Source organism: Phoenix dactylifera, chromosome 1 (assembly GCF_051530095.1).
Source record: "Phoenix dactylifera cultivar Ajwa chromosome 1, Ajwa_hap1_PhDact_Kaust_v1.1, whole genome shotgun sequence".
NCBI classification, from domain to species: Eukaryota; Viridiplantae; Streptophyta; class Magnoliopsida; order Arecales; family Arecaceae; genus Phoenix; species Phoenix dactylifera.
In genome coordinates this window covers 12,462,114-12,606,292 of record NC_143190.1, presented here as the reverse complement: position 1 = coordinate 12,606,292, position 144,179 = coordinate 12,462,114, and the positions used below count along the sequence as shown (strand labels likewise).

The following is a 144,179-nucleotide window of genomic DNA, read 5'->3' as shown; positions in this document are numbered from 1 at the left end:
AACTAGTTATATTCATTTCAAATAAGCTACTGCAGTCATTAATGGCTGACATAAAACTCGAGATGGAATGCAGAATTTATTCATAAGCACCTGATGTAAAATTTGAAATATTTTCTTTGGTGTTGCAGGGACCTCTTCTCCAATGACATCTCCATCCTGACCTTGTAAACGTCGTACCAACTGCAGATCAGAATATAAAATTATAAGTGCACATAATTTAAGTAAAAGCAGTAATGGAAAGCAAACACAGAAGCTGCTGAACTTGTGGATTGCTACAAGCTAAAGTCTCGGCTCATAGTATAATCATGGAATATTGTAAATCCGCTATCATGAAATATCAATCGTTCCTATGAAAAAAAAATGATGAAGCCTTCCATGTTCGGGTTTGGCATATAGTTTTCCTACATATCAATTTTTGATTGGCGCTATCTAGGTACCAACTGAATTCACTAAAGCACATACCAGCAACCTGGTTTACTCAACAGGGTTTCTTATTAACAAATCTAACAAATATACAGAATGGATTAAATCTGTTAATCTCAAACTTGGTTATGCAAAATTGCAAAACAATCTTGGAGCAAACTCAATAGCTGATATTGGCGATAACTTTGAGAAAATCAAAAGAGGTATAACCATCTGCCAAATCTGATGCGTGACTAATCCGGAAGGGCTGCAAATTGCTAAAGAAGCAAACCTGCCTCATCCAAAGTTGTAACTAATTGCCAGAGCGTCACTGATATCCTAAGAACATCAGCAAAGCCTCTGTGGTACTTGAAAACAATACAATATTAAATGAACTATATATGAAGTAATTTTGAACATCTATTAATTGCCTTTATGACCTGGAATTTTAGTTGGTCAACTGGTTTCTTCCTATAAATAAATGCTTGATCAACTTTTGCCTTTTTTTCTCCTTTGTATGATCAACCTATGCAGTTGCAAAATTGAGGTAAGCTTTTCTTAATGATTAATTATAGATCGTCACTAGATGATCTTTATGCATGCCTGACATGCTCGTTATTGATATAAAAAGGTAATAAGACATTAAAGGAGTAAGTGTTGCTTAATCACTAGCCACTCATGAAGCTTCACATGAACACATGATAATTCCAATTCATCTTGTTTCATTAGCTCCCGAGGTATTATAAATACTAGTGGATGACACTATGATATAGTAGGCTATCTGAAATAGATCAAATTAATAGATTGTGTCTTCTTTCAAAACCGATTCTGGCTCCCTGCCTGACTTTTGAAAGCCGGTCAGCGTGGGCTTTCCCGAAGGAAAGTCCGTTGGTTCCCTCAGACCCAGTTCCAAGTCCCTCAAATCCGTCATCAATAAGGCCCTTCGATTTTTTATAAAGAAGCGGGACCACCAAACCCCTAAAAAAAGCGCTTGAATCCGCTTACCTAGAAGATCTATTTCAGAGGCACAAGCAGGTGTGGACGAAGCGGAAGCGAGAATGTCGGCCTGGAGTGGGTAAAACAGTACTCATCATGGAATTGATCAATAACATTGCCAAAGCTCATGGAGGCGTATCCGTATTTGGCGGAGTAGGCGAACGTACTCGTGAAGGAAATGGGTAAAAAATATATGTATGGTTATGGTAAAGAACTAAAGTGGGATTATGTTCCCTTTTTATCTCCGGATCTATGCTTATTTTCAACTCCCCGAAGCATTTCGTCGCTTGCTACGCCCTTCCTCGTCTCTGGGTGCCTAGGTATCCACCGTAAGCCTTTCCTCGTTTGAACCTCGCCATTAACGTTAAGGCTATGCCATCCTAAGGTGCTGCTAAATGGAAGGATCTTATCAACGTCCATGAATGATAAATCATATATCGAACTGCCGAATTGAAAAAATTGGGTGCTATCATAGTATACTACATATTACCCGAATACTAGATAGTGGATATCGAGATAGGTTACACATCAAAAATTTCATATCGAACAACTCTGATACACACACACACTTAGTAAAATAGATTTACCCATAAATAGCATGGTAATGCTTAATCATATCTATCTATGCATATGTAAGCAGAGAGTAAAGGTTTAGATGCAAATTTAGAATTTGACATAGACAAACCTTTAGAGAAGAAAAGACAAGGGGAGGTACAGTAAAAGGCAGGCGCTTGGGACCTCCAAGAAGAATATGCTTCCTCACAGTACATATGATCTGAAAAACCAATACATGATGGTCATAATCAACATTGTACTATAATGTGGTCCGATCTTCCCCCTCAAAAGCACAATACAATTAAGTGTTAAGTTACTTGGGCAACATAAATTGGTGACAGTTAGCAAGAAAATAAACATATTTCATTCTACCTGAAATTTCAACATAGTGATATTTAATTAATTTCGAATCTTAATGCACAAAAATTAGTAAGATAATTAGAAAAGTAATCAGAAAAAAGGCATATGAACAGAATGGATGGAGCACAGATAGCTTTATGCATCATTTATCCAATTCTTTTTCAATGCAAATAAACTTCTAGATCTTGACATTTGGAGAACGCTTCCTACATCAATTTGAAAGTTTACCAGGTAGTATATCTGTTACTCATAAATTTAGGACATGGATAATGGGGGAAAAAGCACCATCTTGATAAAGATTCAAGACTTTTCATGCTTACTATTCAGAACTGAGCATAGCATGATTAGCATACTTGCAATGTAGTTCAAATGGACCCTTCATTTAAATGTTTTATGTAGCATATCTAATGTCTGAAAAATTGGGATGCATCCAAAGAATTATAAGAATAAGGAAGAGCTGCTAGATATTGAATTGAGCATATTCTCCCAGCAAGGTATGGGCACACGACCATAAAAAGTTGAGAAAAATCTTCCAGTACACAAAGGAACTTCTATCCATACACAGCATAAAATCGAGGATTTTGATCTACATTTCAGCATAGCAACACTTGCACTCCAAGCCAAGATTGGTTCTGACTTGGTATGATTTTAATTTAACAGGGATTCATGTTTTAGTGCATCCCGCTAATACCATTACTGTTTTGACAAGAGAATGGTACCAGGATGCTCCCGGACACCAGTTAACTCATGAACCAGGGCATCCCAACTAATCGCAATTGATACTAGCTGAGCGGACCAGGACAGTTGCATCCTGACAGTTGAACAGCCTAGAATCCTGGGACATGATTTTTTTTTATTTTTTCCCCTTCATTCTGGTTGTTTCCAGTCCATCCTGGTACTTTACTGACTAAGCTATCAGATGGGGGTGAGAACTATTACTGGTACTTTAAACCTTGAACTGAACTGTTCTAAATATTCTATTAAATGTTTTAATGATATGTTAAGCTAGACCCATACTCGTAGGATTGAAAGCTCAGAATCCATAGATATCAAAAATCAATTTTTTTCTCAGCATTACTTACTAATGCATCAAAGTCATAAAATGCATACCTTTAAAAGCACAATAAATTGCTTAAATATGATCAACAGCTTGAATTCTCGATTTATTTGGCCTAAATATAATTTATCATTGTAACATTGTCTACAGTAGTTGGATCCACTTGATGCATGGATACAAGAATTCTTAAATATATAACTACTTGTTTTTAGAATATAATAGTAGATCATGATGAATGATGCAAAACCCAATTTGTAAGGCATGTCATTGATTTTGCACTAATAGAGATTGAGTTCCCAATCACATCAATAGGATTCTAACTTAAGATTCATGTTGACCAGAAATGTAGTAGCTATAGCATCTAAATCTTTTGATTGTCAATTATCTTCATGCTATTGTCATAATTTATCAGCAAACTGAAATGAAAATCAAAGTTTCAAGTCAACTAGATAAGTATGAGTAAGGCTGGAACATTATACAATCTGGTCACTCTTTATTGTAAACAAAATAAATACAATTGTAAACAAAATAAATACAAATAGTAAAATATTTTACTATCTCTAAGAACCTATATAAATCTTACCAGATTTTGCAGTTCAATTTGATCTGACCATCTCATGTTTTTATAAATATTTTATTTTAAGTTTGATTCTTGTTTGGGCCAACTGCACTACCAAGACCTCATCCAGATTTAAGAAAAGGTACACAATATGTAGACCTAGTCATCTTTAATTCAAAAATCCCTGGATTTTAATTTTGGCAGAAATGGCCCACAAGGAGTAATCATAAACAAAGCATCTGTTATTTAGTCTAGAACCTCATTTCTCCTAGCTCACTCTACAAAACAGTAAGAACCAAAAAAGGCACAAAACATGTAAACAGCTATAAACTTAAAGGTGGAAATTCATTGGAAGTTCTCATTATCAATTCAAGCATTGACAATATGCATATATGCAAATGAGAATAAAGATGTGCACATGAGCAATAATGTCAGCTACCTTCAACATCTCCTCAGGATCATCGTTATACAGCATGTGAATGAGTCGAGCAACAGAGTTCTGCTCCTCTTTAAAATCCTCTTCATCAAGCTATAGAAAAAGAAAAAATAATTGTAAAGCATGCCATCAACCAGATAACATGACACCAACAACTAAATCCTTGTGAAGGAAGGATAAAAGAGGAAGGTATCAGGTGGAAAGGTGTTTGAGCTTCTTGGCAGTGCAAGAATTTTTTTCTTGAAAACAGAAAGTGTAAACCAGATCATCTAATCAATATGGATATTTCAATGCTCACCTCATCATCTGGGGTTCCATCCATATCCTTTATAAGCCCTTTTATTAATTCAAATAGAGCTTCCACCTTTAAAAAAAAAAAGACATGAGAAGAAAAGGCCAATCTTATGTTATAACCAAAAATTCCCCCTATATGAACATTACAAACATGAGAAACAAAGACGTACTTTATCAGCAGTTGATATGCAGGTACTGTTTTTCATGATGCTTTGGATAATCACCACAGCCATGACTTTGTTTGTCCCATTATCTAAGTGATCCATGACACGGGGATAGTTAGAAAGCTTCAATGCAGTAACAATATCATTATACTTCTCCAGTGGAGCACTCAGAAGTGCGACAATTTGCTTAGTTGCTTTGCTATCCTCAAGCTTTGCTTTGCCTGAAAGTTTCTTAACACATGCTCCCTGTTGGAATATAGAATGGCACATATTAGTCAGCATCTTTATTCACATAGAGCCAATGTATGAGATTATGCACCAAAATAAAACACAACTAAACCAGTGAATATAACATCATCTTTGTGTGTGTTATAGGCATGACCTTAAGAGCGGTCATATAGATGTTTATCATATTATTTCACAAATATAAATGGGACGTTTTGTAAGGTAAGCTTGCACATTATATATTTTAGGTAAGAAACAATTCAAACATATCATCAGCATAAATCATCCTCTTACAATATAACATTCTTTTACCTTGGTCGGACCTGCATATCATAGTTCAACATACAGCTTAAAATGAAGAGCACATACCAGTACTTGATCCACATAATCAAGCCGATCAGGATGTACACGAAGAGTAAACGTCAGAAGGGACACATATAGAGTTATTGCTCCAACTATAGGCATGTCAACCTGTGCTTCAATCACCTGTCAAATAACACCACAAAAAAAAAACTAATTTTAAAATATCAAAATTTAAAGGAAAAATGGATCAGACCTTGACAACTTATCAAGATAACATTTAATACACCATGAAATAAATAACTACGAATATTATAGGGGATCTAAGAAAGATAATTATGGTGTGGAAATGCATACTTATATGAGAAAAATGCATACTCTCACTCACGAAAGTGAAGCAAGAAAAACTGTATAGAAAATATTTATCCAAAGCATGAAATCAGAAAGAAACCATCTAAACAATGCAGACTTTTATAAAAACATGCATCCCCAACCTTCCATTACTGAGAGCCATATGATGATTACAAAATTTTATATAAGTTTACTTCCTTTACCCATCACAAATATTAAGATTTCAAAGCTTGGTTATGATTGACAGGTTGACACTTGATCAGCAACATAAAACTGCTACACATGAGATTATAAATTACACAATAACATATCTACAAACACAAAAGAGGTCCTGCAGTGATGATATCTTTTCAGGGTAAATAAGCAAATAGAATGGAAAGTATTACGCAAACCAAGAAATCAAGTACTATCCTAAGGGACTATCTGAAGGGTGAGCAGAAGATGATAAACTATAGAAGTGCAGCAGCAGAAGTGGGCAACTTGAACAGGCAGAAGAACAACATAATATACAATTTTTACACACTGGGACACCTTACTTATGCAGCAATACTTGAATTAAAAGATACAAAAAGACAGCATATATTCATTACAAGTTATACATTGTGTAAACACTGACACAGGCAGAAAGATTTAGTATAATAACTTCTATAAAATGCATATACAAAATACCTTTCCAATGGCACTGCTCAATTTGGCAAAAGCTTCAACTTGCAAGAACTCTGGTAATACCTGCAGCTTTCATATATGAGAAAGGATTTTGCAAATCTTAGGTCAGGGTACAAGCATGTTGAAAACTCACTTCTGCACTTGAGGCAGCATAATTTGACAACCTATCCATAAGCTGAGATAGTACTGTTTTGATGTCAACTGTTGGCTGCACAAACAATGAAAATTGAAACCTAAGAAACTTCGATATATCGCATTGACAAGTTTCTGTGTAGATAATTAACAAGAGAAATGAAGAGCAAATTAATAATAGAATTGAAGAGTAAATCACTATCACCACTTAGCAATCTACCCAGCAAATAATAACAGAAGGGCAGAAAAGGAGTCCATATTCTCCACTTAATATGTAAATGTTCCATTTAAAAGGAAATGAAAAGACCAAAAAAATGGGCAATTTTTAGATAATATTATGCTATTTTAGGCAAAAGCAACATCAGACCGAGGTGACTAGGTGCCACTTGTCAATAGACTAAGATTTATGCCCCCTCCCAGGCATGTTTAATCACCCACCCATTTATCTCTCCTTTGCTATAGAGTCTCAAGGTAAACGTGGACGATGGATAAATAGTGCATGAATAGGGATGGGGTGATGATAAGGCGGAGGTTTCAAGGTATGAGATGGTTCTAAAGATGAGGAAGCATCATATACGGGGAACTGAATCTTGCCAAGAAAGAATGGTGTTCATGGAAGTAAAGGTGAAGAAGTCCAAGTACTATAAGGATATAGAATACAATGGTTAAGCACTTCACTCAAGCAATGCATGTTGTCTGGTGGTGAGAAGATCCCATTAAGTTATAAATTTTTGTTGTCCTAGGTAGTTATCAACACCAACAAAGATCTTTATACGGCTTGACAGAGGTAATCTGTGAATTGGTGCAATAGAAAAGATAGAAATAACTTTAAGAAAGCAAAACTGATTTGTCTCCATGTCATGTTCAAGAGTTAAGAGAATGCCTGGAAGATAGAATGAATGTTCAAGTCAGAGCCGTAGAAGCTGTTAGTGCTCATGGTGGCTGTTATGGAATGTGAGAAGCAATTGAGAATGATCACCGAAGAGGGTATCAGCTTTTTGGTCGCTTGGGAGGTTCAAAGTTAAAGACACAAGCTTAGCTGATTTCAGGTGGGGCATTTGCAGGTATCATTGCTCTATCAACCTTTAGGCAAACGAAATTCTCCATGATGAAGCATATACGGTAATTTTGCGTTATAACTCAATCTGCATCACCAACTTATTTGAGGGTTATAAAAGGATTTTTACCCCATATATACCTTTAAATCCTCTTCAAGCTTTATTTGGATGGACATGGAAGGGAAGCAAAAATGGTGTTCTATGCTTCAATGACTTGGTTGACTGTGATGCCATTCTTTCTTATTCCTTTTTAGTTTCTTTGTTTAGAAAGCAAGTATCAATCAGTCAACTAAAGCACTCTCACATTTTCTTCATCAACTGCAATCTTTTTGTTTCCCATGTAAACTGACATTGTACAAAACCAATCAAAGATGAGGACTGATTGCCTTCCTATTTCAAAGAAAAGGAATGACTGGTCATAAATTCATAATAAACAACCTTTGACCCACCCAATTTGGGCATTTGAAAGAATGTTTTGCCTTTAATTACTGAAAAAGATTAGACCATCGAATCATTGAAACAAGTCATTATTTTCAAAACCATAAAGACTGTTTCCTACCATTCACCCCTTCCACACCTCCATCTGCACGATTTCAATATTCTCCGTTCACTTTATTCTCCATTAATCCATGTCCTTATGCTCATCTATGTAAAAATCCTTTTTATTGCCTAATCAACAGTATTAATATTGTAATTATAATATTATAAATTAAAATTTAAAATTACATTGAGAGAACTCTAGCAGTTACATGATGCTTCTAAGAACATCCACATTATCCATTACATGAAACTCTGTTAGAGATGTCTTCAACTATCTCCCCCAATCTCCTAATTAATTTTAAACCGAGATTTATCTTTTGGACTTTATTTTACTGAGTTTTGTTCCATGGTTTCTATCTAGCATTTGCACTTTTTCTTGCCGCATCAATTATTACTAGATCTACCATAAGACAGAAGAGGAGAAATCAATTAGGATAAGCATCAGCTGCTGATCTAGAAGAGCAAATAATCCATTCGTGCAATTGCAATTTGGGAGATCAGCAATTTCATGCATCTAGTTCATAATGTAGTCGTTACCTTTCCAACAAAGATCCTTCTTTTTTTAGTTGCCAAAATAGTATTACTAAGTCTCTATCGCCCCCCAAATTACTGTTGCAAAACTTTATTATATACTCTCTGGAGGTGATATTTGTATGTATGCATAAATGTCTATGCATGTAATGGATGCTTCCTCTCAACAATCCATGAGTCATCAAAATGTTTCAGGCATCGCCTGCTCAGGAAATTCAAAACCCCCCCTTCACACTGCTAGCATGCAAACCACAAAGGTTACTTGAAGCAGTAGTTTCCTCTACAGTAAAAACTCAATTTCCATATTACCATCTTGCATTAGTGTCTTCGAGTACCTTACAGCTATGCTCATAAACTACTAGACAAATAGATAGCCAGTAAAAACCAAGATTTCAGGAGTAATTGTCGAAGTTTGAATTCAACATCAACTCAATATAGATTAGCACTGATCGAACTTCCATCCCTTTAAAAATTATTTCATCTAGGGTGGATATGCCAAAAAAAAAAGGAATGGAGGAAATAATTATTTCTCCTAAACATCATAGAACCATGAAGAAATAGTGTGGTATATCTGATCATCATGGTGAACTAGCATGCTCCAATCTCAGTGCTCTCAGACGTCTATCATTCCCCAAAACTCATGCCACAGATAGGTAGTTCATTAAGGGTCAAGGCGTCAAGCTGAAGTATCCCAGGCTCACCTTATACACGTTTAAAAAAATGAAACCCAAAATTTTATAATGATTGGGGAGTCCAATTTTGAACCACCATATCATAATCAATTGTTTAAATAACAGATCTATAAAGTTCCTTAGAATCATCATCCTAAGAAAAAAAATAGATCATAATAGAGGCCCCTTATTGTTTCCACATACATCTACCCAACTGCATGAAAGCAGAACTGAACAATGCCATCTAATAGATATAACTAATTATTCCAGCTTTTTTGTTAATATTTAATGGTTATTAGGTTTTTACCAGTATTATCTGAAATTCAAAATGTCTCCATCATGAGATATCTAGCCAACATCCTGCCAGAACTTCAAATCTTTCTTACTAATATGACATCTGATGTTTGGAAAAACCTTAGACTGAATAAAGTTATTTCAGATGTAAAAGTATAAATAATCACCATATATGGATGCTCAAAAATACAATTGACCAGATAACAGATGGAATATATGTGCGCGTGCATGACCAACTCAAGTAGAGGATGTTTGCCAGGTTTTGTTAAGTACCTGAAGCTGGGGGAATGCACTTAATAATGTTTCAAGAGTCTGCAAGTGGTACTCATCTGGAAAAACTTGGATTATACAATCCATCAAGTAATGCTGGGCAATATCATCTTTACAATTGACAACCTGTCGAACCAACACTCTCACCAGAAAAAGTATCAGAAAATGCGCTAAGCCATGATATTAGTCTAAAAATTCTTCACAGTTAAGAGTACTCTGACCTGTTCCAATATTCTGGGAAGAACGGTTTCTTTGTACATATCAAGATCAACACCCTCTAACTGGCTGAGAACATGAAGGTTTTTGCCGACCTAGAAACAAAAATAAGCAGAGGTAAAAACATTAGAAAAGGTGAAGAATTTAGCTTGATTGATGGGAGTTAATCAGTTCCAAGATTATGATATTACAAGATCACGAAGTTCACTCCTTTCTTTTTCCCGCTTCTCTTTTTCCCGAATAGGCCCCTGCAGACCAGAAAGCCCAATTCCTAGTCTCAACTCAGGATCACCTAACAGTATAAATAATTCAAAATCACTAAAATACCTGCATAACCACAACTATGGTTATGGTACAGAAGCATGCCGAGTCTATAATATGCATGTACTTGGGCACCAACTATACATGCACAAACAGAACAGTGTGTGATATCTAACTACCATTGCAACCAACCTGATGTTGCATCCGGACCCAGAGTTTATTCATCTCCGTGAAGTTTTGAAGTACGAACTCAACAGCATCCACAACGGTGTCAGCATCCCTGAGAGATGGCAATGCAAATGAAAGAGATAAAACCAAAAAAGTAAATAAATAAAATAAACATGTGCAGTAGAAGATCCCTATTGCATTGTGATCTGGTTAGCTGTTCCTCATACGAATGAAAGAATTGCCTTAATAACATTTCAATGACACAAAATGACTCCTGTGGATCAGTAGGAAGCAATTAAACAGTACCCAATGCAGGTAGGCTTGTAGAATGTTTTGCTAATTTAACATAAAAGGTTCACTCAGCAATCAATTTAGACAGCAAAAAATTTCTAGGCTTCACAAATCAAAACAGACTCGTCTCAACAACAGCTCCCATTTTTGCTCCAAGTAGTGCAAAAATAGATGATATGATAACAAACACGGCCTGTCATTTATATCACATGAAATGCTCCTTCTTTTCTGGTAAAACATGAGATGCTCCTTGAATAGACAACTCGCATGAATGAAAGACTCCGAAGCTAGAAAAGAAACACATCAGTGTATTTTTGCTAAAAAATATATTATTTATCACAAATCCTTCTTACCCTTCATACTCAGAACCAATATCAGGCAACTTGTCCCTGCTGATTTGAGAGAGGTAACTTCTTAAGAAAAGTCCACGAACAGGATGCTGAATGCCACGGCACATTTCTACAAGGTCTTTAAGAACATCCTTGGCAGGTGCCTCCTTTGATTTGATGTATACAGATCCTACTGTGCAGAGGAGATACCTGATAAATCAACAATCTGAACTTCATATACATGAATAAGACGATTCTGTGAAAGTTTATTACATCCTTTGATTTGATGGATGCAAGGAAAGGTTAAATTACTCGGATACAAAGTAAAGAAAACAAAATAAATCAAAGTGCACTACATTAAAATGGCCTCGAATGAAAAAGAGGACAGAAGACAAGATCCATAAAATAAAATAACACAGAACAACTACTACCAACTAATCGAATCAAATGCTTTACAACCAAGAAAAACTCATAAACGAAAATTCCCTCATGACTTTGAGTACCCTAATTTTGAACAAGAAAAGTTCAATTAACAATCAAGGATCTAATGCTTGAATAATATTAAACATCCATACTAAAATTTGAAGAAATGGAAAAAATATGACATCATCATATATGTAACTCAGAAATATATCAGATGTAATACTTGAAAAGGAAAAAAAAAGTTTAACTGAAGCATTATAAACAAGCTCATAAATCAACAGTGAGACAAAAAATGGCATAACAATTGAGCTTCTATAATTATTAAGGTATACTGATTCTTCATTAGTGTTAGAAGAAGTAACATTCTGTCAATACAGCATAGAAATTATATGTCCCATGCACTGCCTATATCTCATTCCATCCCTTTAACAACAAAGAATTTGTAACATTTTATTTAGATGCAATCTTTATGCCTGATCTTGCTCATTACATGCAAGTCTGCACATTTAACTTTATTTGGCTCAATGATGTGACATGATTATTGAGATTATTTCAGTACTTGCCTCACATTGCATAGAATTAGCGAAACCGATCACCATTTTAGGACCAAATTCTTCAAAGATTTACTAGGATCCACTAATCGCACATTCCCATCCATGTCAAAAACTTCACTACAGCATTGGCAGTATTTAATGGCCCATCAACTGCCATCCATGGGTCAATGATCTATTAGAATTCGACATAATCATTCAAAGTTTTATCCATCAGACTCGATGCAACATTCTTGAAACCAGATTTCTTGAACTTTATTCAGGTCAGTAAGTAGCATAGAGATGGAGGTTTCAATCATTCTCCATGACCTAGTTATGGGGGGAAAATGCTGAGGTGGAAACTTCTAAATTTGGTTTAAATCCCAAATCATTGTTCAAAAAAATGATTGAAATTTCTAAGATAATTAACTTTGACGGGCAGTCTTTTTCCATTTAAGCTAATGTAGCTGACATACTTGCACTCCAATTAAAGTCCAAATAAACAAGAATCATTACCTTCTCTAGAGCATCTTTTGCACCCATTTACAGTTCAACTTTTGATTCTTAGAAAATGCCAATTTTGATGCCTTTTGCCCTTAAATCATTCAATTTGATTCTGGTTGACCAAAATTAAACTTCTTTCTTACATATTCAATTCACCTCTTATTTTTTTATATTTTAAAGAGTTTGTTCACCTATGAAAGTTTATTTCTAACTATTTTCGCCCAACCTTCATGCTAAACATCAGCAATTCGATCAACAGTTTGTTCCAGGACCATCCTGGATTAAAATGCTTACTTCCAAGATCAACTATACTAAAAAGTCTTTTTACAGATGGGCACTCCTCAAGAAAACACCAATGCAACTACGGATTCGTTACAAGTCTTCCTAAGCAACACATGCAACTGCATATCTAAAGGGCAAGTCCATCAAACTGGCATCTAAGTCGATCATCAATTCAGAACTTAGCACAAAGAGATAGGGTAAGTCACATGTCTTACAGCCTGGGCAAGATGTTCCCCGCATGCTGCACGAGCTCGTACAGATCGATCACGGAGAAGCTGCCACGCTTGGTCTCCTCCCTGAAGAACATCTCCAGCTTCCGCAACTCATCAAAAGCCCGCATGTCTTCCCAATCCCATCGCATTTCAAAAGATGAAGAAAAATTATAAACAGCTGCGCATCATCATCATCATGAAAAGGGAAAAAGAATGGATCGCATACAAAGCTCGTAGTATTTGTGCGGGGAGAGCCGGGAAGTCCGCAGCTCCGAGAGCATCTGGGCGGAGAACTTGAGAGCATCCCTCAGGTTATTGGAGTCCTAAGAAGGAGGGGATCAACACTATATACATATATATATATATATATATATATATATAAAAAGAGCATTCTCGGAATTAGGGTTTGGGGGGTTTGGGGGCCGACCAGAGAGCGGTGCATGTAGAAGGCGTTGTGCTGGAGGCCGGCGATGCCCTCGGCCAGCCACTTCTCCTCGTCCTCCGCGCCGGCGTCCGGCACCATCTCTCCACCTCTACCGCGGTCCTCCGGTGGCCGCTCGCTCAGATCTCTCTACTCCGACCCCTTGATGGGAGTTAATTGATTGATCCAAGGAAGGAATTCGCCTGATTTCTTTACTTCTGATAACTCGATTTTGCTGCGGCGGCGACGCCGGTAACGGAATAATAGATGGGGGATTTCTTCGGTTGATCGATGAGATGGGGGATCGGGGTGGAGGGAATTGGTGATTGGGCTCGTCCAATGGGCGATGGGAGTTGGAGCTTGCCGGCCGTCCGGTATCTTGACCACGTGGCCCGGGTGTTTCCATTCTATTTGCATTTATAATGATCAGATGCGACCGTCCGCATAAACTAAGTGCACCTCCTCCCCCTCCTCTCTCAGCTCTAAATTTTGTACAGTTCGTAGAAGAATATACGCTAGGACCCAAATCTGAAACTAGGAAAAGCTTCGGAGCCAGGCGTCGTAAGGGAATTGGTTCCTTGCACCAGCCCGTCATGCATGGTGCTGACATCTAGAAGGCACAAATTTCCTATTGTCATATGGCACCCTAGTTATGAGTCTTTTTTTTGTGTGTGTTTTTTTTACCGTACTCGGCCCCCCATCGTTACTCTATATCACCTATGCATGCAAAGGAGGACCATGCAACATGACGCTGGGGGCTGGAGGGTAGAGCTAACATACACCATGCTTGTGATACCTTCATTACTTGGCATGAACGTATTTTTTAGTACCAAGCTTGGCCCTGTAGTATTATTCCACATTTGTCGAGCATGAATAAGAGGACAATATGCAATAGGAGATTTGGGGGTTGGAGAGTGGATTTAATGTATGCAAGGCTCCTAGAATCTTTACAAAGAGAGAAAATTAGCAAAATCTATAAACAGTAATTTGTTTCTTAGGATCATAATTGTTACTATGTTGGATCCGGACCGACATCGAAGCGCAGCTTGGACAACCCTGAGGTCGACTGAAATCGAGCTGAGCAGGTTGGCCGAGGCTTCCGTAGTCGAGCTCCTCCGAAGGTAGCATGCAAGAAGACCGTTTGCCGGACAATTTCTAGCGGGAACCCTCCGATGTCTAAGTCGGAATAGAGAGTCAACAATATGGGAGGAAGAAAACTTCAGTAGATGGTGGTTCTCTGTAAATAATATTGCATGTGTGTTCTTGCATTTTTGTTACGTACCTGAGGTCCTCTGGGCTGCCGCTTTATATAGAGGAGCATATTTTGTCATTACCCGGGCTGACATGGCATGCACCAATGGCTAGGTAACGACTAGTAGTACGGCTACGGTGCAAACGCCAGTCCGCATGGATGGCATGCAGCGCTGGTCGGGCGCAGACTGTAATGTCGCCATGACTGTAGGCTGATAGAGTTGTCAGTTATTAGAATTATCAGTCCTTGTCGATACATGCTAATTGTTCTTCTCGGTTGATTGGCTCCTTGGTTGGTCGGCTCCTCGGCAAGGGGCGAAGTCGTTGACCTCGGGTAGACCTTTATGCCAAGGTCATGGAGAGGTCGGTCTTGTCTGAGGTCAAGTATTTAATATTTTCTCCATCACTTGCCCTCTACTTTGGAGGCCAAACTGTATTCTAGTTCGGGCGACAGAAGTTAAATTGTCAACTCGATCGAAGGTGAGATGTCCTAAGGCATTATCATTGCGGGGTTATCCCATAGCTTGGCTGATCTCCTCTTGGTCAAGGGCGTTAAATGCGTCGGTCGGTCTTCTTAAAGTGTCGCCGTATCCGGGGTGTCCTGAGGCATCATTATTGGGGGGCTATCCCACGGCTTCATCATTGTAGGGTGACTCTGGGGCTCTATTAATACAGCAATCCGGCAAATCACCCGTCTTGTACCTTTGACTGACACATAGCTCGATTTGACCGAGTACTCGAACCGGCACTTCGATCAGGGCTGCCCGCGCGTGCTCTATATAAGGGTGCCTACTTCCTTCAGCTTATACTTCTTGCTTTATTTGCTCTGCTCGAGTGCCCAAGTGTTCAGGCTCCCGGATGGTGCTCCGGCGAATCTCTGTTCCTCCAGCACTAGCATCCTCGGCCGCTTTTCTTCGTCTTCTTCCTCGCTTCCTCGTCTATTCATCCTTCTTCATCTTTCCCACCATGAGTGACAGTGAGATTAACGCCTAGGAGGGGAGGTGGTCGTCGGACCCATCTCTCCAGGCTCGACAGTCGTTGCCTTCGGCCGAGTCCGAGGTCCAATCGAGTCCAGACCACGAGGTATCCATCCTCACACAAGAGGAGATGGACCTCGTCCGAGCCCAGCATTTTATTCTTTCCGAGTTTGTCCTCAAGCTCGCCATCCCCAGTGACCGGGTTATCCGACCTCCTCCTCGACTTAGCATGTACGAGGAGACTCTGAGGGCCAGGCTGAGACTACCTCTCTACCCTTCTTTATCAAGCTGATGAGGGCCTATAGCCTCATCCCGAACCAACTAGTCCCAAACTCCTAGCGGGTCCTCGTCGGCTTCCTTTCTCTTTGTTTTCTCTAGGGCATCTAGACCTCGATTCTCCTCTTTCAGGAATGCTTCACTCTAAAGAAGCATCTTCGAGACAATAGCTTGTGGTATTTTCTCTTCGAAAAGACCGCCAGTCATGATATGATGTATTGTACCGTACCAATATCGGTACCGATGGTGTACTACACTCGGTATGCTGACGTACTGCATACCATACCGTACCGACACTATGATAGTATGGCACCGATACAGGATTCGATACCGGTACGGCGAACCTTGTCGCCAGTTGCTCCGAAGTACTCCCTCCTCCATCCACAGATGTAAAGGGAGGTTTTTCTTCATTTTTCCCGAGCAGCTATGGTGGTTTGAGACCGTATGAAGGAAACCTCGAAGAAATTTGAATCGGCCCCAAAAGCTATCTAATGGCGATCAAAAGGCATTGGACAAGCGTCTCTAGTCTTGATCCGAGATTCCTACATTGTAGGAGTTGTTGTCCAAGGAGATGCTGATCAACATCGGTCTGAGCTCAGCCGACCCCTAGGGTAAGTTACTCCTGAATTTTTCTTCTACTTTCTCACCTTGTCACATTCCTTTCCGACCTTGTCCTCGGTTCTGCAGTTCTCACTGCCATGAAGACTAACCTCGTGTCGATCCGTCAGAGGAGGAAGATAAAAAAGAGGTTAGTCGCGACCACTGAGGGTGATGCCCCTCAAGGGAAAAGGTCTGGGGGGAGATCTCCTTGGCTTGTGCTATCGGAGCTACCATCGAGGCCTCGGTTCCTGAAGTCTACCCTGAGGTGCCTGTACCTTGGGGGGAGACAATGGTGCTTGACGTTGGGGCCGAGGTTGTGTCGCTAATCAGGTCAGCCCCTTCGGAGGAGGTTGTCCTCGCTCAACCCCGCATTGCCGCCATGCCTCCACACTGATTGTCCTTGGGGGCCCTCACCTCGGCTCGGTCAGATCCAAGTCCATCTATTCTTGAGGAGGGCCCTCCAGCTCCGGCCCATGTCTCCAAGATCTACTCCCCAGGGTGGTCCGTCCAAGAATCAGATTTAGCTCTAGCGACCCCCAGGATGGTGAAGGAGTTAGTCCAAGCCATACGGCTCCCAGTCGACAAGGAGGTAATGCATTGTGATAGCGCCAGTAATTTCTTCAATGAGGCCTTCACTATAGTCATCCAGGTATGCTTCTAACTTACAAACCTCCACTAAATTCTTCACTTCAGCTACTGACCCTTATTCTTCTTTTCAGCATGCCCATGAGATCAGCTATGCGCATGAGATGCTCATGATGCTCGCGAAGCGCAGCTCGGTGCTCAGGGCGAAGGGGGAGGCTACCGAAGGGCGCGCCCATCTAGCCGAGGAGGTGGCAGAGGATGAAGACAAGATTGAGTTGGTAGAATCTCTGTCTTGGCCATACAAACCCAAGTAAAAATGAAGGAGGCCCAACTGTCCACGAGCATAGAAGCCATCAAAGCTGCAAAGTAGAGGGTCGTGGAGCTTTCTGCGAAGCTAGTGTGAGCCGAGCAGAAGGCTGCTAAGGCCAAACAGCAGGCTGCCGAGTCTAGGGAGCAAGCCACTTGCGCTGAGGCAAAGGTCGCGAATGCGGTCGAGGAGTAATGTGTCTCGGAGGAATTCCAAGAGAAGATCATGGAAAATGCGACCGACACCTTCGAGAAGGGCTTCGAGGAGTGACGAGCTCGAGCTCAATGACTCTTCCCATAGATGGACATCTCTGGCCTTGACGATGATGACGACGACGTTGGTGAAGGCGGGGGCGATAAAGTCAGCGACGATGATGGCGGTCTCGAGAGTGGTGGAGGTAGAGAAAGTGAGGAATGAAGTCATGCCTTTCCATTTGTTGTTCTTTCTTCCTTTTGCTCGGATTAGCCGAGCTCGATGTACTTTTTTTTTGTTCAGCCTCTACTAAGGTCAGTATAAAAGTTCAAAATATAATGAAAGTTAAGAATTTTCAAAGTACTTTCTTGGCTTCAATTTTTGTCCTCATTGTTTGTCTTTTCTCCGAGTTCAAATCGTTGCCCCAAGCTTCGACCTTCTTTTGTAACTCTTTTTGCTCGACTTCTGTCGAGATCAATGTATATACTAAAAGATAATGAAAGTAAACAATTTTTCAAAATACCTAACTTCAGTCTTTACTTGTGTTGTTCATTTCTTGGTTTGAGTTTGGGTTGTTACACTAAACGCTTCTCCTTAGGGGCTTTAGCTTGTCTTTGGCTCCTCGGTCAATCTTTTCAAAGTTTGGCTCCCTAGAAATTTTGAGTGAGCTCGGCTGAAAGAGGTCCCAGGTCAACCTGGGGTGTCTCCTTTATTGGGCATCTCCAGACTATGATCCTAGAGGCATCCTTGGACTATGGTCCTAGAGGAATTTCGAGTGGGCTCGGTCTTTAGGAGGTTCCAGATCAACCCGGGGTGTCTCCTTTCATCTCTAGACTACGATCCCTGAGGCATCTCTAGACTATGGTCCTAGAGGAATTTCGAGTGGGCTCGATCTTGAGGTGGTCCCAGGTTGGCCCGAGGTGTTTCCTTTCATCTCTGGACTACAGTCCCAAAGGCATCTCTGGACTAAGGCTCCAGAGGAATTTTGAGTGGGCTTGGTCTTGAGGAGGTCCTAAGTCGGCCCGAGGTATCTCCTTTCATCTCTGGACTATGGTCTCAGAGGCATTTCTCGACCATAGTCCTAGAGAAATTTCAAGTGGGCTCGGCCTTAAGAAGGTCTTAGGTCGACCCAGGGTGTCTTCTTTCATCTTTGGACTACAGTCCCAAAGGAATTTTGGATGGGCTCGGTCTTAAGGAAGTCCTAGGTTGACCCAAGTTGTCTCCTTTCAGTTCTATACTATGGTCCCAAAAGCATCTCTATACTATGGTCCTAGAGGAATTATAAGTGGGCTCGGTCTTGAGAAAGTTCTAGGTTGGTCTCCGGGTTGTCTCTCTTGTTAGCCATCTCTGGAGTTTTTACCCTCAAAAGAATCCCAAGCAAATTCGGTTTAAGGAGGCCCTAGGTATCCTCAAAGGGTCTCCTTTATTGGGGCCCAAGCATCCCTGGGGTATCCCAAGTCGAATCCGGTTGCCATAGTCATCCTATCTAAAAGACAAATACAACAGGAGAATTTTTATTAAAAATAAGTCTAGACTATAATGAGCCTTACTGATAATAGGTGCAAAGGTTGTCGGAGTTCCAAGTCCGTGGAATCATGATGCCATCAAGCTACTCCAACCTATATGCTCCTAGCCATATAACTTCGGCTATTCGATATGGGTCTTCTCAATTTGGGCTTGGATTTTCGAGTTCTTCTGGTCGGGATGCTTCAATCTTTCTCAAGACGAGGTCATCGGATCGAAAGAGCTTGCTTTTAACCCTGGAGTTATAGCACCGAGCTGCTTTCCGCTGGTATGCTGCCATGCAGATTTGAGCTCATTTTCTAGTTTCTTCCAGCAAGTTGAGGTTGGCTCGGGGCTGATCTGAGTTCGTTTGGTCATCGAAGCCTTCTACCTGGAGTGATGGAAGCTCGATCTCCAGTGGGATCACTGTCTTCATTCCAAAGACAATATTGAAGGGCATCTCTCTCGTGGGGATGCAATGTGCCATGTGGTATACCCACATGACACTATATAGCTCTTCAGCCCACAACCTTTTTGCTCGATCAAGCCTTGCCTTTAGCCCCTCCAAGATAGTCTGGTTGGTCATCTCAGCCTCTCCATTGGTCTGCGGGTGTGCCACCTGTTGGAAATTTTATCCTAAATGTCAATCGTCAGCATGTTGATTATTGAATTTTGTAAATGAATTGACATATTAATAAAGTGTTATTTGGCATTATTCATCATTTCATCTTCAAATGAACTCTTATATGATGAAGTTCTTAGGAATTATGTTATAATAAAGAAGGATTTATCTTTGAGTCCTTAAACTTGTTCGCGACCAAATGATATTTTATTACTAGGACGACAGCATTATCGAGATTAGGTCGTTGTGTGACATATACGTTGGTTGTCCTCTTAACTAAGAAGTGTGGAGACACTGATATGCCACACAGGTGAAGTGTAAGAGTATATTTCACTGAACGTGACCAATTCCGAAATGCTCTACTGTCAAGAGATGTTCCGAGTGGATATGAGTATAAGTTTGGCCCTCTGACCTGAGACCGCAACTTGTGACTAGCAAGCAACTCACTATACTTTGGTACTGGACTACCTGAATTTCTAATTCAGTGACGGAAGGTCACTGGGTGCAGTCAAGTACTTGCGTAGTCAATTGTGAGTCGAGATGGAATTGACCCCTTCTGAAAATAGGAGATAACGTCTTGTGATTAATTTAGCAAAATCTTAGCTAGGGTAATCCCAGTGAGGAGTCACGGGATATCTAAAGTTAATCACATAATGGATGTACTAATTATAGGGTTGACAGTGAGCTCTAAGTCATCCTGGCATTAGGAGTTAAAGGGATTGAATTATACAATAACCATAATCCAGGATTCCAGAATATTTGCTTCGCATATATTCGGCCTATCTAGACGTCGGGTACCATTACTAGATGGTCACATCGATTAGTGTAGGAAGACATTCCTATACTACCGGCTTAGGTTCGAACCTATGAGGTCACACGCATAGAAGTTTCCTGATTAATCAAGATGACTGATAGATGATTGAGAATCATTCAGGAATAATTTGGTCAATTCGATTGAAAAATTATCCTATAAAATAATTAAAATAATTATTGGAGGATTAATTAGTAACTAGATTACTAATAAACTCTATTTGATTCAGTAATTGGACTAAGGATGAGCCAAATTGAATTGGATTCAATTCTGGGCTCAATCAGTATTTTTGACCTGATTGGATTAGGTCTGAATCAAGAGGACTTAGGTTGATCAAATTAAATTAGATTAAATTTGTGCTTAATTAGGGATTGACCTAATTGGATTAGGTTCAACCCAAGGTAATTGGACCATCCTAATTGTTAGGATTTAATTTAATTAAATGGGTTTGATCTAAAACTGTTCGGATCTTAAAATCCACATGTCAATGCATGGCGCCATAAATTAATTTTTTAATATGATTAAAAATTAATTTAATTTATTTAATGGTGCCATGGGACATGTGGCACATATCAGGGACCTCCTTCATCATCAGATGGGGTGACATGGAGAGATAAATTCATGAAAAGAATTGGATAAGATCAAATTATCTTTCTTCATGGCATATGTCATCTTTATCTTTATCTTTATCTCACTTCTAATTAAGTTTGAATTTCAAATTTAAACGCCACAAAATCACCACATGACTCTCTAATCTGGTTGTGGGCATGAAAATTCGAAATTGAAAGAAAGAAGTGACGACATGATGAATGGTTTAGATTAGATCAAGCTTCATCATGTGATGGCACATGAACTTGAATTTTGAATTTAAAATTCAAAACCCCACAAAATCCTCTCCAAATATGGGATGGTTGGCGTGAAGTTAGAGAGGAGAGAAATATTAAAAGGACGTCCATCAGCTGGTGGTCGAATTCAAGGAAAAAAGAAAGAAAAAAAGAAGAAAAAAAGGGAAGAAACCTAATGCATGAAAAGAAAAATCAGCCTTCCACTCGCCATTAGTTAATCTACTAAGTTCATGTTGCCATAGCTGCTAGGGATCCCTAATAAGAGTCTTTAGATCAGATCTAAGTCCTCTTCAATCTCTCTAAACCTTTTCTCCAAGTTCTTCCAAGAAGGCGGATCAAAAGTTGATAGCGTTAGGAAGATCAAATTTCAGCCTTAAGAAATTCTGCGTAAGCTAGTACTTCCGCAGGATTGGATCTCTCCAGAAACTTCATGTGTACTTCTCGTAGAGGCCATTCGTGTGCGTGGCTGCGAAGTCAATGATCAGATCTATAAGTTTCATCCATCATAAAAGGTATTAATCCCATATCAATCTTTTATTTTGGTGTCAGGGTCTAGGTCCGATTCTCCGAAGTTTTACCCTCCTTTGGGGCTCCTCACAGAGTTATCTTCAGAATCCATTCGATGGATATTCGGAGATTAATCGGAATAGAGTGTTTAACTTTCAGATCTGATAGTTAATGATGTATAAAGTTTTAGCATAATTGTTTAAACGATTCCGGCATAATCCTATGTGTTCTTACAGTGCTAATTTCTAGATTTGATCTTATAAGGATGCACGAATTAAATTGTTTGATTCGATTTTTTCGCTGCGTTTTTTGAAACTTAAAAAGAACTAAGTACGTAGGCAACCCAATCAGGTTCAGCCATGGTTTTTAAAAAAAAAAAATTCAGCATGCTTAACACCGAAGAACCTAGGTTCACTTTCACCGCCGAGGTGAACTGGTGGTTAATCCCGAGTTCAAAGCAAAACTTCTTGAATCGGGCATTGTCAAATTGATGCCTGTTGTCTATGATGATCACCTAGAGAAGTCCGAATCTGCAAATAATGGCTTGCCGGACGAAGTCTCGAACTTTCGCCTCGGTAATCTGAGCTACTGGTTCGACTTTTGCCTATTTAGTGAAGTAGTCTACCACCTTGAAGAGAAATTTGCACTGCTCTGTTGCCAATGGAAAGGGTCCGAGGATGTCAATTCCCCATTGTGCAAAAGGCCAAGGGGTGCTAATCAGCATCAATAGCATAGCTGGTCACCGTTGGATGCTTGCATAGCGCTGATATCGGTCACACTTTTTGACAAAGTCGGCCACATCCCTGTGCAAGGTCGACTAATAGTATCCTTACCACAGAATTTTGTAGGCCAAAGACCTGCCCCTCAGGTGATTGCCACAAATTTCCTCATGCACTTCTGAAGTACATAATCTGCCTTGGTCGGACGCAGATATTTGAGGAGCGACAGCAAGAACGATCTCCGATATAACTTGTCATGAAGGAGGACATAGTGCGAGGCTTGGTGCTTTATCCAGCAAGCTCTAGCTCAATCTTCAGACACTTTTCTGTCCTTCAAGAAGTTGATGAGAGGATCTATCCAGCTTGGCTCATCGATGCTCGGTGCCTCCAGGACTTCGAGGGAAGTGGACTTCGTCAGCTCGGTAGTCTTCGAGGTGGCCAATCTTGACAACAGGTCGGCCCTTGTATTCTCTGTCCGAGGGATCTGTTATATGTAAAAACTATAAAAAGCTAAGGTGACGTCCTTTACCTTTTGTATATATTTGATCATCGACGGTCTCCAGGCCTCGAATTCTCCTCACACTTGGCCGACAACCAGTTGCAAGTCGCTAAAGACCTTCAGTTGCTAGCTTCGAGCTCCTTAGAAAGCTTGAGTCTGGTGATGAGCGCCTCATACTCATCCTCATTATTTGAGGCCAAAAACTCGAATCGTAGGGCATACTATATGATTACTCCATCCAGACTAGTGAGGATAAGTCCTACCCTGCCACCCCCAGGCCCGACGACCCATATACGTGCAGAATCCACGACCGCTCTGTGGTCTTCTTTCTGGGGAGCTCTGTAGGGTCTTCATCTAGGATGGTGCATTCCACCAGAAAATCTGCCAGTGCCTGTGCCTTAATAGATGGTTGAGGTCAATATTCGAGGTCGAACTCTCCAAGATCCACTGCCCACTTTGCCAACCGACCTATATTTCAGGCTTTTGCAGAATCTATCTTGTTGGTTGGTCGGTTAGGGCTGTCATTGAAAGGGCTTGGAAATATAGTCGGAGTTTTCGAGCTGAAGCAATAAGTGCATAGATCGTCTTCTCTAGTTTGGAGTATCTCATCTCGGCATCGCGCAGAATCCAACTTATATAGTAGATCAACTTCTGGCATTTCTTTTTCTTCTCGTACCAAAATCGAGCTCATAGTAGGAGAAATGGCTAAGTATAGGTAGAGCATCTCTCTGACCTATGCTTTAGTGAGGAAGGGCGACAAGCTAAGGTACTCCTTAAATTGCTCTAAGGCCTCTTGACACTCGTTGGTCCATTGAAAGTCCTTCGGGTGCTTCAAAGCTTTGAAGAATGGGAGGCAGCGCTCTGCCAATTTGGAGATGAACCTCATGAGTGTGGCCATTCGTCTAGTTAGTCATTGGACTTCTTTGATATTCTTAGGGAGCTACATTTGTTGCATAGCTCGGATTTTCTCGGGATTCGCATTGATGCCTTGCTGCATCACTATGAATTCTAGAAAATTTCTCGAAGTAACCCCATAAGCATACTTCGTCGAGTTGAGCTTCATATTATACCTTCTCAAAGTCACAAAGATCTCCTCTAGGTTGGCTGTGTGATGCTCTACTACTCAACTCTTCATAAGCATGTCTTCCTTGTACACTTTTATATTTCGGTCAATCTACTCTTTGAAGATCTTATTGATGAGGCGCTGGTCAATCGCCCATGTATTTTTTAATCGAAAGGGCATTACCTTATAGCAGTAGATGCCTTTGTTGGTGAGGAAGGCAGTTTTCTCCTCGTCCCTAGGTGCCATTTGAATCTGGCTGTAACCGGAGAAGGCATCTATGATTATCAATTGCTGGTATCCAAAGGTTGCATCCATGAGGTGATCAATCCTTAGGAGTGGAAAGGTATCTTTTGGGCAAGCTTTAATCAGATCGGTGTAGTCGATGCAAACTGGCCACTTTTCATTAGATTTCTAACAAGTACAACATTGGCTAGCCAATCAAAATAGCTTCCTCACGGACAAAGCTAGCTCTAGGAGCTTGTCGACCTTCTAGTTATGATCTGCTGCCTTTTCAGGGTGAAGTTTCTTTACTTATGCTGCACAAATCAGTGAGTCAAGTCCACGTTCTGCTTATGAACCATCACCTCAGGACTTATGCCTCGCATGTCGGTGACCGACCAAGCGAAGACATCGGCATTGGCCCGGAGGAAGCCGATCATCCTGACCTGGTCCTTTTCATTTAGGCTCGAGCCAATCTACACGGTTCGGCCAAGCTCGTCATTCTTCAGGGGGACCATCATCAGCTCTTCGGCCAATTCTCATCGCTGCTCCTTGAGCTTGTCCCTTGCGGCCATATAGCATTGACAAGCTATCATCTAGTCACCTTAGATTTCTCTCATTCTACTCCTCGTGGGGAATCACATGAGCAAGTGGTACATGGCTCGAAAAGCATTTAGGCCTGCTCGGCTCAGGATTACGTTGTAGGCCGAGAGAACTCGAACCACAAGGAAGTCTAGCCTCAAAGTGTTACTTTGAGGTTCTTGTCTCGCGGTGACCGGCAGATTGATTACTCCTTCTACGAGAATTGACTCTCCCAAAAAGCCGACTAAAGGAGTGTTGACCTTTCGGAGCTGTTCGACTGGTAGCCTCATTCTTTGAAAAGCATCGTAAAATAACACATCGGTCAAGCTTCTCTTATCAAGAAGTATTCTTTTTACATCATATTTTGTGATAGTAAAAAAAATGACTACAACGTTATCATGAGGAATCCGTACTCCTCCCAGGTTGGCATCAAAGAAGGTGATGACGTCCCCTGCATGTCGTCTCTTCAGGGTAGTTTCAGCCTCTTGGGGAGCTCGACTACTTGAGGTGTCTGGGACCGCAAGAGGTCCACTTAGGGTAGTTTCAGCCTCTTGGAGAGCTCGACTACTTGATGACGCCTGAGGTCGAACGATTGTCAATCGGCTTTAAAGATGGCGGATTAGAGACTGAAGCAAGCACTCTTATGACAAGGTGAGGAAGCCCTCGGCTCCTTTCTCTCTTTGTGTCCCCTTTGGCTCCTTAGGGAAGTCTTCCGCTAGCAAACTTGTGATAGGAGGTCATGGCTTCCTCCACATTCGCATATTTGTCTACACATGCTAGCATTGCAGCGAAGTCCATCGGAAAGAGCTTTTCTAGAGAGAAGAGAAAGCGCGATGGTTGCAGACCACTCTTTATTGCCAACATCGCGATCGACTGATCTAAGACACGGACCTCCAGTGTTGCCGCATTGAAGCGGCCAACATAGTTCCTAAGGAACTTTTTCTCTTACTGCTTGATGTCGAGTAGCACGTCCGAAGAGGCGAGCAAGCTGGTCGAAGAAATGAAAAGTTTTGGACCGAAGCCCAGAGAACTAAAACCGAGTGCGAATGGTCGTCGGAAACATCTTGCACAACATGACGTCGGTAGCTCCGCATAGCAACATGAGAGCATTGAAGCTCTCCAGGTGGTCTAGGGGATCAATGGTGCCATCAGACGACTCCACTTGGGACATCTTGAACCAAGGTGGAATTGAATCCTTCATGATCTATTGGGAGAAGGATTTCAAGAAGAAGTTGAGGTCGTTATTTGCCCTTGGAACCTATACTTTGAAAAATTAGATATGTCGGCCCATTTTTCTCAATTTTTCTATCGAGGTCGGCATCCCATTGAGGCAGGAGCTCCACGTAGTGAGGAGGTGAGAGGCTCAGAGCGGAGTCTCCACTAGAATGGGGGCTTGAAATACACTGTTTCTCATCCCAACCAGAACTACTCTACTGAGTGTGTCGACTCTAATGCAACTGCTCGAGATCTCGATCCTGAGAACGGTGGCTAGCCAGGCGCATGCAGTGCGCTGATGAATGAGAGTGGTGACTGGGCTGGCCGGATTCCGATTGGATTGGCTCCAATCGTGCTGTTGCCTACTGTCGGCCTTAGACTATCACGGTCGGCGACTGCACCTGCTGACCGAGTAAGTTGAACTACTCATTGCCCACCAACGTGGTAGGTTGTTTTGGCAGAGCAGGTTTCGGGCTCTGTAATGACCCTCGAGAGGTCAGAGCATAGCATTATGAAGCATATGATGTTGCAGGCTCGTCGTGACCTCATACTGGTTATCTTTTTCTTTGATTGATGTTGATGTAGCTGGGGACATGCCCTTCCTCTAAAGTCAATTTATTGTCGTTGGATCCAGACCAAGGTTGAAGCGCAGCTCAGGCGATCCTGAGATTGGCTAGAACCGAGCTGAGCAGGCTGGCCGAGGCATCAATGGTTAAGCTCCTCCGGAGATGGCCTGCAAGAAATCCATTTGCCAGAAAGTTGCCAACCGAGGCGTCATTGGTTGAGCTCCTCCGGCCAGGTAAAGGTCGGTAGAATAGCTACAACATGAATGTCAATCTGCGTGGGCGACATGTAGCGCTGGTTGGGCAAGACTGCAGTGCTGCCATGATTGCAGACTGGCAAAGCTGTCGGTTGTTAGGATTGTTAGTTCTTGTCGACATATGTTGATTGTTCTTCTCGGTTGATTGGCTCCTCGGCTAGTTGGCTCCTCGACAGGGGTAAAAGTCGTTCACCTCGGGTAGTCCCAGGGACGACAAGGTCATGGAGAGGTTGGTCTTGTCTGAGGTCAAGTGTCCAAAATTTTTTCTATCACTACCAAAATCCAATTTGCTGGATGAAAAACCATTGGCGGATCTGTGCTCCGAGAAGAGGAAGATCCTAGCTATGCCTACTGCCTTTCACACGAGAAGAGAGACAGAACTTAGAGATCGCTAGAGCAAATCTAACTTGGGGCCCTCCAATGCTTAAGTCAGACTAGGCTATGAGAAACAACAGGAGGAGGAAACCAGAAAAGTGTAGAGAGAGTTGAGAGTATGTATTTTCTCTGTGCATGTTTCGCATTTGGCATCTTGGGTCTCCTTTTATAGATGAAGAGTCTATATCCTACTAGAGTTTGGCTCTAAGGTCCGAAGTCGAGTGGAGAACTATCTTGAGACTTTTTTTATTCGGATTAGCCTAGAAATATGAGTCTAAGCAAGTTTGATGTTGGCCACATCACATGCCCCTACTTCCGTGCCTAAGCCTTTCATTTAGTTCGGGCTAAAGAAGTAGATGGATGAGTCGATATTAGGTCAAGTATGATCCGCCTCATCTCGCTAATTGTTTAGGTCATAGAGCTTACCTATTTAGCTCATAATGACTTTAAGCGGTATGTGTGAGTTTTTGGTAGGCCGATTTGGATGCATTAATTTGGAATCCAAAGAGGCTGACGGTTTGTATGACAGGATAGGTGGTATCTTGTCAAGTCAGAAATGTGATTAGGCACATAAAACTATGATTATATTGGGCCATTGAGATTTTCTTGTTCTAAGAGCCATTGGGGCCGACTTCTTATATCAACAGCCGTTGAAGTCGGTTCTTTAACTTGAAAGCCATTAAGGTCGGCTCTTTACCCTTTGCCCCTCGATCCGACCTTTAGAGGCCTCAAACTTGGAGGTCAGCTTTTGTAAGCTATTATTGCTTGAGATTGGTTCATAAAGGCCATGGTCCCCTTGACGTCGGCTTAAAAGCCGTTATGGTCAAGGTCAACTGCCAGACCCTTGCCCCCCATTCCTAACCTTAACTCTAGTAGTTGTTGTTAAGTAAGGCAGGCTTATCTTTGCCTTACCCTCTAGATTGGTCGGAGCCATTATCGAGCCTAGACGAATCTAGGGCTTTTCCGCATGCCGAAGCTACCTTCGTGTTTAAACAAATCTAAAGCCACCTTCGTGTTTGAACGGATCTATCTTTTCTACATCTGAGAATTTAATTGATGAGAATTAAATTATTTTTTTTTAACACTTACAGTTGAATAAAAAAAAATCTGTCATAATGCTTGAAGTCGTGTTGCTAAGCCTTGTGAATAGCTAGGTAATGTTGTAGTCCTCTTTAGGCCAGCTTAGAAGCCGATATGGCCTGAAGCCGGCCACTAGACCCTTACCCGCCATTTCCAGCAATAGGAGACCGAGCTATTAGAGTTTTGCATATTGGATCTTCTCTAGGTCATCCTTACTTGGGTTGGCATTAGGCAGTTGTAGCTATGTGAGATCACTCTCCCTTTACCTTCGCCTTTGGGCTAGGTTCAAACAAGATGCTGGCTGATATCCGTGCCTAGACTGATCAAGAACTTCCTTCTTCCGCCGACTTTAACTCATGACCGATCAAGCCAGGCTACCACTTTCATCTGACCTAGCTATAACTATAAATTTCCTCCTCCTGTTGGACTGTCACTTTCATCCAACCTGGCCAAAGCTAGAATTTTCTTTCCTCAGTTAATTTTCTACCCAATTGGCCAAGCCAAGCAGGATCACTGATGATCCGAGCCTAGCCGAAGCTAGGTTTTTCTGCAATAGCTGGTTTTGCTCACAACTGTGAGATCAAACGTACTAGTTTCATCAAACCAAGCCGTAGTTAGAATTTTACCTCGGCTAATGTTAAAGCACCACCTATGATCCAAAGGCGGTAGTTCTCACCTTAGGTTGAGGACGCCATAGTTCCCACACCCTGAAAGACAATTTTTATAGTTCGACCTTGAAGACTTGAATCCCCAAAGATATTTGCACATCATCTAGGAATAATCTAAGCTGAAACAAAACTTTATTGATAGCAAGTAACAATAAAACAAAATTTCAGTATTATATATCTTAGTGATGGCTCAGGTATTTCAGTATTATATATATCTTACTGATGGCTCAGGCTTTTAGGTCTGCCTTCCGAGCAAAGATCTTCCAGGCGCATACATACATCCTCAATCTGTTATCAGAACTCTCGAACAAGATGTTTTTTAATAGCTCGAGCTTGCTTGAAATTAAATTTGCTAGCTTGAGCTAGTTTTGAAATTATAAGTGGCGCTAAAGGCTTGGCTCATGTTCACCTCATTCCCACCCTACAAACAATGGAAATCTCTAAATAAAGAATTAGTGAGGATATGAATTTATGAGCTCCTTTGGAGAAGGCATCTTGGAAAGCCAATCACAAGCCATCATCCGATATAAGTACCACAAGAAGCGAAAGAGCAAATGATAACATGACAAGAAATCTGTTTCTTTTTTACGTACCTTTGATATCTTTACCGACAACTGCCCTGCCTGAGGAAAGAAACACACTTGAACATATGTACAGTTCTGATTTAAATTTCAAGCATTCGACAATTTTGATAATAGCTGTTTGGACATCTCATTTTCTCTTCCTTTAGGAAGTGATCAGTAACAGTGGCCCATTAGAGTCAAAATTGAAAAACAATAAGATAATGCTCTCTACCTGCTTCCCAACATATACAAAAAGAATAATCCGCCGGCATCAATCCTACATTTCTGACAGCAAATCAAAAAATGAGAAAGAATGGAGGGGGGAAGGGAGAAAAAAGAGACTGGAAAATTATTTCGCATTGTTGACAGCGTTCTTATGGAAAGGCCAGAGATTAACCAAACGTTCTAGCACAGAACTCTTCGAGAAGTAGCCTGAGAAAGCCTGAGGAGTTGCTGGAGGTGGGAAATCCTCAGCTGGCATAGCAAATGGGCGAATCATCCTCTCAAACTTTTCTAATGTGAGACAGGAACCTGCTTCTTGCAGCCTCTCTGGCCCCATTATGGGCAGCGTATGTTCTTGATGCAACAAAGCCCCTTCCCCATCATCATTCTGTATCAAAAAGATTCAAAAGGAAACAGAACTGGCATGATTCCACGGCTAATCCTTTCCAGACTCAAATTTTTCTCTTTGAATTGTTAATCCTTTTTATAGTTTGAAGGAGAATATATTACCTCTAAAGGACTTAAATCTGCACCACGACTGAAGGTCATCTCTATTCGAAACCTCTTTGGGTCATCCAGAGCTACCACCTGCAATTTAACAAGCACACAACATTAGCAACAAAAACTTTCATAAAATTCCAGGTAATCATCCAAAAATAAGATAGTTGAGGCCTCCGACAATCTCATCCTTTCATTTACTGGTCATACTGGAACTAAGCAACAAATATTATCACTCTTTTTTCTGGATCGGAAGTTTGAAATACACGCATACATCCAAGACTGCTCATGCCTGTATGCATCAGTATGCAAGCATATGCATTAATGCAGGCATGCCCAATGTGCATTTAACATGCATATGTATGCATGCAAGGATTTGGACACCATCTATACCTCAAAACAATATCCTAGCTTAATAAATATCCATTTTAGTAATGTGGAGTCAAGATACAAAAGTCAGATGACCAATTCTTGATCTTGATCGTGCACTAAACAAAGATAATGCACTAAACCAAGACCACAAGTCACTCGAACACACCTTTCACTTTTTCACTCTAGCAACCTTTGCTTCCCTAGATTTATTTTATGGCCCTAGTTGCTTCCTACTATCTTCAACTTACCAGGGATCATTGATGGCACCAGGTGTTAAAATTTTGATTATGACAAGATAAAAATCAGGACCTTCACTTGGATTTAAGTATAATGGAGCCCATCCAACTAACCTTGACAACTTAATATGCAAAGCAGAAGGTATAAATATTTATTAGTGCCTTCCAATACATTATTACCATCCATAAAACCTTCAACCAGTTTGCATGGTTCTTAATAAATGATCAACAAGCAACCACCTTTGAAGGAAATTCCAAGCTGCACAACATATGTGTGGAATTGATTTCCACAAGCCAGCTCCATGATGAGTTCCACCATAATCAAGCATTCTAGGAAGACAAATGAGCTTGGGACTTCATATAGCACCTAATATCTAAGATCCTCCATGTTCTTCCTTGTTAATGGTAACATTTAACATTGCAAAACAATACACAATTGTGAAATGGGATTTCATCCATAAAACCAAAAAAAAAAGAGAAAATCGAAAGAACAACCCCAATAAGACCTAAGCCCCTGATGCAATGTCAACTATGATGGCCCCTATATTTGCCCCATCAAGACCCTGAGTGGATCTCTAGTCCACAAAATGGTTGTGCCTAAAGCATCAAAAGCATTGTTTTGGTTGATAAGGATATTAAAGCAATAATTTATGAAAACATGAGTTATTCTTTCCATATATTGCTCTCTAATACAACTTTTATGTGTAACAGCAGATACCAGAATCTAGCCATAAATAAAGGATCAATACTTGTAGGTTTTCTCCAAAAAGGACACTATAATAGTTTTAGAATGAAGACAAACATTTTTGCATGTTAATCTTAAATTGATGCCAAAATTGCATACCTCTGTATTTTCGAACATCCTTAGAACAATATAACTCATGTAGTCAAGTTCCCTGGTTTTAAATAATCGTTCCAGACCACAATTGCAGACAAGGCTTTCCTCTCCTTGCAAAGATTCATCCAGGTTACAGTAGCGTAGAACATTCATCAGAGAATGTATGTGAGATTCCTGTCATTTACAAGATTAATAAATAGTTAAGAAAAGAAAATATTATACATGCATACTACAAAATTGTAGTTTAACTTTGCGTTGTACACATGTTTTAACAAGGTCAAGATAAATGGACATTTTTTAGCATGTAAGCTAAATGTAACTGCAAACCTAACGATAACCAAGTAACTACAACTATTTATGGCCAAAAAGAAAAAGAATAAGCTTAAGCAAAAAAGAAAAAAAGAAAAAGTATTGTCAAGCCTTGTCCCAACTATCCCAACCATTTGGTGTTGGCTTCAACAAAACTATAAATATGAAACGACAAAACATTGCTAGATTATAAAAAAAGGAAGAAGAAAAAAAAGAGAAAAGAGAGACTCTGCGTATGCTTAAAATAATGATTCCTTAGTAAAGTCACTTTTCTGTATCTTTACCATTTGAATAGAATTGCTTTAGTCCTAAAACCTTGAGTTAGAAATAATAGCACAATCAAAGAGCTTGACAGCTTTTATATCTCTACAAAGATAATCAAAAGCTATAAAAAGAAAATATTTAAACAAATGAAAAACAACTTTTGATTTTAAGGATACTGTACTCCTGAATTAACACAGGAGCCTTCGCTTCCATTTTAAATTGCTGGAGAAGCAAACATGAATGCAAACTATACCAATGCACTCTGACTGCTAAAATTGTGCTGATGGAAGAGGCACACGTTTCCAAGCAAACATAATTCTTTTTGAAAGTAGAAAGGCATAAAAGATAATATCATTAAAAAATAATATTGTAATTGACAGTATATAGTCACAAAAAGGACAATTCATGCTGGGTAAAAAACAATTATCGTGTGTATATCATATCAGCAACTAGTGGGTTCATAGGCATACAATAATAATTAAAGATCAGGAATCTTCAAGACATTCCTTCCAAATGCTGGCATCAATAAATATCAAAAGCCAAGATGAATGGGATCATGAGGAGAAGCAAACATTTATGTGGTGGCGCAAGGTCTAGTACTATGAATTGTATAAATAGTGATGAAGGATTAAAGCAATATCACGCACATATACACCAACACATATAGTGGAAGAATAAAACACAAGACACAGAGAAGAAATGGCGCAACCATGGATGTCATACTAAAGGAGAATGGAAGAGATGAACTGAAAGAAGAGGAAAGAAGGAAAAATGACTATATAGAAGAAAGAGTTTTCAACCTTTATATCTAGTCAAAACCAAAGTAGCTTTTGGTGAGCACTAAATATTGTGTTACACATCATGTCATGGTCCCTAAACTCAAAATCCAAGATCCAACTAATAACATCCACCAAAAAAAGGTCCAACAATCACTAAACATATATAAAACTTGATCTAGAAATACAAATTTGATAAGTTCTCAACAGTTTAATTGATGAATATACAGAATAAAATCCATAAGAAAGAGGAACAAGAATGGAATGAAGGCTATAGCCTCAGAACAGATATATGATTCTTAGCAGGGGAAGAAAAGATTAAGTGCAAACATAATGGAAACCTTCTTTAACTAATGGGCCAGACAATAAAAGTAGTCCACTTCAGTAACTTAAGTATATCCAATTGCTCCAAACTAGTAGACAACTGAATTTCTGAATTTTAGCATTACTATCAGTTATGTCCATATAGAGGCATGGGATGTATTAACCAGTCAAGAGGCGGGATGACATTTGCATAATTCATAAACAAGGTCCAATGCAGGGAAACGAAAGGGACTATTTTGTTTTAGACATAGGGCAACTTTGAGGCCAAGAGAACCAAAAATTCCAGAAAAAGAAAAAAAAAATCAGACACAAGCACGTACTGATGTGAAATAAAGTCTCGTACGAACATGTCGCTCAGGTGATCTTACATTGGCATACCTGAAAAAAAAACAATTGACATACTAAGCATATTAAATTAATTCAGTAAATAATTAAGTATTGTATAATAATAATGGCAATATAGCAACTTTGGATCTAAACGATATTTGGTTTCTTTATCATCATCATCATCCTGGTCCAGCGACTTTTCACTTGTAGAACTAGTTCTTCTTGGATCCTCATTCTTAGGCCTTGACTGGCAATCTGTCTCCTCCTTCCTAGCCTTAGAAAAATATGAAGTTTGGTCCTGACTGAATTTTAGTTCAGCAACATCAATTGCTTCTTCTCGAGTATTGTGCAGGTCGATTAGAAGCTTTCCTAACAAACGACGGGCAATCTGAAACAGAGCATAAAATCAAAAATAAAAAATCCCAGACAGTGCATGCTAATTTTGTTGCGGAGTAGGTTAATGGAAAAGATGGACCCAAACTAAAAACTAAGACAAACTTGTAACAACTATAATAGTTTCTTCAGGAAGAAGAAAAAATGCATTTCATTAACGAAGGTAGTTGATGCAGGCCCATGAAACAATGCTTCTGGACTTCTTTAAGGATTTGGAGCGAACAGTTTGAAAGATTTTATACGTTATGCACCCAACTCTTATTTTGTTATTAACTATCTTGATTCAGTGAAGAGAGACTTAAATCAAGTGCACACTTTGTATCCTGTAGAATTCTAGTGCACACCTTACGGAGGGGGAGGGGGAAGGGGGGGGGGGGGGGGGGGGGGGGGGGGGGGGCTTGTTGGTAGAATTTTAGTCTAGTTTTGTGTTATCTTACCCCCATGACAAGATCAATTTATCTAAAAGAATCAGTTCTGACATTATCAGTGTTGCTCTTCAATTTGTCTATATTCCTAGGTTATTTGATTATCATATTTTTATTATCATTCTTTTCTCCATAATTTCAATGTTTAATCAGATTAAGCATCCTATTTATTAGCACAAAAAGGTAGTCTTCCAGCTATATTCTATACTAGTTGGCAATGCTGAATGAAACATGGGGAATCCTACTGTTACAAACTTTAACTAAGGGCCTGTTTGGATGATTGGACTGAAAATCCTATAGGATTCATAGATTGGGCCAATAAAACCAGCAAAATCATAGGATTACAGGCTGGGCTAAGCCTATATTCATAAATACCCATGAATGCTTTGGAGTGGGCTAGGCACATCAAAAATCATTGGACATAATTCAATTTGTACATATGACATATGGTTATATGTGAAATCACTTTCTACATGATGATCATTGACAACTTGAACAGTTATACATGCAGCATCTTCCAATCTGATCTCCTCTGAATCACCTATTAAGCCTTAGACATCAAGATTTCTACCTTCATTTTTTATAGCAATGTCAATATTGCAAACACTACAAAAAAAAATTTCAACCTGATGACATGTTTATTAGATTAGCATTTGTTTATCAAACATTTCACGACCAGTTGATCTCCTCAATAACATCAGATAGACAAAATTGTATAGCACCTATGAAATCAATGTTTAAATTGCTTTTGTACATTGTTTCAGAAGGAAAGTGACATGAAAAATACCTTGGAGCCAATCTTTAGTTTCTGCTTCGGATTTATCCCATACTCATTAGGAATGACACCATCGGCAAGCAACTGAAAAATGGAAAAACTCATGGCAATGAAACAACAATTCCTTTTTCCTTTTTATGGTTAGCAGAACAACTACTCAAGATAAGGTAATAGAGTAGTCAGCTATAATATGCAAGAACAGAAGGGTAATTATCTAAGCAATTAATCAGTTTTGCATCTATAGTTTCCAAGAAATCCAATACATGCCGAAACTTGAGGACAACGGATGAGTATGCAAGTGAATACAAGTTCCACAAGGCATGCAGCAGCCAATACATATGTCATTCAGGAATGCATTTGTACGCAGACACTATCACATTATGCACACATCCACTCTACATAAACTTTACACAAGTATACAAAAGCATGTTTTGATGATATGCTAATATAGGTTCTAGTTGACTCCAGCACATCAAAAAACCTAAAAATCCATTTTAAGGAGAGATCATGGACTCATGTTCTCTCTTCCCACTCCCCTGCTGTGGGCATGTCATATAAAATGTAGATACAGATTTTCCCTTAATCCATATTAGGATGCAATCATTAAGAAAAAAGAACATCATACGCCCCCCCCCCCCCCCCCCCCCTCTCTCTCTCTCTCTCTCTCTCTCTCTCGCATTTCTCTTCAGCAAAAGATGGTAATAGACTGGGTTTTCCATTCTCCCTCTTCATTTGATTGACAATAACAAGCTTTTCAAAAAAACAACCCTCTCTCTCTCTCTCTCTCTCTCTCTCTCTCTGCTTGTGATACTGGAATCTCTAATGACAGCACTCATACAACTCCCAGTAACAAGACATCATCCATTCTTCTCATAAAAAGCTAGACTTTATATCATATAATGGCTCTCTTTCCTTCTGCCGTACTCATAACATAAAGATGGCGTCTAGAAATTGTAACAGCACTATCAATTGGAGACCCTGTTGTGAGAGATGAGGACAAATCAAAAAATCAGGGTTTTTTTTATTCTAGAGATATCTAATCCGACATAAGCCATATTCCCTGTATATTCTTGAACAGTTGTCCTTTTGATCTTTGCCCCCTGTTTTCTATGTCCCAATTTTTCTTATATCCCACAATAAAAGGTAGTGTGTGTGTGTGTGTGTGATAAATTAAAAATACATATTTATTATTTTATTCATGACTGAACTCTTCCTGGATGGTCCCTTGCACATGCATTGCATGTGCTGGAGTCTAATTCTTGTATAGCTGAAGAACCTGATTTTACATGAACAGCACTACAGTAAATTATCTAAAACATGTCCTCGATGTACCTCTTCCAGAGACCCACTTTTATAAACACTAGGTTTTATAAAGTAACTTTCATAGGGAAACAATACAGGTTGTAAGGCATGTATGCAGGAATAAGCTATACCTACCCCCCGCACCCCCCCCCCCCCCCCCCCCCCCCCACACCCACCCCACAAGGTAAATTATATATTAGAGTTCTTCATGTTCTACCATGCAAAGACTAACAGATCGACTGATTGAAAGGAGAAACACCAGGAAGAAAGTATAGTGGCCAAGAACTCAAGTTATTATCATCACTAAATCAATGGAGCCTTTAGGGCCTGTTTGGATGGAAGCTACATTATCCATTCGATAAGGCCTAATTAGTTTTGAAAGTACAATGGATAGAAACGGATGGAGAGGAGAAGGCACTTGATGAAGATCCAGAATCATGTGATAATGCATTGAAAGGAAGCAAGACATATGGTTTCTTTCCATTTAATTTTAGCAGTCAATTTTCTGTATTTTTCCCGTTCTTTTTTTTTTCAGTTATTTGTTGGTTATTTTGAACCAAAGGCTAAGATTATCTTAGATGTCATGTAGGGATTTGATAGGCCTAACTTTTGGTCATGGGCTCATGGCACTGTTTATGGTCTTTGTTCATGTGGTAGTTTTTATGATACAGTAAACTTGAACAATAACCACACGTCATTAGAGTATTTAGGGAGTCAATAAGTCCTGCTAGGGTTTCTTTTGTTATAAATAGGAGTCTTAGTGCCTATGTAACATAGCTGGATGATTGATTAATGAAGAAAGGAACAAGTCTTTGATTTCTTTCCCCTCTCTCTTGTGGTGATTTCGCCATGAAGGTGCGAGACATTCAAACCCCAGGTGCAATTCCTAGGTTCCAAGTGAGTACATTACTATCTTTCTTCATATCTTCCTCCCTGCTCCTTGTCTCTTTACTTTTATTCTTTGCATTTTTCCACCTTTTCTTTTGCCGATTTTCCACTATAGCCAACAGCACCTGATCAAATCTGATCAGATCTAGTCAACTACTACTAGATCTGAACCTATCAGACCTTGACAAACATTTTCCCCAGAAATCATGTATGCTGTAGGCGTTAATCTAAGTACACTGCTAACTGATTTTTAATGGACAGAAAGGCCTTAAATCTATTCCTAAGCACTTGCACACTACATTATTCCCTGACTAAACCATAGTTTTATATTCTCAGATTAATCACCAATCCACTATCTGTTTTGCACTGAAATTTCGAATTTCACAGTTCAGATTTTTCAAAACTCAGGTCTGAACCTGAAATTCCAGCAATCTGGAGATTTCAATCATTTTCCTGAACCCTAATAAGGTCTCTTCCCTCAACTGTCATACACTAGGACTAAGATTGGAGCCATTCGGAGCCACAATTCCTAAAAAATTGGGATTATTAGTTCCATTTGAGAGGTGATTTTCCTCATGCAGGCTGTTAAGGATCTAAATTTCCCATTATGGTTAAATATTCCCTTCCCATTGCATAACTTCCCCTCAAACCTCAATTTCTTTGGCTTTATTTAGATTAAAACAGATCTTGTCACCATGTAAGAATTAAGAAGCTCCAGCACCAAACAGGGCTTTCATGCTGGCTCCATAAAGCCTGACCCATGTTAGGAAGTAGTCAAAAGAACAATGATACAGCATTGTTCCTATGAAGCTTAAGTTAGTGAAGGTAAACTGTTGATGATTATAAGTTTGCAGCCTTGAGCTGACAATGTAATAAGCAATGTGGCAGCTCATTAGTAACCATGGAATTAGTACATAAGAATGCAGGCAATGTAATAGAATAGGAGTTGCAGTCAGCAGGAGTTAACCAGGAGTGCTAGAAAGATCAGCTGAAATAGTAACCTTGGTCATAGAGCATGCAAATTTAAGCATATGAGTAGAGGGCTGGCTGATAAAGTAAATTTTGATTAAAAACCATTATACAAATGCACTGGGGCAAACCACATCAAAGCAGAAAATATAAAGGCAGTGACAAACTATAGATCTTAATATACTACTGCCTGCCCTTTAAGGGAGTAAACAGTATGATGAAAAGAAAATAAAGAATTGATTTAAGGAATTAGAGAAAAACAAATAATAGGCTACCATGCTAAATATCCTAATAGATGCAAATATCATGTAAAACAATAGCTATAATTTTCAGACATGTACGAATGAACATAACTGCACAAATTAATTGAAATGACTCCAGTATCCACAGTTACTCCACTATTTTTAACCTATATCCAATGTTTAATTTACAGGATGCAGGGGCTAAAATGAATATTTCTATTCAGCAAATATAGACAAAGAAAAAGGCATAACGTTATTTTCACCTGAGCAACTTTGAAGAGCTCAGCCAACCCTTCAAGATTAAGATGGGCATTATGCAGAAGGTCATACCTATCAAGCAATTAAAAAGTTATAGAAGAGGGAAAGGAAGCAGGGAAGGGGATGACTATTTGCACTTTATATATATTCCTATTCATAATGGTCCTCTAGAAAATAGCCTGGCACTTCATATTTAATGAAGTTTGAGTAACTTACTTGCAAGAATCATAGACATCTGGAATTTGTGTAATATCAAATCGTCTGCAAAGTAAACAATGATCATTTAATTACAAAAAGTTAGAGGCATAAGTTGTAACAATAGTTAGATTTAAAGGGGTAGAAGAACTATTTAGCGCCTATTTGAGTAATCCAGCAGAATTAGGCTAAATTTCCTGCTGAGTTAGTGGACTGGGCAGCCCTTTTGAGAATGGACATATCAACTTAGCACCTCCCAACCCAAATCCTGTAGGAAGAAAAAAAAAGACCTCCATGGGTCTTTTTTTCTCTTCCAGCAGACCAACAAGCCCACAGGCTGAGATTTCAGCAGGCCCTTGGAACATGCAGGCTGGGCGTGCCAACAGGTCCTCAAGAATCACACAGCATGTAGCAAAAAAATGCAATTAGTAAATTATCTTTAACATCACAACAAATACTATTGGAAGGTACAATGATTTAAGACGTAACATACTCCTTTCTTTCATTATATAGGTCCCTCTCAAGCTTCTTCCAGCGAGCAAACATTAAGAGGAAGCCTTCACTACCACAAGGTAATCCAGCAGCAATACGTGCCACATCAATGGTGGTATTTCCAAGTGCCTTTGCTTGGTCATACGGAGGCAGAACATCGTAGGAACTTGTCCTTGCAAGTTTTTCATCTTCAGCTTCAGCAAGTAGCTTCACTTGTCCGGTAACTTTTTTGGTCAATGCAACCTATTCAAGAAATCCATATTTGTCAACAGAAAGGATATAAAACAAACAAAATCAGTTTCACCTTTCCAGTACAGTATATAAAGTACAGTAATATAAAAGGAACTTGATACAAAACACTCTGGAAATTTCTGAGCTTAAGAGTTTGCAGATCCCACAATGAGGAGTAAAAGGCCTGAGAAGACCAAGGAGAAAACAATTCCACCAGTTATACCTATATCTTGTTAAAATCATTGGATTTAGATTATACCAAAAAAATCAAAGGATTCAGATTACTTTTCCTTGTACAAAAAAAATATCATCTTCTATGTCCATGAAATGAATTATTACAAGGCATCTACCATTACACATTCAACTTAAATTTTCAAGGGTCTCTAGTTCTCTATTGTTCCTCAGACCATTAAAACCAGACACCAGAAATTTTAATGGATTATCAGAATATGGCACTTTTCACCTAGACAGCTTTCACTTGGTTGTGATGTGTGTCATCAAAGGCAAATATTCTTGCTCATATATCAGAATACAGATTACAAAGTTATTCCAGGCAAAGATGAATTTGTTTGTGTTTTACACAACACACTCAAAATCATTGTTCGCGTACTTCCCCAAACCACCCGGCTTGGGGCATACCAAACCGTACCGAAGGCAAACCAGCACGGTTTCGCCCCTCAGCTCAATAAATGGCACAAACCGATGTGAACCGGACAGTTCAGAGCAGTTCAGGTTCTCGATTTTGACAAGATCTCATAATATGTTGTAGATCTATGAATGATGCACACAATACCACCAAAATCATAATTTTTCATCAATTCTATAATTTTTCAAATTAAAAAAATATATCTTCAAATTAAAATTTTAAAAATGCCAAAAAAATTATGTTAAATTAGTAGCATGATTAGGGGTATACATGTTATTCTCTATCAAAATTTGGAGCCAATTTATTCAAGTTTAGACATGATCATGCGCATTATGACATATACCCAAATTTGAATAAATTTGAAAAATAAATGGTGCTTTGTGCATCCGCACAGGCTAAGAAAAATATACATAGCAACCTTGGTAGGATGCTACATAGATCCGAAGCCAAATCAATTTTTTGAATATTTTATATCTAAAAAATATTTTTAAATAAAAAATATATAATTAAATAATAGAAAAAAGTTTTTTGCATTAAAGTAAAAATTTACTATTTTCTAAAATTTGAATTAAATAGCAATACTCTGAGAAAAAAATATATCTAGCATCCCTATTAGGGTTATTCTAAATTAAAATACATTTTCTAAAATTTTTCATTTTATTATTAATGTATTAATTAAATTTTGATTTAAATTATTTAATGGAGTGCATAAGTTATAAGAAATTCGAATTACACGTAGATAATGTATAAAATTTTTTTTTAGGTTAATTTAGAATGTGCTTGATAAATTTGCAAGAATTGATCCACATAAGAACCCAAAGCATACATTGGATGGGAGCACTCTCAGGTCAGCACCACTAAAAGTACAACTGGTGCAGCTGATGCAAATAGTATAGGTATGGGCAAGGTCCCCTGTACCGGTACCGGTCGGCGTACCGGTGGCGGCCCGGACCGGTACGAAACCGGTCCCGTACCGGTCCGTACCGATCCCGTACCGGTTCTTCAACAATAAACTATCGGTACCGGATTCCATGCTGATCCGATACCGATCGGTACGGACCGGTATGTACCGGCCGGTACGGACCGGTACGGTAGACCATGGGTATAGGAATATAAAAATATATTAAAAAAAAATCTTGGGTTAGTGTCACTGTTACATGTCTAAATCAATTCTACAGTAGAAGTCTAGAGTCAAATTAATGCTCTTGGAAGTTGAAAAATCAGTTATTAATTCAGTCTTGTTCTCTGTAAAAGTTATGAAAAATATAGTGTCCAGTCTTCTAAGTTGAATATATTTAATGTTGGTGTCTTCTAGGCTGACTAAAGTAAATACTTTTTATTTCCAATGTAAGCCCATTATTAAGGTGATTACTTAGGAGTCTATATAAATAAGTTGTAAGGGACTAAGGAATGCAATTGAATTAATCTACAACTACTTTTCTAGACAGAACTCAGTTCTTTTCTTTACAAGGTTTTCCCCTTGATTGTCCTTCAAGGAATCCGGGCTCCAACGGTGTTTGGAGCATCTATAAAGTAATCTATTCACTTTTCTTACTCTGATTTACTTTAAGTAGCATCAGTGCCTTGCAATTTATGATCTGTGATTACCGCAGATCCATGGCCGGGCGTGGAAACAATCTGGAGCAGAACCAAGAGGATTTGGAAGCACCTCCAGCAGCACATAACAGAACAATGGCTACCAGAAAAGATGTGGAGAACCTACAAAAACAGCTTGCTAACCTATGTGGTAGGCTTGAACAAGTTGGGATCTTCGGTCCTCCTAATGCAGCTATTAGGGAACAAAGAGGACAGCAAGTTCATGTTTATCAACGAAGGAATGGAAGAGGTCAACCTGCTGTAGAAAGATTTCAGCAGCAGCAACAACCTTTGGATGATTCATCGGAAGAAGAAATGGAGATCCTACCCCAAGTAAGGCAGCCTCGTGCTCATTGGAGGGCTGACAATAATAGAGATCCACGTGTAAAGGTGGATATACCAGGATTTTCTGGAGAGGAACAACCAGATGAAGTTTTGGACTGGTTGAACGAGGTGGAAAAAGTATTTGCATACCTAGAGCTACCCGACAACAAGAAGGTCAAACTAGTGGCCATTAAGTTGAAGGGTTATGCTTCATCATGGTGGCAGCAAGTCCAAATGACAAGGATTCAATCTGGAAAAGAAAGAAATCAGACCTGGTCCAAGATGCAGAGAATGATTCGAAGCCAATTTCTTCCTCTTAATTATGGAGTTCTGTATCAGCAGTACCAGTCCCTCAAGCAAGGTATGTGTTCTGTTCAGGAGTATACAAATGATTTTTATAACATGAGAACTCGTGTGCAGATGGCTGAGACTGAAACCCAGGTTATTCATCGGTATCTAATGGGTTTGCATCCTAGCATTCGTAATTTGGTGGAGTTACAATCTTGTTGGACATTAGCCAGTGTTGTACAACTGTCTACCAAGGTTGAAGCCCAGCAAAATCAGCCAAATAAGCAACTAAACCAGGCTGGTAGGGTATATCCTAAATCCCATAAAAAGGAAGCCGCAGTTGATGGAGGACAGGGAAGGTTTGTGCAACATACTGATGCATTGACCAAAGGCAAAGGACGTGGGCAAAACAAACCTAGCACCAATGCTGGAAGTAGTAGCACATCATCCCAATTTGTTGGGTCTAAAATGATTTGCTACAAATGTGGGAAAGAGGGGCATAGATCTTCTGATTGTTGAAGAGCAACCAACAATTTAATTGTTGAGGACAATGAATCCATGGCGGATGATGATGGTGGGCAAGTTGATGACACAACCTATGATGAAGGGTTGCTGGATTTTCAGGAAGATGGAGTAACACATGAAGATCAAGATCTTCCAAGCCCTGTGGTACAAAGAGTATGTTGACTCCCAAAGCTACGAAGGCTGATTGGTTGCCCAATAACATTTCAGGACAAGGTGTTCATTAGGAGGAAGATTATGCAATGTTAACATTGATGGAGGAAGCTGTAAGAATTTAGTATCCAAAGAAATGGTGATCAAGCTAAAGCTCAAGGTTCAGCCCCATCCCAAACCATATCGGATAACCTGGTTCAAGAAAGGAGGCGAAGTCCAGGTAACTCAACAATGTATTGTTCCTTTTTCAATTGGTAAAATGTACTCTGACAAAGTACTGTGATGTGGTGGAAATGCAGACTTGCCATTTGCTATTAGGCAGAACATGGCAATTTGATAAACAAACTGTTTACCTTGGCGACAAGGATACTTATGCCTTTTACAAGGATGGTATGAAAGTTGTTCTTGCCCCCATGAAAGATGAGGAGTTTCCCAAGTCCCAAAAGGAGGGACACACGTGTGACTACCCAACAGTTCTTAGAGGAGTCCAAAGACATTGGAGTGGCTTATGTTTTAATGGTGAGAGAGGTAGAAAATAAAGAACAGCCAGCCATACCTACTGAAATTAAACCTTTGTTGGAAGAGTCTAACCTTTGAAGAGGTAGTTCCAAAAGAATTGCCTAATGAATTGCCCCCTATGAGAAGTATAAGGCACCATATTGATTTGGTGTCAGGTGCTAGCTTACCTAACTTGCCACATTATCGAATGAGTCCAAAAGAGCATAATGAGCTCCAAAGGCAAGTAGAAGCACTATTGCATAAGGGGTTTATTAGAGAGTCCATGAGTCCTTGTGCATCCCTTTTGACTCCAAAGAAGGATGGCACATGGAAAATGTGTGTGGACAGCAGGGCCATAAACAATATAACCATCAAGTATCATTTGATAATACTAGGGTTAGATAATATGCTTGATATGTTATAGGGTGAATAAGTATTTTCCAAGATAGATCTTAAAAGTGGTTATCATTATGGTGCACGACCTAATAGAGCCTGTGAGGACACCATTGCATACAGAAGATAGGCTCCTTATGGTGTCTATGAGGTGATGATGTTGCAATAACTTGATATTACATGTGGAGTAAGGTCCTTGGACGTATTTGGATTGGAGTCGCACATCGAACCCTATTCCACACCAATAACCTACGACCCGCATGCATATAGATATGGACTGTCTGAGGTGTAATCCTCAAGTGGATACTATCCTTCATAGCCTCAACCATTCTTCGAGTTGGATTTTGCTATCAGCATCTTTGGATGGCCAGCCCTAGGGTGGTCTTGAGTCAGACCAATGAGTCCTAAAGCAGCTATCCAATGGACCACAAAAGGATCGTGAAGGCATATCACGATATGGACCGCTTGGAGAGCTAGCATGATGCTCCTCCAAAGTACTATGATAATCCTGACGTCTATGAGTCACATTGACACTACCAGATTTTAGACATTGGTATATATTTTATACTTTAAATATGTTAAAATCAATTCAATTTGCTACATTATGTGTTTTTACTTATAAATACATTCATCGGACAAGTCGCAATTCCATTTCATGAAAAAAAAATAAAACAAGGTTAAAATGACAAATTGGACAACAAAACCAATAAAATTTTGAAGTACAAACCCGAAAAAAATCAGAACAAAAAAATTGGAAAAACAAAAAAATAATCAAAATGGTGTATCATGTGTCGATTCATTACTGGTACCATACCATACCGCACCATCGAGCAACCAATGCATGTCCCAATATTGATACAGCCAATTTGCTACACTATGTGTTTTTACTTATAAATACATTCGTCGGACAAGTCCCAATTCCATTTCATGAAAAGAAAAATAAAACAAGGTTAAAATGACAAATTGGACAACAAAACCAATAAAATTTTGAAGTACAAACCCGAAAAAAATCAAAAAACAAAAAAATTGGAAAAACAAAAAAATAATCAAAATAGTGTATCGTGTGTCGATTCATTACCGATACCGTACCATACCGCACCATCGAGCAACCAATGCAGGTCCCAATACTGATACAGGCAACCTTGCTACAAATAGATGGGATATATATTTCCTCCAATTTTGCATAACATCAACTCTAGGTGCAATAAAAAGAAAATAATTGTTGGCTGAATTTCTAAACCACATAAACTATAGTCATAAACTCCAAACAAGTGATATAGCTTACATTCGTTCTCCATTTTTTTTCAGAGATTATATAATTTATTTTTATAACTCAATTAAAACCAATAGTTTTTTAACTTTTAGCAAAACATGCAATGACTCAGAAAGTTATTGCATATAGTTCATTAATTCTGAATTGCTAATTCTTTTTATTTTCAGCCTCTTTAGCAGCATGTTCTAGATGATAACTGATCTATTCGACACCTTCAAAGATTTTAAACATGACACTTTCAAATTCCTCCCAACTACTTGCCAAATTATGAATGCTTGATCCCCAACTTTGCAATTATAAACAAGAATAGAGAGGCAAAAATACCATAAATCAGCACAATTGCATGGTGAAATTAATATGCTAAGTCCATGGGCTTATTTCAAGTCCTTACTATAAAATTCTAGCCAACTTAAATAGGGTGGATCAATCCATAACATCTGTAAGCCAACCAGACACATATGCCTAAAACAACTCCCACAACTAAGGATGAAAACGTGTTGTTCTCAGGTCGGGCTTACCCCCGCCGGACTCGGCCTGCTTTATTTAAGTTGCACGTCTTTAGAGTCCAGGCCAGGGCAAGGCTCAGACCCGGCCCAAGACATGAATGCACCCAAGCAGCAGGGAGGAGAACAATCATTCCTCTGATGCCCCTCCACTTCACAGTGATTCCCAAAACTCAAATGCAAAGGGAGAGGGAGATAGATGGTAACATAGCCATGCTGAAAAGAAGAAGAAGAAGAGGAAGAAGTGGATTAAAACAAAGAAGAAAATGAAGTGGTTAACTAATAAGCATAGGCACTTGACCGAGGAGAGGCTTAATTGCAAAATAAAGTGGGAACAGGATGCAGATGAACAAAGATGGATGTTGGGCAGTGACTAGAGGAGATTCATATCAGAAGATGGAGAAAGATCAGAAGGGTTGCTGTCGAGCAGCTGCAAGGCTCAAATGAAAGGGAATAGGGACACAGCTAGTGGACTCAGCAAGGTTCTTAAAGACTAGGAGAGAGTGATGGGAAGGAAGAGGACCAAAGATGGATGTTGAGCAGTGTCTAGAGGAGATTCGTACCATAAGATGGTGTAAAGTCAGAAGGGTTACGGGTTAGCAGCTGCAAGGCTCGAATGAGAGGGAACAGGGACAGCTAGTGGACTCAGCAAGGCTCTCAAAAGACTAGGAGAGAGTGAAGGACAGAAAGAGGACCAAAGATGGATGTTGGGGAGTGTCTAGAAGAGATTCATGCCAGAAGATGGAGTAAGATCAGAAGGGTTGCTGGTGAGCAGCTGCAAGGCTTGAATGAGAGGGAACAGGGACAGCTAGCGGACTCAGAAAGGCACTTAAAAAACTAGGAGAGAGTGAAGGACAGAAAGAGGTGTAGCAGGAATTGCCAGCATGCAGCAACCAGAGGAGGTCTCAAATCAAAGCAAGGATGATGGGAAAGGGTGTTGTGTGAGACTGATGTTGTTGAAGGTAGATAGAACAGTGACGTGGGGTGGGCTTAGAAACCAGTGTTTGTGTCATAGTCGAGGTACAGGTCTGCACCTTGACTAAATCCTTGATGCACAGGGAAACTGAAATTGCACTCATACAACAAATATCTACCAGAAGAGCTGTTGTTCAAGGCTAAAGAAGGGAACAGAGCAAGACAGAGATGAGAGAAGTTCAGGAATGCCTTACACCTGCCTACTTGAAAAGCTAAAGTAAATTGTAATGACTTTTGTATCAGATAGTACTCACAACATCATCATTGATGTCACAAAATAGATGCCAGTAACAAAGGTAGTTGACAAGCCAATGCTAGTCAAAGGAATACACCCTACAATTAAACATGGCAGCTTGTTTCTATATTGCTTAAGTCCAATCTCTCCAGATGGCCATGCAACTGAGAACCATGGCAACACTTGATTTTCATTAACTTCTTGGTAGTTAACTTTCCTCACCCTTTTTTTATTTTTTCATCCTTCCCAACTGTAATTCCCCCCCTTTTCAAGTATATATGTTTTTTTTATCTTAGCGATTACATAACTAATACCTCCTTCCGTAGTCCGTACTCTTCCCCAATTAATTATTGAAAACTAATCACCTATTTGTTTGAAGAAAAACTTTTTAATAGCTAATAGAAAGGATTAAAGTACAATATTGCAAACATGCTATGTTGTGCAATGCTAGTCACATGCCAGAACTTCTAACTTCTAACAATGAATGAGTTTGTTAGACAATCCATTTCAATCCTTCTCCTTTGTGCCAGTTGACACACAATAGTGCAGACTGGCCCACATTTTACAAAGGTCCATGCCCCTGTTCCATGCCTGCATCTTGCCAGCATGGTATGCCATGCCACACTTGCAGCACAACATGATAACCTTACGGATGCCAGAGACCAATGGTTCGTTGGTGCTCCCTATCTCCATAGTATTTCAAATTTTTTACACCATGAAAGATAAAAGAAATGTTTGTCAATAGTTTATACTCATAACTGACTACCTTATTTTCAGTTATCTTCCCGCAAAATTAAACTATGCCAACCAAGGTTCATCATCTCAATACAGGACCCCGTACAAGTACCATCCTATTATAGTGTTGGTACACAGTACGGTATGATACGGTTTGGCATACCAAATGTTGGTATAGTATGGTACAACATACCAGTTTGGTACCAGTAGGTACGGTATGGTGCTGATCAGTTCAGCAAACTTTACTAGCTATACTACAACCTTCAACTACTGGTACCAATCAGTTGCTATAAGTGCATGGGGAGAGCATGTGTAGAATAATAATATAGTTTCATAAGCAACTTGCATGCACACAATCGCAAAAAAAAGATAAAAAGCCTGAAAAAAATTAAGACAAAAGGCTTTACTGCCAAATTGAAATATGCATAATAGAACCAAGCATCAAAATGAGCCCTTGAGCAAGGGCTGGACAATGCCACACCTTTAAAAGGCATACTAGTCATGCTACTGCATAGTAGTGTTTAGTGTTTCACCACAAGTTTGTCTGAAATATATTAGTAAAGTCTGGATCTGGTACTACTACAGTGCTTAGAGCAAACTGGAGATTCTGGACCATTTAACTCCAAAAGCAAGCCTAACCATCTAAACTGAAATTAACTAGAACAGATTAACATGTCCTCAACCTTGAAAGCACTAACATGTCCTAAACCTTCATGCATTCTTCGGGGCCTAAAGGAGAATCAAAAGAAGCTCTTTTAATAATAAAAACTCCTCTAGAAAAAGTTTCAAACTAGCTTAAACACATGATTAGATTAAAACAGGCATACCAACTATCATTAGCTACACCAAAAAAGTATAGGCAAGAACTGGACCCCAAATATACTGAATCTAAAGCTCTTCAAAGGGCACACATTAAGTTCATAAGTAGACCCACAAGGTGCCGAAATATTCACTATGCATTAAAGGGTTCCTTGAAACTCCATGTATATATTAACTAAAGAAACAAACATCACCATGCCAGCAATAAGACAACTCTTCAGAAAGAAGAGATCTAAACTGGTAAATGATTATAAAAGAGAAAGTAACCTGAAGAAAAAAAATACCATTTTGGGAAGAAGTTGAGAAGCATTATTAGGAAGGCCTGCACCATCAACCATCCAGGGAAATTCTGCACTTCCATTGCTGTTTACCGTCTTTGCTTCAGAGGTTATGATGTCATGTAATCTAAACTGCAAGTTTAGTAAATTTCAGAGTTCAGAAAACAAAGGCAAGCTTACAAAGTTACAATATTAAGTTGATTCAACTCAACCAGAAATTCCTATAACTTTGAGCTAAGATATGAGGAAAGTATATCATATAACTATAGAATGACTAAATCTTAGTACCTGTCTCAGACAGCAGAATACACACACACACATACACATATGAATATATATACATATAGATGTAAATATACATACATACACATATTTGTATATATAATGTATACAGTCGTCTCTTTAGAGACCCCAACCCGCCCCCGCCCCCAATCAAAGAAAAAAAAAACAGAAATCCCTGACACTGATGGAGGGGCTTTGAGGGCTTATGAAGATAGAGATGCTCGCTAGAAACTAATTGTTATTGTTCAAAAACGGCTAGGGTTCAGCTAGGAAGCAACTGTGCTCTTACCAGAGAAAATACTTACCTGAAGCATCTAAATGTATGAAGGAAGCTTCATGTCAAAAATTATATGGCCTAATCCTTCAAAACTGGCTTTAAATACCATAACAATTTCTAACTAGCAAGTAGATTTTCTCTAGAAATAGAAGTTTGATCCGAGCAAGTTTGATGGTGCAACACCAAAAATAAAAGAGATAATAGGAAATGAGATACTACATCAATTTTCAGATTCCAGCACAATTCGGAGTTTGGATGATTTGCAGTTGCACGTGCCAGCAATTCAATGGCTAATGTCATTAGATGGCAGTGAACACAATGCCCTTGATATATCTAAAAATCCAACTTCCAGATCAAGTTTCAAGGCTCTACTAGTAATAATTGATGACAACAATCTTAAAGGCAGTATCTCGAAAACCCCAAATTCCATTATATTTGTGCACAGCTTTGGAGAGGAGACCATAAAAACATGCAATACTCTCAGGGCAACAGCGGAATAAAACCATGCAAGATAATATCAATAGGTGATAAGAATACCACCAACTAGAAAACTCTACTATATACAATTGCAAAGCATAAAATAATCCTAAAAAACCTCCAAGAAATCCAAGCATAAATTCATCTCTTCATTTCTCTGCTCATTGCATTTCATTTTGCATAAAAATGGCCTATTTAAATTTTTTTAATGAGTTATACTAAGTTCTCCTTGCAAAGAGCCTTACCACTGTATTAACATGTAAATCTACAATGCATATTATATATTTTAAAAGATCACAATAAATGCTTAAGTTATTGATACGATGTGAAATACGTTAAATCAGATTCTTCTTGGGCAAAGGATGATGAACTCAAAATTATATTGCAGTAAGGATCTCAACTTTTACTAAAATATCAAAATATCAGTAACTTTTCATCTTTGATAAACATGATGGTCCAAATATCAGTGATTTTTCATCTTTGATAAACATGTTGGTCCAACTAATCAGCATTTCTATATTAGAAAACAAACCTTTGCTTCATCCATCTCAGTGCTAGCATCTTCTAGTCCATCCAACATAGAAGAGTCTTTACTAACCAGTGAAACCTAAAGGACATGAAAAGGTAGATAAAAGTAAAATTAATAAACTATTATCAATAATTTACAATGAAAAATACAAAAAAAAAAAAACTGAAAACGAACCAGAATTGGAGTTAACTGACCCTCCAAATCAAGAAGCCCTTTGGCAAATGCTGCTGCAGACATCTGCCAGAAAATTGGTTTTGATAAGCACTATATATTTCTTCTCAAAAAAAGTCTTATGCATTGCATGGCATGACAGCAGGACTCACCTTTTCCAAAGACCTTGAAAATCATTAACAAAAAATGATATTGACAAACACAAGAAAAACTAAAACACAGATAACAATGACAAGCAAAGTGTTAAAAAAATCAGCAGAAAATTTGATACTTTCAAACTATCCTGTAGTTGTACCTGAACCCGGCCTTCATCTGAACTGTATATCTTTAAATCATGTCGATAGGTACTATGAAGACGAAGCAAGCCAGTTCCTTCACCTAAAATTCAAAGAAATTTTATGAACAAATTAGTCAAGTTAACAACCATACAGTATGCAATTTATTCAAATTTGTATACTATAAATAATCATTGTGAACATAATTTGCTTAGAAAAAATGATCTAGCTACATGAATCTTTCCTTTTTGCTATTTATTTTTGCATAAAATGGCATCAAATATCACAACAAGCATTTCCAGATCCTATTCCCTAGATCCTAACTACAATTTGTAGTCCTATCCACTGTAACTTAAACTGGATCGGAGTGTTCCCTCTCACTGAAGCCACACATGCCTTTCTGAGATATGAGTAAACCATCTCAATTCAATCACTTTATCCTTCAAAGAATGCTTCTAATCGAGGTTGAAAACTCATGACCAAATCACGGCACACCAACTCCAAATTATTTGACTTGGGTTAGTTAACTAGGCAAGTTATCAAGTTATACAAACAAATAAAATAACTTACATGTATATCAGAAACAAAGGGATAAAAAACATAATAAAAAACAGCTAAAAGCACTAAATATTATATCTAAGAAAAACTAAGCTCTTAAGAAAAACAGAGAGAGAGAGAGAGAGAGACCTGCCAATAGCTGATGATGTATGATAATTTCCATAGAGCCATTTCACTTGGTTTAAGGTTTATTGTACAATAACAATGATGCACATCATACCAACAAGTTATCAGCACAAAACTAGCTAGACAATGTTGTATTGCCATGTGCCCACCCATACTATGGGATCTCAGAGCCAATAATAAGGGGTACTCCAATAGCATGATATACATGCTGATATGCAGGGACACAAACATCAGCACTGCCCCACAAAATCCTTCTCCCTTTTTTTTCTAGAAGGTCTAGGCGCTCATCTATTTTTTAGGATTTTTCATTTACGAGTTGAAACCTGGTGGATAATGGCACACTAGTATCATTCCACATCAACTCAAAGCAAGATCTGCAATCTTAGTAACAGATACCATGCCAATACCCATGGCTTGCTGTACTGGCCCAAATCGGGCAGTATGGAGCGTACCTTACCGTACTGATTCGGTACTGGTATCTGGTACAGGTGGTGTACTAATACTCGTATGTCGAAAAAATTACATATTATACTGTACAGACAGTGCTAATGTAGCACCGGTACAGGACCCAATGCCGAAATGGTAAACATTGTCAGTACCTATATGTTACTAGTTCATACAGTATGGTACGCTGCACACCCTATACGGAGAACTCCGGAGCTCTTTTTTTCACTTTTTATTATGTACCATCTGAAACCAGCTGGTACGATTGGTACATGATGGTATGGTACAGTATGCATGCCGGTTTTGAGTGGCACCAGGCGGTACGGTACAGTTCAGCTCAATATGGGTCGGTAATGGCCGATTTGTGACCTATACCACCTTAAATGGTGTTTTTCTACCAGTGCCAACTCCGTACGGGTCAATAAGCCCCGAACCGAGCTATTCGAGAAAAAAAAGAAAATTTTGCCTCAAAGGAATTATTTCTTTCATCTTTCATATTTATATTAAAAAAATCAATTTTTCTTTCTTTAAATTTAAATAGAAAATTGAAATCAAAGAAATTATGTTGTAAGAGGCATTGTAGGTTCATATCCTCTAGGAACAAATCTTCGGAGCTTCGAGGTGATTAAATACAAGTCAATTGGTGTTCTACGTCCATGCCATCATACTAGCACACTTAAGGATGTTTTACATTTATTCTTCAGATATTTTGTCATCCCATATATCTGACAATCAGAAATAAGTCCAATCTCGTACATGCATATCCTAAATAATAATTTCTCTATCTATATCCAAGAATATTGTTTGCAAATTTTTTAATAGAATTGTTTATTTTATTATGCAGGTGCAAGCTAAGTGTCGACACCATATGAAACAATGTGTCTACCATGCCAGCCACAACAGCATGATATTTGGACCATAACGAGGTAAGGAGTTTCTAAATGGACTCACCAAAAGTCAAATTGTGGAACAAAGCTTCCATATTGGAAGCTCATGAGCAGTTATGTGAATATAGAAAAGAATTTGCAAAATACTAGAACCAAGGATTCATGTCCCAACAATGCCAACATGCATTCCACAGGTAGCATATTTCCAGGAATTAAGCTTCATATTTGTTCTATCTAAAATCTTCAGTGGTCTTGGGTTGATCTGGAATTAAGTGCATGGAAACCTCCACTATTAGACACTAGGTTGATCATTCCAAAAGATAGGTTTCTTCTGATTATCCCTTCGTCTAGTTTTCTTGATGGATGCCTAGAGGGTACTCAGCATTCCTCTCTTTTGTCTTGCTGGATACCTTGAAGAGAAGAGAGTAATTTTTACTATCACATTCATTAACTCTTTTCTCCAAGTAGGCATAGATCTTGTTCACATCATCCCACAATTTTCTTTTTTCATAGCGTCAATTGATTGGACCTGTTCGGAATGAGGTCTACTTGAGCTCAGTCCAAGCCTAGAATATAGCAACAATTATCAGTCCAAGTTTATGTACGCCATGATATATGGTTGTGCCAACTCCAGACGCTCGAAACAAGAATTCTTTAGACATGAAATTAGAGTAAATCAAGCCAATCCAGTAAATTGCCACCCAAAATTAGTCCTAACTATGAGGGTAAAGCACTTTCTTAAAACTGCTTACAGGGTTTGCAGTACCAACCTGTACTGGCTGTATGGAGAATACCATCCCTATCCAGTATGCTGCTAGCATGGTATAGGTGCTTGGTACACCCTCATACCGACACATGGTGCCACAGCAGTCTCAACTCCAAAAATGTAGCATATGTTGGTACGACGGCTTATTACAAACAACTTGACTCATATCGGTAAGTTACAGGTACGACATCCACTACCAAGACTGAAAAAACATTGCTTCCGTATGTGTAAAATCTAGATGTTCAAATTGGTAAGATAGCATAAGGGCCACCAAATCATACAACTTATGATTTTATATCACCATGCAAGGCATTTCTTATTGTCAGTAAGGTTATATTACCAGCATAGATATATAAGAAAATTACTTCAATGAAAAAAATTATGGCGACGAATACAGAGTTTTAAACTCCTCTTGGCTTATCGAAATTAAAAAGAAAAATGAACCTAGATAAGTGAATACATTAAACTCTAACAGAATGATTCGTGCAAGTTCTTTTGAGTTGCCAAGTCATTTTAGTCATACTAGACTAAATCAAACCCAACCAATCTTGTTACAATCTAAAGCTATTTGAGCCACCTGAAATTTTGACTTGAAATCTAAATATAATTTTCAAGACCAGGTCAACAAAGACAACTGTTGCCTAGCAACAAGCAACATGTGTCAATAAAAATAAACAAAATTTAAACAAAAGAAGAAGGGCTGTGTGCTTGTTTTTATATATTGCATGTATATATACATATGATAAAAGGTATTTAATTTGTTTTGAAGATTGTAGAAGAGGAGGAAAACCTAAGGTGACATGGGATGGATGTTTCGAGGAAAGACATGGGCAAGCTTGAAATATTACCAACGTGGCATTAAATAGGAATACTTTGAAAAGGAGGATACGTAGGGCTGACAACAAGTAGCTGGGATAAGGCTGGATGGCCCCGGTGATGATGTAAATAAACATAGTAAGATACAAGTATGAAAAACAAAAAATTGAGCTAAAGTTGAAACCAACTTATTAAATGCTTAACAGGAAAAAAATTCGCTTGTGATTCTAGGAATCAAAATATGTCAAGAGAATAAGTAAATCCATTATAAGCCAAATCTTTCAACAAAATAAATGTCGATCCATCAAGCTATGTTACAAATGATAGGAGTCAGCTCTATGACTGCTATTTATCAAAAATATCAAATCAGGTTTATTTGAGCTTTTCTTTTGATGAGTGGATCTCAACCTAGTCAAATTCACGGCTCGGAATAGTCGGTCATGTTGTCTAATAATCAGAACGAAACAAAGAAGGTAGAAGAGCCGAAAACAAAAATACAAGGAAGAAGGATATGTACAACAAGGCTTGAAAAGGCAAGTGTACCAGACCCATACTGCCTAGTATGTACAAACCCGGTTGGCCAGTTCAACCAGTACATCCTAGAATATGCCAAACCATGCAGTAATACTCCATGGGAGTGGAGATGGAGATTTAACTAACATTTTGGCTTGATTATATCCCAAAATTTATACAATTACTATAATGATTAGATGGCTAGTTAAATTTTAAATATTTAATTACATTTAAGACTAATTTACATCTTTATTTAAAAGGATTTTAAATCTCATGGGGTGGGGCTGTCCTGATTTGTCCATGGAATGAGACGCACCACCATCTCGCCCCATCTCAACACTTGGGCAGAATTCACAAGACATGCCAATAGGGACATTAGGACAATGGCAGGACAGTCTTGCCCCAATACTCGGGATGGTACCCTCCCGGTGTCCCATGAGACGTCCCACCAAGATCTAAGACTAGGCTTCATTGGTTAAGAAATTTTAGACAATTGAAAGCTTAACTACCAAAATTAATATAAATATCAATTTCTTAACTAAACATATATGACAATCTAAAAAAGGATCTAGGACTGAAAAAATTAGGAATTTATTGACAAAAATTAGATTATAACAATATATTTAGAAAAACTGATTTTGATAATTATTAAGAAACTCCATGGTCTAGAAAATTGAATGATATTTCTTTAGGAGCTAACACGTTTTTGCAAGACTAAAGGATTGTAATAATATAAACAAATTTTGATTTACTAAATCTATAGATTCTTGTAATTTACTATTATTAAGAAATTTACATAAATCAAATATAGTATAAAATTGAAGATATAACGCTTTTACAAGATGTCATCCTTTTTCATATACAATTTGCTTTTTTGATCATATATACTGAAAATTTAGAAAAAAAATATAATAGTTTTTATTTGATATGAACTGATCAAATTGTTTTGTAATGATTGTAGCACAGTCTGCTGTCATTACCGAACACCGTACCGATTGCTCGACAGCACGAGTCGGTACGGGTTCGCGTCGTGTCGTGCCGGGCCTGTATCGACACAGCAGAGGAGGCAGGGAAGAGCGAACGGGAGAGAGGAAATGAAAGAGAGAGAAGGGGGAGAGAAGGAGGCCGACGGAGAGCCAGCGGAGGCCGACACCCGAGCAGAAGGCAGAGAGGCCAGCACCCGAGCAAGAGGTGAAGGCTGCAGCTAGCTCCCTGTTTCGTTTGAAACAGGGGTCCGACCGCTAAAAAATTTTGTAATTTTTAAGTGAAGTTCACAAATCATTTGCAGACTTTCCTTAAATATTGTGAAATTAAAAAAAATATTTAAAAAAAAATAAGTAAAGTCAGCAATGGGTTTGTCGACTTCAACTTAAATCTGCAAAAATAAAAGGGGCCCGGAGGGAGTACCGCCTCCGCGTCCCCCGGCCTCCGCCTCCTCTGCGCGAAGGCTCCCTAGCCTCCGCCAGCCGGCCCTGAGCCGGCCTCTCTTCCTCTCCCTCCCTCCTCCGCGTTCTCTTTTTCCTTCTCCTCCTCTGGCAACGGCGTCTCGGTTTGCTTGGCGGAATCCTTCCCGGTCCGCCGCCCGTATGGCTCAAGAAACTCCGAAACGGGCGATTCGGGACGGTTCCACCGATCATGGATTGTAGATTATGACCAATTAGCAAAATTCAGGATAAATATGATTATTGTTAACTTTATGTACCACTTCAAAAACTTCAACATACATTGATGTCTAGGGTAGTTGAGTCAATACTCTTAACAAATATGTTGCAAAAATAGCATGAATACGATAAAACATAAGAAACTAGAAAAGAAATAATTTTGAAGGCCAGAATAGGTTGTAGCAGCTTGTATAGCTATTCAAAAGCATATTAATCCATAGACTTTGTCAATATGGCATGTGATATGGCAGTATGGGTTTGTTACTCGACCCCCCCCCCCCAAGTCGGTATGGGTTTGTTACTTGATATTTCAAATGTTGATGGAGAGCGAGGAAAAAAAGGAGAGGCCACATCAGTAAAAATCAATTCATGCAGTCCACTTTTCAATATATTTTAACTTATGGTGGCTGCTTACAGGCCGAAAAGACCATAATCTTCTTACTGAATAGAGCTCCCTTATGTTTTGGACCCTGCATGAGAAGTTCGACCATGCGCCTGCATAACTTGATCACGTACATTCCCCGCATAGGTAAATGACTTGGAAAATAATTCTAAAAATTAATAACTCTAATTTGCAGCTACAGGCTGCAACGGGCCCCTCACACCGACCTTATGTAATAGATGTATGCATTGTGTTTTAATTCTAATCACTGTTACTGTTATTGAATTTGAATTACTAAACTAGGATAAGTACATGTCATCATCACCATCAGAGCCACTAGAGAATGACATTATCGTCAGCTTCACACAAGCAAAGGATCAGCTCTAGTTTATAGCATCAAGACTGTACATATGTGCTCTACTTATTTGCTAGAAAATCAGAGTTCCATGAAATTGATGTTTGGACAAGGAGAATTATTAGTGAAATGGGTATGGACGTTGCAAACATTGTGAAACAGATATTTCAAGTCATCCAAGTCATATGTTTGCACTAAACTCTATTTCTTTATTTTAAAATGCACCCCTGTAAATATGCACCCTCAAATTTAGTGGGAAAGACTTAAGGTTCCATTGCATGGCACAAAATATAATCTAATCAAGGGACTCCAGCATAAACTATTTTCGCTAGCCTTAAAGGCTCAACTGATCTGAGACCAAACTTCTATGCTCTGAAAAATTGAGATGCATGCAGCTAATAACACAAAGAACAAAGGATAGCAAGGGGCAGCTCATTAGGAGAGTGACTTACGATTAAATAGATCAGATTATTTCATAATAACGAGATAAGTACAAAAAGTACATTTTTTATCAAAAGGAAATAGGATATAGCTTCAAGATATATAACCTGGATACATGTTATTTCTGAAATATCTTCCCAGCTCTTCTGCCTGATTCAAAAATCAAGAGTGAAATGGCTTACATAAAATCATGAATATTCATGAAAACAGACTCACGTAATGTTTACTTTGTACAAGGGTTTGGAATTAAAAAAGAAATCCTCAGAGTTTTGACATCCTATCACCTCTCACTGAAGTGCAACTTACTGGCACAGCTAGAAAAGAACCATATACTGCAGTCAAGACAGTTTTGTATATAGGTCATTTTTAGCTGCTCCATTGAGCAATTGAGTTAGGATTCAAGGCCAGAACTCATGAGGGAAATGCGAAAAGACAGAAACCTAAAAGAAATTACCTGCTTTCTACCAGCATGAGTAAGAACACCACCATATTTAAGGACCATTAAAGCTTCAATAGGGCGTTCTTCTTCACCATCACCGTTACTCTTTGGAACCTTAACCCATTTTAGTGGCTTCAATTGCACTTTTCGATAAATACCTGAGAAATATCCACCCTGGGCACCAACACCGTGGTATCACATATAAATACATTTATTTATAATTGTTAGCCTAGAAAATTTCTCCAACACTTTTTCTGCTAAAAGATAAAAAGAAAATTTAGGATCAATGCCCAGAAGTACAAAATCAAGCAGAGAAAGAGCCAATAGCTAAGCAAAATAACATTATGTAGAACTATTTTTCCAATAGACTTTTATACGAGAACATTTGGTAGTTTCTCCAGTGTAGCTGACAAGAGTGCAATGTCAGTTGATCGACCAAGATCAGTTACATTCTAGCCTTAATTTGATGTCATTTCATTTGTACAATGCATAAAGAGACTCGTCAATCAGTCCTTTAGAGCAAGTAACTTGCACAGATACAGGTCTGACATGAACCCCACCAAATTAAGGCCTGACATGGACATGAAATCTGGAAGCATGGGTTGGCAGCTGGCTATATTCAAAAACTACACCTAAATATTATTGGGCTTCATTGACTACAGACATAGCATTACGGCATCAACATGAGCAAAGCCAATAAGACCAAATGAATGCAAGAGCAGGAATCTGAAAACTGGGTCTAATCCATAAAACTTGGATCTGATTCAGACCACACCGAAAATTTTAAAAAAAACTCATAAAATGGACGGGCTGGACCCATACATAGAACATAGTTCCAAAGCTAGCTCCGATTGATTCTAGGTCAGGCTGGACGAGGCTGTCAAAAAGCCAAAAGCGCCCTTAAGCCGACAACAACCACCACCACCACCCCCACCCCCCACAAAAAAAAAAAAAAAAATGCCAAAAGTGCTAGGCACCAAAAAGGCATAGCCTGAAAAAGCATGGCATTAATTTATGAAAAGTTCTACAGATACATTAGAAATAGGTTTTATTTATATCTAAAAACAATATAAGCACCATTGATCATACAATCATCCATTCAAGTTTCAACATTCTAAATCACAATCATCTTGAACATTAGATATCATATTCACATCTTTCAAAACATCACATCAAAATACCACTTCTGTGAACATGTTTCTAGGCAAGAGTCAGAAAAAAATAAACTAGTAGACATCCTAAAGCAGCTTCAAAGTTCAAATATGATCGAATTATCACTTCATAAAACATGTTTGATGTTTCTAAACAAAACTTAAACAAAAAAATAAATTGTTTCACATCCTATAAATCCCTTATTTAAAAAGAGCCCAACAGACCAAAATGCCCCTCAAAGTAAAACCAGCAGTCTCTAAAAGAATTGGCAAAAAGGGGACCAGAAGAATAGTGCCAAACATTGGAAAGGCGCTTGCCTGAATGCCTCTCACTTCATCGTAGCCTCCTAGGCGCTCACCTCAGTAAGTCTACCAAACATAAAGACTGTTGAAGCACTATGAGGTTTCCTCGCCTTGCCTGGATTCATAGGCAAGTGCCCATAGTGCCTTTGACAACACTAGGCTGTCTGGAATCTTACCATGTGTACATATTACATACATCATATGTGGGCCTCCACATATATTACCACAAAAATGGCATCAACACTAATTTCTTCAATTGAGGACTCAAATAAAAAGAACTCCAAGGGTGCTGCAAAAATGGAGTAAAATATTTGGTTCTCTTCTTGAGGAGGGAAAAAACCACCAAATAGGTACTATGTAAAAATAAAATTGGGTGTATGCAGATGTTCATCTTGTCATCTAAAAAGCTAAATTTAGATATATGATGTAGCCTTTTTTTGAAAGGCTGCACCGATACTCCTCTCTCATTGAATGAACACCTTTGTGCAAGATTCGCCATATCAGTACCGGACCCCATACTGGTACCACACTGGCACTGTGTTGGTATGGTACAGTATAGAATCTTTTTGACATATCGAGTGTTGGTACATCGCCCATACAGGATACCGATACAGTATGATAATGCTCCATACTGCCTGGTTCAGGCCAGTACGGCGAACCATGCCTTTGTGCCTCTATCCCGACACAAAAATAAAAATAAGAAGGTGGACCATTTGTTAGCCTCGCAAGTAGGATAAGTTATATGAACATCCACCAGCACAACGTGAGCATCTGCATTATACCAATAGTCTGATGCACGTCATATAGATTAGATCTAAACAAAAATGGCTGCCTAGTAGCTATCACACAAAATTAAGGCTAAATTGGCTTGCCCATATAAAATCAAATTATCTTGATGCTTCTCAGCACAAAATGCAACCGAGCTATCAAGTCTATGGGAATATTCAGAAAAAGAAAATGTAAAAGCAACATTTTCGAGTCATGATCATGCCCTTGAAATCACGAAGAAACTAGTAGATCGTGCTCCTTCGTAAACCTAAGCATTTGCCAAGACAGGGCCACAGTCTAATACCAGGCTAAATTGTCAGACTTCGAGCCTAAAAATGGCCAATCTCGGGCCTAAATATGGAGAAGAGCCCAACCCAATGGATAATACTAGTGCCCTGGCCCGCCCCGAATGGACTAGACTAGAAACATAAAGAGAGAAGAGATTGTAAACTTTAATTGATAATTATCCTTTAAGGTAGCCCCACACTACATTCATGCACAGCTTTCTTGATAAACTGAAGAGTTGAATAAACATCATTATGAGGTAGTTATGGAGTTAACCGAAATCAACGTATCCGTACAGTGTCTGTTAGTATTCTGTGATGGACTGAATGCTAATGTTTATTACAATAGAGAATCAAGGGTCCTTGGTCTTGCCTATAAAAAGGGCTTGTGTACATCCATCAGTACGTCCCATAAGGTTAGAAAAAGACTAGAAGTCCCTTTTCTCACTAAAGTGTTTCTTGCCGAGTTATCTTGATCGGGACTTCAACGCTGGAGCTTAAAAAACAAAAGACATTCACTATGGCAGGAGGTATACGTTCCTACTTCCGCTACTTTATATATGATATCGGATTATTTATATATGTTTAAGGCTTTTATTTGGTATCAGAGCAAGCCTCCTTGTCTGGTGTTTGTTACTTTTGAGATTTGCTCTATGCATTTTTAATATCCTAGGATCATATCTTGTTGACACGCATAAAATGAATATTGTCTTTTATTTTATCTCGAGATTAATTTTACTACTCGAGAAAATCATTTAAACCCAAAAGCCAAGTTACCGGTGAAAGACAACGCCCCTTTTTTTTTTGAAACTTTCCTCTCAAAACACGTTCTGGGTTGTCTTTCACCATTTTCGTTCTTTTCCTTGTTTAAAGCTGTAACTCTCTCACAGCAAGAATGCTATTGGGTTTCTCACGGTTTTGGCTTGATTTCTCTTGGCTGGAAGCATGAAAGGTAAATGGTTTTCTGGGTTTTGCTCGGACATACTTTGGATTTTCTTGTTCCTAAAATCCAAGTGTATGCATGTATCTGAATGGGTTATTTTTGCATTTCTATTGAATCCCAAAGTGGACTTTCAATTGGTGAAGATGGGATAATTTGCAACTGTATTTTCTGTTCTTGCCGCACGAATTCTTCTTTGTGTTTAAACTTCCATTATGGATCCTGGGCTTGTTTCTAAAGCCGACTGGAATTTCGGTTGCTGGAATTCAATGGGTTATTTGCTCAAAATTAACCGTGTTTGCGGCAAACAATGTTTTTGCTTAACTTTGTGAATCTGTTGTTCTTATTGGTTGGTGACTTTATTGTCATTCTCGGACCTGTGCTATGAAGTCAGGATTAATTTTTTGGTTGGCCGGGCTTTTCGTTTTATGGAAGTCGGAATGAAAGTGCTCTACTGCCCAGACCCCAGAGGGTCTTCTCGATTATTGCAAAGGTTTTTAAGCAATTATTTTGTAAATACCATGAAGTAGTGTTTTACTATTATTATTAGGGGTCCAGCCACAGCGCCCTAATAGTTTTGGAAAATCACATCTAGATTGAACATCATAAGGATCCGGTATTGAATTGTGATTGGGTCACGGTTATTAATATTTTGTCCCCATAGGGAATTTATTAGTTTCCTGTGATTTAATTAGAATGGAAAAATGGATTTAAGAGCATTGACGGTAATTTATCCTTTTGCCCACAGATGTGGATATCTTTATTCGTTGATGTTTTAAATTATTTGTCCCATTAATAAAGTAAAGTAAATCCATGCTGTTGCAACCTTTGCCCACAAGTAGGTGAGAATTTGCTTTAAGAAAATGTCTCATATACTAAAGATATTTTCCTTGGTTACTGCAATTGTACCAAAATCTTTTATCGAAAATGGTGGATACATTCCAATGCTTGATAATCACAACTTTTTTGACTGGAAGGATGCTGTTGAGTTTACCTTGGGGTATAGAGATCTTGATCTGGCACTTCGTGAGGACCCTCCACCCGTCCCCACAAATACGGATGCGTCTAGTGTCACTGAAAAGTACCAATTGTGGGAGAAAAGGAATTGCTTGGGACTACTACTCGTTAAATCTCGAGTTAGTAGAAGCATAAGGGGTGCTATCAGTGACTGTACCACTCTCAAAGCTTTTATGAAGGCCGTTGAAGAGCAATTTTCTCGATCGGATAAAACCTTGGCGAGTACTTTGATCAAGAAGCTCGCAGCCAAAACTTATGACAATTCGAAGGGCGTGCGCGAGCACATTATGGAGATGAGGGACTTAGCTGCTCAGCTTAAGTCTCTAAAGATAGATATGTCTGAGTCATTCTTGGTTCACTTCATCCTGAACTCTCTCCCGTCCGAGTATGGACCTTTCAAGATTTCCTATAACACAGATAAGGAAGAATGGTCAATCAATGAATTACTAGCCATGTGTGTTCAGGAAGAGGAAAGGATGAAGCACGATCAACCTGAAAAGGCTCACATGGTTGTTCGTGATAAAGGAAAGACAAAGAAAGGCAGGAATGGCCAAAAGAAAGAACACAAGGCGCCACTAAAATTTGATGACAATAAGGTTGACTATTTTTACTGCAAAAGAAAGGGTCATGTCAAGAAAAACTGCCTAAAGTACCAAAAGTGGCTCGAAAGGAAAGGTATATCTATCTCTCTTGGGTGTCATGAATCATATTTCACTAATGCTCCTGAAAATTCATGGTGGGTTGACTTCGGCTCTTCAATCCATATTGTAAATACTTTGCAGGGATTTCTCAATCAAAGGAAGCCAACAACAAGTGAACAATGGGTTTCTCTGGAATCAAAGGTCGTTCACGAGTTGTGGCGGTTGGGTCTTTTCGGATAGTTTTGAAATCGGGATTTGTTTTAGATTTAAACAATGTCTTTTACATACCAGATTTTAGTAGAAACTTGGTTTCTATTTCCCAATTGGTTGTAAAAGGATATGGGTTTTTATTTGAAAATGAAATGACTATTTTTCTTGATAAAATTCCTATTGGTTCTAGTTCAATGATTGATAATTTATTTAAAATAAATTTAGATTCCGACTTTGAGCAAAACTATAAGTCCCAACATACAGTTGGTGTTAAAAGAAACCTTTTGAACGAAAGTTCTTCTCTACTATGGCATAAGAGATTGGGATACATCTCTGTAGAAAGAATGAAGAGGTTACTGAGAGGAGTCTTACCGACTGTTGATTTCACTGATCTCAAAAGTTGTGTGGACTGCATAAAGGGTAAGCAGACCACTAAGTCCTCTAAAGATTCAAGAAAGAGCAAAGAAAATCTAGAAATCATACACAGATATCTATGGACCTTTTTCTACTCGTTGCTTGAATGGTCAGAGGTATTTTATCTCATTCATAGATGATCATTCAAGGTACATGTATCTCTATCTTCTGAATGAGAAGGCTAAGGCACTTGATGCTTTTTAAGTCTTATAAGGCAGAAGTAGAGAATCAAAGTGAAAGGAAAATCAAGATCGTAAGATCTGATAAAGGAGGGAAATATTATGGAAGGTACATAGAAAAGGGACAAATGAAGGGACCATTTGCGAAATTCCTTGAAGGTGAGGGTATAGTTACTCAATACACTATGCCTGGCACACCACAACAAAATAATGTTGCTGAAAGAAGAAATTGTACGCTCATGGATATGGTAAGAAGCATGATTAGTAACTCTAGTCCACCCTGTCCTTGTGGAGTGAAGCTCTTAAAATTGTAGTGTACATTTTAAATAGGGTTCCATCTAAGGTTGTTCCCAAAATGCCTTTTGAATTATGGAAAGAATGAAAGCCTAGTCTAAATCATGTACACGTATGGGGTTGTCCAGCTGAAGTAAGAATTTATAATCCTCACATAAAGAAGTTGGATTCAAGAACAACCAGCAGTTTTTTCATTGGCTATCCAGTTAAGCCCAAAGAATACAAATTTTACTGTCCATCTCATAGCCCTAAAATTGTTGAGTCAATAAATGTCAGATTTCTTGAGGATATTGAGCCTAGTGGGAGTGTTGATCCTCGTCGGATTGAATTTGAGGAAACACTCGAACAGGATCTACTTTCTCCAGTTGGAGGACCTTCGGTTGTGGTAAGGAATATTGAGGTACAACCGAACAACATGTTCATCAGGAAGAGGTTCAAACTGTGGTTATTGAGCCAGTGCAGTCTGAGCCGACCGAGTTACCTCGGGAAGGCGGAAGCATGGCTTTAAGGAGATCCTCAAGAATAAGGAGACATGCCATTCCCGATGACTATATTGTATACCTCACTGAGTCTGATTCTGATGTCGGACCTAAGGATGATCCTACTACATTTTCATAAGCTGTGAATGGAGAGCATTCCACTCTCTAGTTAGATGCCATGAAGGATGAGTTAGAATCAATGGCCAAAAATCAAGTCTGGGATCTCGTTGACTTACCTGAGGATGCAATTGCTATTAGTTGCAAATGGATTTTTAAAACCAAAAGGAATTCCTCAGGAAATATCGAATAAGGCCCGACTTGTGGCTAGGGGTTTTACTCGAAAAGAAGGCATCAACTATCATGAAACCTTCTCTCCAGTTTCTAAGAAGGATTCATTAAGAATTATCATGGCTTTGGTAGCTCATTTTGATCTCGAGCTACATCAAATGGACGTGAAACAGCTTTTCTTAATGGGGATCTTGAGGAAGAAGTGTACGTGACTACGTGTCAACCTAAAGGTTTTAACAGTAACAATCCGAAAGTATGCAAGTTAAAAAAATCTATCTATGGATTCAAACAAGCTTTCCGACAATGGTATTTAAAGTTTTACAAGGTAATCTCTTAATTTGGTTTCGTCGAGAACCTTGTCGATCAATGTATATACCTTAAGGCAAGTGGAAGAAAATTCATTTTCTTAATCCTATATGTAGATAATATTCTTCTTACTAGCAGTGATTTGGGTTTGCTACATGAGACCAAACAGTTTCTCTCCCAAGTCCCAACACTTTGAAATGAAAGATATGGGTGAAGCCTCTTATGTCATCGGCATAGAGATTCACAAAGACAAGAAACAAAGAACTTTAGGACTGTCTCAAAAGGCCTACATTGAAAAAGTTTTGGAGAGATTTGGTATGCAGAATTGTAGGCCCTCTATAGCTCCCATAATCAAAAGGGATAAATTTTCTAAGGATCAGTCACCCCAAAATTCATTGGAACAAGAGCATATGAAAGATATCCCATATGCATTTGCGGTCGGAAGCTTGATGTATGCTTAGATCTATACTAGACCCGACATATGCTTGGCTATTGGTATACTCGGGCGCTTCCAAAGTAATCCCAGTTTCCTACATTGGGTAGCTACAAAGATGGTTATAAGGTATTTGCAAAGCACCAAGAACTACAGACTGACTTTCAGGCATACCGACATGTTGGATGTAGTTGATTATTCATATTCGGATTTTGCCGGTTGTGCAGACTCCAGAAAGTCAACTTTGGGATATATCTTCCTTCTTGCTGGAGGAGCTATATCTTGGAGTACTAAGCAGACCATTGTTGCTACGTCTACTATGGAGGCAAAATTCATTGCCTGTTATGAGGCAACTACCCAGGCCTTATGGTTGAAGAATTTCACAAGCGGTCCCAAGGTTGTCGATTTTATAGAGAGACCGATCAGAATATACTGTGATAACAGTGCTGCGGTGTTCTTTTCGAAAAACAATAAAAGTGGCAGCCGGAGTAAACACATCAACATAAAGCATCTCAGTATGAGAGAGAACATCAAGAGTAGTATGGTATCTATTCACCACACCACTACAGACTTGATGATTGCAGATCCAATGACAAAAGGTTTACCGGTTAAACAGTTTAAGGGTCATGTGGATTCTATGGGCATATGCATTTAGTTCTCTCATTGGACTTTCTTGTTTCATAAATATTATCAATGAATTCAGTTTGAGTATTGCGTAATAAAGTTTGTGAATTCATTTATCCATCGAGATGATAAAGTTGGACCCGAGTGACTTGCTAGTCTTTCATAAAGTTTTCTCATAAAGCACTACTTAAGAGGTAGAGTACATCGTAGCACATGGAAGGGACGGTTTCAATAAATAGAGCCTTACTGCCATGGTTCGTGTATGATGTTTCTTGAGTTAGTGGGAGTATCCACAATAAATGATGTATAAAATTTGGCCATACTAAAGTTGCCAATTCTATACGGTTTGAATGTGTCACATGGGCCAAGTGGGAGAAAATGTAAACTTTAATTGATATTTTTTCCTTAAGGTGGCCCCACACCACATTCATGTACACCTTTCTTGATAAACTGAAGAGTTGGATAAACATCATTATGAGGTAGTTGTGGAGTTAACCAAAATCAATGTATCTGTACCGTGTCTGTTAGTATTCTGTAATGGATTGAATGCTAATATTTATTACAATAGAGAATCAAGGGTCCCTGGTCTTGCCTATAAAAGGGGCATGTGTACATCCATCAGTACGTCCCATAAGGTTAGGAAAAGACTAGAAGTCCCTTTTCTCACTAAAGTGTTTCTTGCCGAGTTATCTTGATCAGGACTTCAACGCTGGAGCTTAAAAGACAAAAGACTATGGCAGGAGGTATACGTTCCTATTTCTGTTGCTTTATATATGATATTTGGATTATTCATATATGTTTAAGGCTTTCATAGATAAGGAGCAGGGCGAGGATGGAAGGCAAGAGAGAGGAGGCTGTCAAGGAAGGAGGGAGGGAGAGAGAGGATGGCAAGGCCAACTAGGGCCGAGGGGAAGCAAGAGAGGGTGGCGAGAGAGTGAGAGAGAGAGAGAGAAGCCAATCCCATAGAGAGTAAAAGGAGGGGGAGCAGTGTTGCATCGGCTATGATTGGAGGGACTTTGAGCCCTCCCACCCCTTATAAAAAATATATAACATTATTTTATAGATAAAATTATATCTATATAATATGCAATGTTTTGGGGCTAGGCTAAGCCAAGCTAAGTCAGTCTAGAAAATGGCTATCATGTTTGAAAATTGAGACCTGGCCATAGCCTGAGCACAGCAAAAATCAGGTTGGATAGGTATAGGGCGGGTATGGGCCAACCTTCCACGGGTCAGCTCTTCACACTATAGTCAAAAGAATGTAGTAAACAAATCCAAATTGAATTTGTAATTTAAGAAACTAAAAGATTCATTTGACACTAAAAACTGGACAAAGAAATAAAGCCTGGACTTGTCTACATGGTGGAAGGTAAGCATTTATTCTTAGATGTAAACAATATATTATCTGAGCATCAATCCTCGCATATTCCACACATCAACACCATGACCACAAGTAAGAATGATTCCTAGGGACCCAAAGCTGCTAGCAAGTCCTCTACTGGATGCTCAAATATGCAGACATAAAAATTACAATCAACACAAGTTTTTATACATTTTCAAGACATGAAATAATTTTGCTTGCTTTAAAATGCTACAGTTACAGTTGGAACACTTCAATTAAATACATGCAAACAAGTCTATTGAAATTTGCTTGCTTGAATGGTCATGCTAAAGCAAAATGTTCCATGCACAAAAACAAATTGAAGATGCCAAAATCCTGTTATTGAGATAATGCAGCAACAAAATTAGCATTCATGACCGCATGTAAAATTAAAATCAAATGAGACCAATTTCTGATACCAATAAACTTACCTCCTCAAGAACCGCTTTGACTTGACGAAGTTTTTCAGCATGTTCGATGTCCTCAGCATCACTATCGCTTTCACGACCAGATCTAATGCATAGATAATTACATATATAGAAGGAAATCATTAACTGGATAGGGTCACAAAAAGCAAAGCGATTTTCTTTATTGATAGATTTGGGAGAGAACATTTGTTCAATTGAGTTGTTGTATGAGAGATACAACCCCTATGGTGATGTTATAGGAGTGGCATCTACAAGAGACTCAAATGCAAATCTGACTACATTGAAAATTAGAAAGTGCGTGCCATGACCATATAGGATATTGCTACAATACAGTAAACAGCACCATTCCTCTTCACAAAATCTCTTTCATCTGAAAACTTATGAGATAGGTTCACTGATATATTAATCAAATGAAAAGCCCATGTGTTTATGTGGCATTTACTCCATTCCTTATCCATTCCAAACTGTAATGTGGTGTATATGCAAATACTAGGGATTTAGGTACTAGGTGACAACTATTGCATATGGTTGCAAACATCATTATAATCCTCATCCAGGCCTTCTACCATCAAAATCTGGTGACCAAAAAATAATCATAGCTCTAAAAGGCGCCATGAAAGAAATGAGCAAATAATAATAGCAGCTAACATAATTTTTTTAAAAACTGCCAGCAAATGGCAAATGCTTGTCCATTATCAAGCTGATTGAACATTCACCAAAATACCGTAAGGATATGACCTCAATAAACAAACATGAAATATATTCTTTGGGGCTTTAAGCACTAGGTGGTCACAGCTGGTTACAATCAACTCATTAACTTTACAACTATTAAAGAACAAACTAGAGTGTGCATATCTAAGTAGGAATTTCTAAATTTGAAAACGTACTTAGAACGTGGAACCAGCATTCGTGTAGCATCTAGCAGATCTTGTAACTGAACGGCACTTTTCAGCTTTGTCTGCAGCAAAGTTAATGCACAACAAGATCATTTAAAAGTCTTCATAAGCACCAGCCCATTTATTCTCCAAAACTGATTTCAAATTTGGAGGCAAGAAACACCTCAGCTCTTGGCCTTCCTCCATTGTACTTCAACATTAAATTTAGTAGTTTCTCTTCCGTAACTTTCAACTTCACCTTCTGCTTTGGTGTCCGATCACCACTAAGATAATTATGACAAAAAATTAGAAAGGATATGAGAGATGAAAATAACCATCCCATAAAGCAAGAGAAATCTGCCCTTACTGACGAATAACAGCAATAACACAACGGAGCTCCTCTGACTGCCCAAATGTGCCAATAATTCCACTTCCCTGGCGTGTTAGCCCCTCAGAAGATTGGATTGGTTCATTAACTTTCCAAGGAAGATTAGGAGGAATGGTAGATGAAAGATGGGGAGCTTTTGCATCAAGAAACATTTTCCTCAATACACAAGCTGCATCATCATAGTACCTACCATACGAACAAACTTCTTCAGAAATACAGATATTAAAAAAACTACAAAACAGTGTTGCAAATTATCATCATAACAAAAACTATTCAAATAATATATTTTATTTATACATTAAATTCAGTTAATAAAATACTTAAGACAGCAAACACAATTACTTGTGGGAATTCTTCACAAAACTCCATCCATTCACATCACATACATAAGATCGTCTTTCGCACCTTAAGAGATCAAAGCCACAGACCTGCCAAAACATGTAAAGAGTGATGGAAAATAGCCACTTAGCATTCATGTGGAGGAAGTAAATCACTTCAAATTGATTTCTTTAACTATCCAGCATTTAACTGACTCTCAATCAATTGCAACAATTTAATATACCTTCTTTCTTGTTACTAGCGAGACCCTATGTTTTCCAATATGAGCATGTATTAGTTAACATACCTTAATTTCAACATATTACCTTCAAACAATAGACAAAATACTATAGCATTTTCAACAGCCAAGAGCCACGCCATGAGCCTTCATGACCTTAATGTTGCTCGCGTTCAGAGAGGGTGCACTTTTGATGGCCCCAAACATACCGTTGAACCATTATGTACCTAAGGGGGCACTTTAAGCCTAGGTGGGTGGTCTAGGTTGGAAGCCAGGGCAGGCCAAAGACGCCAAACCATCAATGGTTAACTGCAAGCAATCATGATGCATCCAACAAACAACCATGAACCCCCCATCTCTCAGAACTCACAGCCATGAGAGACATCATCAAACAATCAGAACCCACAGCCATCAATAGAGGTAAAAATTTGTCCTTGAGAGAAGAAAAAAAAACTCGTCCATCCAAGGTTTGCTATCTCGATACCATACCCTATACCAGTACTATGTTGGTATAGTATTGGTACACCGTACACCAATATAGGGGTCGGTTCAATGTACGGAAAGTTGGTATGCCCCCTGTAGCGAGTCTTGGTTCAGTACCAGTACAGTAGAATATGCTCAGCATAGGGCACTACGCATCAGTACGACGAACCATGCTTCCATCCATGGTATGCTGTACCGGTCGGTACCGGGCGTCCGTACCCGTACCGATGGATATCGGTATCGGTACGCCAATGTTGATACGCCTAGCGTACCGCATACCGTACTGTACTGATACTCGGTATGCCTATACTAGTGCGGCATCGGTACGGGGTTCGGTACCGGTACGGCGAACCTTATTCCATCTATCATTTTCTTTTCCCAAATTCTGTGATTCCTGTGTAGGTCTTGTTCCCCAGCTTAGCATCAAAGGCCCCTTGATATGCTATCATGCAAAATCAGTGATCCTACACAAAGGATCAATTTCAAAGCATGCATGCATTGAACGGACTTCAAGTTATTGACAATTCCTCAAACTAATCATTCATGAATAGGGTGAGTTCAGTTTGAAATTAAATAAGTTTGAGCTTGAGCTTAGAAGTTATTCCTCAAACCTATCATTCATCAATAGTTTGAGGTTCAGTTTGAAATTAATTAAGTTTGAGCTTAGAAGTTAGTAAGTTGGACTTGAAATTGCAACTAAATGATGAAAATGCAAATTCTAAAAAGATAGAAAACTAGCTTCATAAGTTCATATTGAAGCCCACTCACCACAACATAATAGTGAAAGTAAAAAAGGAAGAGGAAATCTAGAAATCCTTTACATTAATATATAGTGACATTCTAATCAGTTTAGGATTGCTCAAGTGAAAGCACGTAACTATTCTTGCTCGGACAGGTGACCACAAGAGACTTAAGTTTTGTCTAAAGTGTCAATTATGAGAACAAATATAGACTGCACCAAATCATAGTGATAAAAATTAGTCATATTCAACAAGCTTTTATAATTTTGAATAACATGAAAAATAAGAACAATTTAAAAACATAATAAACATTTGCAAGTTAAAATGCAAAAACTAAAAAGTATACATATTGCAAAATATGTTAAACGGCATAAGGACCATTCTGTAGAGTCCAACACTGAGCAAGGACTTATCATTCACAACTTCATAGAAAATATAAAATAACAAATTTAAAACCCTATAAACAGATACATTGCAAGGCAACATCATAAAGAACATCACAATACGATTTAAAAAGAACAATAAGCACATGGAAGCTTCATATCTGGATAATTTTACCGCTTGTCTAAAAGCAATACAAACTTCCCTTGCCATTTGTTTCTCAGTCGGAGTCAATAGTACGGGGTACCTGACCTGCAAAATAAATATGTTTTATAAAACAGGGAAATGAATTCCGTGGAATTTTTAAAAATCTTGAAAATCAAGACAAACTGCATTAGAGATTAGGTTTATAACTCAAGAACCTCATAGCAAACGTGAAAGATCCAAGTGCTAGCATAAATAAAAGAACGTTCTACCAGCATATGGAATCAGAGAGGTCAATTAACTAAATGATCGAGGTTACATTAATCTATGACAGCATAGTTTTTCCCTAAATGACATCATACAAAGATCAATGATTCAAGGAAAAGGTTGTCCATTTAGCGTTTAAACAAACCAGATAAATAAGAAAACACAAATTAGGAGCTACATTTTGGTACATAAGCTTTGACTCTTATGTGTAGAGTTCCTATATCATATTTTACTTTCTTTCCTCTTCATCTAGATTTCTTTCATATCTATTAGAAATTCAACGTTGTTTCAGTTGTATTGAATTAAAATTGCACAACAAATGAAAAGGTTGTTTTGCCTGAAAATTGGCCTTCAAGATCCTACAGCAAGCATCTCTCTTGCGTCATAGCTTATATAGACCGGCTAATTAGTTTAAATAGATGCCTTTTTTATTATTTTGTCTGACCTTGTTTCCTTTCTTGATGGGTAAGTTGAGTTCCAGACTACAATCAAAAGCTTGCCGACACCACCGAGTGAAAGAGCTAATCAGCTTTAATTCCATATATCAATGCAAAGCACAATTTGGATTTTGGGCAGTTAGAATTGAATACTGCATGATGATATTTGTCACGAAAATCGAATATTGAGGGGAACTAGCTATTAAGATCATTTTGCTCTCTATTAATACAGTTTCATTATACTTCCTAGTTCCCAGTACAAATTTTGCTGCTACTAACCGATTTATTGTCGTTTATTAATAGAATGCATCAAGAATAAAGGTGATTAATAAAATGGATGTTAACTGAGTTGCCGATGTCATTTTATCTATTTGCAATTTCATCAAGTTGCTAATCTTATATGTGAAATGCCTATGGCAAAGTAAAACTTGTCAAAAAAGTCTAATTAGCACAACAGAACCTAGGTGTATCAGATGAAATATGCTACAAGCACATTATGTAAAACTGACGAACATAATTAAGGATAGAGTTGTTTCGTGCTAAATATACTACCCCTGCAATAAGAATCTACATTCATCTGTGAATACAATTAGCAGGCCTGATTCAAATAATCTGAGGAATAACCTGTAACCTAGCAATTTTCGTGATTTCAGATAAATCCAGCCTCGTACTTCTCTAGCCAAAGAATAGAAATTGCTAGTCTAAGTGATAATGAATAATTGAATGCTTACTTCTTTTCCATCAGGATTCCTCATAACGACACCATCGACAACTGGAGACTTCCGTGCTTCAGCATGTGCATATTCTGGACCAACAGTATATACCTATGGTAGACATACAGATCTTAGTTCTAGCATATTTAGCATTTTCAGTAATAAGAGACACTACAATATATCACATGGACAATTATGTTAGTAACAAAAGACAACTAATACATCAAACTGTAAGAAGCAGTGATGGGAAAGCTTATAATATAGTGAACTATTCCATTGGATAATTAAGGTAGTATCAAAACCTTTATTGGCACCAAAAGCAGAAACTTAACACAGACCGAAAAAAAAAAAAGAAGAGGAATGGAGGAAGACGGGCTGAATTCATGATTTTCAAGAAGCTGAAAGAAAAAAGGAAGGCAAGGAGAGACCAGGATGTTGTCACACTGGCTAAAGTTTTGAAGTGTTTTAGCAATTCTCCCTCAAACGTCTACCTACACATCTATCTCATTCGTAGTCTGTCAATTGATTTAACACTAAGAAATGGGAAAAGTCATAGAACAAAGAGTAAAATTAGATCCAAAAATTATGTATATTAAATTATAATAATAAACTATCAGATACTTGGATGCAACGCTCTTGCCAAGGCAGTAAATGATTGTAAAGTAACTTGGTGCTCCCAAACAACTGGGTGATTGCCTTGCCTGGGGCCTATTTATGTGGGAGATACCAAGTAAATGATTGTAAAGTAACTTGGTGCTCCCAAACAACTGGGTGATTGCCTTGCCTGGGACCTATCTATATTAAATTATGATAGCCAGTGCAAACAACTAAACGAGGCCCAAGTATGCAAGCAGAGGATGGCCCATAATAATATAGGAGTTAATTGCACTCCAGACAGTTTTCTGAATGATGGGATCAACAAAATAACAAATCTATTATACAGGTCAAAGTTTTGATGGGCAAAAATGGATGTCAAAAAATAGTTTGGTGGGTTGACTAGTTGCTTATTTCTTCCAGATTCTTTCTCATTTCGAGGAAAAGGTTCGGGAGGAAAGGAAGGAGATTTAAATCAAAAGAAAATGGCCTATTTGAGATTTTCAGGTTTCTTTTGTGTGATGAACATGAAGAATAAATTTCAGCATTTCAAAACTATTGGTCCAACTTTGCAAAATTTGTCACAAAGAAACCATATTCATGGAAATTATAGGTAGATAGGAGGTGGTTATTCTTAATATAGGTGGTCCTTTTTGTAAAGGACATTGAATAATCTCAATTCAAGATATATAAGCTCATCCCTTCTAATGTTAAAAGGGTACATTCATATTACATAAAATTGTCTTCCAGAATAATCATAGATTCTGAGAGGCAATAAATAATATACTAATCATGAAGAGGGGGTATTTTAAATATGACCACATACATAGTCCATGCTATATTGCAAAATGCAGTAAGACTGTTAACAAAATTATCAATGACAACATATTAAACAACCTTGACATCTGTTCCCCCGGTAGGCATGAACTCCTCATAAATGTAAGAGCCCTCACGCCTCACTCTACGAACATCTGGGTGAAACTCACTAGATCGATTCCCAACCTATAGAGATGGTACTAGAATCAGAAAAAGAATTGCATCGCACGTATGCTACTTAAAAATGAACACAACATATAAATATTACCTTTCTAAACAATTCTTTCATTCCCCCACCAGCAGAACTAGGATAGTATATCATTATACTGTGGTTGTCCCCTTTTTAAAAGAGCAATGAAAATCAGGGTCAAATTATGTACAAAACCAAGCATAGAAGCATATAGAATGGCAAAAGTATTCTTGCATGTACTACAAGAAGGATTTAGAAGTTTAGTATTTTTTTGGTAATAACTCAGAGCCTACAGTACCCAAAAGATCTGTTAGATAACTTACCATTATAGAAAATTAAGGCAAGTTTATGTTGGTTTAACTCCAGCAGCCTCTTGTCTGACCTTTCCAATGTCAGAGTGTTTATGCACCAAATAATATAAGTTAAAGGAATTGTTAAATTAAGAAGAGGTTTTGATAGTTGCATCCATGGTCTGCTGAACCGACCGGTACCAGTCGGTTCAGCCCATACCATACCGCTACCGACAAGCACTGGTACGGTACGGCTATTGAAATCAGTTCCGACCTAATCTGGGTCGGAACCGATCAGATCATGGCCTGTACCGATGCGAACCGGCTCGGTTCGCACCGGTACGAGGTGTTCTTCACGAGAGACAGCGCAACTAAAGCCACGCGCTGTGGCACTTTCGATACAGTACCGGTTCGGCTGTTCAATACCGGTACCGCACCGGTACGTCGGTACGGTCGGTATAGCGAACCTTGGTTGCGTCTATACCCTTTGCTTGCTTCAATTTGTCATTAGACTTCAGACATGTTCCTTGTACATGATGTGAAACTTCTGAAGCATAAGCTCCATTTGGAAGAGCACTGGAAGCATTGATTAGGAGTCTAAGAAGTACTGAAGAAGTGTGCATTATTCCATCTGGTGTGTCTTACTCATCCTGATTTAGCAGAGAGAACTGAAGAATTTTTTATGTCTTCTTTTTCATTCTAGACCTTGATGTGTTCAGTTACTGGTTTGGCACCTAACAACTGACACCTCTGCTGAAACTCTTAAGTTTCAATCTAGACCTATATTGAAAGAATCGCCCAACATGAAGACCCATGGAGCTTTCTTGCATGCAATTGCCAATTAAAAATGCAACATAGATAATAGAGATACTCTGATGCAGGCACGCAACAAAAATTGGAGGGATAAGGGAAAGTTAAACCATGCACTGTAGAGGAATAGGGATTCCATGGAATAGGGAATTTAGTGTCTGGTTGAAGGGATAAGTGAAGGGGGAATAAGTAAATTGGTTTTTTGTGAAAGATTTGGATTTTATCACAAAGACAAAATTGCCGTCCCACTTTTTGGTTAGATTAAAGAGTGAATACGGGCTAAAGAGTAATTAGAGAGAATAAGATTCCCCTCTTCGAGCGGTCCCGCGGGGGGGGGGGGGGGATAACAATCCACCCCTCCCTATGGAATTGCTTATACATCTGACTGGGGGTTTATTCCCTATCGGAGGATAAGACAATTCCAACCCCCGTTCAAAAACTTCAACCATTTGGACAGAATAGGTGGAATTACTCCCTTATTCCATCCCTATTCCACCTTCTAAACAGGGTATCGACATCGGGTTCTAACATATACAAGTTTATGGCTTGAAGCTAGTCACTATTACAACAAATCTATTCGGTACCAACACCTAATTGAGCAATATCTGCAATTAAATTCTTATGATTTATGTGGATCCATCGTCTAGCTAAGCGGACAGAGACTCCAAAAGGAGAACACTTGATGCCTATTCTGCTAGAGTCTAAATCGTTCATTTTCCTGAATTTCCATGCATTGTGGATGGGCTTTTATCTGGTGATCAAAATCAGCTATGCATGAATAGAAGGAAAGAGAACAGAATAAAATTGATTCCAAACTTTGCACGAACTGTGAGACAGTCAAATCAGTGTAAGAAGTGCATGGCTTGTCGCCCTAGGTTTGAGGCCTCATCACTGATGTTGGAAGTTAAAAAAGAAAAAAGCAAATGAAAGGAAGCATCAGCGCATCAAATGGACAAAAGTTACCTAGAGCAATGTCTCAGCATACCTTGAAAGAGGTTTGTGACCCTATACCTCAGCACAATATCATCTGACTGCATTGTGGTAACAGCATTCTTGAATAATATTGCACTTACAGGTCTCATATTATTACTTCAGGATGGCTAAAAAGAAGCTTATAGTCAAGGTAAGTCGTACCGAGCCATATCATACCATACTGATAAGGTACCAAGGTCCGATTCGATATATGAGCTGAACCAGTCTATAGCAGTCTGAATAGAGCGGAATCACCCGTATCGACCTACACCGCTCGATTTTGAGCTGTACCATGGTTAGGAGTAAGAAAAAGTTTGGAAACCTATCTTGGTACAAGATACATAGTAAAGGTACGCGGTACCGACTGTACCGATGTACCGGTGGGCATCGATACCGATACGGTACCGAACCAAACCGAGCCGAACCGGTACTGTACCGATGAGGCTAAAAGCCAAAAAAAAATTGGAGCCGGTACGGACTGGTCGGTTCGGACCGGTACCGGTTCGGTACGGGCCGATACCGAGTCGATATGGGCCGGTACCGGTCGGTACGGGCCGGTACGCGTTGGTACCGGTCGGTACGGGCCGGTACGGTTCGGTACCGAAATATGTAGCTGTTTCATACCGGTAGGGTCCGGTACCGGTATGTACCGGCCGGTACCGGCCTGTACCGACCGGTACGGCAGACCATGATACATACTATACCATACCGTACCGTACCGACATACCGTACCAACACAGTTCTCAATAGCAATTTTGTGAACCTTGCTTATAATGCTTATGATACCAATGCGGTCCCCATATATGTATATGTGTGTGGATTGTATGCCATTTGGAAAATGATATTGGAAAATTGATCCCCAAACCGACTCTTTTAAGTTTAACAGCCTTACCATAAGAAATTTGTCTCATTCATGAAACTAAAAGGAAGAAAAGAAAACTCAAACATTTGCACATGTAACTAAGCTACCAAGTTGTTGGTTTTGTGAGCTTCCTGAAGAATTCAGATTTGAAATGGCAAATCTTAAACCGCACTTCCTTTTGCATCAATGGGAATTGATGTTCAAAGTTGATGTCATTGAAGATACAACTAGTAAGAAGTCCGATGAGTTCAAACAAGTTTTTAAGGACCCTAAAGTACCAAGTGGTAAGGAGCAATTTGTAGTCCCAATGTAATAGGGTATTGCATCAGTGCCAGTACAGGATCAGTGTAATCCCCATACCAATACGTGGTACTAGTAGTAATTGTGCCAATTTTATCATCTATCAATAAGAAGAGGGTGACATGATACTTTTGCAGGGCGTACTCCACCATATTAATAAGGTACTAGCACAACGCCCAACACAAAGACCTAAATCATTGACTCCAACAATTAGTTTTTACCATTAGTGAGAAATTATGAACGTCAATTATTTTCCACGAAGCATAAGTCTAATGCCCCTTATGTAAGATACACATATCTTATGACACATGTAGCATGTCTTTCTATTTGTTGTTCATTTATTTGATTTCTATTTTGTAAAATCTATGGACAATGATACTTTACAAACATGCTGAATTCTAGAAAGTGGTATCTAATGCATGACTGATTTATTTTATTGATGCTTGGTTTATTTCATGATAATGACAGTAGGTATGTGTCTTCTTTGTAAGCAAAAGAATGAAGAACTATAAATATGGAAGCACATCGCTATTAATATCAGAGAAGAAAACGAAAAAACAAAGAGCCTTTAGTGCATTATGAAATCATAGCAAGAGAATTTACTGCAACAATATATGTGACTAGAAAAATTATAAAAATGCCTTAAAAAATTAACAGTTCTTTAGAGGTTTTCTTCCTTGATTACTCTAAAAAGAAATTATTTTCATATATGACTTCACTAAATTAACAGAATCAAAAATTAACAGTTCTTTAGAGGTTTTCTTCCTTGATTACTCTAAAAAAAAATTATTTTCATATATGACTTCACTAAATTAACAGAATCAAAAATTATTTGCATAGGGCGAAGTCATACCATCAACAGGTTTCTCCACAAAAGGCTTCCAAAAACGCTTTCCATGAACCTCAACAAAATCTTCTTGCTCAACAAAGTAGTCTAGTTCTTGATAAGGATACTCTCTATTTACAAGAGCATAATTTGGAACAGGAATTCCAAACATTTCAAGACGCTTCACAATTATTAACAAACAGGTTAGCAAGTTATGAAGTACTAGATATCAAGAGATAGATTACTGGATGATCTAAGACAAGCCACCTCATAAACTTTCCTGCGATCATGGAGAAGATGTTGTGGTTCCAATTCATTCACCAAGAAAGGCCTTAAGCATATCAAAAAAGAGGAAAAAAAGGATTAGTCATGAATGACAATCCATGCAGAAGACTATTGTTCTCAAAAAAATACATGCAGAATACCTAGCTTTAGCATTCATAACCTATAAAGAAGAACCAAAATAGCTCATGCAATTTCTCAAAAAGGAGGTTAATTTTCATAATAATAAAAACGGCTAGAAGGTGAATACAGATTGTACAAAGATCGGAATATCGACATCATCAGAGACAATTGTTAAATAGTCTGACTTTAGAAAATCATGACTTGACTACTAAAGCCAATTTGTAGAGTGGATAGTATTTGTTAAAGAATGAATGCTTAGCAATCTTAATATTTATCAAGAATATTAAATAAAAGAAACAGAAAAACATGGAAAAATGACCATGGTGCAATCAAACAATAAGCTTGGTGCAATCTACAGTTTAGTTATGTTTGAGGCATTGAGCAAGAAAGATTAAATGACATGCCAATATGATGGAACAGGGAAATAGAATTGATGGTAGACTTCATATTACCTCTTTACGATCTTCAACAATTGGACTAACTAGTCTAAATTAGAGCTGATCATGGGCTAGGCCTCAGGCCTAAACTATATTCATTTTTAGTTGGGCTTTGGGCTGGGCCTATTTAAAATTTGACATTTTCTGTGCCCAAGCCCAGTCTATGATCAGCTCTAGTCCAAATCCCCACCATTGTGGTTGAACCTAGATAATATACATTGCGTCAATTCCTCAATGGTGAGCTTGTTCATGAATAATAGTCTGTCTATTCTATGTATGCCTACCCATCGATCCTCCAATTTCCTTAGTCGGATTATAAAATACCTTAATGGCATTATTATTTGACTCAAAAGTCCCCACTTGATTGGATCTACACGCATTTACAGATGGTAATTGGGTATATAGTCCAACTATTCTGTATGCACATTGTCTTTCACAGGAATTCTGTATCTTCTGGAAAAGCAAGAAAGAAGTTTCTTTAAATGCATTGCTATTTCATGCTTAAGCACTTTGTAATTCCTCGCGACATGGCTAATACGACTTAGTTGGGTTCCTTTTGTTCCAAACCACTGTGCTATGATGTCTATATTTCTTAAGTACAAGGTCATTTAGATTGCAAACAAAATAGTTGTCTCCAAATCAAAGAAAGCACATCAACTTCAACCGTATTTTCTCTAGCATATTGGCTTAGATAAAAATTGCTTCCAATCTACCAAGCAACTTGCAACTTCAACAGAAATAAGAAAGAGACTTTCTGCATTTCCAATACGCTAGTTGTGTAGCCTAAACATGGTCGATCGCCAGTAATGGGTTAGGCGAAGCAGGGCAGAGTAATAGCCTGTATAGCCATTGTAATACATATCCAACTTAACATTGAAAGTATTAGGAGTGTGTTTTGTGTCTTGTTGTGAGCAGTGAAGTGTACCACTATTTTATAAATTGTGTTATTTGCTCTATCTATAAATTCTAGTCATCACACTTACTTCAATTCTCTCCTTATATTCTAGTATGGTCACTAATATGTTGATTAATTAAGAATTTCCCAAATAATAATTTTAAACAAATATCTAAATGGTTAAATTGACAGGATGCAAGATAAATATTACTATGTTTCAGAAATATCTTACAGCAAACGATGAGATGAAAAAGATTTCTATCTATGTAAAGAATCGACAGCAGTGCATAACCCATCAGGACAACAAAAGATCAATAAAATATGATCCAATCTTCAATATTACAATACAGGAATTTGAAATGAAACTCAACAGTAGAACTCAACTTGAAGTATCACAATAAGGCAATTGATGAGCTTGTCTCTAACTTGAGCCGACTATGTAAATTCATATCATTACATGACAAAATGAAACAGATATGGTCCAATTTGTTTACTAGGGAGAAATGTCCACAGATAATAAGGGAAAGGATCTCACTTCCGTAAAGCCGCATATGCCTCAGCCTTTTTGAGCGGATAACCAGAGGAGTAGAACGCAATCAAGCAATCACAAATTGGCCAGCTGAAATGTCCAGTTCATGCAGTAAGAAGTCGTTACAATGGAAAAATGGTTAATACGAACAAACAAGGATTTTTCAGTGCACATAAACCCAAGATGGATGCTGGATGCATATGTAAGCTATAATACAACTTCATAATAGAGATGAATTGATTGACATCAATGAAACTTAATGCTGACATTAGAAGGTGAAATATAGAACCACTCACAAGCAAAAATAGCTCTCATCCGAAGACAATTAACTTCATGCAGTAGTTAAAATAACATTAATTTACAGTATAAGAAGGGTGACCAAGACAATGTTTGACTCCTCAAATTGCTAAGAATCATTCTTAGCCTAGCACATTTTCCTCCATGCTATACCTCTTAAGTCAACATGAAAACACATTTTGTTGAAAAGTTTGCACTAAAACATATGCATCAGGTATATGTTAATCAGTAAAAATAAAATATGTACAGATTTTGCATCTTTAGAATGCAAAAGCATGTTGTACAGTTACTGCATCAATTTGAAGTCCAGATAATTACAACAATAAGAGTAACAAAAAACCCTTTTGTGTTAGATATAGGAGCAAACGTGAAAAGATATATACCTCTCTATTGGATCTTCAAGAATTACCTTGTCACCAAAATGTACAATCTGCACCAGAAGAACATAGGTTTCAATAAAAAATAGCATATGCCAAGATAAGAACTAAATAAAATTAGAAAGTCAAGATTTCTTAACGGATGGTGCTAACTGCTTAATGGAGAAATTGTGATATATGGATTTTTCCAACTAAAAATGGAAGTTTCAATGGCTTCCCCATTTGGTTGCTTGGAAAAGACACCGGAAAACCGAAGTTTTGGGGAAAATTAAATTTACCATCTGTTTGGATGGTGCAAAAGATTAAATAATCTAAAAACAGGTTTCCGAACTCGGCTTCCTAGGAAAACTATTTCTTTTCCTTTTTAAAGTGAACAGTCGCGATGTAGAAAAAGCCAAAGGCACATGCACATGTAGGCAAAGTGCACATACATGCAGCATGAACCCCGCACCTCAATGCTGGGCCCGTTGTGAATTGGCTATGGGGTTCTATAGAGAGTTATCTGCGATCGGCATCACACGTAAGCAACATTTGCTTAATTGCCCATGTACATCTATTAGCATCATTTAGACCTAATTTGTTATGTCAACTTGAATTATGAAGAAAAATATTGGAGGATGTGACCCAAAAAAAAAGCTTTCCACATCATGTGTAAGCAAGCTTTGCCTAAATTCCCATTGACATCTAGCAGCAGCATCTAGACCTACTTTCTTATGCCAATTTGAACTATGAAGAAAAATTTTGGAGGATATGGCCCACAAAAAAAAAAGAGTGAAACTAAAGGAGAAGGTTTGAAATTCAGTTATGGCCGGTACCCAAAAAAAATTGTGGGGCCCAAGTCGAACTGAATGATTAAGAAAAACCATATTGTGATCATGTCTATTACCTTGGATCTATCAGCAGTACAATGATTAAATGGATATTGATGTATAAAAATGCTAGAGTCAAGCAAGTCTAAAATGTTTCGACCATGTCATGCCTCTAACACTCAATGGAAAGTTTTATTCCCAATGATATGAACTACAATTTTCTAAGTTTATAATAGTTTGCAATAAATAGGTTATAAGCACAAAAGACGAATTGGCAAACATGAGATCACTAACATGTATTGATGCTAAAAGCCTAAAACTAGGAAGGATAAAGATAAGAGACAAGGTACATTTGGAGAAGCATAGGAATTGCAGCATACAAGAGCAAAGATACAGATAAATAATAAAAAAATGTCATTCTACTAAAACAAAAAAAAGGAGGTGATGATAAGAGGAGGGCACAAATTTGTGTAGGAGGGCCAGAAAACAGGATTTAAAAATCTAACATAGAATAAGACAGAAGCTGCAAGAACTAATTCCTATGAGCTTGCAACAATAAAAATGTAGTCCCAGCTAAAAATAGCAGCGCAAAATAATAACTGCAGTCAATCCTAAATTGCTGAAAGCCTGAGACAAGACTTGATGGTTATGGTTATGTATCATCCGCAATCAACTTCTGAACATATTCACCGAACTAACTTCTCAAACTGCAATGAAGTAAGAAAACTGAAGTACGTGCATGTAATTGATGCCATTTCAACTTATCAACTAACAAGTAATATAAATATATGCAGATGTATATATAATTTTGTATGCATCAACTATACAAGGCCGCTACTTAACCCTTCTTCGTTTCTCCTCTTTCTCAAATTTCTTTCATACCGTGCCATCTTATGTAACAGACTTTTTCCATATCTATCAAATTCAATGGACCTTTCTTCATTGTTGTGCTCAATTGCAATATTTGTTTTTAAATAGTTACGGTTTGCTAAATATTATTTGCCATGTTGTCATATCCACAGGGCTGCAAACAGCTCAAAGCTGCATGTGAGGATGGCTCATTTGGGCTCCACTCAGAAAATGAGCCAAGCTCAAATAGATTTCAGAGCCCAGCTCATAAAAGAGCCAAGCACAAACAGGAATGGATTGCAAAAATAAAGGGAAGCTTGGCTTCACTTGATAACAACTCGAATTGGAAAATGTACAAGCTGCACTTAAACAACTTATCTTAAGCTTGGTTTGAGCTAAAGAACTTGAGCAGCCCTTCTATATGCCAAGGGGAGACCAAGCAGCCTGGTTCTCAGCTTGTTGATAACCCTACATGTCCACTCATCTCTCTCTCACACGCACACATTGTACTGTAGGAAATGAAAATATTGAAAAAAGAGAGTGATGGTAAAACAGGAAATAAAAGGAATGCAACTTGAGAGTAGACCTTGTGGAGCAATTATGTAAAATCCAGCGCACGAGATATCTATAAGCTACTTCTTGACTGAAAAGCATTACAGCCCTCATTAATCCAAATACTTTCAGACAATTAAATGGCCTAAAACCTAATTTTATTTACACAATACTTTCCCTACAGAAACTTACATTTAATTTCATTAGAGCGGATAATAGTCATAAGATAAATTTCCTTGAAAGCTAAATAATGACTGCCTATGAACCTACATGTCGACATATGTTTGTCTATATAGGGAAACATATGTATGCATGTACCCATGCATGTACATTTTATACATAGACATAAATGTGCACATATGTTTCTACATATCTTTAATGCATATGTATCTGCACAGATGCCTGCACGCCTACGTATGCATGTACGGCAATTCCTAAACTAAACTGGTAAAGATTGATCAGTTAGCCATGCAGGCCCTTCATCGGAATCTTGCATGCAATAACTAAAAATATCAAACCCAGCCCCTTTATTCCTACTTTATCCCCGTAAATAAGTGCGCTCTTGCATTGAGCTCCAGGCTCCGTCTTCTAACCATAAAAGATGGGGAAAAAAACATGGTACATCATTGAATACCCATCCAAGAAAGATACAGAAACAGAAAGTTACCTCGAATTCACCAAATGCCTGAAGTCTTTCAAGAATCTGCCCCATGGGAGCAGAAAAGGCCTATGAAACCAATAAGAACAAGATCAAAACCAGAAACGGAATCAATAAAAAGAACGAGACGGACTGTTTCCCGATACCACCTGCATCTATGTCGAAACAAAGAACGAACCAGTAAAATAAAAGAAACAGCTCCATGTAAAGCATAAAAGAAAGATCGCATTAACAAAAAACAGTGCACAGTACGCATTCAAACCAGAAGGCACAAGATTAAAACCAGAAAGGGAATCAACAAAACCTCTAAGAACCGAGCATTGCATCAACAGAGATTCTTTCCCAATACCACCTCCATCTAAGAAGAAATAAATCCAAGAGAAAACAAGAAAAGATCACATTAACAAAAGAAACAAAAAAGAAGCCCGCCCGTCGGGAACAGAGGACACCGATGAACCAACAAACACAAGATCGCAAACCAAAGAAACAATCAAAAAGAACCCTGCAAACCGACCGTTTCATCGAACCTCAAAGCGCCAAAGCCGTCGAAAGGTAACTGATGCAAAGAAGGAGCTGTTCTCTTTTCACGAATCCAAAATCACCTCCACCCAAGCGAAAACAAAATCATGCCTCCGAATCAAGAAATACGACATCAAGAACTAAAAGCGAAATCGAGAAAACACCCCGCGAACCGACCATTGCACCGAAAGCGACCAAGAACCAAAAAAAAAAGACCCAAAAAAGAGCACAAACACCGCGAGAGAAGGTAAGGAAGAAGAAGAACGAAAAGAGGGAACCAAGAAGAAAGAACCTCCGATCCGCATTTCACCTTCTTTCCCATGACGCAGACACCGATCTTGATCTTCTTCGGCGCCGCTCCTCTATTCGCCACCATTTTCGCTCCGCAAGAAATCAGAGGAGGAGCTTCTAGGCAGCAGCTGCGAACACCGATGACCCGGTCTTTATATAGAGAGGGGAAGATCCGTATCTCGAGCCGATCCCCCCTGTGGTCACCGTCGCCGCCACGAAAATAAAAAAAAAAATAAAATAAAGCAACAAAGAGGGGTGGGGGGAGACAAAAAGGTAAGAAGAGAAATATTTTTAGAGGAGGAACGAAGGCGAATGCCGGTATACTTCCATTTTATCTCGTTCAGGCATTTAATGTTTGTTTTTTATTTTCCGTTCTTTCTAGTTTCAATGGACGGTCAGAAGAAGGCGGTGGATTGGTATTATTATATTACTAATATACTGTGGTGGAGACTTGGAGTTCTATTTTTATTTTTTTCTTAATACTGTCGTATTATTTGGTTAAATTAAAAGTTATTGAGGCATGGGTGTTGCGAGGAAAAGGGAGTGCGATGGCGGAGTTTTCGCTGTAGTTGGAGCCGATGGGGTAATCTTCCTTGGCTTTTTGAGGGTGTGGTCAGTGGGAAGGGCGGAGGAAGTGATGAGTAATATAAATAATGGAGGGTTTGGCTTCACCGGATTCGGGAATCCATCGGTAGGTACGAACTTTTTGACCCGACCGGGTGGGCCACCGGGAATGTCTTCTGGGTCCCGCATTACTTTCGTTACCTCCGCAGGGAAGCCTGATGAAAGAGATTTGCGGTGCGCCAAAAAGAAGTGGGACCGTAAATAGGGAGAGTAATGAATATTGTGATTTTTTTTGGCAATAGTATTATATTTAATTGAAAAATATTGTGATTTCTTGAGATATATTGGAAATTTGGATTAATAGGTCTGATTAAGTAACATATTTAAAGAGTAATGAACATGGCACTCTGCATAGAGTTCTTGTAATGATTTCTTATATAGTTGTTTTTTTTAAGAATGAGGGTGGGAACAAACCAAAGTCACCAGCTCCCTCCCTAATAATTTACCAACTCAACGGATTAGCATCCTTATATAAACTTTAGAAAAAAAATATAGCTAGAAGTAAATAATTGAAAATGAAGATATTCTTTGCTTTGATAGTTGATTGAGTAGCATCTGAATTTCAAATATGATGGCATGAGAAAAATGTAAAAGTCAAGCTTAAGTAGTATGTGTTGCATAAGCTAAACCTAGTAATAATTTGTGAACATGATTCAAGAATTGCAATCCAAACAAAAAAAAAATGAACCAAAAGAAGAAAAAAAAAGTTAGATTTAATAAAAATTGATGGTGAAAGTCATAATACGTACTTAACCAGCTGCAACTTCTAGAATTGATAAGTTAGCAAACACATGCAAATTATAGCCTGAGTTGGTCAGAATATTAAGTTATGAAATGGCATGCACTTCCAGGCACTACAAAATTTTCACAATTAAAATTAGAAGGATTTCCAAAAAAATCGTTGTCAAGCAATATAGAAATTTAATTTTCCATACAAGTACATAATAGAAATAAATTCATCATTTGATGGGGGGGGGGGGGGGGGGGGGGGGGGGGGATTTCAAGCAATGATGCCAGGCAAGGGAGATTATCAACACTACTCGACCACCTTCACCGGAGTGGGCTAGGGATATTTGGGGTTCTCATCTTGCTATTACAGTGTCCCGAGTTACCTTTATTTCTTGGGAGCCCCCACTCTCTGATCATCTCAAGGTGAATTTTGACAGTAGTGCCTTGACTAGAGGAGATAGAGGAGGTACTGGATTTGTGATTCGGGATCACGACTCTAAATTGATTGTGGCAGATAGCAGGCACACCGGGGACATGACTGCAATTGGAGCAGAGCTCAGAGCAACGTGGGAGGAAGTCACCTATGCGAAGAGTGTATCATCCTGGAGGAGGACTCAATTATGGTGACTGAGTGGATTCGTGATGTCGGATGACAGGGCGATGGTCACCCCCTACTCAGGGATATCTAGAACTTGGTGGCTGGCTGCAGATCGTTCTAGGTGGCCTATGTGTATTGGAAGACGAACTCGGCAGCAAACTGGATCTCCTCTTTTGCTGTTTACCACTTGGAAGAGGTTTTATAGACATGAACTGACTTCGCTCTCCCATCTTTATGTATTCTTATTTCTTTAGACTCTATTGGTAGAACTCACGCCAATTTAACGTGAGTTACTGTAGTACAAAAGAAGAATAAGAAGGAGGAGAAGAAGATAACGTTCCTTGATTATTATTAGGCCCATCACCCTGAAGAATAGTTGTCCTTGGACCCAAAGAAAAGAATACAGTAACTCACACTTTCCTAATGTTTAATCATATGGTTTGTTAAATGAAAACTTAAATGGTCAAAATCACGGTCATAATCTAGATTGAAGAAATGAATCCTTAAATAATAATTTACCAGGATCTTCGTATAAATAATAATTATATTAGGAATATCCCATGCCATATTCTTCTAAGTTCAACGAAAAAAATAAATAATTTGTTGAGGGGGTCAAGCCTCAGAGTCGTGGGACTCTTGCTTGCGTCGTACTCTCGGGGCATCGGATTGATGCCAGACGCAAAGCACTTTCGTATGGGAAACGCTTTCCCGGTGCGTGAGGTGTCCGACAGCCAAAGTTGAATCATAATTCAGTTTGGATTCTGATCCCCTGAGACTTTTTTAAATATTTTTTTCGTTTTCCATGGAGAAGGATGGTGGAGACAAATCATGGACCTATCTTTCTTTTTATTTCCACTCGTAATCAATGTCCCATGTTTTTCTAATGAGAAGTCTAAGCATGGACCAAGCCACGTATGCTAAATTTTCGTGCGGCCTGCTAGATAGTCATAGGGCCCGGATTGGTTGGATGGACCCCACCCAACTTGTGGCTGCAGTGGTTAGATGACCAAACAAATCCAAAAGATCGGTCCGCCTTAAAATTGTCATTGATTCGATCAGATCTCTTAACGTCGAGAGCTCCTACTGTACGTCGAGAGATGAACGGCAAGCTCAGGCACCGTTTTACTAATTTAGATTCTGGTTTAGAGGCGGTCAATCATAATCCGGCACATCGCATATTTTCATCACTAGTTTTTAACCAAACTGGATGACCATATGTGTCAATGATGCTACGTTGAATTTCTGCCGTGGCATAGACATCACAGTAGGATAAGACTAACTTGTGTTGTGCTGTGACGATTTAAATCCAACTTGCATTTTTTATTGGTGAACAATTTAATATTTGATGAATTTTGCATGATCACAATAATAAAAGAAGTCAATATAAAAGGATCAAAAAGCAATGCGGCTATGAATGCTTGGCAGCCACCATTCAACTTGTGGACCAATTCCACGGCAAAGCAACATGATGACGAAAGAAAAAAAGAGAGAGTGCCTGATATACACGCATATATATTGTGTGCTGCTTCTTAGTTGAATTGGTCCACGGCTCAGCAGTCAATCCGATTCCTGGAAACAGTCACTTCCAAAACCATGTGACGCGGCCAGCTGCACTGGACCTCAAGAACCAAAAGAAGTAGCAAAACTCCGAACCAGAAGGAGATCGTTTAGTTGTGGATTGGGTTCACGTGGACATGAGTGGAGAAGGATCGCTGGAATGAGCTCCTACCGCGGGTCGAGAGATGAACGGCAAGCTCAGGCACCGTTTTACTAATTTAGATTTTGATTTAGATGCATACTAGTTTAGATTCTGATTTAGAGACAGTCAATCATAATCCGGCATACAGTATGTTTTCCATCATTAGTTTTCAACCAAACTCGGTGACTATTTGTGTAAATCAATGATTCCTCTTATGCTACGTTGAATTGCTGCCGTGTCATAGACATTACAGTAGGATAAGGCTAACCTGTGTTGTGACAATTTAAATCCAGCCACCATTTTTTATTGGTGGACAATATAATACTTGATGAATTTTGCTTTACAATGATAAAAAAAAAAGCGAACATAAAAGAATCAAAAAGCAATACCGCCTTGAATGCTTGGCTATCAAAAAGCAATACTCATGTATGATGATGGAAAAAAAAGAAAAAGAGCATGATGTATACATATATTTTGCGCGTTGCTTTTTTGGTTGAATTGGTCTACCAGCTCAGCAGTCATGCGATTCCCTGGTAGCAGTCACTTCCAAAACCATGTGGCCCGGCCAGCTGGACTGGACCTCAAGAACCAAGAAAAGTAGCAAAACTCCAAACCAAAAGGAGATCGTTTGGTTGTGGACTGGGTTCACGTGGACATGAGTGGAGAAGGATCGCTGCAATCCGAAAGCAAAGTGAGCGGAAGGGAGAAGGATAAGACGAAGAGTAAACGGCTGTCCCGTGGATTACTTTTTTTTTCAATTAATACAACAATTAATTATAATCAAAATGAAGGTGTTGTTACATGGCCCAGGCAAGTTACCAAGGTGGTTCCATTCTAATGCGAACGTAGTGATTTATGAGAAATGCGATTTTTTTTTAGTACAATGGAAACTCAAACATGACTTATGTGGGTATAGCCCATGACATCAGAAAAGAGTGCAGGAAAGAAGCAACATTCGTGGTTGTTCCAAATAAAACTTCTAAAATAATGGACTGCAAAGGACGTCACCCAGTCTACAGTACTATTCGCCTCTTTGTAGATATGTGTAGTCCAGTAAAGAATCCATATCTTGTATTATTCCGTTTGAGAGGATTGGTATGTAAACTGGAGCAAGTTTGGTAACTGGATTGGGTGATGTTGTATTTGCTTTTAAAAAAGGCATGACAATGATGGAGCAAGGGGCAGCGAGATACGCTTATCTGACTGCCTTTTTCCAAAAATTTCACGCGTCCAAAGGCATGAGTCTCGTGTCAATTGTTGTCACCTACTCTCTTTTCGGCACGCGGAGACATCGTTGGGGTGTGCAGGAGCCCACTGAAAGCAAATATTATCACCATATAGTGCTGTTAGTGGCGCTGATCGCAGGAGTGGATAAGATCTAGGGCCATATCCATTGATGGTAGGTCAAACAAAAGATCGGGTTTTAGGTTTTCCACGTTTGCAGGGAATTATCTGGAAGTGGAAGTAATTGAATGCATGGATCATAGAAGGATGCATTTGAAAATTGAAATAGCAAGTGGATGCGTGCGGAGTGCAACCGTGTTGCATCGTGAAATGGGCACCACCTGCTTGCATGAACGACAGTTTGTAAAATGAAAATTTTATGGATCACATAGTTTGTAGAGAACTAGGGTTCCAAGGAGCAGTAATGGTTTAGTAGCGTGAATTAAATGTTACTAATTTAATTATATCAGCGTGCGTTTGAAAAATTTAGAAAACCATAAAATTATCAATTATAACTTTGATTTTAAAGAAGAGGTGTGTAACCATCTTGGCAAGCCCAATTCGTATTACTAATCAAGATTTTGTAACGTGGAATATTTAGTTGTATTATAAAATTGTAAGTTAATGTTCGTAGCAGTGGATTTTGGAAATTTGGAATCAGATAATTATAGTGCGATTAGGTCGCTATCCACAAATCTCAAAACCAATCAATAAATCAAATTTAGATTTTTCTCTCCCTATTGTAAAAGCTTTCTATATTTGGACATTCTACATCCAACAACTCAACACCTCCTAAAATGTCTACATTTTTCTTAAAAAAAATCAACCATTTCAAATCATGACTATTATAAAATTATTTTTTTAATCTAAAACCTTTAAGGTGTTTGGACCCTTGTGAGCACCATAGAACTTTTACAATAATTAATTGTAAGCAAACATGTAGATTATTGATGCCTAAATCCTGCCTAACCATATTCTAATAGTCTGAGTTTTAGAGGGCACCAATCAATTTGCTCGATAGATGATGGTAAAAGAGGGAGCATCGATCTGCTGTGTTGAGTTGTGGATCTATATGCAAAGAAAAAAGAAAGAGCCATTAAGGTGGCTCCAGCTAAGGTTTCTTTGATGCTTAAGTCAAGCAGAGCTTTGGAATAACAATGAGAAATAGCAAGAGAAGATATAATAAAAAGAATTAGAGTAGAGTAATCTACCTGGACCATTAGGCCTTGATTACCTGTCCTAAAATGCTCGGCCTGGAGTTCTCGGTCTCAACCTTTGCAACTCGGTTATTGGAAGCTCGGCCATCGAGAGCTAGACTATAGGAGACCCGGCTTTGAGTGCTTGGCCTGGAAGTTTGGCTTGGAGTGCTCATCCTGAAGCTCGGTTTGGGTCAAGCTTTGGGAGCTAGGCTATCAGCAACTCGGCTATCGAGAGCCAAGCTATAGGAGACTCAGCTTTGAGTGCTTGGCTTGGAAGCTCGATTTGTAGTGCTCATCCTACAAGCTCGGTCTGGAGTGCTTGACTTAGGAGCTCATCTAGAGTGCTCGTTTTAGGGGGCTTGGCCTGGAGTGCTCGATGTGGCAGCTCGACTTGGAGTGCTCAATTTGGGGGCTTGGTCTGGAGTGCTCGACTTAAGAGCTCATCTTAAAGTGCTTAACCTAGGAGCTTGGTCTAAAGATCTTGGTCTAGAGTGCAAAGCTTAGAGTGCTCGACATGGGAGTTCAACTTGGAGTACTCGATCTGGGAGCTCGGCCTTCTGGTGGACAATTGTGCATCTGAATGCACCACGCTCGTGTCTCGGATGGTACAAAAGGATGGCCTCTATGGACTCGCATCCCGATCTCCAAGGATGCGAGTTCCATACGCACGACACTTATGTCTTGGGGGGCATGGAAGGGTGGCCTTCAAAGTCTCGTGTCCTGGTCTCTAAGGATGCACGTTTTGTCTGAAGAAAAAACAGTGTGCAAGGATAGTCGTGGAAGAAGAGTCGGGCATAAAAGTAGCTACGAGAGCCTCTCCCTCTTTGGGAGGCTCTGGCCGTTCCTTCCCTTTATTCTTTGGGCTCTTTGGTCGTGTTTATATAGAAAAGGGAACGTGGATCCATTACAATTTAGAGGCATAAATCAAAGGATTACCATAACTTCTTTTCTTATCTAGATTCAGCCAGAAATTCAAATATGCCGTAACCTCCTTCTTCATTTAGATCTCTACCAAGAGTCTAATTTTTTTTTCGAATTCAAATCTTTTCAAAATGTTCACCACATGTCGACTGTGATGGACGGATTAGATTCTAGCCGCATCAGGTATTATGAGAGCCCAGGGCTGTTGAAGACGAGCAGGATTTGACAATGATTATGGATTATAATACAGACATCTGGAGGATCTAGTCTAACAGCTAATTGGCAATCCAGTCGACTTTATTGTATGAACCATCATAAAGCTGCGCTACATGGAGGCTCATCTTCCACCCATTAGCAGCCCAATTCATGGGTTTAGATTTGGCATGAGCCCAATGCATGGTTACTAATCGTCTTAAAAATTCCTAGTAAATAGATGAACAGTGTCTTTTCCAACATAGTACTCTATTTATGCTGTATAGAAAAGTGATCTAATTATCAGATGTTCTCCGTGGCTCCACGTAAAACTTCTCTCTCGATCACCAAAGGCTAAAGTCGCGGTCAGCCATTTAGCAGTGGAAGTATCCAATGAAGTATCACTTCAAAGAGCGGGGAAAAAGCATACCTGAACCTTCTCACACATTGTACAAAATATATAGCGTGCATTTTAGATATGGGGCAAAGTATTATTTACATGCTAATATACTTGCCAAATCAAAGGTAGGCACAAATGGTGTACCGATGGATGAGCACCCTGAAGGAGGGCTAACTTAATTGCCTTGCCAGACTATTCCGTAAACAGGCTGTTGTGATCATTAAAATTATATAAGTTATACAAAAAGATGCACATATCCTCAGCTCTCAATCTCCCCTGTCAACCCTGGACATTTGTACCTATCACATTTCAAGTTATTTGTTCCCATTCTTGTGCTGAGATATCACTCTCATGGTTATTTACTTCTGGCCTCTGGCAGATTAAAGGTACAACAAGCGTGCCACAGGACCTCAACTCTTACAAATACAGATTGATAGCTTCACTTATACCAAGGAATTGAAGGTCTAACCAATGGAATCAATCAAAAATAACATCACAGGACATGCGGTTGACACCAAACACTGCATAAGTAGCTTGTAACACAGTCATTGCACAAGAAAGCATTATTCCTCTGCTCACAAATATAGTTTTCTGATATACTATACCCAAGTGTTACAAGAGCCACATGGATAAACCAAATGCATCTCAAATATTTTCATCGCTTCGAGGGGTAAAACAATTCTAAAGTTGCAATTTCTATAGGCCTAGAATGGCTATAAATTTGACCAATTCTGATGAATGACATAAAAAGCAGCACACAGTTGGCTACAATGCCAAATTATCTCATCATATACTCCATGCCAACTAAGCTGCAGGACTTACCGGAATCCCTTGATAAACTGCTCAGGCCTTCGAATATCCAGTATACAAAGAAACGTCAAGATGAAGACAACTCAAACATGATCAGAGTACCGCTGAAGCAAAGTAAATCCATGCAGAGAAATAAAACATTAAACTACAACTAAGAAGTCTGTTTTCCTTTTCTGCAACCACTTGCCTATAAATATTGCATGCAACCCATCTATAGTTCCTTCAAAATATAAGCAGAATCCCTACATGATAGTATTAAATCAGCATCTTTGGAACAACCGAGTGAGATCGGACAGAAGCTCTCAAAATGAAGTCTACTCCTAGAACATCAGACATTAACTTAAGTGCTTGTTCCCCATTCAGCATTCACAGGGACATGATCTCCATGAGGTCCTCCTCCATGATTGTTGTACATGGCTGAACCACCAGAGCGACCTCCCCTACCCCTTGAGTTGTAGTTTCTTGGATGGTATCCAGAGTCGTAATACTGACTCCGCCCATTTTGGTAACTGCCACCCCCACCTCGGCCACGACCACCACGACCATTTGGATAGCCCCTCCTGCCCCCACCTCCACCACCACCACCACGACTTCCACCTCTCTGGTTCTGGTAACCCCTCCGAGGAATGTATTGTTGATCCTTCGGTTCTGGATCTCTCTGGTTCAGTTCCTTCTCATCTGCCTCAAGCTTCTGCTGCTCCTGTTGGACCGAGGCAATGTCGCTTGACGGGTTTAGCACATCTGCCTCATCCTGAGAAGCAAAAGGTGAAATAAATTTGTAAAGATAAAGTTTGACAGAAGGCAAAATGTATTCTAATGCTTCTAGTAGGTACCACCTTTGGAGGTTCATCAGCAGGGGAAGACTGATGCTCAGGGTGGACTTCAGTTGGTTGAAAATCATCTTGCTCATCCTCCTGTCACAACAAATTTCAGATCCCAAACAATTTTTCATAACCACCGAATAACATCTTAATATGTAACAAATGTAGATTAGGAGACCTGCATCCTGCTGCTGGATAGTTTGTCCAATCACTAACAATCATAGCGTGCAACATTAGCTGATTAGTGAAAAGGCATCAATGAGATATTCAACGCAAAACAACATGAGATTTCTTGAAAGCCTAGAACAAACTAAAATCTTTAGGTGATTTTTCTGGTTCAATGATAGACGACAGACAGCAGCAAAACTCGATCTGATCAAAGCCAAAAAAAATACACCAACATTCCACCACATATATTGAAGTTCAGAATGTAGATTTATTTGTATAAAACACAACAGTATATACAAGTGTCTAAAACATTTTGGAGCTGTTAGATGCGCGATAAGTAATCCGGTGATTTTTTGGCACAATAACAACACTATATACAAGTGATCTATAGCATTTCGGGGCTGTTTGGATGCTCAGATAACTAATCCAGTGAATAAACTCTCGTGCCCAGGATAAGTAATCCGGTGGATGAACCTCAATTTAGAACCTTCGTGGCGGAACAGAAAGTTTCATTGGAGAGAGTAAACTCTCTCATATGCAAAGAGCCAAGGAACCTGAAAAAATAGGGATGCTGAATTTGTTTAAAAAAATAACTAACCTTTTCCTAATCCTAATTTTAAGGGATTACCTATTCGGTGGCTCTCATGATGAGAACTCACTCGCTTCTCTTGCCTCAGCCCATAGCTCTTTAATCCGAAGCGTAATGTATGTAAATATCCTACCGGTGCCTTGGATAGGCCTTAGAGCCTATCCAGATAACTGAACAAACTGATCGGTGGATAAACCCATTGTGAACAAACTGATCGGTGGATAAACTCATAGGCCATTGCAACCTATCCCGAGAGAAGGGGCAGCGGCCAGGAAAGGAGAAACTAACGCACCCCCCTTAATCCCCGATCACAGTAACCCAAAGAAATAGGAATTATGGATCCCTTTCAAAAGTTGATTCGTGGTAATATGAGTTTTCTTAAGATTGTGCATTCTCTAACTGGCCCAACAAATACAACTCTTGCTCTCCCCACTGCTTATCTTCCTCCCCCCGCTGCTTATCTTCCTCCCACGGTTGCCCATATTGGGTTAATTCGATTAATAACACATGCAAGCAGCCAGATAAGCCTAAAAAAACAGCATAATTATGCCCTACTTTGGCATGAAACGGAAAACTGGATCGGTAAACACTAAAACTCTTGATTCGAAGAGTCAAACATAGAGAATGCAACTTGTTAGCTTTACATAATCAAATTAATCATAAAAGGTGTTTAAACATCGCCTGTTAGCTTCACATAGAAAATACAACTTGTTAGATAAAAGACCAACGATGGAATTCTTTTAGTTGGCGAAAAGAGAGGTCATCAAAAAAACTATGAAAGTGATATGGCATCATCTAGTGAAATGATCAACAACTTCCAAGAAGCTATTAGAAAAGTGAGCCTAGGTTATGAACATAGCTTGGACTTTCGACAAAATCCAATAAAACAATTTCTTGACTTTCAGATCTGGATTTTCCAAAAGTCTAAGATTGAAGCACCTTGGTGACACAGATTCACCATCAAACTCAACCGGAAGATCCTTGTAAGGTACATCTCTCATGAATGGAAAAGAAATTTTCAATGGGTTAGATACTACTGCAAAACCAACACCAAATTCAATCTACAATTTTAAAAGAAGACATACCATATGGCAGTCAAGACTCCCGTGCATTAAGCTTGGTCTTATAGGCTGTATAAGGGTGCCTCTAGATATTCACCATTCTTCTCTCATGGCAATTTCATTCCAAAAGTGACATTGGATGCATTGATTAAAAAGTAAAAGCCTAGAACAAATTAGAAGTGGGTTATACTGAATGAATATTTCTAATATTTGTCCTTCTCCCTCAATGGAAATGATGAACTTGTTTGGTTCACGGGAAGAGGAGAAAAAGTGTCGTCAATAAAAAAAATAAAAAAAACCTCATATTTGATTGGAGGTTTCAAAGAAGAGAAATAAAAAAGTAGCTTTTCCATTGGAATAAATTTTCTACATTTCATGAAAAAGAAAAACTCATGTAAAACATGAAAAGGCCACTTTCCCCTGGACTGAAGATTATGGTAAATTTTTTTACCAAAAATACCCTTAATCCATCATGATCTTCTTAATAGCTATTTTTAATAGTTAATCTTTTACTATTAAAAATATACTGTTAAAAATTACCACAATATAAAAAAGTTGTGTTAATTTTAATATAAAACTATATTAATAACTATTAAAATTACCAATAATATAAACAAGTTATCTAACTATTAAAAATTGTTGGAACTCTAAAACTCAACTCAATAAATATTTTTAATACTTACTTGAAAATATTGTAAAATATTTAAAATAGCAATTAAAGAGTATGCATGTGATATTTTAAAGGTATTTTACACAACTTTATTAAGGGCATAATAGATATTTTACACAACTTTTTCAGAAAAATAAATGCTCAAACAAACATAAGTCACTCTAGAAAGTGTGATTCATATGTCACTTTTCTACGTCCAACCAAACATGCAAAAACCACTTTCTCAGGTATCATATAACCAGGCATCATCTTCCGAGGAAAAGCATTCTAACAAGGTAAAGTTCTTCTCGCGAACCAAACGAATCCGATATATGTTAGATTACAAATGCATCTCAATGAATCTAGTGGTTCATCAACAAAGGCACATAGCATCTACAAAAATTGGGTAATGAAAAATCTACCCCAAAAGAAAAAATAATCAAGTACAACAATGGTAAGAGCCAAGCTAATACTAAGTTTGATCATCAACAGAATTTCCATTAGCACTTTTGCAGAGCTTAATATATATATATATATATATATATATATATATATATATATATATATATATATATTATTAAAGTAGAAGAAAACACGCTGCCATAAGAAGTATAAAGTGCAGACATAGTTGAAATCTTGCACAAAAAACATCATATGAATTAATACCAATATGTTCGATAATGATAGAACGATACTGGTTACAACTTTTGAGAGAAATGTTCTAACAATAGAAACTAGTAACATAAATTCAGCACTGATTACAAAACCACAGACCTTGTCAGAACCCTAAGATAGTTAAACGGCACAAACAGAACACTCATTGGATATTTGTAGACCATAACCATGATAAACAGAACCTTAAGATAGCTAAACAGCACAAGCAGAATGCTCATTAGATATTTGTAGGCCATAAACTAACTTGGTATCCATTACGCACTAGTATGGCATGGACATTTGTAATAAATGAATGCACAATGTAAAAGAAGAAAAGGAAAAACCTTGGTTGGCCTCCTAACAAGAAATTGATTCGAGAATCCAGTAATCAAAATTATGAACAAGTTGAACCAGAAATATAATGCAGCTGAACAAAACTAGTTGTCTCACAAAAAATGAAGCTTCTACATCTCTTTGAATCAGAGCTATGTGCAAGACAGAAGGACATGGGTTACAAATATTCTAACTTTTGAATCCACGTCTGATACTTGTTTCTGGAATTTCAATCTAAGTTTGGTGCCAATCAGAATCAGTTCAATCCCAGCCAATTCTATTTCTATAGAGTTTGGGGTCAGGTATGCATCAAAAAATTCATGAAGAATTCTAGATCTGGGTCATGGTCTAGGTCTAGTAAAAACATATCCAACTTGAACTAGCAAATATACGTGGTGGTCCGTATTTATATTATACGATAGTAAAAATCCATGAAGAATTCCTAGGCTCCATTCTGGAGATGGCAATAGGTTAGGTGTGGGTCAGGTCTGCCATAACCTGTACCTGCCCCACAATTGGGAACCGCATACCTATACCCATTTTGTACCTACCTCAGGACGAGGCAGGGCAGGTAAAGCTGTAAAAATCATTTTTTTCGTATACAAGTCAAAAAAACAAAAACAATATATAAAAGTAAATCTCATACTTCATATAATATTAAACAAAATAAGAGTTGAAGACATAGAAGACAACAAACCAAATATTCAATAATAATAGAAATAACAAACAAAAATACTGTTATTTAGAAAGTCAAATATCCCTTAAACTAAGACAAGTATTCAATTTAAAAAAATGAATAACTAATCATGTATATTGTAGCCTTTCACATCATTAATCTTTCTTATGATTGATCACAATACTTTCTTCTCCATTATCATCATAATTATTATAATCATCAAGGTGATATATAATTGAGTTGGCTTTGGGGCGGGCATTACCATTATCTACACCCACGTCGAATGCGCTACAGGTTTTAGGATGAAGACTCATCCTCGCCGTCAACTTTAAAAGGATCAAGTAAAACCAGCTCCATTAGTGTCGAGTCGGGTTGGGTACCTGATGGGGCGGAATAAATTGCCACTTCTACTCCATTCTAGGTTTAGTAAAGGTATACCTAACCTGGACTAGAAGATACACCTGGTGGTTGGTATATATATTATCTACAATGTTATATTATCAATTACATATTTAGGCTCCTATACCATAAGTTATTTTCTTATAAAGGTATATTAGAAGACCGTAATTTCACCTCCCACAAATGCTCATTACCACTTCATATATCACCTTGCTACATCACTGCTGTCCAACCTCCAACAATCACTACACATATTTCTTCCTGTCCCTATTCCTTCTAATTGTTCACATGTGGGTCATTTTGGTACACGGATCCGAAACATATCTGATTGCTGACCCAGAGACCTGACAAGTCTTACAAATTCATACCTACCCAAACCCAACCTAGTTGGTGGATGGTAGGGTAGGGGCCAAAATTTAGAGCAAAATCCCATAAAAATTGCTGGTCCAACTTGGGTAGCACCTACCCCCAACCTGAACCAATAGCACCCCTAGCCATGTCCTAAGGGGTCTACTTGAGGTACATAGTATGCACAACAAAATGTAAACAATGTAAATTTTCTTAATCATGCATTCATGTAAGTTATGTTGAATTGCAATTATATGAACTTCAAACATGACTCATTGAATCTTACGCTAATTTTTTTTTTAGCCTAAATTTTAGTTGAAGCACAGTCAAAATATGGTTTTTTGGGGTGGAATCTGTCATTGAAAGCTATATACAAGGCAAAGACAATCTACATGCACTTGACTATTACATTATTCACTAGTGAATATAACAACTAAAGTAATGCTTGCCTTGCAACAAAATTTGTATAGGAAATTTTGTTCCTATGCTATTGCAGTTTGTTAGAACCTTTTAAGGATAACTACCATGTAGTCATAATTTGGCTAAGGTATGATCTGAACAAGGTTAAACTTTGAGAAGACATAATTTGAATTTATAGTCTGAAATGGATGTTCTCTCTACAATGCACCTCTGCATGCTTTTTGAGAGTGAGTGAACCTATTGATTTGCACGGTTTTCTAATTTAAGAGTTTATTGGTTTTTGAAATAATTCAACCCAACAAATCTCACTTGTTATTATCAGCTAGTTCAAATCTATTGATTGTGACCTTTTGTGTTCGGTCAAAATTCAACTATAATGCCCTCATATATCATTTAGTAAACATATTAGTATATTTGAAAAGGATACAAGCCAAGAAGCAGAAATATACGATGTATTTAGCAATCGTCACAAAAAGGAAACATATTGGGAACTAGTTTGAACTTGACGCTACTGTTCATAAGAATTGAAACTAAAAAAAGAAAGAAAGAAAAGTTCCTCAAGAACAATTAGGATCTCTTTACATATATTCATGATACAGCCAATGATGAACTTGAAGAAGGCATGCAAATGACCCGGTGTTAGAAGGCAGCACAACTTTGTCATCAATCTATACTCAAAAGAAAAAAGAACCTACTTTTCATGAACAAACTCGCTAACCTATTGAGAAACATAAACATACAATATTGAGAGAAATGTCAAAACTTCCTATATTCACTTCATAGTCATGGCTCAAAAAGAGAATCATTCATCATATGTCAGAAAAATCACAAGAACCATTACATAGAACAACCAAGGATATAAGGGCCCTTCAATGCCATTTATGCTAGCATGTGCCGTCGCATATTAACAAGTATCAAAGATCATCCAGGCGACACACACTACAACAGGCTGACAAATAATGGCACAAATTTAAACTGAGTTCCCATCTTAAACAAATGCCCAACAATCTTGTTTGGAAATCTTTCCAATCAAATTGTTTTTGGCCTTTTAAAAAAAAAGGATTATAAGGTTTGAACTACAAACTGGATAAACACATCTCATCATATAATATTCTCAATGTATCGAGCATGTCTACAAAACCTATCACCAGTTGTTAATTTGCATAAATCGTTATAAATGACCCTGTGATTTCTCTATTTTGACTTTTGAGATTACATGCGCCTTTAGTGAATAAACATAAAAGTGTTGGGTTAGTTTGCATGAGAAATTACATGAAATTGTAGTTTACATGATGTACACCAATCAGCACATGCATGCACACATATGCATGCATACATATATGAATCAGAAGTCCTATAATTTTGCCATTTTGCGATTTCAAAATAAGAGAACACTATGTTTGTATTTAAAGCATCTTTTGTAAAGCAGATCCAGCTGATATGCATCTAGCAATGTGCATGAGCACAACAGCACAAATCTTTTTCACAAATTTGCTGGGACCATTATACGGTATGCTTAACCCTTAAGGAAATAATAACAAAAAGCCTCCTATCTCCTTCCTTGTCCTATGTTTATATTTAAATCATCTTTTGCAAAGCAGTTCCAACTGATATGTATCTAGCAATGTGCATAAGAACAGCAGCACAAATGTCTATACAAACTTGCTGGGACCATCATTCACAATACTTTAGCCCTTAAAGAGAATAATAGCAGAAAGCCTCCTATCTCCTCCATTTTCATTTAAACTTCAAAACACCTTCAAGTTCATGAACCCACTATAATATCATATCTTACTCAACTGATCAATCTAGAATCGATATAACCAACATCGAACTATGTTATGAAAAATGGATATCACCTTCAATTTAATTGCAAATTAATTGTAGCCCAACTAAAGTATTCAAAATCTTTAACATGTTCACAGGCACATTCCGTTTTTTTTTTTTTTGATCGAGTTGCACAAATTAGCAGCATTGCAAGATGCCCTTAACTATACGCGAATTTACAAATTCCTCTAAAATTAGAAGAAATGAACACAAAATTGTATAAAATATTAACAGTTGTCATTGGTTCTATTTCCAATAAGGAGAGAAGTACAAGAAGGGCCTCATCATTTTTATTAGTCCTCATTTTTGATAGCTATGTATGAGCCTGAAAACAAGCCCCATTTGTGGATCAAACTTGGCAGCACTACGTTCAATCTCCTCAGGCAGATTAGCTGGATAGACGGAAATATTCCAATACATGGTACACCTTGCAGTTCCCTAATATTTTTCAATGAATAAAATAGAGAGGAAAAAAATGCAAGGAAAGGGAAAGGCCTGACGTAAAAACTGATGGTAGACATTAGTAACAGATAGAAACCAATAAATAACAGGAAACATAATGGCAAACACACACACACACACACACACACACACACACACACACTCAAAGCAACGAACTTTGGCATAATATTATGCTGTAAAAAATTCACCTTCTGCTGATAATGTGCTGGGGAACCTTCGATTTGGGCAGCAGGGGATGCCACGGTGGTGGCCTCAGAAATCTGCACTTGGCAAGTCGTGCTGTATTTTCCGACAGCCGCAGCCACATCCACCGGAGCTTTCATCTCCGGTGTTGCGGTGAAGTAGTCTGATGCCATAATCTTGTTCAGCTTTTCCTTCAATCCAGCATCTGCAAACCAACCCAAGAGTCAAAAACCAAGAACACCGATAAAAACTCAATCAACCAATCAATAAGTCATCGAGAAGCCGAGGTGGCAGATAGATACAGGTTACCGAGGCCCCTGGATGGATGGGCTGATTGGACTTCTGGAACCAGAGCCTGGCACGCTGGACGCATTCCTGGAGCGCGTTCTTGTGGGAGACCCCGGAGTAGGCCGGCCTCGATATCACGAGCGAGCCAAGCGCCGAGATCGTGTCGAGGTCCCGCTCCCCGAGCAAATCGGTGGCATCGTCGGTCACATAGTCGTACGTCAAGCAGCAGTCGCGCTCGTGCGTCCGCGTGAGCATCATGGCGGTGAACTCGTTCTGCGGCCTGACATCGAAGAGGCAGCCGAAGTAAAGCAAGGAGAGGAGGTCCTCGATTGCCTTGTCGTCGGGCTCGGCGGCGACGGGGGCGGAAGGGGAGGGTTGTTGGGGCGGCGGGGAGGGGCGGCGGGAGAACTCGTCCTGGAGGGCGGCGGCGAGGGGGGAGCGGAGCTTCTCAAGCTCATCGATTAGGGCGGTGACGGCGGGCTTGGAGCGGAGCAGCTCCTCCTGCTCCTTGTTTAGGGATTTTCCCTGGGCGAGGCTCTCCTCCGTTTGGAGGATGCGATTGTTCTTCTTTCGCAGAGCCCTGAGCCGCTTGCTTATCAGGCCCAGTACCGGCCCCTCCGCCTCCGCCGCCGCCGCCGCCGCCGCCGCCGCCGCCGCCGCCGATTCCCCCGAGACCGCCATAAGAACGCGCCCTCTCACTCTCTGTCTCTCTCTTCCCTTCTCTTCTCCCCTCTCGGATGGGATGGCCGCTGGGAGAAGAGAGAAAAGGGTTTTAAAGAGACCCGGAGGAAAGAGGGGAGAGTGATTGAGACGCTGAGGTAGGGGTTTTGATGGGAGAGAATTCCGAGTGGGGGTGGCCGGGTCGGGATTGGGACTTGGAAAATGGGGGGCTACTAAAGGCTACGGCTTTGAGAATCGTGCATGATGTACTGCAGGTGGAACGACCCGAAACGGCGTAAAGCTTGGAGACCGTACGATGGCGCTCGAAAGGTCACGCGGCTTTGATGAGACGGTGATGGAGCTTTGGGCCTTTTGAGCTTGTTTTGGTTGGCTATCTAAAATGGATGGGTTTCTTCGTCGTTAAGAATTTCTAATTTGGAACGGATTCCGCTAATAAATTACTGAGTTGTTTGAGAGGTTGAATAATTTGTTTAATCAATTGAAAACAGTGTCTTATGGGTGTGCATAAGGCATGGGTTTAATTTGCCGGCTAGATCTGTGTAGCTATTTTATTTCGATTGTGTGCTTGCTACTTGGGAACTCATAACCCCTTCAACCGTCCTATTCCATGCTTGCAGCAGCTAGGCAAACAAATTTTATTGGCTAAATGGCTTCACTAATCTTTTACAGGAAATCTTACATTGCAGCATTGTTAGTGTTGCTTGCTTCAAAAAGACCGGATGGTTGGTGTTCAATATAATGCATAAAATAGGAGTTTGATAATGAAAAACATGTGGCATAAGATGGTTTTTTTTTTTTTTTGGTAGGCCCCTCTTCTACCAGGAAATGTCCGATATGGGTAGAAAAACTCATACCTTCCCCACTAGCACGGGTGAACCCGCGTGTGAGTACGTCACCCCAGCACCACCTTAGTACCGGCGGATCAGATAGCGATTTCACTGGATAAACCAGACGGGGAGCATCCAATCCCCATATTTAATCGACGCCCGCGCGTTTCGAACCTGGGTCACTCCGGTAAAATCAAAGCCCCGTTCTCACCGTGCTACCATCTCGGTGGTTATAAGATGGTTTGCTAGGAACAAACGGTTGAAGTTTTTAACTTTTTAAAAAATAATAATTTTTAAAAAATAAATATACCCATTTTTTTTCTAAATTTTAGATAGTTTAATGACCTTAAAAAGTTGGTGCTGGTTTTTGCGATGTTTCTGAAACATTGCATCTTCAAAAATGCCGCATCATATCGGTCACTGAACAAAGTCTATACATAGGCTCTGGGTCTAGTATTTTGGAGAACTCAATCCACATTACTTATGTAGTTGTTGAGATGAAACAGAGAATTTTTCTCTTCTTTTTTTTCTCTTCTTCCAAACATCTTTCAAGTTTTTTTTTTTATTTGGATAACTGAAGGAGTTGGTCGGATCACTCATCCACAAGACTGGGCTGAGCTGGGTCGTTGTACCTTGGGGACGAGATCGCCCAAACCTGCATAGGGGGGCAAATCACGTTCTTAGGGCAGTGTATATCATATGCCTTGATCCAGATATTTTTTTAATTTTCTGATTTTATTCTAGTAGATTCCTTTATAATACTTTTATAAGATAAAGATATAGCAGTTTTAGGCAAAATATTTCGAACAGTCTAAGAACGTGATCTTATTAAACTAGAAATTGCTATTTGATCATTTATTAAATTTTGTTCAATTGCATATGACTAAATTTGGTTTTAATTGTATAGAATTAAAAGGCTGTTTTTTTTATACAAAAATCGATCATTTTAGAAAGTCATATTGCTCTCAAAATTATATAAACAGATTTTTTGCAACTTTAAAAACCATACAGATTTTTCCTGACACTTCAAAGTCCTTGCATAAATTTTCTGCAGATTAAAAATTTGTGTAGAAAATTACTGCAACTTTAAAATCTGTGCAAATTTTCTACAGCTTTAAATTTTGGGCAATCTATTTTCTACAATCTTTAATTTCTATGCAGAATATTTTGAATCTTCAAAATCTGTGTAGAAAGCACCTACACTTTTAAAAGCTGTGTAGAAATTATTATTGTTTTAAAAACTGTGAATATTATTAGCTATTTTTAATATATATAGTGTTGTTTTGAAAAATAGACAGAAATTACAAAGTACATTACTTGTTATATTTCTTAGTGTGGTTAGTTAGTTTTATTGATATTATTGATCTTTATTGCATTTATTTCAAAACCTAGAATCTAACTTAAAATATTACGAATCAAATAAGTCTTAACAAAAAGACGAACCGGCATATCCAGATTCATTATAAATTTGTATGACAACTCAAAAAGAGTAATGATATTTTCTTAGAATTTGTCAAGTCTAGAAAAAACTTGACAGATCATTTAACCAAGGGTTTGTCTGGGAATGGACTCATAGAATCAGCGAGGGGGATGGAGCTTAAGTCCATTATTTGGTCACCAACAGTAGATACCTACCATTTGTGATTAGAGATTTCGTGAAGGAGGTTCAATGTGGCAGAAATGAAATTGATTGAGTGACCATGTCAGAACACATTTATTTGAAATATATCTCCTTCCATCTTTATGATGAGTGCTCTTATTAGTGATAAAAATGCATACTGAAAATGTTGAGTTATACTCTTAATCAGTCCAAGATAGAAAATCTGCAGGGGCATTAGGTCACAAATATTCTTGGAAGACTTACCTATGTGAGAATTATCATATAGGTCACGACTAGGGGTTTGAGACTTTAAGTTTTTTTTAATAAAATTCTCATACAAAATTAAGGTACTTAGCGCAAGGCCTTTAAATGGCGCTAACCGCATAAAGATCCAATTGATATGTACTATGTGTGATAAAGAGAAGTCCGAGTCAAATGACCTAATTTAAGATCTAATCCACTATGGTTCCTCCAGATAGATACTATCAATACTAAGTGAGGCTCAAGTCCACAGGACACCTCACCCATTGTACAATATAAGTTGCCCAGATTTTTTTCTATATAATTTTTTTAAAATAAAATATTTTGTGGGAAATTGTTGGAGTTTTAACTTTAAAAAATAATTTTAAAAAAATATACCAGCTTTATCCGCTAAATTTTAGATAGTTTAAAAACTTTAAAACTCTTTATTCTTTTTTTCAGACGCTTCTAGCTCTTTTGAAAAGAACGTCAGTTTTGGTTTTCGTAAAGATGCGATGTTTTTTAAACATTGTATCTTCGGAAATGCTGTACTGTATCGGTCACCGGATAGAGTCTATACATAGGTTTCGGGTCCAATATTTTGGAGAATTCGATTCACATTACTTCTCTTCTTCTTGAGATGAAATAGAGAATTCTTCTCTCCTTTTTCTTCTTCTCTTCTTTCAAACCTCTTTCAAGTTTTTCTTTTCATTTGGGCAACTTAAGGAGTCGGTCGGATCAAACCTCCACAGCGATTGTGCTCATTAGAGGAGGATTGGGCTGAGTCGGGTTGGTGTACCTTTAGGAAGAGATCGCCACAAACCTGCATATAGGGGGCGAATAATGTTTTTAGGGCAGTGTACATCACACGCCTCGATTCAAGCAAGCTCTTTTCAATCTTCTGATTTTATTCTAGTAGATTATTCCTTTATAATACTTTTATAAAATAAACATATATCAGTTTTTAGGCAAAATATGTTCAATACAAACAAAAAGAGTTGAGCACCTCGAGGATTTGTTGTTCTCAATTGTTTCATTTTTGTAATTGGGCATTCTTCTTGTGTGTTTCAAAATTTTGATGCATTGGAGCATGATGGGAGGAAAGTTATGTTTGAGCGCATGGAAACAATCTTGCATTTCCCACGGAAAGAAACTCATTATTTTCTTTTAATGTGTTTCTTTTACCTTCCAAGGGTTCATTGTATTTGTGCCTTTTAAACAAAACAACAAGGTGCAATTGATTGCACTGGTCATATGTCTTGAACTTAGGTCATCCTTGTTTAGTCTTTGGCACTGATAATGTTATAGATTTTAGTTATACATATTATTATCTTGGTTGAACAATAATGTTGTCATTTGGTTGATCAGGCTGAAATAGTTTTTTCTCTTTTTTTGAAAAAGTGTACATAAATTGTATTATTGATTTAGTTTCGAAGTATAGATTGATTTCATTGTACTACAAGAGACGGTAACATGCAAAAATGCTTAATAGAAAATTATACCTTGGGGAACTTGACATCTTGCAGCCTATTTGATTGTCATGCGAGTTTTAACTCTCACAAGTTGAGCATGCTAAGTCTTTCTTCTTTTACATAGTTAGACCCTTTAGCATTATATATGTTTTCATACACTATTACCCTTGTGCTGAATACAATTATAAACATGTCACTGATTAGGCATAAAATGATATTTAAAACCAAGTAGTCAAAGTCGCATAAAATGGTAGGAGAAAGTTCCCACTAATTCAATTAGTAATTTGAGGCAGGTAGTGCAACATAATTATATTTATTATTAGTTGATTTGAACAAGTCCATGACTTTTATTATTCAATCTTTGCCCATGCTTCTTAGTCATTTCTCTATCTTCCCCCATTGTCCTAACTTGTATGTAGGGGTGGCAAAATATGACCCGACTCGCCAACCCGACTCATGTTCGACCCGCCATAAACAGGTTTGGGTTTGGCCTAAATAGGTTCGGATCGTAAACAGGTTGACTCGTTTAACCTGTTTATTAATTGGATCGGATACGAGTTTTAAACATCCGACCCGTTTAACCCGTATAACCTGTTTAACTGTTGGGCTGATAGATAAGGGTTAGGAGACAAGGCCAAGGCCAGCCCAACTTTCTGGCGCATTACCGTATGGGCTGCAATGATGGAGGGCGGCTTTCGGCCCCAAGTCCCCACACCAAATTCTTGCCTCGCACTCCTTGCGCACACGACGTTAAGTTGCTGATTTGGGCCAAGGAAGGTAATGCCGGTTGATATCTCCTCCTTCGGATGGTCACGGATACAAGTCAAGGGGCGGGCCTACTGGCTGCAGCTTGGCCCAACCCTTAGCTTGTTGCAAATGATGGACGCACTCCTTCGGATGGTCGTGGGAAACGAGACAAGGGGTGAGTCTACTGTTGCTGCTTGACCCGTCCCTTGGCTTGAAAGAGACAATCACACAAGTTGGAAGATGTAGATGAAAGCTTAGAGAATTGTTTCAATTTCCAAAATGAAGCTTACAAGCACAATCTAGTGGAACTATGATGGGTTCTCACTAACCCAAGCCCTTAGAGACAATCTAGGACCGAATAAATAGGGACAAGTCCCTCCCAAGCCCTTAGGCCGAATACAAGGTGGAAACACTCACTAGACAAAGGTTCAAAAGTCTCCTAAAGATGTCCCTCTATGGCTTATTTATAGCCTTACAAGTCTTCATATGGATGCCCAAAGGGATGGCTAAGGCATGGCTTTATAGGGCCTAGGCATGGCCAAGGCCATGGTTGCTTGCGACACAAGGCTGCACACTTGGTATGGTTGCTGCAGTATGGCCCTTGGCAAGGCTGTGGCATGGGCTGGCAGCATGGCTGGGCTGGCATGGCCTTTGGCAAGGCTGTGTCAAGCTGCAGGGCATGGCTAGGTGCTGACATGACTGTAGCAGGGCTGCTGCAGGGCTGGCAAGGCATGGCAGCAGGCCATGGCATGGCCTAGGCTGGCTGACAGCAGGCATGGCTGTGGCAAGGCTTTGGCAGGGCAGCAGGGCATGGCTGGCAGGCTTGAAGCACGGCTAGGCATGGCTGGCAGGCTGCTGGGCATGCATGGGTTGAGGCACTGCAGGGCTAGCTGGCTATGGTCAAGCCAAGGCTGAGGCTAGCATGGGCATGGCATGGCTTTGGCAGGCGGCAGGACAAGGCTAGGCATGGTGGCTGGGCTGTAGCAGGGCTGGACGGGGCTTCGCATGGCCCTGGCAAAGTGCTAGCAGACGGCAGGACATGGCTGGCATGGTGGCTGGGTTATGGCAGGGCTGGACAGGGCTTGGCATGGCCCTGGCAGGGTGCTGGCAGCAAGCTGTGGCTGGGGCATGGTGCTAGCAGGCCATAGGGCATGGTTGGCCAAGGCTGGCAGCAGGCCAGGCATGGCCTGTGGCAAGGCATGGCTCTGTAGTGGCTTGGCAGGGGCCTAGGCACTGGCAGAGGCATGGCCATGGCCTGGCAGGGGCTCCAGGATGGGCGTTGCAGGCTGGAATGGGTGTGCACAGGGTCTGGTAGGCTGGGCGCATGGCCTAACTCGGCCTGGCAGGCTGCAGGCGCTCGGCATGGCCTTGGCAGGGCGCTGGCAGCCTGCCGTGCGGTATGGGCGCGTGCGGGCGCACCTGGGCATGGGCGGTCGGGCGTGCGCGGTCCTGCAGTCGGCGAGGTTCGGGCAGTCGAACCTCGTCCGGCCGTGGGCGCGCTGGGCGGTGCAGGCTCGGGCGCGCGCGGGCGGGCACGCTCGGGCACGGCCAGCGTGCGCACGGCCGCAGCTTGGGCGCGCACGGGCGCGTGCGATGGGCGCACATGGGCGCGGCTTGGGCCGCGCACGGGTGCTCCATGCCTTTGGCATGCTTGGCCCACTCTTGGCTGACCTTGGAGGCACTTGGCTAATCATTGGAGGTCTTGGCTTGGCCAAGTGTGAATGGGCTTGGCCTAGGCTTGGCCAAGTGTGAAGAGGCTTGGCCAAGGCTCGGCCACCCCTTCAAGCAAGGTAGTTGGCCCGGATCTTGAGTTTGGCCGTTGTACGACCCTCCTTTGGCATCATCCGAGCGTGGGCTCTTCCTTGGTTGTGGGATCCGGCGGCGGTGTTCATGAGGGGTCCTCAACATTCTCCCTTCCTTGAAAACTATCCTTATCCTCAAGGATATGTTGTGGACACCTTCGAAAAATTTTGACATAGTCTCCTCAAGTAGCATCATTCCTCTCCATTGCATGAACACTTGTCATATCTTACTTGCCATATATTTCTTCTTTCTTTCTCCTCCTTCAATATCCCCCGGTGAGCTTCAAGCAACCTTCAAACTTTTGGAGGTAGCCTCTCCAACTCCTCTTCTTGCCAGTTGCCTTCATCATGTTGTTGGCCGGTCAACTCCAAGGATCTTTTTAATGCCAGCTCAACCTTGGGCAAGGGCTAATTAATCATGGCCTCAAACTTTGATTGATCATCCTCCATTTCCTCTCCCAAAGTACTGAGGGCAAAGCACTTCAACTCCAGTTGGATGAGGGTATGTATTGCAAGCTTGATGTGAAAGTGGTGCTCATCCAAAATGGACAACACAACCTCCACATGTTCCTTGTGTTGCTCCATGGGTTGGGAAGGGAATAAAATATCATCAAAGGAAGCAAAATTTGTCAAGCAAGGCCAAGGTACCTCATTTGGAAGGATGAACGGTCTTTGCAAATGCATGCAAAGAGGGCTCGGCCTCCTCCTCCTTTGTACTATGTCCGGCCTCATCATCATGCTCAAGCTCCTCCCTTTCTTCTTCTAAATTTTCAGATTTGGTGCTCCACTCGTCCTCATGCTTGGAGCATAACTTCCTTTCCTCAATGACTTGTGGCTCTTCTCTTGGCAAGCTCTTGACTTCCTCGGGTCGGTCCTCATTGCTATTTTTAATCTCTTCTTTGTCTTTGCAAGGGGTTTTCGGTCGCAAGGAAGAAGATACATGGTTGCTGAAATTTTTCTTGGTGCATATTTGCACTTTCTCCTCTTGCTGTGTTTTGGCCATATGCTCATGGTGGTTGATTATCGGCGAGGATCCCCATTGAGACACGAATTTCCTCACAAATGTGTTCTAACCAATCCTTCCCCCTTCTTTGTCATAGAGATCCCGGATCCATCTCCACCACCATCTCGCCTTTCCTTCAAGATGGGAGCTAGCAAGGGTGACCCGGTCAGCTCTTGGAACCTCATTGACCTTAAAGTATAACACCACTTCGTCTAGCCATTCGTATGGAGGGGTCACCTCCAAATTGGGGAAAGTCGATCTTGGGCCTCCTTAGCCCTCTTTCGTGTAGCCGAGGACCTCTCCCAGACTCCTCTTCTTGGACTTCCTCCCATTGACCTCTCCTATGCTCTCTTTTCTCTTCTTCTTTTCTCCACCAACTCCCTTTCTTTTCTTCTCTTCTTCTTTCTTCTTGCTCCCCTCTTCTCTCTTCTTTTCTTCTTTCTTCCCTCATTCTCATGGCCTCATTTTTCCTCTCTCTTTCTTCTATATCCCTTAGATCCTCTCTAACCTTAGATATGGTTTCCATTGCCCTCTTCAAATGGGCCGAACTCTCCTTCATGGTACTTTCCACTCGAAACCTCCTTTGGCCGTCACCCAAGGAATGATCCGGCCCTTCTCTTTATAAATTTTTTGAAATAAACACCACTCAATCTTCACCAATTACAACAAAGATTTATAACTAATAAGCCTTACAACCCGAGAGAAATGTATTGTTGCTCTACTTGCTCCCTACCCGGTATAGGTAGAAGGGCACGAGGTACTACCAGTAACCTCTCTCTTGTACCGTCTCTCATATACCCTAACACCGAATAGTTGGGTCAAATAGTGCCAGGTACTACCAGTAGCCTCTTTGTTGGCACCATCCCTATGATGAGCAATATAGAAAACAATCTGTCTTCTTTACAAGCAAAATGCTCACTCCCCTTTTGCAAATATAAGAGTATGTTGCAGAAATTTAAGCAATAATTGCATGCAAAATAAACTTCCAAAGTACCCTCGCACAAGCTCAACAATTAAAATGAAGGTAGGAAGAAGAAAACCTCACTTCATAGGGCACGCAATGAAAAAAATAAGCACATATCTAGCCTGAACCCTAAATTTGAAATTTTGTTGCGGGTTTAAGGCGTTACCTCAAGAGAGACCTTTTCTCGGAAGTATCTCAATGAAAGCACCATTGATGGAGGGCGGCTTTCAGCTCCAAGTCGCCACACCAAGTCTTGGCCCTTTGCTCGTTGCGGATGCCTTAGGAATGTAGGAAAGTGGGCCTAATGGGTAACGCCCTAGTGTGCCAAGCTTGTGCCGTGGTGTGCCAAGCTCTTAAGTGACTGTGGGAACCAAGGCAAAAGGAGGGTCTACTGGTTGAAGAACACTGACAAGTGTTCAATCTTTGTCAACAACAAGGAAGTAGCTGCTAAAAAGTGTATAAATCTAAGTTCAGGTTGTTTGCTTCAAGTACAGGGATGGTTGTGGTTTGGCATTTAAATTGTTATATTCTTTTGAAACATACTGTTACACAATCTTTCAATTCTTGATATAACCATGAGTAATATTCTTTTAATTATTTTGCTTACAATAATTTTTACCATTATGAGCATGCACATATACATATACGAAAGCCAAATGCCAAAAAGCCTTATCCCATCTATATGATGCCGGCTTTAAAAATACAAACTAAACAAAGATCCATCAAAACTTGTGGATTTTTATAACCATCTGCATTGGTGCTGAATTTGTTTGAGGCATCTGCAATTTTCTGTCATTTAATTGAGTAATTTTCATTAATTTAATACTTAATGAGACAAAAATCCTTTTGTTTTTTGCTAGATGTATCAACAAATGTCTCTTGTAGGTAGTTGTCATATGGAGCAGTCTTGATAAATGAATTCAAGATACATGGCATACTTTTTAAGGGGTTTTTGTACTTTGATGTTTTGATTGGTAATAGGCATCCAGATACATCCACACACATTTATTAGTACGAAATGTTTGGTCAGTAAAAATCCAATGAATAGCATTTGACTGTGCTTGCAGATAAGGAACATGAGGTTCATTTTTGAGGTCAATCAGAAGGCAGTGAGACAATACATTACTATGAGAGGGAGCTGCCAAAAGCAGAATACAGGATCTGAATGGACTCCAGGCCAGAATCCATGAATTTATGTAGAGTGATTGGGACTTTGTCGTAGCATTCCACTATTTAAATCATGTGTCTTATCTTCCAGTGAAGATGCGGATTATAAAATGCCCTACTCTGTATGAAGTTTGTGCTTTGAGATTTATGCCCCTTTCATATACATAGATTAGCTGAAATTTTTCTCTTAATAAATACTGTACAGGTGGTAGATCTTCAATATAAATGTCAAGAAGTTGGTAGCTGTTATGCTAGGGTCGCAGGACTGCGATGAAGGCTTATATATGTTATAAGCTGAGAGCCCATCCATTGCAAATGATCCAACCTTGCTCAATGTTTGAAAGTTTTCCAGAACTTCTTTAGCTTTTTTTTCTCGTCTGGGTAAACACTATAGTTTCCCTTCAAGCCGACTTCAAACTACTCTTAATTGGTCCAAGATCCAAGCCAGGTTACTTTTAGCATTTTAATGGTGTATGATGAAACGTAGACGGCTAATTTGTTGGGAGAATAATCTTCGTTGTGAGTGGCTGATGCAATGACCAAGAAACTGTGTTGGGATATATTTTGTTTTATTATATGATTGTGTGGGGGCTCATGAGATGGAATGACGACAGATCCCAAGTCTTACGAGTGTGAGAGGTGTTTTTCCTTAGAAACAGTGGAAGTTTACTACCTTAAAAACACATAGCTGGAAGCAGTACCATGAACATGTCCTAAGGAATTTGCTGGTACCCAATACTGACCTTGTTCAAAGGATTGGATCAGAAACTTGGTACCTCCCTTAGCGTAAACACATAATCATATCTGTTGCTGGAAATTGGACCCGGAGGCAATCTTCGGTCGAGTGAGAGGGAGCAGCGGGTCACCACGGCGGGGCGGCGACCAGTCGGCGGGCGGCGTCCTCCGCTTGGGGTGGCCGGAGAGAGGAAGCTGGGGGTCCTCACGGCGGGGCGGCGATCCGTCGGCGAGCGGCGTCCTCCGTTTGGTGTGCCTGCAAACAAGCCGGTGGCCGGGTCTTCCGGCGCCGGCCCTCCGACGCTCAAGTCAGGGAGGGGGCAAATAGTGTTGAAGAGGAGATAAAATGTTTGTAGAGCGTGTAATTCCCCCCCCCCCCCCCCCCCCCGCGCCTGAGAAGCCAAGGTTCCCTTTTATAGGCGGGGGTCGGTGTACCTGTGATGTAACGGGGCGAGGCCGTAGTACGGCTTGACATGTTGTCCAGGTCGGCGCGCGGTCAGGCGAATTATTACATCGATGTCGGCGGTGAGGTCGTCGTACGACCTGAATTGGGGCGCTGCCAGGCGAATTATTGCATCGGTGTTGGAGGTATGGCCGAGATCGGGGACTTATCATGGTTGACTAGACTCTGCTGGGCTAACTTGCCGTGGAGAGCCGAGGATCCGTAGATGTCAGGAGCCATGCGCATTAATTGTGGAGTAAGCCGGAGATCCGCATTAATTGTCGAGTAAGCCGGAGATCCGCATTAATGGTGGAGTAAGCCGGAGATCCACATTAATTGTAGAGTGAACCGGAGGGTTACAGCGGCCATGCGCAATAAATGCTGAAGCAGTGGCAGGGTATGGTCCTCAGTTGGACCTCGGAGGAGTACGGCCGTAGTAGGTGGCTGACAAGGGTAGACCTTGAGCATCAAGATTTTTCTAGGTCGGATGTCTTGAGGTCGGGCGTTCCGAGGTCGGACGCCGACTTCGGCTGTTCAGGGTCGGCGATTGTGCGGCTTCTTGGGGGCATTCGTGTCACTTGGGGGAAAATCTTATTCCCCCAACACTAGCCCCCGACTTCCGAGTTCGAGCGGCTTGCGGGCTCGGACGTGGGAAGTAAAGTCTGTCGTTAGAGTTAGGGGGCGAATCTCGTCCGCGCCCTCTTGTTTCTCGGAGTGTTTATGGCGAGACCCGCGCCCTTGGGCGTTTCGAGGTTGCTTTATTCAGCGAACTTATGGTGGAGCCCGTATCCTTACGTTTCTTGGAGCGGATGTAACGGGGGTGGCGTCTCTTGGATCGCCAAGACCGCTTCGTGCGGCGGACCCATGATGAGGGTCCTCGGGCTCAACGAGGCGACGCCTCGATCCCGTAATCGGAATTCCCCGCTCATCAATGAGCGTGCCGTTACGGGGTTCAAAACGGACACGCGGCATGACCTAGGATCGGACGCTTCCGATCTCGTATTACTGGATCATGGATCCGGCGAGGTGAAGGCTACGTCGGGGCTCCACGTGCCTCAGGGCCTTATTAAATGAGGGGAGCGGAGGTGCTGTCCGTTCGTTCTTCGAGGCGATTCGATTCTGCGGACCCATAATGAGGCCCCGAGATCCGATGGGACAGGGCTTCGATTTCGTACCCGATTTATTGATCCGGAGTGAATACGGTGCCTCGGTCTCCGAGGTCAACACGTGGCGCAATCCGATCGGGGGATGGGAACCGACCCTGCCGATCTGGACCGCCGAGGGGGTCTATATAAACCCCTTGAGTTTGCCCTAAAGGTTTTACTTGGCTGCTTCTTATTTTTGTTGTCTTTCTCCCTCGCTTCCTTCCTCAACCGAACCTCGCCGTCGGTGCCCGGAGCGATTTCCGGCGATGTCTAGTAGGTTCCTACCCTGCAACTGCTAGGGTTCCTCTTCTTTTTCCTTCCCCAGTTTTCATTCTCTGCTTTCGATTTCACTTCGCTCCTGTAAAATGGGTCTTGGTCCGGAGGAGGTAGGGTCCAGCCTGTCAGGGGAGGAGTTGGAGTTAATCCGCTCCCGGTTTTTCTTCCAGCCCGGGTTTCGTCTCGAAACTGCGGGGCCGAAAGACAGGGTGACGCGGCCGCCCCTAGGTCGGATCGCGATTCACCGCGAGACCCTCTGGGCCGGCCTGCGGTTCCCTGTCCACAGGTTTGTGAACGACTTGCTGGTCGAGTACCAACTTGTCCCAGCACAGCTCGCTCCGAACTCGTGGAGAACCATCATCGGGTTCCTGTCTCTGTGCCTTGGGCATGGGGTCCCGATTTCAGTGAGTATTTTCCGCCGGTGTTTTCTGTTGAAGAAGAACCCGGCGGACGCGGAGTGGCTATACTTTGCCTTCCGAGGCGGTATGTCGCTCTTCCGCGGGGCCCCTTCCTCTATACACGAGTGGAAGGGGAAATTTTTCTTTCTGGCGTCTGAGGCGCCGTGGGGGTTTAATCCGAGGTGGGGACACCCTCGGTTGAAGGCCCTCAACAAGCTCTCCGAGCCCTCGAGAAGGGCTACGACCTGACCGAGCTCCTACGGGAGGACGCCCTGGCGAGCGTGGGTCTGAGCTCGGCGCGCCCCGAGGGTAAGGGTAGTTACATTACTTTTTTTTTCTTGTCCTTTGTTTTTACTGCTAATGGTCTAACACTTGATGATATTTTTGATTTCAGATATTCCCCATATGCCGACCAGCAACACATCGCTTTTTTCTCGCCTGAGGAGGCGGGAGGCCGAGGCCGGGGGAGCTATGCCCCAGCCTCGGAAGAAGGCGAGGCTGGCCGGCGCTTCTACGTCGGCCGAGACGAGCGGCCCCGAGGCGGGGGCCTCCTCAGCCGACCCGAGGCGGGCGCGGGTCGTCGACGACGCGGGCCCGTCGGCCCCTCCTTGCCCTGCCCCCGTTTCCCAGCGGGAGGGCCCGGCTTCGGGTTCCTCACAGCGCCCGGGGCCCGAGCCGACTAGGGGCCCTGAGGCAAGCGGCCCCAGGGTCCCGAGGCCGGACGCGCCGAGCTCCTCAAGGTACTTCGAAGAGGAGTCGGATGAGCCGGACTCCCCTATCCCTGTGGGGAGTTCGGCTATTCATGATGCTGAGGTCGCACGCGTCGTGTTTCGGCGTGCGATGCTTCCGGCGGACCGGGCCGAGTTCCGGAACATTCCGTTGGAGGACATTGTTGACAGTGCCTACTGCAACACTGCCCGGGTAAGTCCTTTTCTTGATTTCCTTAAAGTTATTAGCGAGTCCAGATGTTTTTAACTCACGATCATTTTGTCTCTTTCCTTACAGCATATTCACGAGCTCGATTCCCTGGTGTTCATCGCCCGGGGATGTCAGGAAGAGACCCGGCGGGTCAGCCGGCAATTGGAGCCGGCTAAGAAAAGGATCGCCGAGCTGGAGGCGGCGTTGGCCGAGGCCGAGGCTCGGAGGGCGGCCACCGAGGCCGAGCGCCTCGCTATGGCGGAGGGGCTCAAGGAGGAGAAGGCTGCTCATGCCCTAACCAGGTCGGCCTTGCGCGCCTCGGAGGCGCGCTTGGGGGAGGTCCAATCCGAGGTTGTGGGCCTCAAGTATGAGGACGGGGTTTTCCGCCTCCGAATCGAGCAGCTCGAGGCCCGAGAGAGGAGGGCACTCGAGCGAGCTGATCATGCCGTGGAGCTCTTCAAGGGGTCGCAGGAGTTCCGCGACATGTTAGAGGAGGAGACGGTCGACGGGTTTCTCCGGGGTTTCGAGAACTTCCGGCTGCAGGTGATCCGGTATTGCCCCCAGTACGACTTTTCGACGATCCGTCCGAAGATGAACCTGGGCTACGGGTCCGACACGGAAGACATTCCTGCCGTTTTGACATCCGAGGCGGGATTGTACGAACAAGACCCCGCCGAGCCTTCGACGAGGGCGGCCGAGGCGGGCGGCGTCCCGGAGGCGGCACCGGCGGCCGAGACGGACGGCGTCCTGGAGGCGGCACCCGAGGCCTCTGCCCCCGACCCCGAGCCTGTGCCGGCTGAAGGTCCCGAGGTCATCACAGTGCCAGATGATCCCCCGGATGTTGCTGCCGTCGCTTGAGGCTTGGCGCATTTTTTCATGTCAGCGGACGAGATCGTGGAGGCACAGGTGGAGAAGATGGATCCTTCCCTGATAGAGATGCTAAAGAAGCGTGGGCAAGACAAGTCAGGGAGAAAGAAAGGTGCTGACTTAAAACGGGAAGGGGGATGGCATGATCTGGGAAGTGCTAAGCCAGTTGGAGAAGACCCCGAGCCTGTGCCGGCTGAAGGTCCCGAGGCCATCGCCACGGACGACCCCGCGGATGTTACTGCCGCCGCTTGAGACTTGGCGTATTTTTTCTTTTTCATCGTATCCGAGGTCGGCTCTTGAGTGGCCGACCTCCAATTTTGTAATTGGCCTTACGGCCCTTTGTCAATAAAAAATACTTTTGTCATTTTGTGCTCGTCTTTCCCTTTCTTGTCGTGAATGAGGCTAGAGTCTTAGCTAACCGCCTCGACGACCTCTAACTCTGTATTTTAGTTCTCGGGCTACTTAACGAAGTTGCCCTTTTCCTGAGTTATACCTTAGCCTTCTCGGATCTTAGTCATTCCGAGCAAAGGGAGCTCCGAGCTTAGGTTTCCAGAAAATTTTTCTAAGTCCTATAACTCGGATCTTAGAATCGCGAAAGTCGTCACGTTCGGCCTTTAGGGAAATTCCAAGGCATTGAGGTCGGGCCTTAGCCCTTCGAGTAGGACCGGGCTAGGTCTGTTCGTGCCGCTATTCGGGGGAGTCTAGTCGGGTTTCCAAACTTGACTTCCGGGTCCTTTGTAGGGAGCGCGGGCTAATAGTTGAATTATCGCCGAAGGTTTTCATAGTTATTGTTCTCGGACTCTGCCGAGATTTCAGTGAGTAAGGCTGGAATCTCTGAAGATCGCCTTAGTATCTGTGTTCGGCTGGTGCACTTGCGGCCGGGACCGCTTTCTCAGCTAGACATCGGAGTCTATGTATGGGGGCCGAGTTGGGCCCTAACTTACGAAGACTTTGTTCAAGTTGAGACTTGACGAGTGGAGACTTGTCGAACGGAGCATGCATAATGTAGTTAGGAGATCGGTCTTAAGCCGACCCATTGGAGTAGCCCGACTTTGGGGCGAGATAGGACTCCAACGTTAGATGATTAGCGGTATGTAGATAAAATTTGACAAGGAGGGCATCGAATTAGATGTACCTCTTGCATTCTCGGAGTTGTGTTTCACATGGCGGAGTAGGTTGCTTCCCTTCCTCGTCGTCCTCCGGAGTCATTTTTGACTTGTAAGGGGGCTCGGGCTTCTCACGGACCCGACGACACCCACCGAAGTTGAGAGGATCTGGGGAGGCTTTATTGATCTACAGTTCTTTTCGAGGTCGAGGGAGCTTGAGACCCTCTGGTCGGACCCCGGGGCGCCCCAACCTTAGTCGAGGAGTCTTGTGTCAGGTCGGCGGGCCTGTGGGCGCTCTACCGAAGTAGGGTGCGCGCTAGTTCAATGGCAGAGCTCTGCTTCAGAAAGTATTGTCCGCTTCGGGGATCGGGGATCGTCGACCGCTCCCGGGGGTCCACTTTGTGGCGCCCCGGGTGGAACCACCCTTTCCACCCCTCACGGCTTCGTCCCGAGGTCGAGGGAGTTTGGAACTCAGCGGTCGACCCTCGGGGCATCCCGACCTTGGTCGAGGGATCGTTCGTCAGGTCGGTGGGTCTGGGCACGCTCTACCGACCTGCGACGCTTCCCGAGGTCGAGGGAGTCTGGTTATCTACGGTCGACACTCGGGGCATCCCGACCTTAGTCGAGGAATCGTTTGTCAGGGGATCGGGGATCGTCGACCGCTCCCGGGGGTCCACTTTGTGGCGCCCCGGGTGGGACCACCCTTTCCACCCCTCACGGCTTCGTCCCGAGGTCGAGGGAGTTTGAGACTCTACGGTCGACCCTCGTGTCATCCCGACCTTAGTCGAGGGATCGTTCGTCAGGTCGGTGGGTCTGGGCACGCTCTACCAACCTGCGACGCTTTCCGAGGTCGAGGGAGTCTGGTTCTCTACGGTCGACACTCGGGGCATCCCGACCTTAGTCGAGGAACCGTTCGTCAGGGGATCGTCGACCGCTCCCGGGGGTCCACTTTGTGGCGCCCCGGGTGGAACCACCCTTTCCACCCCTCACGGCTTCGTCCCGAGGTCGAGGGAGTTTGAGACTCTACGGTCGACCCTCGGGGCATCCCGACCTTAGTCGAGGGATCGTTCGTCAGGTCGGTGGGTCTGGGCACGCTCTACCAACCTGCGACGCTTTCCGAGGTCGAGGGAGTCTGGTTCTCTACGGTCGACACTCGGGGCATCCCGACCTTAGTCGAGGAATCATTTGTCAGGGGATCGGGGATCGTCGACCGCTCCCGGGGGTCCACTTTGTGGCGCCCCGGGTGGAACCACCCTTTCCACCCCTCACGGCTTCGTCCCGAGGTCGAGGGAGTTTGGGACTCTACGGTCGACCCTCGGGGAATCCCGACCTTAGTCGAGGGAATCTTGCGCCGGTCGACGTTTCGTCGTCCTGCGATACTTCTCGAGGTCGAGGGAGTTTGGGACTCTACGGTCGAGCCTCGGGGCATCCCGATTTTGGCCGGAGAATCTGAGGATCACAGACGACCCAACATTAGAAGAGAATTACAGTCATCAAAATGAGAGAATTATTTACAAAAAGGAAGCTGAATCCATTGTCCTAATTGTCTTGAACCCCTAGGGGTTTCATTGGTGGTACATTCGTAGATTCTCGGAGTTCCAGCTTCGCGGGATCAGAGTCCCCTCCAGGAACTTCAATTTGTACGCCCCTGGTCGTTGTACCCAGGCGATTCTATACGGCCCTTCCCAATTTGGGGCGAGCTTTTCTTGCTCGGTCGGTTGAGAAGCCTCGGCTCTCCTGAGGACGAGGTCCCCTACTTTGAAGAGCTTGGGCTTGACTCTGGAGTTGTAGTATTGGGCCGTTCGCTGTTGGTATCTTGCCATGCGGACCCGGGCGACCTCTCGTGTCTCTTCGACGAGGTCCAAGTTGCTCCTGAGCTGGGAGGAATTGGTGTCGCGGTCATAATGCTCCACCCTTGGAGAAGGCAGGCCGATCTCCAACGGGATGACGGCCTCAGTGCCGTATGCTAGGTTGAAGGGGGTCTCTCCCGTGGGCAGTCGGAACGTGGTCCGGTATGCCCAAAGGACATTGTACAAGTCCTCGACCCACTGTCCTTTGGACCGATCAAGCCTAGCCTTGAGTCCCTGCAAAATAGTGCAGTTAGTTACCTCAGTTTCTCCGTTTGTCTGGGGGTGAGCAACCGAGGTGAAGCGGTGATCAATGCCGAGCTCGGAGCAAAATTTCCTGAAATGAACATTGTCAAATTATCGACCATTGTCGGATATAAGGATACGGGGGAGTCCGAATCTGCAGATTATGGACTTCCACACGAAGTTCCGCATCTTTTGCTCGGTGATCCGGGCGACGGGTTCGGCCTCGACCCATTTGGTGAAGTAGTCGATGGAGACGACCAGGAACTTTCTTTGTACGGAGGCTTGGGGAAAGGGCCCCAGGATGTCGATCCCCCATTGGGCAAATGGCCAGGAGGCGATGATAGAAGTCAGCAGGGCCGAAGGTCGGCGCTGGATATTGGCGTTTCGCTGGCACCGATCGCATTTCCGGACGAAATCCGTCGCATCCTTCTGGAGTGTGGGCCAGTAATATCCTTGCCGCAGGATCTTGTGGGCCAGTGCCCGACTCCCCATGTAATTTTCGCAGATCCCTTCATGGACCTCTCGGAGGGCATAGTCCGCCTCGGAGGGGCGGAGGCATCTGAGAAGGGGAGAAGTGAATGATCGATGATAAAGTCTATTCTCGTACAAGACATACCGGGGGGGTGGCGCTTGATTCGGCGAGCCTCCGTCTCGTCATGAGGTAGGGTCCCGTCTTGGAGGTAGCAGACGAGCCCATCGATCCAGCTTGGCTCGGAGTCGATGCACATGGTGGGCTCGGGTTCCTCCGTGCTGGGGATCTGAAGATACTCGAGCGTTGTTCCCTTGGGAAGCTCGCTCATGCGGGAGGTTGCCAATTTGGACAGCTGGTCTGCCCTGAAGTTTTCCGCCCTGGGAATGTACTGAATATTGAAAGAATTCAGGGCAGACGTAAGTTCCCGCACCTTTTGGAGATACTTTTGCATGGATGGCTCTTTAGCTTCAAAGTCTCCTTGGATCTGGTTCACTACCAGCTGGGAGTCGCTGAAGGCCGTCAGGTCTTCCACTTTCAGTTCTTTCGCCAGCTTGAGCCCGGCGATGAGAGCCTCATACTCGGCCTCATTGTTCGAGGCCGGGAATTCGAGGCGCAAGGCTTGCTCGGCCACTACTCCGTCTGGACTGGTGAGGATGAGTCCGGCTCCGCTACCCCCCGAGGTTGAAGACTCGTCCGAGTGCAGGACCCATAGCTGCCTCGGGGCTTCCTCCGCGGATACGGGTGGCAACTCGGGGTCGTCTGGCAGAGTACACTCCACGATGAAGTCGGCGAGTATTTGGGCCTTGATAGCCGGCCTGGGCCGATACTCGAGGTCAAATTCTCCGAGCTCAACCGCCCATTTGGCGATCCTCTCCGCACGATCCGACCTTTGCAATATTTGCTTCATAGGCTGGTCGGTCAATATAGCTATTGTGTGGGCTTGGAAGTAAGGCCTGAGTCTCCGAGCCAAGATGATGAGAGCGAAGATGGTCTTCTCAAGTTTAGAATATTGGGTCTCAGCATCCCTGAGAACCCGGCTGGTGTAATAGACCGGCTTTTGGAGCTTGTCCTCTTCCCGGACGAGGACTGAGCTCACTGCAGCTGGGGAGACGGACAAGTATAAATAAAGGACCTCGCCCTTCTGGGGCTTGGTGAGCAGCGGGGGAGAGGCCAGAAGGCTCCGGAGCTCTTCAAAGGCTCGCTGGCATTCTTCTGACCACCGGAAGTCTTTCGGCCGTTTGAGGCTCTTGAAGAAAGGAAGGCAGCGCTCGACTGATCGAGAGACGAACCTTCCCAAGGCGGCAACTCGCCCTGCGAGCCGCTGCACCTCCTTAACTGTCTTCGGAGGCGACATCTCTTGCAGTGCCCGGATTTTCTCCGGGTTGGCTTCAATTCCGCGCTGGGTCACTATGAAACCCAGGAACTTGCCCGAGGTGACCCCGAACGCACATTTCGCCGGGTTGAGCTTCATTTTGTATCTTCTGAGCTTGGCGAATGTCTCGTCGAGATCGGCTATGTGGTGTTCCGCCGCTCGGCTTTTCACCAGCATGTCGTCCACGTAGACTTCCACATTTCGGCCGATCTGGTCTTTGAAAATTTGGCTGACCAGTCTCTGATAGGTGGCCCCAGTGTTTTTCAGGCCAAAGGGCATCACCTTGTAGCAGTAGGTGCCCTTGTCGGTGATGAAGGCCGTCTTCTCCTCGTCTTCTGGCGCCATTCGGATTTGATTGTACCCTGAAAAGGCGTCCATAAAAGTTAGCAGTTGGTGCCCTGAAGTAGAGTCGACGAGCTGGTCGATGCTTGGAAGGGAAAAGCTGTCTTTCGGGCAGGCCTTGTTCAGGTCGGTGTAGTCCACGCACATACGCCATTTCCCGTTGGCCTTCTTTACGAGGACTATGTTGGCGAGCCAGTCCGGGTAGGAGACCTCCCGGATGAAGCCGGCTCCGAGGAGTTTGTCCACCTCCTCGGCCGCAGCACGTTGCCGTTCTGGGGCGGAGCCCCTTTTCTTCTGCTTTACAGGCCTGCTGGTTGGCCTCACCTGGAGTCGGTGAACCATGACCTCAGGGTCAATTCCCGGTACGTCCGCAGGCGACCAGGCGAAGACGTCAGCATTGTCCCGCAGGAAGCTGACGAGGCGATCCCTCTCGCGGGCGCCGAGGCCGGAGCTGACCTGCACGGTTAGCTCGGAAAAATTTTCTTTTAGTGGAACTTGAATAAGAAGCTCACCGGGCTCTACTTGCTTCTTCCAGAGGGTGTCCCTCGCATCGAGGGTTTCTATGGGCAATGAAGGGCCCGTTGGCTGAATTGTCGCCTCGGTCGGTTGCTTTACTCCGTGGGCCGCCGTGTAGCATTGCTTGGCAACCAGCTGGTCTCCTCGGACCTCGCCTACTCCTTGGCCGGTGGGGAACCGCATGAGCAGATGGTGGGTTGAAACTACGGCTCGAAGGGCATTCAGCCCTGGCCGCCCAAGGATGGCGTTGTAGACCGAGGGCAGTCGGACCACCAGAAAGTCCGTCCTCACAGTGCTCTCCCGGGGGGCGAGGCCAACTGTGATAAGGAAGCTGGTCTCACCTTCGACCGGGACCGAATCTCCGGTGAACCCGACCAGTGGGGCGTTGATCCTCCGGAGATGTCCTTATGTCAACCCCATTTTTTGGTAGGCATGATAATACAAAATATTGGCTGAGCTTCCATTGTCAACTAGGACACGCTTTACATCAAACTTATTTACAATCATTGAGATGACCACAGCGTCATCGTGAGGGGTCTCGACCCCTTCTAAGTCCTCGTCCGAGAACGAGATGACTTCATCAGTGCGTGGGCGTTTCGGGGGTGCTCCCGGGGCGGCTGCTCCTGCTGAGGCCCTTCCAATCATGTTGATGGTGCCGGCAATGGGCCTGTTGTCGTCCGGATTTTCGGTTGGTACGACATCCTCCGCCGGCCTCCTTTCCTCGCGCCGGTTTCTCACAAACCGGTTGAGTACTCCTCGACGGATGAGTGCTTCTATCTCGTCCCGGAGCTGGAAGCAGTCCTCCGTGTCGTGCCCACGGTCTCGGTGGAAGCGACAGTACTTCCTGGGATTACGGGGAAATCCCGTGTCTCGCATAGGCGGCGGGGGTCGGAAGAAGTCCCGACCCTCGATTTCCATCAGGATCTCGGCCCGGGAGGCGTTGACGGGTGTATAGTTCTCGTACCTCCCCGGGTACGTCCGAGGCCATGGTGGGGACCTCGATCGAGGAGGGGTCCTCTGCTGAGGTCGCCCCTGCTGACGGGGCGGGCTCCTCAGTCTGGGGAGATTCTTCTTTCGACGGGGGGATCGGCTCCTTTGTCGGTCGCGCTCCTCGCGGCGCTTCTTCTGCTTCTTAGAGGCGGGCTCAATTGCTCCCCGCCTAGAGGCAACTGCCTCCTCGGCCTTGGCATACTTCCGGGCCCGGGCCAACATTTCGGTGAAGTCGGCCGGGAAGCTCTTCTCGATGGAGAAGAGGAATCGGTAGGAGCGAACCCCAGTCTTCAGAGCCGACATGGCTATCGACTGGTCTAGCTCGCAAACCTCCCATGTGGCGGCGGTGAAGCGGTCCAGGTATTCCTTGAGGGACTCCCCCTCTTTCTGTTTGATGTCGAGGAGGGAGTCTGACATTCGTCGCTGGCGCCGGCTGGCAGCAAAGTTGGTGGCGAACTGCCTGCCGAGTTGCTCAAAAGAGGACACCGTGTTCGGCTTCAGTCCAGAAAACCAAAGCCGAGCGGTCCCTCGGAGGGTTGCTGGGAAGGCCTTGCAAAGTATGGCCTCCGAGGACCCTTGTAGGGCCATGAGGGCCCGATAGCTCTCCAAGTGGTCGAGAGGGTCGGTGATTCCGCTGTAGGGCTCCATCTGAGGCATTTTGAACCCCGCGGGAACCGGCTCATCCTCGATCCGGCTGGAGAAGGGGGACTTGGTAGTGAACTCAAAGTCTTCCTCTTGCCTCGCCTTCTTGCTGTGGAGTGCCGCGATCTGGCGCTCCAGATGCTCAACTTTTCGGTCGAGCTCCCCTGCCTGCGGAATTGTTGCCGTGGTTTGCACCGGCTCACGGCGGTCCGGAGCTGACTCAGCCTCAGAAGGCTGGAGTCTTCTGTCGAGATCTTCCCCCGGTAGCTCTCTCTGGGGGGAAGTCCGCTCCTCGTTATTGGCTCTGGAGGAGCCATGTAAATTCTGGCCGGGGAGAACCGGGCCGTTGGGAGGAAATTCCGGCGGGAACTGGGCCCGCGGGGGAAGCGTTGGTAAAGCTTCCTCGCGTCGCAGGCCCTGAACGGCGGCGGCCAGGGCCTGGACTTGCTGTACTAAGGCGTTGAACTGTTCCGGCTGGACCTGAGGAATTGGGTCAGCCGGAGTTGAAGAATTCTGGACGGAGCGTCCAGGACTTTGCGGGGGACGCCGGGAGACGTTGGAGGCTCCCTTACTTCTCAACTTCATGACTGCTACTCGGGCCCTTCCTCTAGCGCCAACTGTTGCTGGAAATTGGACCCGGGGGCAATCTTCGGTCGAGTGAGAGGGAGCAGCGGGTCACCACGGCGGGGCGGCGACCAGTCGGCGGGCGGCGTCCTCCGCTTGGGGTGGCCGGAGAGAGGGAGCTGGGGGTCCTCACGGCGGGGCGGCGATCCGTCGGCGAGCGGCGTCCTCCGTTTGGTGTGCCTGCAAACAAGCCGGTGGCCGGGTCTTCCGGCGCCGGCCCTCCGACGCTCAAGTCAGGGAGGGGGCAAATAGTGTTGAAGAGGAGATAAAGTGTTTGTAGAGCGTGTAATTTCCCCCCCCCCGCCTGAGAAGCCAAGGTTCCCTTTTATAGGCGGGGGTCGGTGTACCTGTGATGTAACGGGGCGAGGCCGTAGTACGGCTTGGCATGTTGTCCAGGTCGGCGCACGGTCAGGCGAATTATTACATCGATGTCGGCAGTGAGGTCGTCGTACGACCTGAATTGGGGCGCTGCCAGGCGAATTATTGCATCGGTGTCGGAGGTATGGCCGAGATCGGGGACTTATCATGGTTGACTAGACTCTGCTGGGCTAACTTGCCGTGGAGAGCCGAGGATCCGTAGATGTCAGGAGCCATGCGCATTAATTGTGGAGTAAGCCGGAGATCCGCATTAATTGTCGAGTAAGCCGGAGATCCGCATTAATGGTGGAGTAAGCCGGAGATCCACATTAATTGTAGAGTGAACCGGAGGGTTACAGCGGCCATGCGCAATAAATGCTGAAGCAGTGGCAGGGTATGGTCCTCAGTTGGACCTCGGAGGAGTACGGCCGTAGTAGGTGGCTGACAAGGGTAGACCTTGAGTATCAAGATTTTCCTAGGTTGGATGTCTTGAGGTCGGGCGTTCCGAGGTCGGACGCCGACTTCGGCTGTTCAGGGTCGGCGATTGTGCGGCTTCTTGGGGGCATTCGTGTCACTTGGGGGAAAAATCTTATTCCCCCAACAATATCTTTTCTCATCTGTAAGTCAGTGACCTGTCATGATCTCACCCGACTTTCTGAATTTATTCATTCATATGCGGGTTCCAATTCACCATCATTCTCGACAAACTTATTAAACCAACTCAGAAATGCTGAATTACCAATTATGGATAGCATAATATTGTCAAGCTACTGGGAAACATGGATTAAACATACCATTATGTGATCCATAAAACCAGAACCTTATATATATGACCTTGACTTTCAGGTCTGCATGCGAATGCTTGTGCCTTTTAAGTGCTCGTCCAAAAGCCCTATGAGTAACTCCGCATACATCTGTTTTCAAATGCTAATGTGACCGGAGGAATCATACAAAAACATACAACTTTTTTATTTAAATATGTCAAGCACTATTTGTTTTTGTTTTTTTTTTCAAATAGCTATACCTGGGAACTGTAGATTAGGGGCACACGGGCGAGTTGCGGAGGGCTACTTCCGGTTTATAATTTTTATTTTTCTCTTTCTCTAAAAAAAATAATCCTTTTCTCTATCTGTTTGCAAATAATTTTTATTTTTATTATATTATTATTTTGCGTGTTTTCGAGAGCAATCAGAGCCAGAAGCATCGTGGGCATCGAAAAATCGGCATCGAACCTGCCGCACCAAGTTGCCACCAAAGATATAAAAAATGCTGTTGTCTCAGCGTCCAGATTTATCTACTTCATTTGGATACCTCCATCTTTTGTTCATCTCAAGATGAATTTCGATGGAGGCATGACGAAGGATGGTTCCTTTGGGAGTGTGAGTTTTGTGATCAGGGACCATAGAGGTAGATTCATAGCAGCTGGAGGGCGGAGCACACCAGGTCTGACCCCATGGGAGCGGAACTACGGGCAGTTTGAGAAGGTATTTTGTATGCGAGACGGATGCTGGGGGCCGACAGCTTATTCCTCGAGGGTGATTCCTCCATAGTGATTAATTGGATTCGGAGAGCGGATAGGTACGGAGATGGTCACCCGCTGATACAGGATTTCCGCACATTGGTGAGGGAGTTGACTTCCTTTCGGATAACTCATGTTTATCGGAAGGCGAATAGTGCATCAGATTGGGTCGTCTCTTATGTCGCCCGATACTTCGGAGGGGTTTTTTGGACGAGCTTAGCTAGCATTTCACATCATTTATATTATTTACTTTCACTTGATATGGCAGATTGTATTGTATGAATAAATAAATAAATAAATAAAAACCGGGCTGTTGGCAGCTATTTTAGGCACCGACGCGTTCTTGGACCTTACTTACAAAGGGAAATGGTGAAAAGCAAGTAAAGGGAAAAATGGGGCTTCTGTTCTCCTCCCCCGCCGCCGCCGCCTCCGACGACGGCGACTCCCACGTCCTCGCTATCCACTCCAAGGACGCCTGGAACGACCACTGGCAGTCTCACGGAGACTCCTCCAAGCTGGTAAAATACTCCCTCTCTTCCCCAATTTCATCCCATCCCATCTTGGATTTTACATCCATGGATTTCAATGGCGATCTGTTGCCTTCCTTTTTTATGATCGGTTCATTGCTTGATTGATTGATGGATTTTATGGGCAAGATGGTGATCGATTTCTCGGCATCGTGGTGCGGACCGTGCCGCTTCATGGAGCCGGTCTTCAACGCTATGGCCGCCAAGTACACCGACGTGGTCTTTGTCAAGATCGATGTCGACGAGCTCTCGGTATTCTTTTATATATGAATTCTTAGTAAATAACTTCGTCGTTGGAGAGAACGAGATGGGAGTAGGGTTAGGGGTTTAAGAATATTGATTGGATCTTTCTTTTTAAATTTTTCAGGAGGTGGCGCAGCAGTGGAGGGTGCAGGCAATGCCGACCTTCGTTCTGGTGAAGGGAGGGGGCGAGGTGGGCAGGGTGGTGGGCTCGAAGAAGGACGAGCTCGACAAGAAAATCGAGCAGCTGAGGTCTTGAAAGGTATGCTTGTTGGTGTGTTCCTCTCCCATCCTTAACCTTTTCTTCTGTTGGTGAATGCCAGATACTTGGATAATTGGCAAGAATAATTAAGATTTTCTGCTTCCGCTTTTATAATTGTGAACAATAATGTTTATATTTATGGCTAGAAATTTGCTGACCTGATTGGGCATTTTGTTACTGGTGCAAGTAAAACTCTGACATTGGAATGTTTCATCATCATGCCTGATGGGTTTACACTTTTGATCATGAATGTGAGATGTGAACGGGGTTGTTAGTGGCAAAGTGAACGTTTTAGTAATTGCATGAAGGTATCAAGAGCACAGTTTCCATCTATGGTACTGAATTATTCTGTGCACGCTGTATGGTCGATCATGAACACTGCTTTTTATTAGCAAACCTTCTGATTTAGTATATATTGCAGTTGATAAGCAATGACTTCCTTTTTGTACCTTGGCAATGTCGACTTATAATTTGCCATGCGATCTAATATCATCCCACAGTAGCAGGAATGTTTTGAGATAAGTTATCTAAGATTTTTCGAGCATTATCTAACTCTTCATGGTAATTATCACCCATATAGCAACAATCATCATTCGTATAGGAATGATGATCATCTACATTGGAATGACAATCAGTAGCAAGTAATATAATAATGATCATTAAGATAATAGTAAGGAGAGACATGGTAAGATTCATCAATTGCAGGAGAATAGAAGGATACAAAGTGATTGAGAAAGATAGATTGAATGTTTGAGAATGCGATAAGCGCTATTGTCGGTCAGATCTTTATTCTAGAGAGAAAGAAAAGAAACAGATATATTGGAGAGACTTAGAAACTTTGTCTATGTTGATTTGACATCAATTATGCATGAATCTATAGAATCTTGAACGAAACCTTGTCTTCTTACCATGCAGAAAAATAGTTTTTCAGAGCAGAAACTTCATTCTTTTGGAAGGTTTTTGCGTCAGCAACTTTGTGGTGGTAACTGATGGTTCCCTGTATGAGCATTGTCGCCTAAATAATCTCTCCTAAGTAGATGATTCTAATAATAGACTATCTGCACATGTTCTCTTGTATGAGCGAGAAGTAGTCCATTGTAGTTTCTTCAAGTGTCAATAGATAAACAACTTAATAAATCTTTGTTGTTATATCATTATTTATCACTTAGTTAATGAACACTTGGCCAATTTCAGATGTAAATAGATGCCCCAGGGAAATGCAATGGTAACTCAAATTTCTCACCAGCCAAAAATTACTCAACTCATTGACACCTCAAGAAATGCTTTATTAACTCAAAAATCTAATTGAAGAAAATCACTCGGTTGATGTGCTGTAATTTTATAATCTTGTTGAACTAGCATCACGAAATGTGAAATGAAGCAAAATGAAAGGTGGAAATCAATCGAGTGATTTTTTTTTATAAGTGAGATTTTTGTGTAACTATAGAATTGCTTGAATTTTTAGTTTACTAAATATTAAAACTATTGCCTAAACTTCTTCCTGATGTTTGATGAATTGTCTGATGTCAAAATATTGATATCTGAATCGTTTGACATCGCCCAAAGGTACTTGGATATCTTGCTCTTTCAAATTATTTCTTCGACCTGTAGTCTCCAGTAACATGAATTGAATTCTCCATTAATTACAATATTAATAGCTCATCGAGATGGCCCGCTTAGTGGTTGAACTAGCATCTGAGAGGATGATAGTCTCAGAAAGGAAAGGAGAATTAGAAGGAAATTTCATTTTAGGAGAGGCGACGTGTTATTGCTGTACCAGTCACTAGACCAAGAACTGCTACCAACTGTTCCTATATTACAAATGATAGAGCACTGCTACTTGGATCATTTCATGGGATAGCTGATGTGCCATGCTGTTTTTGTGCTTATTTTATGGGATAATTTCCATGTGATCTTTTTTGGTTTTCTTATTGCAGTCTAAAATTTCAGCTGTTGTGATCTAGTTAGGATGTGGGTTTGTAAACAAGGGGCAATTGGCCTTGCCACAGGAGAGATGGATCATAACACCCAAAGTCAGGAGTTTGGTTGGCCAGTGGCCCAACAAGCCCCTCTCATCCTCCAAAGAGGATCGGACCGGTTTAGAGCAATTTAGTGGGCCGGCCGCGTAGGAACTTGACCTCACTATCTCAGACTCGGTTGGGCCGGGCCAAGATTCCAATGGTCAGGTAGGCTACAAAAGGACAAGTAATAACAAGCGACCATTGGTTAGTCTGCAAAATCTCCTCCCCCCCTATTATGACCACCCGACCCTGCCACACTAACAAACACGACATGTGCCGCCCTGATCCGGGGCATAGGGATGATGATGAGGAATGGAGTAGCCTTCCAAGCCAAACATATATTCAGAGAAGCCGATAGGGCGACCGACTGGCTGCTTATGCGGCTCACCACTCAGGATACATCTTTTATTCATAAGAGGGGGAGATGCCACAGGCACTCCGCGAGTTAGTGTTTTTTGACTTTATTAGATGTATTCGTACACATATTGTATGAAAAATCCGCTTCAAAAAAAAAAAAGTTAGGTGCCATGCCACGATCTCCTCTCCTTCACCTGCAATTGCTACCACGACAGTGCTACGCTTGCCTTTTAGCAGGAGAGTTTTCAGGTTCCAACATGAGGGTTGTAAGTGACTGTTTGTGATTTTTCCAAAAAGAATACGTGGTCGAAATGCATGGCATGGCAAAATTATCACACGGTTGTCATTATAAGCGAAGTAGGATGGTAATCTTATCATAATATGAGCTTGTCCCTTGTATCCAAGAAGTTGATAGAGTATAATGCTATCATCTCCCCTTCGTTCCTGTAGTCCATTAGGGTAACGGTTCTAAAATCCCGAAGTCTTTCTAAGCTCAAATGTCAACAAGACTGGGTAATTTATCTTATGATTTGGAAGGGGTCTCGGTGAGTCGCTTTTCTAGAGGGACACTCATATATATAAAGAACGGAAATCTCAAACGTTATTTTAAAAGGTAACCTGATGGTAACATTTTTAAAATATAGATCTTTCCTCAAACTCTAAAGCTTCCTGCCAAGGGAAATGAAGCTATAATTGACACCTTGTATATATCCTCACTAGGAATCTGGTTGTGCCCCCCATTGGGTAGACCCGTCATTATATCCTCTCTCCATCTCTTGGTCCTTGATTTGTAGGAGTTCCCTCTCTAGGAATCTCTAGATTTATTCATTCATATCCTCGTTGCCTCTCACCATCATTTTCGTCGTGATGCAATTTCTATATTCTGATGTCGCATCATTGACGAGTCATGCATTAATGTCGTCAAGCCAATGCGATAAGGATTGACAAACCCAACCACGTGCATAAGCGTTATCTTGATGCCCATCTACCCACAGAATCGAATGGTCATGAGTATCAGCATGTGCGATCATTCGATGGACGCCATGTACGACATAGTTTTCCGTACCGAGGGTGGGTTGGCGCTAACTTCTTCTTTCCTTCCTTCTTTCTTTCTTTTTCTTCTCGCCCTCTTATTCTTTTTATTACAGTCTCACAATACACGGCTACGGACACACCCAATAAAATCTACAAACAAAATATTACGAAGAGCCCTGGGCAACTCTCCCTCCTGCATCCCCAAAGTATCATCTGAATGACTAGCCGTGTAAGAGGCCATCCAATCCGCGGCCCCATTGGCCTTTCTATAAACATGCTTGGCCAGAAAGGTCTCTTCATCCCTACCTATAGCCCAAATGTCTTGGAGTAGGGGGTGGTCCCCTCCGACACCCTCGGACTCTCGTGGATCCACCCAATAATAGTAGCCGAGTTACCCTCTATAATAATGAAGAGGGCTTGCAACACTCGCCGCGCATATCGAATACCCTCCCATGTAGCCCTCAGCTCAGCACTAGGAATCGAGGTCTCCGCTAGCTGACAGCCACCAGTTGCCACCACGCGTGTACTTGGGTCCCTAATCACGAACTCGGCGCCCCCTTTACTCCCTCCATCCTGTATCGACCCATCAAAGTTAACCTTGAGGAAGCTCGAGGGTGGACGCTCCCAGGTGAAAAATACCAAACGAGCCGCTACCCGAGGGGAATGAGAGTTCTAAATATTCCGAACTATCAAAGGTCTATCTAACGAGGTTCCACGATCAAGCTTCTCTGCTTGTATCCGCGCATGTTCCACCACAAACCTCGGCGACATACGACGTTCGCCAAAGATCTTAGCATTTCTGGCCAACCAGATTTGATAAGCGATGCATGTAGCTCCAATAGCGATGAGGCACAGCTGGAGGCTGCCAAACCAGCTTTGGATAACCCATAAGAATTGATCCCTCAATCTCCAGACATCTTGTGGAATTCCTACTAGAGATCAGGTCGCCCTCTCCCACTCACACTGTAACAACACATGCTTAGCTGTCTCATCAGCCCCGCACATCAAGCGTTGGCGAAAATCCTCACCCCGCGCTTCTTTTTTTCTCTGATATATGGGTGGACCAACGCCCTCCTTTTCCCTTCAAAAGATAAAAATTCCCGGCCAAAAGTTCGCTCGTGTGTATCAAGAAAATTGACGCGTACATCAATAATTCCGCACAGATTCTTGCACATCAGTTGCTCACCAACCAAGTTCCTTCCTTTCCAAATGTTAATTACTTCGGCAATTATTATGTGGGAATCAAAACATTAGCATTCACAGCAATGTAAAATTAATAATACTTGGAATTCTAAATGCAGCTTGACCGGAGAATCAAACATTATATGCAGGTATCGCTCTTTGGTGTTCGATCTCAGCTGAAATGGAAAATAGATGATAATGATAAATTAAATGTCGAAATTTCAAAATAGATATTGGAGATGGATGCTGCGATATTCAAGATTGTGATAAAATGGAAAATAGAGATTTAGAGAATAAGGTTGTTAGAGATGGACAAAGACAAAGGTAGGTTAAGTTTTTCAGAGAGGGTTGGAGGTTGAGGAAAAGCTGGGGAGGGGGGATGAAAGAAAATTTGGAGTGTTAATAGATTTTATCAAGTACAAATTTCAATGCAGGTGAGAGAATATGTCACAATTTTTCTTTTTTGAAAATACTCATAATAAGTTTCTATAACAAAATTATTTTTTAAGAATCCAATAAAATGTCACCGGCGAGCAAATAAGACATATCCAAAATGTTCTCAAATTTTTTTTAATATAGTAGATATAATGTGAAGGTGACGGAATCACTTTAGGAGATGATAATCCTAAGATGATGTGAGTGAAGGTGATGAAATCACTATATTTGGTTGCACTATGGCGATCTTGCGTATGTGACATTAATCCCGAATCATTCTTGCTTCTTAAATCACTGCCCAACAAAGTGACAAAAAACTCGTCCTTGTAGTTGAGTATCTAAGATCATCTCATAGCAGTGACCTTAGGTTTGAAATTTGGAGACAAAAATATCTCTTAATCTTATAGAAAAAAATTAGTATATTAATATGTCATTAATATATTATATTAATATTATATACACTATATTATATTGATATTACATATATAGTATTTATGATATATTATTAATCATATTATTATTCAATTGTACTTTTAAATTATAATAGAAATATATTATTATACTTTATATTTATATCATGAAATTATTTAATATGTTACCTTTATTTGCCTTATTTTCTTATCAAAATATATACTATTATTAAAATAATAATATGTTATTAGTATAAATGAAAGTATTAATTCTATAATAACAAAAAATATACTTTTATAGAATATATTAGGGATAATTTTAATATTGTATGGTTAATAATTTTGGATTCTTCTGGAATATCAAATAAATTCCTTGTGGAGACCAATCTTAGTTATTGGAACATTACATACCAACACAGCGACCTTAGATTATGTTGAGATAAGAATCGGCAATGATCTAAGATCACGTTAGTAATTCCATTTAGATCAACAACCGCCACCTTAAGGTGCTTGGATGTATGCTTGTTGAATGTTTCAACCAAGTCTATCCCTCTACTACAAATTTATGATATCACAAGAAAAATAAGATTGAAGAAACAAATTAAGTAGCCAAGCTGGAAGGAAGTTAACTATCAAATATCCAGAAACAATCTGAAAGAGTATTTGAAACCTAAGAAATTGCCCATGATTGAAATTCTAATGGATTACCTTGAGATAAATTACTGTAGACCAGGAGTATGACTGGGGTCTTGGACTCCACTGCTTCATCTGCTAACCTTTAGACAAGTCCGGGTACAAACCCTAATGGTAGCTTCTAAGACCTCAACTGCAACTCCTCTTGGCTCCGCAAGGTGTGAGAGTCTGGCCGATAGCCAAACAGAACAGTTTTGCTAAAATCCCTCGATTCGTTGAGGGTTCCATCGATCATATGCTCCTTATTTGGAGAACACTGTAACAATAATTCCATGACGATTCAAGAAAAGTTGAACACTTCAAGTGAAAAATTGAGAATGATTTAAAGATTTTTCAATGTTTCGGAGAACACTAACTAATTCTACGAGTTCCTTTAGGGCTCGTTTGGCTCGCGGGAAGCATTTTTCCTCATAGGAATATAATTTCCGAGAAACAAATTCCTAGGAAGAGGATGCTTAGGAAAGTACTTTTGGCATATTTGGTTGACCATGGAAAAGTGACAAATTTTCAAATTGCTTATGTTTGGTTGGTCATCCACTTTCCTAGGAAAGTTATGTATAATTCCTATTATGCCCTTAATAAAAATTAGGTTTTTAATGCCTCTTTAATACTTCTTTAATGCTAAATGGCCAATTTGGAAAAAAGCAAAAATGGAGTGATTCCCGTCTCATGGGAAAGTAGCTTTCCCATGTTTATCATGGGAAAGACTTTCCCATGAAATGTAGGAATTATATTCCCATGGAAATACAACTTTTCCATCTCTCTTCTTTTGAAAACTCCAACCAAACAAGAGACATTTCATTATTTTTTCGTTGACCACACTTTCCCTCCTTCTCTTCCCGCGAACCAAACAAGCCCTTAATCTTTTTAAACCTAACTTGCAAAAATACTACCGTTATAAGCCGGTAACGGCGGCACCAGTCGCAATGAACATTTGGAAAAATGGATATCTTCGCAGGAAAATGAGTCCGCTTTACAGAGTCTCAATCCGCCTCCTCGCATTCCTTATTCCTTCCTTTGTATTCCCCCAAAACCCAAACTTGCCGTGGCCCCCGCTCCCATGCCCTCCTTAAAGAGCTCCGTCGGAAGCAAGGGCGGCAATCTCCACCTCGGCGCCGGCGGCAAGGCCGAGGACGACTTCTTCTACAGCGCGCAAGACGAGCGCTACGGGGCCCTCCGCTCCTCCTGGATCAGCCGACTCCGCCTCCCGCCCCTCCCCCTCCAGCCCGCCAGTCGTCCTCCTCCTACTCCGGCGGCGGCGGCCCCCTCCTCTCTCCCGGCGGCTGCCGACCCCCCCTGCACCACCTCTTCCGGTGGCGGAGTCCTCAGACACAAGCACACCATCTCCACCGACGAGTCCTGCACCCTGACCTCCATCTCCAATCTTAATTCCGCCTTCACCGTCCCCCGCTACCTCAATTACATCCCCAAGAAGCCGGCCTCCCGGCTGCCGCCGACCCTGCCCCGGGCCCCCGTCGTCACCGGCTTCGGCCCGTTCCAGGTCAGGACCGGGAGGGCCCTGTCCCGACGAGCTGAGGGGAATCCCGGCGGCGATGGTGGGGAAACGGAGGCTCTTGGAAAGCGGGATTATGGAAAAGATGGCAACTTTGCTTTGTTTCGGAGGAAGGCTCATCTCGGGGAAGAACGAAGAGGAGAAGAGGTGGATGGGGAACGGGGAAAGATTGGATTCTGCAAAGGAAGGCAGAAGAAACCTTTGAATTATGAGGAGATTTGGGATCGGAATACATCGTTCCTTCCACAGAAAAGGGTGCCTGATGGCCCGAATGCGGTTCGCCTGTCGCCAATCTTTCAGTTTCAACCTCGTCTACATCCCGGCTACTTGAATGATAGCAGGGTTAGTGGCCATGGAGATATGGCCAGAGACACAGGGCTATTTGTTCCTCCTCAAGGGGAGGTAGACTCTCACTTTGTGGACAATTATCCTACTTCTTCTTCACAAAAACTAAGTCAGACGAGGCCTGCAAGTAATGAAAATATGTGCTCTCCGTTGGCGAAATCATACTTCCCTCCACGGGATCTGATCAATGAGTCTGCATCTCCGAGCCAGAGGGCTTACGATCAACACTTATCTGTCGATCCATGGCTGGCGAGTTCTTCTGTTCAATGTGTAGCAAGAAGCAGAGGTGAATCCTCAAATTGCTTGGGAGATTAATTATGATATTAGTATGTGTTCTAGTAATGAAATTAACATAGTTCAGTATGGTTTATTAGAATAGCTATCTTTCTTTGCAGGCGTTGTTTATCATGATGGCACTGATGACACTGCTCCAAGTAGAACATTTTGGGTAAGAAAACCTATTTATTACTGTAATCACACTACAATGATATGATATGTCGTTGTGTTGCTTGCCTAAACTTTCTTGTTCTTTCTAATATATAGAAAATCTTACATGAGATGATTGTGATAGTCAATATTTCAGTACCTTTAATCATAATATGGAACTCAGGTAATGCTTGTGCATCAGTATGTTGAGGTCGAAGGCTTTAAGGAACTAGGACTCTATCCAATTAGTCTCCAAAGAGGTGAATGCAAGTGATATCACCCATTTCTCACAAGCTCATTTGAATTGCTTCCTCTACATGAGGAATCGATTGGACCTCATCGTCAGTCTTATTATGATTGATAAGTGTGTGACTCCATCTTCATGATGGTGTATAGTCTCTAAGATGGCACCTTTTTTTCCGTTTCTCTAAGATAGTTGGAACAATGGATGCTGCCTACATCTTATATTGATATTGTTTGATTCTATGAGATTCCATCTACCCTTGTTTTGGAAGAGGAGGTGAAGTTTGGAAGTCATTCTGGGTGTAAGTTGTGGAGGAAGATAAGGAGCAAGCTGCAATTCTAAAATGGCTACAATCCCCAGATGGAAGGGCAGACTGAAGTCACTAAATAGCAGTTTAAGGAACTTGTTCCAATGCGTCAAAGAAAATTGTGGGGAAGCATGAGATATAATCTTACCACATGTAGGATTTGTATTGAAAAGAGGAGTCAGTCAGACCATCACTAGTGTTCTTATTCAAGCTGATTATGGTCTTAAGCTATAACATTCACTGGACCTTGGTTGAATACCATGTAATGCTAGGCTAGTGCCGTATTACCTGGATGCCTCATTTTCCTTTTCGGAATTATGGAGTGCCTATACTTTTGGACATGACATAACTCTCTGCAGCACTTTGGAAAAGGAGTCTCTCTTTTATCTTGGGCTATGTCACGACATTTTGGAATTTCCTGCCAAAAAAAAAAAACAATTGTCGATGCTTGATTTCTCAACTGCTTTACTGATGAAAAAATACCAGTTTAGATTGTTTAAACATTCCAGTAAAGCATCTCTCATATTTCTTCCTTTTCTTTTATGTTATTATGATGCAAATATAAGATTTCTTTAATCCAAAGTATCATATCCTAATCAATTTTAGTCATCAGCATATTTTTATATAATTGATTTTGCATATTGTATTGTATCAAAGTGTACCATATCATGGGTTTTAGAGATTAAAGTGCTGAACACTTATTTAACTATAAGGGCATCTTAAGCATGTGGGGAAACCACCAGATTTTATCAGCATAACTGTCTGCATCATCGCTAATGGCATAAAAGGCTAGGAATTTTGGAAAAGTGATTTGATGGTGATACATCTTAGTACATAATGCTATACTGTGGGTTCTATTACATACTAATTAAGCTTAAAAAGGTTGATTCTTGCAAGGTCATATGAATATGATGTAACCTAGTATTAATGGCGTCTTTCAAATAAACTTCCTTGTAATCTGAGGCATGACTAAAACTACTTTAGAAGAGATGTCCAATGCAAGTGATGTATTATCCAGTGATAGTTCAAGGAGAGCATGAATTACTGAAAGAGGAGCTGAACTTAGATCTAGAAGTTTCTTATCAGATTTTCTTAGAGTCAAATCTCAGCAAATTAATCGCTATCATTGTGGAAGCTTTTACGATAAAATCAATTTGTTGGAGACACTTAACTTGAAGGCTATGATGTTAGTGGGATTTCTATCATTAACAAATCCAACCTGCAGATCTCTAGAGTTATTCCTCACATTGACACCATAGATTTGTCTTTATTATTAGTTAAATTCCCTAACAAACATGCACATGTAATCAACAACTTTATCATTGAAAGTATAGATTTCATAACAGGGGTGAGGCAAGTAAAATATGCCCTTATTTTTATCATTTTCAGGTTAAACAAGTTATTGTCATATTCCTTGGTGAGCTAGAAGTTTGTTCTAGATTCCTTTATAAATATACAAGCATCAAGATACAGATCAAACTTTTGGAAGATTTAGTGGTAACCAAGGACTTGGGTATCATGTGCCAATGGTATGCCAATATGTGCTTCCTAGGCTGTGCCAGCGTTGGCACATACGAGCAGATAGCATGCCAAGCGTGCCACAGAGCTGGTGGCCTGTTGTGCCAATGTTGCATGCCAATAAGTCATTGGCATGGTATGCATGTATCCTGTCTTGCTGATGGCACTTAAATCCATGCTTGCTACCACCCAAGTGATAGTGGGGAGTTTTCAATATGCTTTAAATTTTTTTAATTGCTCAAACAGCTTATATAATATCAGTTAGCATTATTTCTTTATGCATTTCTAACTAAAAGCACAATAAATGCTTTCTTATGCCAATTGGCTGCCATGCTGTTGCTTTTTTTTTTTTTATTATTATCAATTTCTAGTTTGTCGCATGCAATGCATTTTAGCCTTGCAGACAATAACCATGGTTACTTTCTCCTGCCGTCATTCTCTCTGTTTCTTTCAGGAACCTCATATCTTGCATCACAATACAGCACCACGCCACCTTGAAAGACATGCTCCTGCTCACATGAATGAGCCAGAGGAACCTTTTTCATTTTGGAACATGGGAAGATCTAAGAGAAAGAACACTGTTTCCTCAGTCTCTCCAACAATTGCTTCGACTAGCAATCTTAGCGGGAAACAAAATCCAAATATTAACTTTCTTCCTTCAAAGTCTAGGAAGCTGAGCTGCGAAGATTAGAGGGTCAGTGTCCTGTCAAATGATCTGCTGAATTTCAGAAGCCATAGGTGGGAAGATGATATACAGCAGCCGAACATACTGAAGCAGATAATCAGTATTATTAAGGTCATTAAGTTAAGAACATGGGGATGATGGCCAAGCCATTGGGTTTAGATGAAATTTTCACCTCAAGCACCCCATTCCACCTATGAGTTATTGCAGCCTGTCGTTCAATATTTGTAAGCAGCAGTAGCTGTTGTTTTCAAGCATTCAACAGAAAATTTAACATATGTACTTTTTAATGATTATGCAAATTACTGCATCTTTGCCTTAACTTTTCTTACAATTCTCGGACCATTGAATAATATATCCTGCAAAGTGAACTGTCAAAGTAGCAATTTGACCTCTAATTCTCTTTCTAATAACATTTATTTTGGAATTAGAGTATCCTACATGCAAGCGTATATGATCAAATTTATGTTGCGATTTGTGCTACATTTATGTTGGTGACACTCCATTCAGCCTATTTCCATTTCCCTAGATCCGTGGCCAGCCCTGTAATTTGATGTCAGATCAGTGATACCTCCACAAGAAAGCGTCGTTTGTAAGATCTCTGTTTTGATTGGTTGCACGAATGAATGTATTAGCTTTGATTTAAGAATAAATGAAAACTTATAATTCCTTGCTAGTTATTGATAAGGGCAAAAGAAATAAGCCATACTGGCATGCACAGATAATACAATAATAGGAATAGGCTAAATGAAACAAAAATTAGGCAGGAGAGTTATAACCTTGTAGCTTTGACTCGATTGTTGATGCAAGTCTGGGAAGGATAACCTGACTGCTAACCACTGCCGAGCATATCAGAGAATAGGACTGCTGTAGGAGAATTTTAATTTTGATTTGCTAGAAGCAATAAAATACAGGGTTTTGGATGGGAGGCAGAGATGACAAAGATCATTAACCAAACATTCCATAGGTTGGAGTTTTTAAATGACCTGTTATGTGTTTATAGTTTTTAAAGGATCTATAGTGTACTAGCACTGCAATTAAGAGAGAATGAATGGTAGCAGATAACTTTAATATCGACTACTTAATATAGATGAGATTAGGGACAGGTTGTTGCAGCCAAGATGCTCAAAGAATAAGTTGTCATGTTAAGAATTATTCAGTCTTTTATAGGTGTTCAGCATTTAGTAAAGGCATAGCCTTTTGACCAATACAGGAGGGGAAAAGGATTCGAGCTGGGATTCTTTTTTTTCCTCTTTTTTGGTGGATAAGTGTATGATAACTAACAGTTAGTTACTTGATAGACTGTGTATTAAGTAGTACATCACCTGATGCTGAGAATATCTAACTAAGAAAATTGAATTTGAAGTCGAGACGAATAACCTTTTCTTCATGGAATAGTTTATCAATTATGGGATTCACCTGTTTGAAGAAGTGGGTGATTTGCATTGGCTTGAGAATTTTGAAGCTTGGCATGAAATCGCCCTGTTGTTGCACCCACTAATGGTTGTTAAACAATCCTGAAGCCAGCAGATACTCTAGTTGGGCCTACTTCCACCAGTAGATCATTGAATCTGTGTCTGTCTTGATGATGCTCTTGCAAGCAATTAGCAATCCATCTATCTGCACAACCACCTCTGGAGAATCATTTGCGTTCTTTGAGAAAAAAATAATTTTTTGTGGCTTCTAGAATGACATGTTTGCCATAATCTGAGGAAGACTTCTGTTTTGGCAACTACATCGAAGTCCAATTTCACGTAACAAAACTTAGCAGAGTTCTGGTCTAGACCTTGATTTATTTTTAGCACTTCCGAAAACCTTCATGACAAAAGAGTCCAAAGTTGAGTATTTTCAGCTAGATCTCCTGTTCCTGTAATCCTGTGTCCATCTTTTCCAGAAACAGCAATCTGTTATCCGTTGAGAGACATATTTTATTCTATCAAAATGTTTTTTTTATGCCCAAGAGCTTTAGTAGTTGATCGTAGGAATTTAATAATCTAATTGGATTCCATCGACACCAGGAAGTCTTGCGGAGATAATGAGCATTGGATGGTGACATGACCCACTTTTTTGTACACTCCACTAGTTGGGCATTTAGATGGGATCATGAAGGAAAAAAATCGGAAGGAATGGCGTGCTCGGTAGCTGGCTGGTGGGGGAGAAGATGGGGAGAGGAATAAAAAAAAAAAAACGGAAAGGCCACTACAAAAGACTTTAACGTAATCAAATTAGAGAGTCATGATTTAGAAAGACTTATCTCCAAATATGAAAAAATCTTGCCTTGGGGAGAAGATGAGAAAAAAAAAAAAAAAAAAAGAAGAAAAAGGCTCTAGAAAAGACTTTTAACCTAATCAAATTAGAGAGTCATGATTTAGAAAGACTAATCTTCCAAATACGAGAAAAATCTTGTTTTAGAAATACTCCATCTGTCGAGGACTCTTGCGCATCCATGTATCTCAGACTCATATCTTGTGTTCTTTTTCTCACTCAAAATTAGCATTCGCTGTACCGAGCTATATCGGATAATACATCCTGTACTTCATCGTACTGATTCAGTGCTAGTACTCGGTACAAAACCGTATTAACATTCGGTACATCGAAAAGATGCCATACACTATACAATATCGATACAGTACTAATATAGCATCAGTATAAAATTCGATATGGAAACGGTGCATCCTAGTCAAAGTTCTTTTACTAAACTCTCCATAGTATCACTTTTCTCTCACACACCCTCTCTACAAAATATCCTTTTTTTCCCCTTCATAATTTAAAAGTTTAAAATTTAATATCAGAAATGGTTAGTATCTATAAAAAAAAATTACCAAACCTTAAATAGATTAACAACCCTGCACGAGCCCACCCACCTCAATTATTAGGTTCTCTTGCTGACGTGGAAGTGGACCTTGAGCCAAGTTTCTTAAAAGAAATAATAGAAGTGCACATGGCTACAGTCGGATTCCCACCTGCTCCCATTGTGCGAGGAATTATGAAATGGACCCAATAGTGGACCAGTCCAACAGTTACTCACTACCTTACCTCCCTTACATATAAACAATTCAAGATCGAAATAAGAATTAGAATTCATCCTATCATCCATCTTCCACCTGCCTTCGGATTTGGACTGGTTTTTTGGATCTGGTCCATCTAATAAATAATAATTCCTCCTCTCCCCCGTTAACGAAACAAAAAGGCTGGCGGGCGGAGGGAGAGAAAGAGGACAGAGTGAGAGAGAGTTGAGA

General features: G+C 40.9%; 8 protein-coding genes across 12 annotated transcripts in view; 5 read left to right on the top strand and 3 right to left on the bottom strand.

The window, feature by feature from the left end:
- The window catches only part of LOC103720101 (vacuolar protein sorting-associated protein 35B), a 16,265-nt gene extending 2,373 nt beyond the window's left edge, over positions 1-13,892 (bottom strand). The window contains exons 1-16 of the mRNA XM_039134522.3: positions 13,505-13,892; positions 13,304-13,400; positions 13,081-13,207; positions 11,151-11,336; positions 10,531-10,618; positions 10,269-10,325; positions 10,083-10,172; positions 9,865-9,987; positions 6,499-6,573; positions 6,369-6,428; positions 5,418-5,534; positions 4,830-5,069; positions 4,664-4,729; positions 4,369-4,458; positions 2,084-2,173; positions 91-180 (exon numbers count right to left, since the gene is read on the bottom strand). Of these exons, the coding sequence (XP_038990450.1) occupies positions 91-180; positions 2,084-2,173; positions 4,369-4,458; positions 4,664-4,729; positions 4,830-5,069; positions 5,418-5,534; positions 6,369-6,428; positions 6,499-6,573; positions 9,865-9,987; positions 10,083-10,172; positions 10,269-10,325; positions 10,531-10,618; positions 11,151-11,336; positions 13,081-13,207; positions 13,304-13,400; positions 13,505-13,600 (1,692 nt within the window). The 5' untranslated portion in view covers positions 13,601-13,892. The remainder of the gene's footprint in view (positions 1-90; positions 181-2,083; positions 2,174-4,368; positions 4,459-4,663; positions 4,730-4,829; positions 5,070-5,417; positions 5,535-6,368; positions 6,429-6,498; positions 6,574-9,864; positions 9,988-10,082; positions 10,173-10,268; positions 10,326-10,530; positions 10,619-11,150; positions 11,337-13,080; positions 13,208-13,303; positions 13,401-13,504) is intronic.
- A 16,008-nt stretch (positions 13,893-29,900) lies between these two features.
- LOC103720100 (inositol hexakisphosphate and diphosphoinositol-pentakisphosphate kinase VIP2-like) lies at positions 29,901-86,770 on the bottom strand. Of its 4 annotated transcripts, none has more exons than XM_008809649.6 (30): positions 86,154-86,770; positions 85,352-85,411; positions 82,481-82,527; positions 81,807-81,890; positions 79,802-79,865; positions 79,562-79,715; positions 75,553-75,623; positions 75,366-75,470; positions 73,893-73,985; positions 72,491-72,565; positions 70,496-70,581; positions 70,133-70,339; positions 69,950-70,049; positions 69,778-69,848; positions 68,894-68,975; positions 58,766-58,924; positions 58,419-58,461; positions 51,383-51,465; positions 51,091-51,153; positions 50,920-50,994; positions 49,358-49,483; positions 39,884-40,125; positions 39,412-39,456; positions 39,201-39,267; positions 35,549-35,620; positions 34,084-34,331; positions 33,937-33,994; positions 31,950-32,117; positions 30,510-30,587; positions 29,901-30,387 (listed from the first exon to the last, which is right to left on the bottom strand). In XM_008809649.6, the coding sequence occupies exons 1-30, from the start codon at positions 86,235-86,237 to the stop codon at positions 30,127-30,129; spliced, it is 3,171 nt and encodes a 1,056-aa protein (XP_008807871.3). In that variant the 5' UTR covers positions 86,238-86,770; the 3' UTR covers positions 29,901-30,126. The 4 variants fall into 4 exon arrangements, with proteins under 4 accessions (XP_008807871.3, XP_008807873.3, XP_088577052.1 ...); XM_008809651.6 differs by having other exon boundaries at positions 86,172-86,525; XM_088720926.2 differs by having other exon boundaries at positions 85,352-85,497; positions 86,154-86,456.
- LOC149768492 (uncharacterized) lies at positions 63,055-64,030 on the top strand. Its single transcript, XM_089927370.1, has 2 exons — positions 63,055-63,888; positions 63,996-64,030. Exons 1-2 carry the CDS (start codon positions 63,060-63,062, stop codon positions 64,028-64,030), a joined length of 864 nt encoding a protein of 287 aa, XP_089783496.1. The 5' UTR covers positions 63,055-63,059.
- A 7,883-nt stretch (positions 86,771-94,653) lies between the features above and the next one.
- LOC103720099 (uncharacterized) lies at positions 94,654-104,289 on the bottom strand. 2 transcript variants are annotated; one of them, XM_008809644.6, is made up of 4 exons: positions 103,441-104,289; positions 103,144-103,343; positions 95,385-95,462; positions 94,654-95,299 (listed from the first exon to the last, which is right to left on the bottom strand). In XM_008809644.6, the coding sequence occupies exons 1-4, from the start codon at positions 104,105-104,107 to the stop codon at positions 94,889-94,891; spliced, it is 1,356 nt and encodes a 451-aa protein (XP_008807866.4). In that variant the 5' UTR covers positions 104,108-104,289; the 3' UTR covers positions 94,654-94,888. The 2 variants fall into 2 exon arrangements, with proteins under 2 accessions (XP_008807866.4, XP_008807865.4); XM_008809643.6 differs by having other exon boundaries at positions 95,382-95,462; positions 103,441-104,250.
- Positions 104,290-117,639: 13,350 nt separating this feature from the next.
- LOC149768491 (uncharacterized) lies at positions 117,640-118,962 on the top strand. Its single transcript, XM_089928914.1, has 3 exons — positions 117,640-117,846; positions 117,931-118,476; positions 118,750-118,962. Exons 1-3 carry the CDS (start codon positions 117,766-117,768, stop codon positions 118,960-118,962), a joined length of 840 nt encoding a protein of 279 aa, XP_089785040.1. The 5' UTR covers positions 117,640-117,765.
- A 10,117-nt stretch (positions 118,963-129,079) lies between these two features.
- LOC103720098 (thioredoxin H2-1) lies at positions 129,080-129,991 on the top strand. Its single transcript, XM_008809642.6, has 3 exons — positions 129,080-129,261; positions 129,400-129,522; positions 129,638-129,991. The coding sequence occupies exons 1-3, from the start codon at positions 129,136-129,138 to the stop codon at positions 129,767-129,769; spliced, it is 381 nt and encodes a 126-aa protein (XP_008807864.3). The 5' UTR covers positions 129,080-129,135; the 3' UTR covers positions 129,770-129,991.
- Positions 129,992-136,808: 6,817 nt separating this feature from the next.
- LOC103720097 (uncharacterized) lies at positions 136,809-141,262 on the top strand. Its single transcript, XM_008809641.6, has 3 exons — positions 136,809-138,049; positions 138,159-138,211; positions 140,713-141,262. Exons 1-3 carry the CDS (start codon positions 136,966-136,968, stop codon positions 140,947-140,949), a joined length of 1,374 nt encoding a protein of 457 aa, XP_008807863.4. The 5' UTR covers positions 136,809-136,965; the 3' UTR covers positions 140,950-141,262.
- Positions 141,263-144,016: 2,754 nt separating this feature from the next.
- The window catches only part of LOC103720096 (protein NRT1/ PTR FAMILY 2.11-like), a 4,066-nt gene continuing 3,903 nt past the window's right edge, over positions 144,017-144,179 (top strand). The window contains exon 1 of the mRNA XM_008809640.6: positions 144,017-144,179. This exon is cut by the window's right edge and continues 118 nt beyond it. The gene's annotated coding sequence lies outside the window, so the exon portion shown is untranslated.

Bases quoted from the DNA above. Each gene is read 5' to 3' on its own strand.
- LOC149768492 (XM_089927370.1), top strand. From the start codon at position 63,060: ATGTCTCATATACTAAAGATATTTTCCTTGGTTACTGCAATTGTACCA. The intron at 63,889-63,995 runs GTATATCTATCT...AATACTTTGCAG, and splicing joins AAAGTGGCTCGAAAGGAAAG to GGATTTCTCAATCAAAGGAA.
- LOC103720100 (XM_008809649.6), bottom strand. From the start codon at position 86,237: ATGGTGGCGAATAGAGGAGCGGCGCCGAAGAAGATCAAGATCGGTGTC. The intron at 81,891-82,480 runs GTATATATCTTT...TGGACATTTCAG, and splicing joins CTTGAAGATCCAATAGAGAG to CTGGCCAATTTGTGATTGCT. The intron at 35,621-39,200 runs GTGAAAATAACG...TCCATTTTTCAG, and splicing joins AGCTCTTCAAAGTTGCTCAG to TTGCTTGCCGATGGTGTCAT.
- LOC103720099 (XM_008809643.6), bottom strand. From the start codon at position 104,107: ATGGCGGTCTCGGGGGAATCGGCGGCGGCGGCGGCGGCGGCGGCGGCG. The intron at 103,344-103,440 runs GTATCTATCTGC...GTTGGTTTGCAG, and splicing joins TCCAGGGGCCTCGGTAACCT to ATGCTGGATTGAAGGAAAAG. The intron at 95,300-95,381 runs GTACCTACTAGA...TTTGCTTCTCAG, and splicing joins CTGATGAACCTCCAAAGGTG to GATGAGGCAGATGTGCTAAA.
- LOC149768491 (XM_089928914.1), top strand. From the start codon at position 117,766: ATGCTTCCGGCGGACCGGGCCGAGTTCCGGAACATTCCGTTGGAGGAC. The intron at 117,847-117,930 runs GTAAGTCCTTTT...CTTTCCTTACAG, and splicing joins CCTACTGCAACACTGCCCGG to CATATTCACGAGCTCGATTC. The intron at 118,477-118,749 runs GTTTTGACATCC...GTGGAGGCACAG, and splicing joins ACACGGAAGACATTCCTGCC to GTGGAGAAGATGGATCCTTC.
- LOC103720098 (XM_008809642.6), top strand. From the start codon at position 129,136: ATGGGGCTTCTGTTCTCCTCCCCCGCCGCCGCCGCCTCCGACGACGGC. The intron at 129,262-129,399 runs GTAAAATACTCC...TTTATGGGCAAG, and splicing joins ACGGAGACTCCTCCAAGCTG to ATGGTGATCGATTTCTCGGC. The intron at 129,523-129,637 runs GTATTCTTTTAT...TAAATTTTTCAG, and splicing joins TCGATGTCGACGAGCTCTCG to GAGGTGGCGCAGCAGTGGAG.
- LOC103720097 (XM_008809641.6), top strand. From the start codon at position 136,966: ATGCCCTCCTTAAAGAGCTCCGTCGGAAGCAAGGGCGGCAATCTCCAC. The intron at 138,050-138,158 runs GTGAATCCTCAA...CTTTCTTTGCAG, and splicing joins ATGTGTAGCAAGAAGCAGAG to GCGTTGTTTATCATGATGGC. The intron at 138,212-140,712 runs GTAAGAAAACCT...TGTTTCTTTCAG, and splicing joins CTCCAAGTAGAACATTTTGG to GAACCTCATATCTTGCATCA.